Genomic DNA, 102,950 nt, shown 5'->3' on the forward strand with positions numbered 1-102,950 from the left:
AAGAAGCAAATTCTCCTCAGTGCTTCCTCTTACTGTCAGAATCACCTCAGTCTCACCTGGGTTCTACATTAGCCAGCTGCTCCTCATCCAGGCGTTAATTTTGGTTTGACATGGAGAGAACTAGGGGTGGGTGGTCTTTACAGTTGACACAAAGGAGATATAGAGCTTCTGGCTCTTTAGCCCACATTGTTTCGCCAGCCCTCCCAATGCCTTTACAAAGTTGTCTCATAATATGAGGGGAAAGGATTGAGCCTTGGTGGGGGATGATGGCTTTGAAGTATAGGAAGGATTGAGTCATTTAAGTTTTTCTCTTCATATCATGGTTCCTTGGAGGCAGGACAGGAGTAATTGATGATCAAATGCACCAAATACAGAAGAGACATCCAAAAAAGATAAGTACAGATGAATGTGAGGTGTCATCCATAATATTACTTTACAGTGAGTGCTACAAGAAAATAACTGCATTTGGTGTACTGCCATAGACACACAGAGCTGTGCAAATAACCAATTTTTCGGTTCAGTGGACACTTTACAAGCAGAGAACAGTGGTTTTCTCTTTTTGTGAGTGAATAAAGGTTGCTTTTTACTGTCTTTCCAGGGCAATCCTCCCTTTCATATGCTTGTTCTTTATTATATGAAATGCCACTTCTGAGGGATAAAATATTCTATAGTTTTTGCCATTTGAAGACATTGTGTGGCTCCTTGTCACCATTTCTCCTAGCCTCAGAACTCTGCATTGTGAGTCAGCCTGTGAAAATCTGTCAGAAATCTGCAAATTGCTGTTTTTGCAACCAGGAGGTTTTATTTTATTTTTTTATCCTAGCTATTTCAACTCTGGTATTAAAAGATCATCTCTGACAAACATAGAGATGCTTTACAAGATAATGTCCATTCCCTGTGTGGAAAGTAGCTCGGTTTCTATATTATTCTCAGCAATAGCTAAGCGCCAGTCTCAATTTTCAGATTTGTAACAGGTAAGGGAATTACCACTGTGCTGTGCCTTGCCAGACTGTAAATCTAGTTGTGAGTGTTCCAATGTCACGCAGCTATCAAATCAGAAATGTGAAAGTAATTGTACAGTTTCTACTTTGGAACACTACTGTGGCTTAGGATGTGTCTTCAAATAAACCTTTCAGTCAGCAGGACTTGATGCTCTATAAATGTACTGAATTTAGAGCTTTGTACTGTATTTCCTAAAGACCGAGAGGGGTCACATACAAGACCTTGCAGTTGTTCTCAAATGCTATTTAAAAAATAAAATAAGGTAAAACTCAGCAGGTACTAGGAATCTTCACCAAAAAAGAAGTGTTCAGAATCACAACCCCCTCATCCTATACGTGAGCTGGGAGAGGTGAGATGGTCAGCGTATTGCTGTCTGCTATCTGCCTGTTTCAGTTCTGCTGCAGTAACTGCTTTGTGTCAACTGCCTGTGTGGAGCCCCCTGTGTTTTGTTGCGTGTTATGCCATAATAGACATATTATGATAGTATTTCAATACAAAACCTGTTAGGGATGTTTTCTCACTGTGCTGATGTCATAATATTAGATAAACAGAAAGGGCCCCAAAGGCTTGTGCCTATCCAGTGGCTCAGTTAGCAGAACATTCCATGTCCTCTTTTTATTGTATATATTTATACTTTATTTTTATATATTTAAATTTAAAACAACCTCTGTGCAAACTGACACATTCCTCTTTGCCATGCTCTGGGTTGGGGTCCCAAAGTGTGGGCTTCTCTTCTGTGCCTGCCTGTTCCTCTTCAGGGTGCTCTGGGTTGGGATCTTGGAGCACAGGCTCCTGCTTTATATCTGTTGGCAAGCCAGCCTGCTCCTCTTCACAGAGCTCTACATTGTGGCCTTAGAGGAGATCTTTTCTCACATGACCACTTAGTAGGCTGCCATCATCTTATTCATCAGAATCCTGGTTAGTGAAACAGAGCCCGGGTTCTTGTTCTGTGCCTATCTACGGGCAGTACACTCCTGGGTGCTGTCTGCTGTGCACATAGATCACTGGCTTCACTTCAATGCAAGCTGGCAAGCATACTCAAAGACCTTTCCACCTTCAAACTCGCCATGACTGAAATATAGACAACTTTTTTGTGTGTGTTGTGCTTTCATTATAAAGGTTTTTTTAATTGTAAAACCTGTTAAGGATATTTTTTTCACTGTGTAAATTAAATAAACTTAAATTTAAAAAAAAAAAAAACTCTGGAAAAACAAATTCCCATATGTGACACTACAAGTGCTCTCCTGGGTCGTCAGCAACATTTGAACTCTAGACCTTCAGGTCCCCAGCCCAGACCTCTTGTACTCAATATAAAGGAATAACTGTTAGACTATATGTGGACCAGGAAAGTGTGAAAAACATTTTGCAAGAGGGTTACACAACTGTTTGCTGGACAGCAGCAGAATTTTGGCGATCTTGTGTCTGTTTCTGGATCTGGGAAGGAAGTATGGTGTAGTAGTTAGATCAGTTGTTATGTACTGGATAGAGAAACCCCTGAATTTAACACTTTCATTCTGAGAGGAAGTATGATTGAGTGGATAAGACATAGGTCTGCAATATTTGAGATATTGGTGGGTTCTATTCACAAGTCTGCCAGAGGAAACTTTATAATAATACCAGAAAGAGACAGGCAGGAGAACCCTTATGCATATGTATAAATTACTGTTATTTAATGATATTCAGATAGCTGTAGAGATTAGAGGATTTTTTTCAATATGAAATGTTAGTTGGAGTCATAACCACCATTCCTTCTATAAAACGTTAAGCTAAGCTGAACATAGGAAATTTAAAATATCTTCAGTGTATAGTGTTTTGCCATATGCCAAAACTGAGTTTGGTATGTTGTTCATAAACACTACTACACTGATTTGTGAGGGGAAAACATATTTGTATTAAAGTTAAAAACTTAAGTACAGTGGGAAGAAAATTCCTAGCTTGCAACTATGCAGACAAAGCTTTCTGAAACCAAATACGATTTAGAGATTTTTCCATTAATAATGATCAAATCTTTCTAACAAGAGTATTTACTGCTTGCTTGCATTTCTGTATTACTTGGGGGGGGGGGAATAATGAGTTTAACAAAGCTGAAAACAGCAGTACCTCATACTGTTTTATCAATTTGTGCTGGTTCTAATTATTTCTTCTAACAACTCACAAGTGTGTTATCCCATCAGCAGACCTGCATTTGTGGTAGCAAGTTTCTATTCAAGTTTTTTCCACCAGTTAGAGGCTGGTGTTGAGAGCTCTTTGGTTCTCGTCCTGACTCCGCTGTTTGGCCCTGGGATGAGGTTAACCTCACATAGTTAATTTGTCCATTTGTAAAATGGGTATAAGAATTATTTACTTTAGAGGCACTATGAAACTTAATTCATATTTGGAAAATACATCCATACAATACATAAAAGTCCCAACAGAAGTATGAAGTATTTTTGTTACTTAGGTTTACATGTAGAAGATACATTTTAAGGGAGATGAAGTACTCATTAAGGCCCTGATCCTGCAAACACTTATGCACATGTTTAGTTTTACTCTCATTCATTGTCCCATTGACTCCATTGGAACAACTTTATGTCCATGCATAAGCTCATGGAAGTCAATGGGACTATTCACGGGTGTAAAGTTAAGCATCTGAATAAGTGTTCACAGGACCAGGGACTAGGTAAATATTCATTTGTATTAAAGAGAGGCTGAACTAACTGCTTGCAATCCAGGTTTGATTAGGATTCATATACTTGCATTCTAATGGGAGGTACAATTTTCTAATTTGCTGCCCGTGATGGCTAGTGCTTTTTTCCAATTATTACATCTCATCTTGAATTTCTGTTTGTTACCATTAGTCTAAAGGTTTGTTTTCATGCAATTGCCTTCAGTAAAAAACTGAAAAAAAATAGGGAAGAGAGGGAAAAGGTGGGAGGGAGAGAGATACAGAACGTATGATACATAATCCTCATTGTTGCTCGTCAAGGTTTCAAAAAAAAAAAAAAAGAATTCCATGAGGGAGCAGTAACTCTGTAAGACATCTGACTGAACTGCAAAATCATTTACCTGTGGAAGAAATCTCTCTGAAAACAAGTTATTTCATTCACCTTGCCGCTCTCATTGGACGGGACAGCCTTTCTTATGGTAGAGCCAAGTAGACCAAGGAGCAGTGTCACATTCTTCGTTCTGCATTAGAAATATTCATCAAAAGTTTAAACAGCTGATGGTTTCATGTGTCATCCCAAAGAAGACTGTAAATTAGTTCAGGGTAATAATCCTACCCAGAGGTAGGTGTGGACTATAAACAGAGCCATTACTCTAGTTTCAGACAAGCATTGCAGTTACAATGTTCTAATGGCAAAAGTAACCATCAAATCTATTTTACAGACCTGTCCACTCAAAAGCTCTCTTTCCTTGCAGGAAGGAGGAGTGTTATTTTTTTACAGGAACTCAGTGTTGTTCAATAGAACACACCCTGCAGGGCAGAAAATCCTATGCAGCAAAGAATGTTAAAACGACAGGATGTGGTTTATTGCTAATGCATTGTACAGTTGTCATCAGGTGCTGTTGAAGATCATAATAAATGTGCTGTGGATAAGAGCCTTGTCCTTAGAGCTAGGTGGATTCCATTGTGGATGCAAACCCAGTTTTATATAGAGATTGTTTATTTTTATTCAGAAACTGCAGTTTGCTTTATATGAATCAAAATAGGAACTAAACCATTCTCCAACCCCCATGTTCATGGTTATACTGTTACTTGGTCATTCTTTAAGGCTTGAGTTTGTTCTAATGTTAGCTAGCCATTCAGAAAGGAGGACCCTTCAGTAGCTTTTATTTAGTATTAATGGAATTTCTGTTTACTTTGCTTTCAAACATTTTTTCTTTTTTCTTTCTATGAGAGTTCAGGATTTGTGAAGTGTGCTAGATTGACAGCCATGGAGACTGCAGGTCTGCAGTCCTGAACCTTTCCACACAACATACTAGGCTACATAGTGGTTCCACCTTTCCTAAACCAAATTTTCCAATATACCTCAGCCCTGCAGTATGAGGAGCTCCTCTGCGGTGAATCCAGCTCCATGGCTAGTCCTTGGCCTTTCTGCTTAGGACCACACAATTAGGGCCACTTTCTATAGTATATTTTTATAAGGTTTACTAAGGGTAAAAGCGTGGCCCCACTGAAGTCAATTGGAGTTTTGCCATTGACTTCAATGGGGCCAAGATGTCACCCTAGGTTCTGAACTACGACTACCAACTCATTGCACATAGATAACTCAGTAGCTCTCAGATAATAACAAGTTACTTGGTACAAGAACAAACCACTGACTCTGTAGAGAAATGGAATTTACCCATCCCCTGAGAGAGTTTGGATTTAAATCACCCATTCACTGGCATTCATACTGGTTAGTAGTTTACAGTTCCAAAGTACTGTGAAATGGATCCTCTCTCAGCTTCTTCCATCCATCGCGATATTTTTAACAATCTTTCCTGTCTTTCTAGCCAGTCCATGTTGTGGATTTCTGGATGATGTCATGGTGATTTCCACGCTACACCTGAATTTGCTGGGATGTGCACATTTTTAGAATTCCATTTTATAAAACTGTAGCCCAGAGCTTAGTTTTATCTTTTCAGATATACTGTTGCTTCCTATGATGGATTCTGTGTGGCCTATCAAAGCATTGCTGTGGGTGTTCAGGAATTCTACTGTTGCAAAATATAACTGATTAATAGGATAGCCTGAATAAATACTCCATTCCTATTTCATGTGAACAAGTCTGCCATAAGCAATTTAGCTTTCATCTCCATCCATATCTGAGCTAGTTTGTTTTCCCTCACAGGCAGATTGCTAACTATCATGTGTCATTTGTCATCTGTTCTGATGTCCCTCTACATGATATCTGCATGAATGCTCATCACAAGTTTCACTACTTTAATATTATTACGTTCTGTGAAATTCTAGTTCTTGGTTCAGAATTTAGTTTGGCTATCAAAAACTACAGAACTCCCTTGGTTTACAGTTTGTCCAAAATAACATGTCCTCACTTTTAACTAATACCTGGTTCCATCCGTACACAAAAGCTCAGGCTCCTGGTTTGTGTGGCTTTTATCTGTACTATTTTAAAATTTTTCTTCTTAATTAACTAGGTCACAATCCCTACAGAGTTCTTAATTTCTGCTCACTGTTTCTTTAATATTAATATCACACTTCTGCAAAGCTCTCTCTTTTTTTTTTTTTTTTTTTTTAAAAGAACAGGTATTTGATCTGCTAATGTATGGTCTCTTTTTAAGAGAGGTTACTGTCTATTCCCTAGCCAGCTTACATTTTTGTCTTGTTCAGTTCCTTCTGCTGTGCAGTTGTACATATGCTTTTTCAGAGTAAATTTGTTCTCACATAATATTAATTGTGGTTCCTTATAATTTTTTCTGTTGTCTAATATCACCTCTTATAATAACTAGTTCTGCTATAAAGTTGCATTCTATAATGTCCATCCCCTCTGCCTCAGTGCAGGAGGCTGGATTAGATGACCTCTTGAGGTCCAGCCCTACATTTCTATGATTCTGTTATTCCATCTTCATTAACATGTGCATACTTGCGTAATTTTTGGTTCTGGGTTCATATTTCAAATGCTGCAAAGTTCTGGGGTTTTCTGTTCAGCCCTTTGAAGACAAGAGAGGCACCAGGGGCTCTGGCATGCTGATGGATACCATATAGAACCTACAGAGAAAAATAGTTGCAAAATTCAGATCCAGATCTAGATCTCAGCCTCCTCTTGCCCCCTAATTTGCATGGGAAGGAGTTCAGATCTATATATAATTGAGAATTTCCCACATTTACTCATGCATTTTATTTTTGAGGTATGTCTAAGCAAGCCACCATTAAGATGTGAAGTAGCCCCATAATGTCTGGGTCCATTATATAATACTGAAAGGATCTGCTGTTCCACTTTCTAGGTCAAGGGAATACCAGAGGAGTAAACAGAGAAAAGTTTGTTCTCTTCATAGATACATCAAACTACTTCTGCTGGGAAAGTATTTCCCTGAGTCTCTGGAAGGAATGTAATTGATTGTGCATAGTCTGCTGAATATTCACATCAGTATATTTCTTTCAATTATATGGGCACATTGGGTGGTGTAACACTATATATGTCAGATCCTTAGAAGTATATAATATATTTTAACCTTAATGGTAACTTCTTAACCAAGCTCTGTGCAGGATTCAGGCCTCCTCAAGCATGCCAGTCAAAAAATGGAAACTATTCTGCCATTGGCCTTAGGTAAAATTGGTTGATTGAATTATTGGGTTTTATATTCACAAAAAGAAAAGGAGTACTTGTGGCACCTTAGAGACTAACCAATTTATTTGAGCATGAGCTTTCGTGAGCTACAGCTCACTTCATCGGATGCATACTGTGGAAAGTGTAGATCTTTTTATACACACAAAGCATGAAAAAATACCTCCCCCCACCCCACTCTCCTGCTGGTAATAGCTTATCACACTTGATCTTCTACACTTTCCACAGTATGCATCTGATGAAGTGAGCTGTAGCTCACGAAAGCTTATGCTCAAATAAATTGGTTAGTCTCTAAGGTGCCACAAGTACTCCTTTTCTTTTTGCGAATACAGACTAACACGGCTGTTACTCTGAAACCTGGGTTTTATATTGTTCTTTTATAAATACACAATGTCCTATTAGTATACATTTGTAAGTCTTTTTTTTAAAGTTTCAGATTCTGTAATTCAAAATTGATATAAAATTTTCACAACCATTTAAACCAGAGCATGGATTAGTTGTAATACAAACAGCAGATCAGGTATGTCCTTATCTTCTAAGATAACAGATTCTAAAGGGAGAGGTTATGTTATCAGTGAAGTCCGGAATAAATAACATGTTGGCAGTGAAGGGTGTTAGTAGTATAACTGTCTTTGGTGAGGGCTGTTGCTTCCCTCTTTGCACGAGAACATTTTGTTTAAATGGGAAAACAAATTAATTGATTTCCACAATCTCTCGTTCCTGTTCCCTACAAGCACCTCCATCCCTGGTACACAAGAAGTATCACAGACTAAGGGAGAGAATTTGGGGAGCCCCTCTGTGATAGTGGAGAGATGCATATCTTTATCCTTTTAGTACACAATGCATTTATAGCAAGCTATTTCACAAAACAAACTCCAAGATCCACAAGTCTTTACATAGTATGAGTGCAGGCATCCATAAACATTGTCTTTTATGACAGGTTTCAGAGTAGCAGCCGTGTTAGTCTGTATTCGCAAAAAGAAAAGGAGTACTAGTGGCACCTTAGAGACTAACCAATTTATTAGCGCATAAGCTTTCGTGGGCTACAGCTCACTTCATATAGCTGCATTTTCTCTGAGAATGACATTTTTTTCATGCATGTGTGTTATCCATTTGACGTCTGAATGTGCACTTTGAATGAAGTTGACAGAATCATACATTAGAAAGTCAACGCCAGTGGCTTCTTCCTGTTTCCATGTAGTACCTTATGGGACAGGTAAATCAAACAATAAGGTGTTTAGGCTTTACTATGGAAGCACATATTTTTTGTCAATTTGTTCTAACTATTATAGTAACATGCATGGTACATTCCATGGTTTATTTTGTTTTTTCATACATACATAATTGTTTCTTCCCTTACCTAAAGTTGCCAAGTTGCTTCAGAGCAGAGGGACCACCATCTTATCCACCAAAATATTCCCAAGGCATCTCCTGTAATTTTACATGGGGAATTGTGAAGTCCCAACATTAGAGGGACCAGGTAGGTGAGGTAATATCTTTTATTGGACCAACTTCTGTGAGAGAAACTTGTTTTTCTAATATTTGGGACTAACATGGCTGCAACAACAATGCATGTGACAACACTGGTGTTTAGAACTACTCATTTATCAACCATCAGGTATCTGCCACTGAGTTACAATACTGTGCATTGCCATTTTATCCACAGACCGTGAGTAATTGGAGATTGGATTTTTTGTTTTGTTTTGTTTTAAATTGAATAGCTAGTCATGTATGACTTAAGATAAATCAATTAACTTTTAACAGTTGTTATGACAAGGATGTAGAAAATGATTTTCCCCCTTTGGTGAAATAGTCTTCATTGATAATTCAGCCTAGACAATTTTATATTTGATTTCTGATGTCACTTATTCCATTCTAATTTGCATAATCTAGACTAATGGGTTTCTGTTATCACCTTAGATTGGGTCAATAGATTAATAGCTAGAGTGACTGTTTCCATCAGGAGGCCCAGTAGATGTTTATTTCTAGTCTCTGTTATGTCTACAGTGATTCTAGATATCTAAATCAAATATGTCTTCCCTTTACTCTGCATGTGTATGTGTACATCTAGTATATCTCATGCTTCAGAGTGTAAACAGATAACATGCAGGGGCCAGGCAGGGTTTTTGCCACCAAATACAATTCTACACTGCACAATTTGTTTAATGCATTATGGGTTTTTTTCATTCCTGTGAAGTATCAAGTACACAAGACTCTAGAGTATATGGACCAGTAGCTTGGTCCAGTATGGCATATCCTATGAATTAACCTCTCCCTCCCCCATTTTAGTAAAATTCTACTTGAGAGATATAATCCGATACTGTATTTTCTGAACCCCCATAGGAAGGTGCTCATGAGAGGGTGGTGGTGTTTATCTGAAACCTTAAAGGCTTTCTCATAATTCATAATACCCAAATTATGATTCTTCTAGATATTGATAACATTTATGTTTCTTTTAAAATCCATGGACATTTTTCATAAGATTAGCTTTTATTCTAGATAATCTGAGGCAGCAAATGGTAGAGACATTCTCATTACTGTGTGCAGAAGCTGTCTGAAATCAGCACTGCATTTAACTAAATATGATTAAACAGGGACAGTTTTCCTTGTGCTTGTCCTTTCATTGAAGATTGAAACTGCTTGTTTGCCTTTCATCAGTCTAGTTACTTAAAATGGAGCGTAAGTGCTCTTATGCTGTCTAGGGCAAGGTCCCCTGGCAGGGCTGTCAATTCTGTCGATTAAAAAAGTCACTGTAAAATTCACATTAAAAAAAGTATCAGTAAAAATCACAACTTAATTTAGGAAAATATTTTCTTTCCTCTGAGCCTGGTTTTGCTTCTACTCTGTGCACAGAACTTCCAGTGGCTTCACATGGGGCAGCTGTAAATCCAGGTTTCTCTTGTTGTTCGTTGATTTAGGAAATGTGCCATGGGAAGGAGGGATACATGGACATAACTGGTAAAGCCACCAATAAAATAGACAGACAAGTGTCAGCTAAATAGAATTCAACAAACCCCCAGAAAAGGAACATAATCCCACTTACCCTACTCTGTCAGTCAAAAACCTGGCTAAATAACTAGCCAGTTTTGAAAATTTACCCATAGTTGGCCCAAAAGGTCAACTTCTCCGAAACAAAATGAGTTCCAGAGCTAAGCACTCTGCATCAAGGGCACCATGGGTGAAATTGTGTCCTCACTGAAGTCAATGGCAAAACTCCCACTGACTTCAATGGGACCAGGATTTCACCATATAGCTCCAACTTCCAGACGCATACCTTTTAAGTTTCAGAGTAACAGCCGTGTTAGTCTGTATTCGCAAAAAGAAAAGGAGGACTTGTGGCACCTTAGAGACTAACCAATTTATTAGAGCATAAGCTTTCGTGAGCTACAGCTCACTTCTTCAGATGCATATTAAGAGCCATCATCAAGAGCTCTTCAGCAATTTGTCTTTCTTGTTTGGATACAAGGAGCAAGGTGGTTTCTAATACAACCAGGACTTAAACAATATGTGACTTCAAAACTCAGAACCAGTGACTTGAACTGCACCCAGAAACAAAGTAGAAGCTGATACTGCTTTTGAGTACAGTTGCAATATATGCTCTAAGAATCTGATCCAATGTCTACTGAATTTCAATCTATGAAAAGTCTTCCATTAACTTTAATGAACTTGGGATCAGGCCCTTAATGAGAAATGCCCCTGAGTAAGTGGGCAAAGGGAGGGTTCTCTCTGAACCTACATGGGTATTTATAACATGTGCTCTCAGTTTGTAACTGTTTTGAAATGGGGGTAGATTTAGTAGAAAGTGACAGACAAAAATTGAGTCCAAAATTGCTTTGGCATCATCATTTCTCAGATGGTGGTCTAATCCTTCCTTCTCATTCAGCTAAAACTGACATTGAAGTCTATCACTGTGAAATCAGTGGAAGTTTTGCCTGAGTAAGAAGTGCATGGTCTAGCCCTAAGTGGATTTACTGGCCTTCAGGGAAGGGGATGCATTGAAAGTTTGTCTGTGAAAACGTTTCTTTGCCAATCCAAAACTGATGTGGTCTTAGAATGTTGAGGATGGGATTGAGTGCCTGGATAAAGGAACCTTGAAATAAAGCTAGAGTCTAACAGGCTGCCTGTTTTTACGATACAGTGCAAGAAAGGAGGTGAATTAGATCATATTTAAGTGTGTCAGAGATGTGGCCTGTATTTATTGTCATTCACTATGTTGGTAGCTTAAAGAACAAGTAAGATCTATCATTTCACAGGAAGTTAGAGCAGCAAAAAGAAATGCTAACCACAGATTGTGTCATCTGCCATTAATAATGTACAAGTAATGGAAGATACAGAAGAAACTTTCATTGTAAATGAATTAATTCAAGTGGCAGCAGCAACGGGGGATGAAAATGTGTGTGATATGTAAAGTATAAAGTTCCATAATGGATGGCTTATTTACTACTTTGGCTATTTCAATACAGACATCTTGCCTAACTTCAAATTGTTCTAAAAAGGATTAGATATAATTAATGCTGTATGACCTCTTTTTCCCCCCATTTTCAAAGAATGTAGAGCTGTACGTCTAATGAGGACCCCTGAAAGGGCTATTATGTCCAATTGTCTCAATTATGCAAATAAAGTTGAAATTTTAGCAGAAGGGAGGGGACACTTCAAATTAAAAGTTTCAGCTCTGCATTTAGCCTTTCTGCAGTGCCGGCATTCTTATAGTGAGTAAAGCCACTGTTTGAGAGAGAAAAGAAGGTTTAACAAATTGGAGATTTGGGCACTATCAAAGTAGATTTGTTGTGCCTTGTTCCACCAAGAGATGAAAATACCCTGTGGGCAGAGAGATGGGTCATGAGACTTCTAAAGGATTACCTTCAAAGGAGTCATGAGATTGGTTTGAACAAAGAAGTTGCTCACATGGTTATCATATGAGATTCTCTTCTTAAAGTGGTGGAAACCCATCTCATTGGGGATACTAAGGGACTTCAGAGAGGCTGGAAGTCCTAGCAGAAAGATGAGAGAAATCTAACAATAAAAGGAAAGGTGGAACAGAAACTCAGTTAAATTTAACTTATTTCTATTACACGTAAATCATATTTCCAAAATCGGAAACAAAACTTTCCAGCAACAAGCAGGTAGGACGTTTGACTTGTTTTAAAACTACTTTTCTGTGTATTTTTGACCATCTTCTATTTTGCGTTCTTTTTTAATGTGATCAAATATAATTGTGATTAAGGTTAAAAAGATCCATAAATAATTATGCTAAGTTGGATGCTACAATTAAGGTGCAATTACAGTGATACAATTAGGCTACTTCCTAAGCTTTTCATTGTTTATTGTGAAGGAAGTGTAACTTGAAATAGGAATTGCAAGAAGGAAAAGGGAGAACAGGGCAACTTCCAAAATTAATTTTGTAAATAGTTGGAAATCTGTCTTTAAACTATGTTTCAGAATAAGCAAGTAATGTCTGTCGGACAATAATAAGGAGAAATTCTGTAGCTGATAGACAAGTATATAAAACAAATTTTTCCCCACCTAAGTGTGTGAATGCTAAGCTGGCATTATATTTGCGACAAATACAAAAGGAATGCTAGTTTAGCTGGTGGTTTTCTTTTTTTCCCAAACTGAGTGAAAATCAATTAGTAGTCTTTCAGTTTTGGAACTCAGTGTTTGTTTCAATACTCACCCTCTGATAACCAGACTTTCTTCTCTTTAACTGGGATTTATCAGATTCTGATGATACTTGAGTATTATGGAAGTCTGATAAGAGTACAAAACATGATTCTGATTCAGGCCTGCATTGCTATCTGTTCTCCCTGACAAACAGATGAAGAACATTTATGTCACCAGTATCCTTTCTAGTTATGGTGTTTCTGTATCTCATGGAGCAGGTGGTGCCTTCTCATGATAAAATACATAGGAGGAGGCTCTGAGGGTCAGAAGTCTCAATGAGGATCAACTCACTGAGATCCTCCCTCACAACATCCCAGAAATGGCCATGGAGCTCAACCGCAAAACTTGCAAAACTGGTGGATCCATGGTAGGCCAGGTTCAGCTTTTGTTATCTGTCAGCTCTCTGGCAGCATGACTCCAATGCAGCCATGCTACTGAAACCTACCATGGTGGGTCCCAGGTGCCCAAGGAGGAGCTCCACAGAAAAGGTAATATCAACCATCAGTGCAATTATCTTTTTCTTGTATTCTCCCACGGGGCCATAGGCAGAGCCATACGTATCAGCACACCTGACTTTATCAAAGGGGCTTTCCTGAGAGGACAGTGAAGATTAATGTACCCCACTGTGTATCAAGTTTGCCTGGTAATTATTTTAATTTACACGTGTCTTCAATTAATTTTTTAGTGCAGAATATGTTGGTAAGTTGTCATTTTTAGACAGATGCAGTAGTAAATGCTTACAACATGTCAGCATCATTAGTAGTAAAGTATTTCATTTATTTATAACCCGTTTGTATTATCTTTTGTTGAAGTTAAGGGCTATATTTTTTCCTGCCTTCAGAAAATATCCATCTCATTGGACGCTATACAAAAGTGTGCCTTAACATACCAGAACATGCTATATTCTAGTCACAATGGGCCCAGCCTGCTGTGCGTAGTCATTCCTTACTCAAGCAAAACTCCTATTGACATCAACCTCCATTGACTGCTGTGGAATTTTTACTTCTGTAAGGACTGATAGAGGGTCGAGCGCATATGCTGAAAATTGCCTTTATTCAAACATTTTTTAAAAACCAATTTTGAAATTGTCTATTGCTTTCACTTTCTGGGACGATTTCGATCCTGGAATATTCAAATTTTTAGAAAGTTCTCAAATAGTGTTGGTATTTCCAAAAAATTCTTTCTTATATAATAGTGTTTTTATTTTAGTTATTTATTTTTAGTCTCTCCAGAATGGAGTTTTAACCATTGAGTTCCAGTGTTTCCAATATGGCCGCTAAAATAATGCGGGGAGTGTTGCTGTGCTACCACAGCAGCCTAAGGGTTAAACTATTTGGAAATTCTTTGTGTTTTCAAAATAACAGAAGGCAGCAGGGCACAAAGTGCGGCCAACTCTGCCATGACATATTCAATTATAGCTTACGTACCAACCAGTGTGTGTAAAGTAATTGCTTTACTGAGTGTAAAATTAGCCACAGCAAGTAGCAAATTCTTTACTGCCAGAACTATTTAGCAGACTTTTGCCTGCAGATTCTTGCTCCCAGGAAAAAAGTACAGCATGGGCTGCAAATTAAAGTTAATTTCTTAAGGGACCAAATTGGGTAAATAGTATATAGCCTGAATGTAAACATACTAGGGGGTGCGGGTTGAAATGTATGTTTGTGCAACTTGTTTCCAGAAGAAACATCAATTTGTGTGTCATACAGTCACTTGAGATTAAAGGTTATTGTATTTTAAGAGTCCTCCTTCCCAAAAAGTGTTTTTTTTAAACATTTTATACATTTTAATTATAAATAGGAATTTTACTATGCAGTTATTAAATGGGTTCGTATTTTACAGCCTGCCTAGCATTAATTCATATACCAGTATTCCTTCCCCTTCCAGCCCACCCCATTTTAACATGTAATTATAAATCCTTTAAAAGAATGAATAATTCAAATATTGAATTTCGCCACTCGTCATCATCCATGTATTGTTGGTGTTTGTGCATCCTGCGATCATAGCAAAATGAGGATAGCTTAGGAGGAATGCATGTTCAAGGCACTATGCAACTCCCACTAGTACTAATTAGATCTGTGATTTAGGGCCCAGTCTTGCAAACACTTATATGAATAATCCTTACTCTCACAAATAGTCAATTGAAGTTAATGAGGCTACTTCCATGTGCATAAGGGTGTGTAGGATTGGGCCTGTTGTTCCCTGTTGAATAAAGCATCCTATTCTAATCACAGAGGTACAGCAACATGTATCATGAAATCTTGCACCAGTGTTTTAGTGTTAAAGTATGAAAATTAAAAGGTAATTAAAATAGAATGAGTATCTTCTAGTTCTGAAGTACATGCACGAGTATGTCCTGCATTTACCTCTTGCCATTTTTTTTAGTTATTACAAGCTAAGATAATACTTCAGATTTAGGATATAGCAGCACCTTTTCCAATTTATCAAACCCTTGCTGTGGTAGATTTACTTTCTAACACACCGTTGTTCATAGTGTCCTCTTTTAAAATACCTTTTCACATAAATGAAAGAATGTGATTAATTCATTCACTTCAACAAGGCTATCGTAGGAGCATATATTATTCCTATCAGAATAATTTCAGTTTGTTGATACCAGCGGTGTATCTTTTGTATGAATTCTTGACCAACTGTAAAAAAATTATATATATATATAAAAAAAGATATAGGGCCAAATCCTCACTGGTATAAACTGGCGTAACTCCATAAGCGTCAGTGGAAAATTGAGTAGCTTCATTGTTGTCAGTGGAGCTATGCCAGTTTACACAAGCTGAAGACCTGACTTATAAAGTTGCATGTTTAAAGTAATTTATAATGTAGTGGGTCAGCATAAAATAATAAACTGCCAGAAAGGCCATCCTTTCAGGAAATGTAGCCACTTCTTTGTAGCACAGAAAGACAGATTAAAATGCCCTTTAAAAAAGGAAATCTGAAATAATAAAAAGAACAGGAGTACTTGTGGCGCCTTAGAGACTAACAAATTTATTTGAGCATAAGCTTTCGTGGGCTACAGCCCACTTCATTGGATACATAGAATGGAACATATAGTAAGAAGATACATACAGAGAACATGAAAAGGTGGAAGTAGCTATACCAGCTATCTTCTTAATAATTAATAATAATAAGGTCTTAAAGAATATTAACTATCAGATCCCGAATGCAAATCTGTATTTCCTGATTGTCTCATCAGAAGTCAAGTAGCTGTTCTTTCTGGGACCTGTAACTTCATCTCCTTTTTAGAATGTGACTTTTAATGGAGATTATTCCAAATATTTCTGATGTTGATTTTGCAGGGCCCAATTCTGCCTTGATACTGGAGGTAAAACTCCACTGCAAATCAGTTTTGTGTCTGTGTAGTTGAGGTCACTTTGGTTTTTATGACTGTGTGTGTAAATAACTGCCATTGATTTAGTTTTCAGGCCCCAATTCAGCAAGAAATGTAAGCATATGCAAAATGTTAAGTATATGAAATCCTATTAAAGTTACACACATACTTAAATATCTTGCTGAGTTGAGACCTCATACATATCAATAATTTATTATCATTTAAGGCACAATATTTTGGGGAGGGGCATAAGATAGATTTTTCCATTTAATACCTGCTATCCAGCTAATCTAGCCTCTAAATATTCCATTCAATATGAGCCTGTATTAAACACACATTTTTGAAAATAATCATATATACATTTGGGACAGTTTTACCTCCTGTTACAGAATGTGTGTGTAGCAAAGACACTGTATGTTACTAGAGGAAAGGCTGCTAATTAATATGATATAGAACCCTTTGCTAAGCCTCTCCAGCTTCAGCTAATGTGGTCATCTTCTAGTCCCAATTGAGACTTAATGATTTTACAGCAGAATATAAATTACTGCTGTACCCTATGGAGTCGCATCCTGCAAGGGCCACACTCCCTATATTCCCATTGATTCCACCTTGCAGAACTGGACACTTTGTGACAACACTATTATAGGTGGGGCTGGTTGCTCTGCCTGTTATGAAGGTCGCTCAACACTTCCCATTATAAGACTCTGTTTTTAGGTTATTTAATTTTGCCAAACTTGAACCAGTCAGGCTAAATTTTTCCATGCTGTCTGCCTCGGGCTGATATTTTTTATTATTATTTTATTTTTTATTTCAGCCAATCCAGTTCAGTCTTTCTGAGAACAAGGCTAAGGGAAAATATTGTTTACCCCATTTCAAAAAAATTCTGGCAACCTTGTCTTTGAAACACACTAGTGCCCCCATGCTTTGCAATGGGGACTTAAATTTGATAGAGGGTGGTCTGTGTGTCAGGGATGTGCCTTTTGCTGTCCCCATGAAAATCTGCCACACCACAATTTCCACATACTTAGCTGAGACTTAGATTATAGCAGCTAAAATCTCTGAAGATTCCATCCTCACTTGTCATAGCTCCTTTATGGAGCTGTAACAGTTTACATTAGCTGAGGCTCTGCACTGAAACCAAGAGAGGCATGGCCCAAGGAAACTCACACTATCTATAATGACCATTCAACTATGATTAATACAGCTGGTCACTAAATGTCACCATTGCTCAATGCAAATATACAGTAACTGAAAATTCACAGCACCTGACGACGAAATAGAGAGTAGGGGGGAAAAGGTGCAGTATGAAATTTCCAGATGGGTAGCTTGATTCTTACATCTCTTTCTCTGCAGGTTCAGCTAATGCATACACAACTCTGGTACCACAGCTGCTTGCTGTCTTTACACCAAACTTCAGTGAAAGCTTTGCCCAAGTAAGGACTGAGGATCAAGCCCTGTAATTGTTTAATCAGACTTTCCAAAACAGTCCAAATAATTTTTATTTCATTTTACCAGCCAGCTGGAGTGAAATGGGATTTCCCCCTCAGACCACGTATCAAACATGAAAAATACTTGTTTACTCATTCAGTAGTGCTGCACATCTCTGGTCCTGTACATGCCTTTCTCTGAGTATGAGCAACAGGCTGCTTTGTGGGCTCTCAGTGCACAGCAAAAAGGACAGTTGTCTTTTCTAACATTAATTATTGCTCAAATTTTTAACTATGGAGCATATTTTGAAAGCCTAGGTCTTATAACCTGCATGGTCAACATACTAAGCAACAGTGGTCTCCATTCTCACTGCAGGATACAAGCACCTCTCATTGGTGGCAGTGGGAACTACTCAAGACCCTGTGGTAGGAGAGTAAAGCCGAATATTAATTAAAGTTCTTTCCAGACAGAGCAGTAGATTCAAGGCTGGAAGCCAAGAATTAGCAAAGGTTTTGTTTTGTTTTGTTTTGTTTTGTTTTACCTTAATTGAAGAGACCTTTGTCAGTTTTCACAAAGGAGAATAAATATGCCACTAAGCATTTGAAATGCGTCTTTCCAAGATTCGGTTTTGATTAGAGCATTTTGTGTTTGTAATAATAAGCAGTTTTGAACTTCAGTACACTCAATGAGTTTAGGTCTAGCACTTTTGTGTTTCGTACAGATCAATAGAAAACCTGCAGAGAGCTTTAGTGGCATGATCTTGCTGGCAATACCTATTTGTCTCTCAGCATAAATACACCTACTGGCACTTGGCCTGAAAACTGTAGTTAATCTGTCATAATCCTTTCAAAATTCTTCTGTTCAGAGGCTGTTAAAAAGTACTTAGTTTTTCCAAACTCACTAGGGACAGTATGCATGCTTATATTTTTCTCAAGAAACCAAATAAATTCCCATCCAGAGTGATCGTAGCAGCTTTTCAGAATTGTGCAAAATCCATATCAAGTAAGTGGATAAGGTGCCTATTTTCTGACAGTGGATGTGTCTGCTTAAGTATTTGCACTGGATAATCAAGCTCTGAGTAAGAAGATTAAACAGACAAGGGCAGTGAAACTTCAAAGGCTGACTGAACGTGCTTTGTGAGTTTTTATTCCACTGATCTATAATGCCTGCTTTCCCGTTCCTCTCATTAGCACTGAAAAATAAGTGTGTCATGTATTAGTTGTATGTGGTGCATTTGGGGTGTGGGTGTGCAATGCTTTTTTAAGTGCAGTGGCAGATAACAGACTTTATTAAAAATAACGATAATATAATGCATCTGATGAAGTGGGTTTTAGCCCATAAAAGCTTATGCCGAAATAAATTTGTTAGTCTCAAAGGTGTCACAAGGACTCCTCATTGTTTTTGCTGATACAGACTAACACGGCTACCACTCTGAAACCTATAATACAATGAATGCACAGCTGGGAATTCAGATATACTCTAGAGCTCACTTGAGAAACTTAACTGCAAAAGCTTTCCTTCCAAACATAAATGCAGAACAGAGAGCCTTAGACTTCAGGTTGTTGCTCCAAATTGTAACTAACTTTAATATTTCTCCATGAAGAAGATCAAGTAGCAATGAAAAATTGGCTGTCTTTGCAGAGTAAAAAGAATAGGGTGAAATAACAACCTGCATTGGCGGTGTACAATCCAGTTATTTTGATGATTGTCAGGTTGTCTTTTCAGTATTCTGTGTGGAGAAGTCACATGCACAGCATCGCTTATCAACCACATCCTGAACTTATCTCCCCTGAAATGCTTACAGTAGGGTTTCCAAAACTGGGGGTTACAGATCCCTTGAGGGGTTCCTGGAGAGGATGTATCTATCTATCCGGGCACTTACAGGGTCCCCATTTCTATAGTAGCTGAGCACTCGGAGAGGGGAGTTATGAAAGGCCACACACACAAAATTCAGTATATTTAAAATGGCAAAAAAATTGGATAAACACAAGCCTGGAATGCCATACCCCTTTAAAACCACTACATTGATATAAGTACCCCAATTAGGGGTTTGGTGTAGACTAGCACAGCATGCTGCTAGAGACTCGACGAGTGAAACATGATTAATCTCTTATGGGAGGATGGTGTTGTAGGTGTGCCTGGATTTACCTTATGCAAAATGGTACAAGTCCAATTTATTTAATGTGTACCACAAAGCACAACTACCCATGCACATGGACAATGGCAAAATGTGCTCCCGAACTGGAAAACTGGATGACAGCACTGCTGAGCCTTACACAACCACATTGCATCTATCTGTCTGTGGAGCTCACTTCTGGCCAAGGGTTGATTCTGAAAGTTGGACGGTTTCAAAATGAAGGAAGCAGCAACAGGTTTCAGTGATAGCTCAGAAAAGTAAAAGTAAATGCAGCATACAATGACACATGGGTTTTACGTCAGTTGATTCGAAACCACCGGTTATAACGTGCTCTAAAATGCTGGCTGCTGCCAAGAGCACGATGTCTTCAAAGTTACCGCAATATTTAAAAAGGGAACACTGAATTGGATTGTGGATTTGGGGAAAAGAAAGCCTGAAGCCTGGAAAATGTAACAAGACTGGATTACTCAGATTGGCATTGTCAGTAGGTATCATCTTATTTGATATCTGTACGATCATGCAACTGCAAAAGCCATCTAACATTACAGGAAATCTTAGGCTTTCCTTCACGATATACATGGTTTCAAAAGTTACAGAGGCTGAAGCAGCTGTATTTTCTCAGATAGCACTGTTCTATGCCGTATTAGCCATGTGGCTCAAGAAATCAGGGAGTGAACGGATTTCAAAACTCAGGAAAAGTGATTATTCAGCAATTCAGCTTCATGAATATCCAATGTCTTTGATGCTACAAACCTTCCAGCATATTTGAGCTATATTTCTGCTGGTACTACTGCAAAAGACTTGCTATCTTCTAAAGCTGTGTCAAACACATACAAGGAGAATGTTCATTTATAATGTTCCATTTTCAGTGCGAGCAGCGAAAAGCAATTTACACGGATGGTGCCAAAGCAATGTCTGGAAAGAAATAAGTCCAGGCCATACTGATCCACAGCACTGCATCTAATCCCTGAAGGCCGCACTGTTTCAGATGTCATCAAATTCCTGATGCTAAGAAAATGCCTGAAAACCTGTTCTGTGTGGTTCATGAAGCCGTAGTGAATTTCATTAAGTGCTGTCTAATGAATTCTTGACTTTTGCAATGCTCTGTGATGGCATGGGTTCCATTCACCAGCAACTCCTATCAAAATGAAGGGAGGTAACTCTTACCTGGTACACTGATAACCTGACTGTTTGAAATAAGAGCAAGAGTGTAGGCTTTCCTAAATGACCAACTCTCTCTCCTTGCTGGTTATTTAAGTAATTATTCTTTGGTGGCATGCTTTTGCTTCTTTGGGGACTCTAGTGACGTGAACTCTTCTCTCCAGGGACAGAATATGAATTTCATCCAGAAGACAGGCTTATCCATATCCTTGAATTGTGACTGTGGTTAACATTTTGTACCTCTTTAAAATCAAAGTATCCTTTTCAAATCTTCATACTTAGTTGTTCGTTTTGGTGTTACAATGGTGGCAAATTTTTGCCTGCTCAGGGTCAAGATTACAGGTTTTGAGAATGGGGATTGCAAGCCCAGAGTTTGGGAAACCTTGGTTTCTGAGCTGTATTCTCCATTCATTGTTTTCAAATCTAATTGAACTATGTTGTTGCAATGGACTTTCTAATTGTACTGCACAGACCTGTGGCATTGTTTTAGCTCATCTACAATTCCAGTTTCAAAAACATTGTGAGCTTGGTATGATAAATTCTGGTTTGCATTTGCAGGGGAAATGGTCCCACACAATTCCCATTTATCTTCATAATTAGTGTCTTCCTTCCCTGCTCTCACTATGCCTTGGTGGAGGAGTTCATGCTTTCCTCAGTAGATGAGAGTACCATGCTAGAATTTAAGGAGTCTATCCTCCTGAAACGTGCATTGTAAATATCTCATTTGACAATCAAAGTTATATTTCAGGAAGGAAACTAAGAGGTAGACATTTTACTGTATTGGCCACTCAGCAAATATATCAATATTTGATTTCCCTTTTCCTATTTCAGGGTCAAAAGGCTTGGATAGAGAAGACCTTTTCAAAAAGAGAATGCATCTGCATAATTGCCAACAACAAAGATGTTAACAGGTGACCATTTTTAAGCATTTACATTAGTAAATAAAACAATTCTTATCACTGAAGTCAATGGAATTGTTCTGAATTTACATGATGTAGCTGGGAGCTGATTTTTATTCATTGTGCTTGAGGGAAAGAAGCCAAGGGAGCAAAAGTGAAAGTGGGGCAAAGGGCTTCTCTTCACAGAGCAGCAGTGTACGCTGGGCTGGGGGAGGAGGGATTTCTAAAACAAACTAATGCGTTGCTCATTAGTTAGTCCATGTAGAAACTGCTGGAGTGCACTAAAAGTACCATAATGTGCTTTAATATAGTACTGTTTGAGACCAGCAGGGTCTGCACAGTGCAACACATCAATGCGCTTTAGAAATCACACATCCTAAGCATTACTCCACTGTGTTGACAAGCTCATACACTTGCACATTCTGCATAGAACAGAAGAAAAGGAGCAGAGAGGAGACCCAGACTGGAGGAGTGGAATGAGTGTTAGGGGAAGAAGATGGCAATAAGGCCAGAGAAGCAGAATGTAGCAAATCCTTGGAGATTTCATAAAATCAAAACCCAACTTTACATTGGATTCTGAGATAGATGAGAAGCCAAGGGAATGGTATAATCCTGGTTCACGAAGCAAGATAGTAGCATGGCCTCATTGTTCTGGATGTAGTTGTACTGTAATACTTAGTATTACTGCTACTGTATTATCAATTGGCTAAATTGTGCCCTGCTTGAGTGGCCGCCCAGAGGTGGAAGGGGGTTCAAGGTGCCCCCTTCTGCTGTTGCACAGATTACCCACATAGTGGATAGCAGCAGAAAAAGGGAGACAGGCTCCACACAGCTGCTATTTTCCCCTGGCACAGGAACCAGACCCTCAGGGTCCAATCCTCTTACAGAAGTGAACTATTTAGTCCTTAAGCACTAAGCAACACATGTGAGCTGGCACCTCTGAAAAGTGGGTTTGGTATGGCTCATAGGAGGTGTTTCAGTGACTCTCAGAAAGTCCTATATGCCAGGTATAAAATAGGTAGGTCAGCCAGAATCTTTTGTGTCTGAAATCTAATTTTTTGTTTCTGGGGGAGTTTGTTTTATTTTTTAAAGGTGACACTATCAGATATTGGAGACAATATGTTCATCGTTGGTGCAAAATCTGACTTTGGTTTCAGGTGCTGCTGTGGCCAGCTTATTAGTCAACATATTCCAATTCCACCAAGTACAGCAGCTAACAAAAATGGAGAGGAAACAAAGCAATTGGAACCTCAGCCAGAAAAATGGTCCATCAGTAAACACACCCAAACATGTCCAACAGATGCCTATGGAAATCTTGAGTTCCAGGGAGGTGGACATTCAAATAAGGCCATGGTAAGGAACAGAACACATGCTATACAAACATCAGTCATCTAGATCCCCAGCTCACTGAGGGCCTGATCCAAGCTTGACAATGTTGGAAAGTAGAGTCCTGTGTCTTTCAGCAGAGCAGGTATAGTATACATAGCCGCAATCCAAGCTTCTCCACTCAAGCATTCCTCTGTGCCTGATCGCTGTTCTAGAAGGAGCCACTCCTGGAATTTGTCCCCTGGCCTCCCTGTAAGACTCCCAAATGAAATACGCTGGGGTGCAAAAGGGAACAACATACTGCAAAACCAATAAAAGTTACAGAAAACAAACACATATGGTTGTCCCATTCCCATTTAATAGAATGTCAGTAGTTTAAAAAGAAAATTGCCATAAAGTCATGATTTTAGAAGTAAATATAATATAAAAAGCCAATGCTCAAGAGGTAGAAAAACTAACAAAATAATGAAATAGGATAAAATGTTGCATAAGCCAACTTCTGCTATGTAGATAAGGACTCTAATTTGGTAGTCAAAACAGGATTCAATGAACCAAAGAAAACATCTTGATCTTTTTCAAGGAGGTAATTTCCCCTAGTTCAAATTCCTAATGAAAACTTAGTACTTCCCCTTTCCAACCCAAGCTGTTTTTTTTTAAATGGCAACCTCTTTTACTCATAGATTTCATAGAGTCCTAGACTCCAAGGCCAGAAGGGACCACTGTGATCATGTAGTGTGACCTCCCATATAATATTGGCCAAAGAAACCCCCCATCTCCCCCCCCAAAAAAATTCCAAGAGCATATCTTTTAGCAAAGCATCCAATCATGATTTAAAGATTGCCAGTGATGGAGAAACCACCACAATCCTTCGTAAATTGTTCCAGTGGTTAATTACTCTCACTGTTAAAAATGTATGCCTTATTTCCAGTCTGAATTTTTCTAGCTTCAGCTTCCAGCCATTGGATCATGCATTAGATCTTTCTCTGCTAGATTGACTACTATCAAATATTTGTTCCCTGTGTAATGAATAGCACATTCTCCGCTCCTCAACAGTGGAGCAATGCGACTCAGGCTTACCAATTTTTCTCATTACAAGCAATATAGAAACTTTGTGGTACAATATTTAAAAAGCATTAAAATCCTTCCTTGCTCATGTTAGATTTGTTGGTTCCTCAATTCTCAGTCAATGGAAGGTATAACAAAGAAAATAGCACCATAATATTAAGGCACTGTTACAAACTATTTTGCAGTATATACGTGTGTCGTATGACACCAAACCAGATTCTCTGCTTCATCTCATGGTGAAAGACTGGCAACTGGAACTTCCCAAGCTTTTAATCTCTGTCCATGGGGGCCTCCAGAATTTTGAATTGCAACCTAAATTGAAACAAGTATTTGGGAAAGGCCTGATCAAGGCTGCCATGACAACAGGAGCCTGGATTTTCACTGGAGGAGTTAGTACTGGTAAGAAATTACCATCTTCTGAATTTGACTTATGGAGTAAATGTTTCTACATATGGTCTTTCTCAGTGGTAGATGATATGAAAGTGCGTAAGAGATTCATAGGTCATAAGGCCAGAAGGGTTTGCTGCAACCATCTCATCTGACCTCTTGCATAACACAAGCCATAGGTCTTCCCTGAACTAATTTCTGTTTGAACTAGAGCATATCTTTTAGAAAAACATCTAATCTTGATTTACATTTTTCCACTGATGGCGAATCCACAATGTTTAGTAATTTTGTCCTACAGGTTTATTACCCTCCCTGTTAAAAATGTGCACCTTATTTCGAGTCTGAATTTATCTAGCTTCAATTCCTAGCCATTGGATCTAGTTATGTCTTTATCTGCTAGGTTGTAGAGCCCTCTATTATCAACTTTCTGTTCCCCATGTTGGTACTTACAGACTATGATCAAATCACCCTTTAACATTCTCTTTGTCAAAGTAAACAGATTGAGGTTTTTGAGTCTTTCACTATAAGGCATGATTTTCAATTCTTGAATCATTCTCCTGGCTCTTCTCTGAACCCTCTCCAATTTTTCAACATCCTTCTTGAATTGTGAACACTAGAACTAGTAGTAGTCGTGCAAGTGCCAAAACCAGAGATCATCTAACCTGTCCTATTTCTTCTTAAGATTCCCCTATTTATATATCCAAAGATCACATGAACATTTTTTGGCCATAGCGCTGGATTGGGAGCTCATGTTCAGCTGATTATCCACCATGATCCCCAGGTCTTTTTCAAAGTCATTGCTTCCCCATCCTGTAAACATGGCCTGTACTCTTTGTTCCTGGATGTTATGAGCTTATATTTGGCTGTATTGAAACACAAATGACTTGCACTCCGTTTACCAAGTGATCCAGTTTGCTCTGTATCGGTCACCTGTCCTCTTAAGGACATAAGAATGGCCATAGTGGGTCAGGCCCATGGTCCATCTAGCCCAGTATTCTGTCTTCTGACAGGAACTGGTGCCAGATGCTTCAGAGGGAGTGAACAGAACAGGGCAATTTATTGAATGACCGAAAATATCATAATGCCTGCATATAAATTCCTGGTATGCCCGCCCCCCAATTTGAATCTGCGTACATCTGCGTACAGCTCTGGTCGCCCCCTCTCAAAAAAGATATATTGGAGTTGGAAAAGGTACAGAGAAGGGCAACAAAAATGATTAACATTTTTAATTAACAGCTTCTGTATGAGGAGAGATTTAAAAGATTGGGAGTTTCCAGCTTGGAAAAGAGATGACGAAGGAGGATATGATAGAGGTCTATGAAATCTTGACTGGTGTGGAGAAAATGAATAAGGAAATGTTCTTTACTCCTTCAGATAACACACGAAGTAGGGGTCACCCAATGAAATTAATAGGCAACAGGTTTAAAATAAACAAAAGGAAGTACTTCTTCACACAACCTATGGAACTCTTTGCCAGGGGATGTTGTGAAGGCCAAAACTATAACAGGATTCAAAAAAGAACTAGATTAGTTCATTGAGGATAGGTACATCAATGGCTATTAGCCAGGATGAGCAGGGATGCAACACCATGCTCCGAGTGTCCCTCGCCTCTGTTTGCCAGAAACTGGGAGTGGACGATAGGGAATGGATCACTTGATGATTGCCTTGTTCTGTTCATTCCCTCTAAAGCACCTGGCATTGGCCACGGTCGGAAGACAGGATAGTGGGCTAGATGGACCATTGCTCTGACCCAGTATGGTCGTTCTTATGTTCGTCCATTGAACCCACTGATTTTTTGCCCCACTCTTCATTACTTCCCCAATCTGTGTGTCAGCTGCAAGATTTTGGTTTCTTCTGGGTCACTGATAAAAATGTTAGATAGCAGAGGGCCAAGAACCAGTCGCATACACTCAGATAGTAAAATGTAATGGTAAATGGGGAATCATCACTGTCAGTCAGTTTTTAATCTATTTGATGTGTGCTGTGTTGATACTGACTGAGCTTCAACATATTCAGATGTAATTTCTTTTGACCATATTTCTAGTATATGGTGGGGTTTTTTAATTACACTATCTCTTTGTAATTGGTTATTTCATAGAAAATGTATGCAAACAAAGGGCCTGATCCTGCATTATGAAGCATGCAGGCAGATCTCTGTGCCTGCATGGGATCCTCTTTGACAGATGTTTCATAGGTATATATTACATGTCCTCTTAAGACCCTCACAAATATAAGATGGTGATTGCTCTTGATGAGAACCATTTTTAAATAAAGAAATGTTTGATTTATTAGATATCTATCATTTAGCTTGCTGCTGTATCTCACACACAATAAGACCCCAGTCTTGCCAAGACTTATGCATGTGCTTAAGCTGACACACTATGAATAGTCTCACTGAAGCCAATGGTACTAAACACAGTGTGTCAGTTTAAGCTCCAAATGTGAGTCTCTGCAGGACTGGGGTTGAAGTGACTTCAGTGGGGCTTCATGAGGATGCAGGGTTCACCCACACACATTACAATATAAGATCAGTGCCTAAGAAGGCAACTGGAATGAGGATGGTTTCTCTCTTTGGGCTCTACGACTTCAAAGTGTAATCTAAGTGCAGATACTCATAGGAGCAGTTACCTGCCTCAGCTTCAGTTTTGACTGTTTCACTCCATTTCTAGTTTCCTGGACTTCCGAGCAATATCTGAATTATTGCATTTCCTCAAGCTAAAGTAAAGTTGACTGAGTTTTCTTGGTGTATAATAAATCATAGCTATTAGAAATGGTAAAGACTTATTTGGTCATTTAGACGCATCTCCTTTTCAGTGCAGGATTATTTTCCATTGTATATTATTCAGTACTTTGTCCACCTCAGTTATAAATTATTCAATGAATGGTTCTTTCATCAATACCCTTGGAAGGCTATTCTATTGTAAGTGTGGCAAAGAGTCCTCTGGCACCTTATAGACTAACAGACATGTTGGAGCATAAGCTTTCATGGGTGAATACCTACTTCATCGGATGCATGTAGTGGAAATTTCCAGAGGCAGGTATAAATACGCAAGCAAGAATCAGGCTAGGGATAACGAGGTTAGTTCAATCAGGGAGGATGAGGCCCTCTTCTAGTAGTTGAGGTATGAACACCAAGGGAGGAGAAATGTAAGTGTGTCAACAAAATGAAGAGACAATATAGAATGAGGGGCAGTGTTATAACAACGTTTTTCACTCATATCTTATATTTTTTATACTTAAATGGACCCTATCAACTTGAAACTCACATTTCTCTGCAACAAAAATTCTCTCTCTTTTAGTTACAAGTAGCATTTAAGATTGCTAGAACTGCAAAAATTTACCAAAAACTACTTTTTGCTATTTTTGTTTGTTTCCTTTGAGTATTTTATAGTGCTTCCTCCCCATTGATGTGAAGACACTTGTACACAGAGCAAGGGAGCAGAAAACTGTTTAATATAAAAAAATTAAGGATTTTTTTTAAATTCCAAAGCATATTATTTAAAGGATGCTTTATCAGAAACTAGGGTTTTCTGAAAACAGTTTTAAAAAATGTGTGTGCCTTTCAAGTATATTACGCTGTAAAGTTTGAAAATAATAGCTAAGTATGTATCAGCACTTCAGCATAAGCCTCTGAAGCGTCAAGAATAAATTTAAATGAATTGTACCTATAGGAGTAATTCGCCACGTGGGAGATGCCTTGAAAGATCATTCTTCCAAGTCCAGAGGACGAATCTGTGCCATAGGAATTGCACCATGGGGCATTGTGGAAAATAAGGAGGATCTGATTGGGAAAGATGTAAGTCTCTTCTATAAGAAAACTCTCATGTAGTGGGATATCAACTGTGTAACAAAATGCATGTTTCGTCTGTTTGCAGTTCTTGTGTATTTGTGTTTTTCCCTCTTTCCAAAATATTTCTAGAGCTAAAATTAGTGTACATTATTGTAACAAATTCTCCATCTGATTATGCTCAAAATGTTTTGCTGAGGAAAGGAGGAAGAAGGTAACAGTAGCTGGGCAGGTATGTTGCATCTGCTCCATGTACAAAGAGGAAAGGAAGAAGCTGAAGGTGATAACTTTCCTTTAGTCTCTCAATGGAAACATGAGAGAGGGTATATTTGTCATCAGTGTCCTAAGGGTTAATAGATGTTGATTGATTTTAGTCTTGAATTCCAGCATATTGCACGTGGCTCTCTGATCTCCAGCAGCTACTGTTGATGACACAAAGGACAATTCATGCAAGCTATGAAGCGTGTTCTGTTTTCAGCCCAGCTACAGATATAATAGATGTATCATAGATAGACAATGCCTGTGTCCTTCTAGGAAGCTGATTACTCTTGAGAACGCTTTTTCAATAAAGATATACTTACGATGTATACATTTCACTTGCTGCCATATCAATACAAAATAAGTAGAGTGTGTGTTGCTAAAAAAGTACTACTTTAGTGCAAGTAGCAGGGGCCTGTTTTTTGCGTACTGGAAAGTGTTGGGTTCTAACCCAATGCCATATGCTGAGAGTTTTGTAGACAGCCAGGGTGCTCATACAGGTGCAACACATGGGATTCATTATAGATTGGCACTCAGTTGTTGAATATGAATTACTCGGGGCTCCAGGTTATTCAGAAGAAAATGTTGTAAAATTGGGTGAGGGAATTACACAATACAATTGTTATGGAGAAGGTTTTTAGCCTTTGTAAAGAAGCAAGGGAGAGACCCTTTAGTTACTGGCTGGACATCTAAAGACAGGCTCGTCTTTATTTCAGATTATAAAGGCCTCTATTACTAGATTCTCTTCCTGGTGCTGCATGTCGTTATGTTGAAAATTGTGGCTGTGGGTTTGTTACATGTGTATATAGTAGCAAGTAAAGCCTTTTTTTAATCTTTATGCACGTATCCTTTTGACAGGTGTCAAGAGTTTACCAAACAATGTCAAACCCTTTAAGTAAGCTCTGTGTGCTCAACAGTTCTCATACACACTTCATCTTAGCGGACAACGGCACACTTGGTAAATACGGAGCTGAAGTTAAGTTGCGACGTCAACTGGAAAAACACATCTCCCTTCAGAAAATTAACACACGTAAGTGCAGTGGGAGATTTTAGACAAACTGCGAACATTAATATCTTGAATAAGTGGATTTTTAAAAAAAAATATTTTTGTTGGACTGAACTTTAGGTTTTTTTGTGCCAGCTGTTGACCAGAGACTGAAATTTGATCAGATCAGTGTAACTGGGACAAAAACATGTGCTGCCTGATTACTAACACAGAAGGCTTGAATCTAACAGGAGGGAAACATAGAAGAGTAAGGGTCAGAAAAGGAGGAAGGGGAAGGTGAGGAACAGTAGGGAGAAGGGAATTCAATGACACAAGACTTTAAGTGAAAGAGAGTCATGAAGGAAAAGAAAGATAGATATTTGTGTACTTCTAGCCAATGTTCGGAGGCCTCACTGAATACACACCAGAGAATAATGCTTCATCTAATTCCTTTTAATCAGCATTCTGTGAATCTCTGTGGTTCCTGTCTCCAAGAGTGTGTGCTAACATTTTTTATTTCTCTCTATTTGGGTTTGTATCCCTTGAGTTTCGTTTTGAATTTCACAATCAAAATTCTGCAACTCTTCTAATGAATGTAACCAGAGATTTGGATTTTTAATGAATCTCTAACCTAGGCAATCTCACCTAGTTTAAGGGTTTCACATGTAAAGTTTCATACAGATCTGCTGCTTGCTTACTTCCCCATTATCCATTTCTAAATCATTTATCAGATGCATTTTATGTGATTTCTCTCAAGGCTTGATTGGTGATTTCTTTCTCCACTGAACCTTCTGTAACATCCTGATCTCGAAAAAATGTATAAAAAAGTAGATAGGTAAATGAGAGAGATGGCTGGGCTGATTTTCTTGTGGTTGCCCAGCAGTAATTATTTTTATTCTAAATAATGCATAGTTATTGAATAATGTCTCAAAACAGGAGGCCAATTTGGGAATCTGCAACTGAGACAAGGGCAAAACGAAAACTGCATTCATCGACATGTCAGCTTTAAAAATTTTCTGCTGCCTCTTCAGACATATCATTGAAGTTTGAGTCTCTTGAGCTTATTATCAGAGAACTGGAAATGGGCACACTTTTAAAATAACAATTAAAAACGTTAATTAGATCTCCTGAGTTTGAGAATTTGGCATTCACCAGGTATGGATTCCTAAACTCTGGCAGGAATAACGAGACTTGGAAATACTCCATGTTATCTAATAAATATTAATAGTCAATGATTTTTTTTTCCCTCACCCAAAAATCAATGGGAGGAAAAACACTATCATTAATAATTGACTCTACTTTTTAAAGTCTGTGATCTTGCTTGGTGTGTGGGGTGGGGATATGAGGGAGGTGAGAGAAAGAAGTTAATATGAAATAATATTATTTTTTAGAACAATGCACGGATACAAAATTTTTATCTGCATCCAATCCATGGGTATAAAGCGGATATTCACAGATTTGCAGGACTCTAATTATTTTCTCTTTCTGACACCCCCAATTTCATGAAGGTCTTATGAAATATTTAAAATCTTTGTAAAACCAGGGTTTTGTAAAAATAAACTTTGGCTTTGATGTGAATTTCAGAGAACATGGAGATTTGGGGTCAGAAAATCTGGTTTTACATAAGTAATGTGATTTTTATTTTTGAACCTGTTAGGAATCTCAACTTCAGCCAGGTTTCAGAGTAACAGTCATGTTAGTCTGTATTCGCAAAAAGAAAAGGAGTACTTGTGGCACCTTAGAGACTAACCAATTTATTTGAGCATAAGCTTTCGTGAGCTACAGCTCACTTCATCGGATGCGTCAGCCAGTGGGCCAATCTGTTCTCTCAGTTCCAATGCAGTGCTTTTACAGTGGTGTAACTGAGAAGAGAATTTGGCCCATTACTTTTCAAATCAACAATAAGTAGTATATGTAAAGGGGGCTTTTTAATTTCAAGATTGAAAAAAAAGTGATGATTTAAAAAAAAATCATTAAAAATAAAATCTTTCCAATAGTTGAAATAAATCTGAATACTTTAGTGCCTCAGGTAATGCTGATTATCCTAGGGAGCTTTCAGTGGCTGTTATTTATTAAATAAGAGGAAATCAATTCAAAATAGCAGTGGCATAGGGACTGATAGCAGCTACTAATTGGGGTTTTTAAACGGTCTTTAAAAAGCCAAAGAACATAATAGAGTGTCAGGTAAAGGCTAAAGCACATGTGTTGTGTGCACTTCTGGAGTTTGGTTTGCTTCCTTTCTTGTTTAATTGGTGTTTGGTCATTTCACCATCTATAAAACTGAAGTTGGGAATCTGACAAAGTACAGGAGATAAAAACATGCTCTGTGGGAAGCCTCAGTCCAGTTACTAGTGGCCACATAATTTAAAAAATAAGGCACCCCAAGTGGCACTATTTGGCACCCTTGTTGGATGTCTGAGCAGAGATGTGAAAGGATTTAATGGGCATAAAGACTGAACCCAATCTCTGGGATCCCTCCAGATCAGATATAGGACGCATTGGTGGGACAGTGTCCTACCGCTGTCCATGCTGTGCCTGTTCTGCAGAGAGAGGAATTAAATCTACAGGGTTGCTGTTGTGGTACCTTCCACAGTCTCTCAGTTAACTTTTTAAAAAAAACAGACAACCTCTTTATGAAAAGTTGATCATTTTACAGAATTAAGCACTTGATCCAAATGCTCATGGGCAGTGAAATCAGTCAGCTTGCACCTAATGCTTTTTGCCTTGCATTTTCCTGAGGTGTAAGTGACCATGTGACCAAGATTCCAGTGATCATGTGACCTGTGGGCTTCCCTTTGTCATCCTATGCCTGGAGATCATAGTGAGGCAGGGACAGCAAAGGGATGCTCAGCTGTCATCTCTTACATCGGCCAGCCATTTCAACCTAATGATAAAAAGAGCAAATTAATGCTTTTATCTGAAGAGAAAGCATAGGTGGATATCATGTTGAGGATGACCAAACGAGTCAAAAGTAGCAAGGAGACAATAGCCTGGAGCCATCAGAATATTAATTGGGGTAATACGGTATTAGAGTTAGTATAGCTGATCTAGCTGCAGATGGATTCTAACAAGATTCCCACACGACTGAGACTGCAAAACGGATCACCTACTGCATGTGTGAATAAATAGACAGTAAGTAGCAGGACCGAAGAAAGTCAGCTGGGAGACATTTTGCTTGCTTTCTTTTGGGGCTGTGGAGAAATGTAGGCAATATCTTTCACACCATCACCCAATCATGCACACCCTCCATTTCTTTTCCTGACGCTTTCTCGTTGCTCTGGTTCACTGGGAAGCCATAACATAGAATTCATACACATTCACAGCGTTCCACCTCTTTGAAACAAACCCAGCACTGTTACTGGTGTTTAATGACACACCTGTTTCTTTTACAGGACTGGGACAAGGTGTTCCTGTGGTTGGGCTCATAGTTGAAGGGGGTCCCAATGTGATCTCTATAGTCCTAGAATGTCTGCGAGAAGAGCCACCTCTCCCTGTTGTGATCTGTGATGGCAGTGGACGAGCATCTGACATTCTGTCTTTTGCACACAAATATTCTGAAGAAGGGGGGTAAGATTTTTGGGACCATTACAAAGGCTGTGGACAGCGCAGAGCGTTGGTGGGGTGATACTACCCAGTTTGCCTCTATGTTGCCAGTAGAGGTGGTTGAAAATTTTGAAATTTTGACACAAGCTTTCATTCAAGTTAAAAAATTAAATTTTAAAAACAAAAGGATAAAATGCTCACAAAAATGTCCTGTTTTTCAACCAGCTCTCGGTGCCAGTTTGATCCCAGCCCAGGTGGCAATGACTAAAAGTTGTTACCACCTGATGGCTGTTTTGGGACCTACTGACCTAAGTTTGGCTGTCTCATCCCTATCGTAAATGTCACTGTCACACAATCCCTCACCACAAATGACACTATAATTTACAATTTATTGGGTGCCTTGGCAGTGAGGCTATGAACTAAGCATTGGTCTACACGACAGAATTACTTCAGTGTCAATAATCCACATTCCTGAGTGACGGAGTTATACCAACCTAAGTGCCAGTGTAGACAACACTATGTCGGGAGGATAGGTTCTCCTGCTGACATTGCTACTGCCTCTCATGGAGGTGGATTAACTCAGCTGATGGGAGAAGCTCTCTTCCGTCAGCTTAGAGCATCTTCATTAAAACACTACAGTAGCACAGCTGCATCGATGCAGCTGTGCCAATGCAGCATTTAAAGTGTAGACCTGCCGTAAATGGGGCCAAAGAATGACCCTCCATATCAGGACTGAGGTAAATTGGCAGAGGGCCTTTATAAGAAGCTTGTGCTATTGTAGAATGTCACGCCTGTTCGATGGATAAACAGAGAATTTCATTCTCCAGGGGTGTCAAACAACACGAACGCCTTCACTGAAGAAAAATCTGTCTGAGATAGCTATCTTGAAATTAAATCCGGGTGGAGACAAGTCACTGTTATTTTTACCTTGATGCAACTTCTTGAGGTAAAACCTGTACACCCTGCTCAACCTGAGGTTGAGCCTGACTTGTTAAACTGAGATAAAAACTAGCCTCATTTCTTCACTAAGATTTTACATCAAGATAGCGATCTCAATGTAAAAGATGCATTTTTTAAAATTATTTTGCAGTGAAGATTCAACTAGATACTTAATGCTTATGCATGTGCTTAACTTTAAGCACATGAGTAGTCCTGCTGACGTCCCTTAAAGTTAAGGATTTGCATAAATATCTTGCTGGGCACCTAAGTTCACACACTTAAGTTGGGGTGTTTTTTACATGGTTAATAATAATAATAATAATTAATAATATTTTTAATTTACCAACACATTTCTCGGTTTTCCCTCCTTCAGCATCTTTCTAGTCTCCTCGAGTGTATTCAAATTTAATTGAAAGAACTTATCAGAAATCAGTCTGTTTGATCGCTCTCTGCTGCATGGCTGTCTCTTGCAGTATGCATGATGCTATGTCCAATTTTCCTATCAGATGATGATGAGATAACTGCATTCAGGCTATAGAAGTTGCTTGATAAGAAGAATCTTTGGAGTCCCTGCTTTCATATTAGAGAGAATAATTTTCTGATGAGCTCTGAATTTATCTACATTTTGTAGCTTCAGCAGTTTTGCCGCTCTGAATGCCTGCTGGTAATATTTGCCATCTTCTTGAAATAAATGTTTTATGAAGAAACCAGTTAAGATTGGAGGGCTTACATCTCATGTTACTTTCACAGACCAAATCAAATCATTTAAACATTGCTGAAACATTTTCAACTTTTTTATATATATTTTTCTTTAGACTTCATATTTTTAAATAGTCTGTATGAGCTTCCAGGCTCCCCTTGACAAGAACTCACTTACAAATACAGTACCACTCAGTAGCATAACACAATACACCCATCCCACTCTCCCCAAAATCCCATTCCTTCAGCTTTACAGAAAAACATTTGCAGCATTTTAATGTAAAATGTCCTCTGGAGATTTCTGGATACTGAACTCCTTGGCTGATCCCCACATGGAGGTACAGAACATGTAGCATCATTGGCTATCACCTCTGTGGATGAAAAGATGGTTCAGGCTCCTTGCCATTCAGTTTTTGGTTCCTGTGTTAAGATTTTTAGACATACGGGAACCAATTTTGGTATGGATCTCATGAGACTATTGCTAACTCTTTTCATTAGTCCCATAATCTTATATCATAAAATAGGAAGATCCTGGATAAATTATATGTTATCAAAACAAAGAAACTGGACTGATGTAAAAAGTTTTGTTGTTTGTTTTAATGATGGAGTATAATTTATATTATTTTTAGGTATTTTCTTTTATTTTTCTATTAGGATTATAAGTGAATCCCTCAGGGACCAGCTTCTAGTAACCATTCAAAAAACCTTCAACTACAACCGGAACCAAGCCCATCAGCTGTTTGTCATTCTCATGGAGTGTATGAAAAAGAAGGAACTTGTAAGTGCCATAACATTCATTCATGAATGCCTTAACCTCAGTACAACCCTACCCTTCCTTTCAAATGCCATTTACATATTATTACTATTTATCTTTCATTCACAGAGTGCCAGAAATGTATACAGTGATTCACAAATATAAACTAAGGCAAGATCATGCCCAAATTCCCATTTCAAACAAGTTACAGCTTAATGGCAGATTTGGGCCCTAAAATAGACATGATGGGAGGATCAGATGCAGAAGATAGTGAAAAGATAATTGGAGGAAGGATTCCCAGAAGAAGTGATTTTAATCTTTTTGTCTTGCAGTCTTTTACAATAGACTTGTCTTTTTTAAGTCCTGGGGGAAAAAATTGTTTTAAGTGTTCTTAAGCATCAATGTAATTCCTGATCCATGCTTGCCATGACAGTATTATCCACATCATTGAGTCACACTCCTTTAAGTCCCACCAGGGGAGAAACTCACTAGTAAGGAAAAGAAAATTGTCTTGGATTCATTATTGTATTTATCCATCATCCGTCAATAGTGCTTGTACTCATGGGGTTAGAGCCTGTTGTTTTTAGCATGCAAAATGAACCAATGAATGTTTCCACTTGGTTAATTGCAGCTGTGGAATTTTTTTCATATTTTCATCGTATGAATATATCCTCCCTTGTGTCAAGGGGTAGATTTCCAGTTAATTCTTTTTGGTTGCAAAGCTGAAGCAGCAACTTTCAAACAATGACATTTTAACAGCTTTGTTTTTAATAGCAGTTTCAACTGGCTAAGTCTAGCTTTTTCCATTTTCAGTGTTGTTTTTTCTTTTCTAAATGCTGGTTATTTTTAGAGGTGGGAGTGGGGCTGAAATACCAAACCCCTCTCTCCTAACTACCTGCAGTAACCAGGTGTGCCACGCTTTTAGTATGAAATTTAGGACAATTGCCTTATCTCTGCTATACCTGATTTTGTCCCTAGTGAAGCAATGCCACATCTCCATGAAGTAGACTGAGAGGAGGTAACTAGGCAGAGCATTAGTTGGAAAGAGGTGCAGCTCTACTCTTGAGGGAAGAGAACATCTCCTATCCCTTTATGACAGGTTTCAGAGTAGCAGCCGTGTTAGTCTGTATTCGCAAAAAGAAAAGGAGTACTTGTGGCACCTTAGAGACTAACCAATTTATTTGAGCATAAGCTTTCGTGAGCTTCAGCTCACTTCATCGGATGCATCTGATGAAGTGAGCTGTAGCTCACGAAAGCTTATGCTCAAATAAATTGGTTAGTCTCTAAGGTGCCACAAGTACTCCTTATCCCTTTATGATTAGAGTGTCTATATTTCTCTCCTCTATTTCTTCTTCCAAAATGCTTCCTGCTTCTTAGGACTAAGTCTGCCAATCCCTGTCTGCCAAGGGAATGTTGGACCTGATTCCCTATTACAGGATCCTCTGAACCCGGAGTAGGGAATATGGGGGAACAGAGGATGGTCTGAAGAGGCCCCAAAGAGCAGAAGATCCCTTTTTATTTGTTGGGACTTTTTAGTCAGGATTTCTTGGCTGTGATTCAGCCGGAGGGTTAAGAAACACCTCTGCAACTGACTAGAGTGTGAGCTGAGACCCACCTCGGAGAGGGAAAATGGGGCAACGAGCAGCTAGAAGTGGAATACTAGGCCAGCACAAGGCACTATAGGGATGCCACACACCACAACAGTCTGATCTTTGTGAACAAGTTGACCCAGATCCTCCAAGATATTTAGATGCCTAACTCCCATCGAAATAATTTAAATCCATGGGAATTAGGCACTTAAATACCTTTGAGAAGTGGGACCATAGTTCCCCCTCATAACATGGCACTGTCCACTGAGAAGTGTCAGGGGGGGAAAAGGATATTCATGTTTGTTTTTTTTCCCCAGGTAGTTATGTGATATCTGCAGCAGTTTGCATTTCCAGAATGGGATCTGATTCTTGCAGATTAAATGAACAAATGTTTAACCCAAGTCTAAATACTAAAGCTTACGCTTAAGGCTGAGTTCAGCCACATTTACACTGCAATAAAGGGAGTACTCATGGAGCGAGGTGCTACTCCTTGTGTGTAAGAGCAGCAGATTCCAGCTCCTGCTCCTTACTCATGCATACTCCACTGACTCTCAATGACAGTTTTGACTGAATAAGATCTAAGTTAAGGACTTCTGAATTTGGTCCAATGAATGTGTGAAGCCAGTAAAAGATTCCATTGGGTCAGTTCTTCCCTCAATTCTGCTAATGCTGGCCTCATTGTAATCAACAGGAGCCGCACCTGTGTAAATAAGCCATGTATTTCTGTCCATCTCAAACTGAAGTCTGTACTATGTTATATGGTTAGCATGATAAGGCCACAATTTCAGGCCTGATTGCAGGTAAAATGTACGGAACCCCACCCAACACCATTAATATGAACCAGCATCCGAAGACTCCATCAGGAAATGTTCTCAAAATCCTCAAGTCACATATTATGCTAGTCTGGAAGGCATCATCTTTTATTATAAAATCTGACTCCGGCAGTCAAAGCATCAATCAAAGGATGACTTTTCACAGCCTTTTGCTGCCAAAACAAAATTTAGTAAGTAACAGAATAAGTATTCAGCAATTAGGGTAAATAATGGGAGTTATGAGACCAATTTTATCAGCTTAAATATTAATCCTGATGTCCCACTTTGAGGATAAAGAGCAGCAAACAGAACATTCAGAAATCCAGTTAATCAAATTTTCTCCATCAAATCAACTCTGAGTCTCAGCAGCCCCCAACTCTTTCCCCTTCTTCTGTCATAGTCTTCTCTGTAAATGTATAAAAAAGAAGCTGATAAAGAGCTAGGAATCATAAAATAGAGATAGAATGAATTTTAGAGACTTTAGCTATTTTTCTAGTCCTGTGATGAGCTGGGTATTAGTATTTAAATATCTGATATTTTTCTCCAGATCCAAACTTTAGGTAAAAATCTTGGCTAATGTATGATGTTCACAACACCATTGAATATTGTATACACTCAGTAACAGTAGTGTTAATGTGAACCCATCTTCTGGCATCCCAGAGCACAAACAATCTCTTCAATGGGCTGAATTGATGGGGTCCTGGCTGGGTCAAAAAGCCAAGGTGTGCACAAAAAAACAACCAGTCCACACCCCTGATCTCCAAAGCCACTATTAGCTCCAGCTGAGACAGGGCAGGCTGGCTGTGGGTTTGGAGGGGAGACAGTATTAGGATGGACACCTCTGACCCACACTCACCATGTTGTGTGTGGGGGGCGCTTTTGGAGAGGTGCTTATCTGCTGACCTCTTGTGGAATTTGGCCATTTGTTATTAAACATCCATGGTTTTGGCACAAGGTGCAGGCTCTTCATTCTAATAGTTACCTCTGTTGGCCAGGAGGCACTAACATCAATTCCCACAAATTTCAAAATAAGAATTAAGTCCTTCAATGCCAGTCTGTAATTCCCTGCCTGTTTAGTGTCATAGTAGCCTCCTGTTTTTCCTGAATGTTCTTTTCCTTGACTTCCAATAATTTCCTTTTGGAGGTACATCATAAGGTGACATCATTCCTAGTGCTGAACTCCCATTGGTACTCTGGGGAGTTCAGCATTTGCACCAAGGAAAAATTATGCCATTTCAAATTTACCTCCATTCCTTAGATTTTTATGTTTCTTAGTTCTCAGACCGTAGTTTCCTAAATAAAGGCCCAGTCCTGTGATTCTTATGCAATTTTTACTCAATCTTACTCAAAGGACTGAACAGAAACTGAAGTAAGGTTCCAAGGATTGTGACATAATGGCCAATGTTGGTATGGTGGATCCCACACTTTTCTTGGCAGGGAGGCTAGGATGCCACCCCTTACCCCTGCTCTTGGGGCACCAAGGGACCCGCTAGTGGCCCAGGAAGGTGGTAGAGGAGGGACGCAGAGAAGGGGTCGGGGTTTGCTCCTCACTCTGAGCCCCAGCCCCACTCAACCCCTGCAGATTTCTTACCCTCTTCTTCCTTGGGTAGGGTTACCCTCAATCCTTGACACTGGGGGAGGGAGTCTCCCTGCTCTGCTGGGGCAGGATCTCCATTCCTCCGGTTCTCTGGTCTTTCAATTCTCAGCAACACACCTCCAAATTCCAGTCCTCTCTCCTTCCTCACTCCACCTTGTCTGCCTGGAGCAGGGGTTTTTTATTAGGCTCCTGGCAGGGCCTTAATTGGCTACAGGTGCTCCAATTAACCTGTAGTAACCATCCCTAGTCTACAGGACCAGGACCCTATTGTGCTTTGTACATACACATAAGAAGAAAGATGGCCCCTGCCCCAGGGAGCTTACAGTCTAGTAGATGCTCTGTTTGAGTTGGGTGAATTGCTTACTTTCTCTGTGCTTCAATCCCCATCTGTAAAATGGGAACAATAGTATTTCCTTTCCTCCCACCCTGCTGTCTGCCTTGTCTATTTAGATGCAATCTCCTTGGGACAGGGACTTTTTCTTATTACATTTGTGTACAGCACCTAGAACAATGGGACCCCGATCTTGTTTGAGTCCTCTAGGTGCTATTCTAATACTTATTCTAATAATTATTCTAATACTAATTCTAATAATGCATAACAATCACTAATGCCCAAAGTTATTTACCAGATTATTCTTCTAATCTAGTTATTTTTATTGGGCAATCATAAAGAAACATAAATAGCCTATCCTCCTCACAGCATATAGAAGTACTTTTCAGAAGGCCAATATGCATATATTAAAACTCACTCAAGTACTCAAAAGCGAAACATCTTTAGATATTCTGGGTTAACGTAAAAATGATAGAGTAAAGGACATTTACAGGTGTAAGATACTCTAGTCTCAGAATCAGTGACATACTGTAGGATACCTTCATTGAAAGCTAGATATTTAAGTCCATTTTACTCTCCAGTTCTCTGCCACAGAAGTTGTATTTTCTAACTGAGCAGGACATTTATTAATACTTGAAGCACTGACCATACAGGAAGTCAGTGTTCCTATGTTCCTTTGTCACACTTTTTTTTTCAAATCCAGATCAAGTTTGCATAGAATGTAAGTATCCGATCTTTTTTATTTTTTTTTTACTGTAACTGTGTTTAATAAAATATATTGTAAATCCCATTGTGCTTTCTAGGTTCAGCCCTGCAAGATGCTGTGCACTCTGGCCCTGATCCAGCAGAGCACTTAAGCACATGTTTAACTTCAAGCATCTAAATAGTCCCACTGACTTTAGTGGACTGCTCTTGGACTTAAGTGCCTGGCTGGATCAAGGCCAGAATGCTCAGTATCTGGCAGGTTTGAGCCCTCTGTTTCTAATGACACTAAGCTGATGGAGTCAAAAGAAATCTTACCTTTTTTATAGTGCTTTGGCACTTCTTTTCTAATGCCAATCAGAACTCAGAAGGACAGTTGCAAATATGAAAAATAATGCGGCAAAAAATTAAATAGGCTTTTTTCCCCAAACGTTTTCAATGAGGTTCTGGTTTAAGGTTCAGATTGGTTCTTGTTTTAGCCACCTGTCCCTTTGAAAAAGGGCTGTGAACAACTGCCTTGGCAGTGCTTGTGGGAACACGGCACGTGTTCTCTTTGTGAGCGTGCAAGGGCACAGTGCACACCAAAGAAGGTGAGGAGGGCCCGGGGAGCAGAGTGTGCTTGGTGTGTGAAGTGGGGTAGCAAACGGTACCATCCAAAGGGTGTACTCTCCACTCGTACGCTTTGGGCAGGAATTGTGCTGCCAGAGGCAAATGCTTCCTGCAGCTTTCCACCACCGCCAACATAGGTCACTGACTGTATGTGCAAGTCACACCCATACCTACCAGCTTGGTGAAAGAGGGGGGGCGAGGCACAGGAAAAGCAGGTTTGCAGAAAAATGTCTGAAGGAACTTGCTTTGTTAAGGCATTTGTCAAGTTTCCTCCCCCACTCTGAACTCTAGGGTACAGATGTGGGGACCTGCATGAAAAACCTCCTAAGCTTATCTTTACCAGCTTAGGTCAAAACTTCCCCAAGGTACAAAATATTACCCCCGTTATCCTTGGACTGGCCGCTACCACCACCAAACTAATACTGGTTACTGGGGAAGAGCTGTTTGGACGCGTCCTTCCCCCCAAAATACTTCCCAAAACCTTGCACCCCACTTCCTGGACAAGGTTTGGTAAAAAGCCTCACCAGTTTGCCTACGTGACTACAGACCCAGACCCTTGGATCTTAAGAACAATGAACAATCCTCCCAACACTTGCACTCCCCCTTTCCTGGGAAATGTTGGATAAAAAGCCTCACCAATTTGCATAGGTGACCACAGACCCAAACCCTTGGATCTGAAAACAATGAAAAAGCATTCAGTGTTTTACAAGAAGACTTTTAATAAAAAATAGAAGTAAATAGAAATAAAGAAATCCCCCCTGTAAAATCAGGATGGTAGATATCTTACAGGGTAATTAGATTCAAAAACATAGAGAACCCCTCTAGGCAAAACCTTAAGTTACAAAAAAGATACACAGACAGAAATAGTTATTCTATTCAGCACAATTCTTTTCTCAGCCATTTAAAGAAATCATAATCTAACACATACCTAGCTAGATTACTTACTAAAAGTTCTAAGACTCCATTCCTGTTCTGTCCCTGGCCAAGACGACTACAGACAGACACAGACCCTTTGTTTCTCTCCCTCCTCCCAGCTTTTGAAAGTATCTTGTCTCCTCATTGGTCATTTTGGTCAGGTGCCAGCGAGGTTACCTTTAGCTTCTTAACCCTTTACAGGTGAGAGGAGCTTTCCCCTGGCCAGGAGGAATTTCAAAGGGGTTTACCCTTCCCTTTATATTTATGACAGCATTATTTTTCACTTTCAACTCAGTAGATTTGATTCAGTAGAGAGAGTTTAACAGGGCCTTGCCTTAATCAAGTTTTTGGAATTAAAAAATGCCAAATCACAGGAGGCTTTACCTGCTGAGTAAAAACTCAGACAGTAAACTCATTAAGCAGAGTGTGTCTCAAGGCTTCAGATAAGACTGTCCAGAGCAGCGTGGTGATTTGCTTGACTGAGCAAGGCTTCTACCTCGAATGATTCTTTGGTGACTTTGCTTATTTTCCTGTAATGGATGTAACTTTTCCTATGCCTCTTCCCCCTGCTAAATCAATGTCACTGTACCAAACACATTTTTTCATAGGTACAAAATTGATACAAGTTATTGAAAGTTGAAAAAAATTGCCATGCCAAAAGGTAGACACAAGTTTATACAGTAAAAGGATGCTTTTGGGTGGAGATGTGCTTGGCAACTCTTGGTCTGTTATATTTGGAATTACCATAATTTAAACATGTCGGATGCCGTTAGATTATCAGATTATCCTGTGTTTGAATCCCATATTACATTATTTTTCTTCCTGCCTTTTTTTTTAATGAAGAACTTTATTTCAATTATCGTTTATTAAAAGCAGACTATTTTTGTAGTTTTCTAGGCACTAATAAGCAACTGAACCAAATATCAATATAAATATTCAGTTTTGTGCACAAGAGAGTTGCCTCCAAGGTTTATCTAGGATTGTACTTTTTGCCAATGCATTACTTAACTTTCATCTCAAACTGCGTGAATGTTAAATTCAGTCAAAGAAATTCCATAATGGTTATTTCAGGTATTAGTGAGCAATTCATAATACTGTAAAATACTAGAGATGGTTGGAAAACTATATAAAATTGGCACAGCAATTTTGTCCCGTGTTTTATGTCAAAATCTGTTAGCGAAAAAATTTCATCAACATTTAAAATTTTGATTTTTGTTTTTACTAGTTGTATAGTCAGTCAAAGAACAGGACAAAGATATGAAAGTTTTCACCCCTTTTTATTTGTCAAAATTAGAAATTTCAATGAAGAATGTAATTGAAATAGCAAATTTTGAAAAAATTCAAACAATATAGAAACATATGCAATTTATCTCTCTTCTTTTCTCTCTCTCTTTCACTTAAGCTATGTCTACACTGGCAATTGAACGACAAAACTTTTGTCTTTCAGAGGTGTTAAACAACCCTTCCACCCCTGAAAGACAAAAGTTTTGCCGCGACAAGTGCCAGTGTGAACAGTGCATTGTCAGCAGGAGTGCTGTCCTGCCAACAATGCAAACACTGCTCCTTGGGGGTGGAAGCTTTTTCTCTGCAGGAGAGCTGACAAACAGTGGCTATACTGCCCGACATTGAGCAGCACTGCTGTACCGACACAGCCTTGTCACTAAAAGCTGTGTAGTGCAGACATAGCCTTATTCTCTCTTTCTTTTGTTCTAAGTAACGTTCCTGAGTTAATTGTGTGTTTGGTTTTACTCTCTCCTATAGATAACTGTGTTCCGTATGGGTTCTGAGGGGCAACAGGACATTGAGATGTCCATTTTAACTGCTCTACTTAAAGGTGAGTTTTTACACAGGCAACAAATAAGGATGAACAAACCCACTTGAAGAAAAAAAACCCCAAAATAAACAATTGCTCTGTGTGGGTCATTCTAAATACCAAAACTTTTGACTGTTCTGTTCCTATCAGTTCAGATCAGTAACCTCAAAGCGTTTGGTGTTTTGGGTTCAGGTCTGATAAGATATGAGCCCAATATATAAGGTCTAGGTCTGAACTTTTCCATAGCATTACCCTGAAGTTTCCACAGTTTCCTTCTTCCACTTGGGCAGGAAATACCAGAAGAACAACCTTTCTCGTTTTTGTTTGCAGTGTTGTTGTAGCCGTGATGGTCCCAGTATATTAGAAAGACAAGGTGGGTGAGGTAATATCTTTTATTGAACCAACTTTTGCTGGTGAAAAAGACAAGCTTTCAAGCTACACAGAGCTCTTCTTCAAGTCTTGCAAAGGTACTCTGAGCGTCACAGCTAAATAAAAGGTGGAACAGATTGTTAAGTAGTTAACACATATTCTAAGGGACCATTCAAGGTGAAGTGGCCCATTAACACCACTGCAATCAGAGGACAAAAAAGGGGGTTAGTGGGTTACAGATTGTTGTAATAAACCATAAATCTGGTGTCTTTATTAAGACCACGATGTTTAGTGTCTAGCAAAGTTATGAATTTAAGCTCCCAGGCGCGTCTTTTGAAAGTGTTGTGCAGGTTTCCTTTGCGGATGAGGACTGAGAGGCCAGATACAGTGATCACTTTGTGAAAAGTGTTCATCCAAGCCTGCAGGTGGTATGGTGTTATCATTTCTTTGTGTGAGTTCATTCAAGAGCATAGCGATTGTCCTGTTTAATCCACACAGTTGTTATTGGGGGCATTTAGTGCACTGAATAAGGTACATCACCTGTTGCGACAGACATGTGTAGGACTTATGGATCTCGAAAGGTGTGTTGTGGGGTATGTTGATCATTGTAGCTGTGGAGATATGTCTGCAGGTTTTGCATCTGTTGTTGGGTATGTCTTCACTACCAAGGTTAAAGCGCTGCCGTGGCACCAGCACTGGGAAAGAGCTCCCCAGCGCTGTAAAAAAACCCCACCCCCATGAGGGGAGTAGCTACCAGTGCTGGGGGTGTGAAAAAACACCCCCCTGAGTAATGCAAGTTTCAAAAGCGCTGTAAAGTGGCAGTGTACACAGTGCACCAGCACTGGTAGCTACCCTTCTCATGGGGGTGAGTTTTTTACAGCGCTGGGAGAGCTTTAGGGGAGCCAGGGCAGCGCTTTAACGTTGGTAGTGAAGACGCACCCTCAGGCAGGGCCGGCTCCAGGCCCCAGCGTTCCAAGCAGGTGCTTGGGGCAGCAGTTAGAAAGGGGCGGCAGTTCCTCCGCCCGCGGCGGCAAATCGGCGGCAGCGTCTCCCTTTTGCCATCCAGGGCGGCAGTTTTTTGTCACTGCTTGGGGCGGCAGAACCTGTAGAGCCAGCCCTGCCCGTAGGCTATATCTACACTATGCGGCTTTTAGCGACACGGCCGTGCCGCTTGAAGGCACACAGTGTAGCTGCTGTTTGCTGGCAGGAGAGAGCTCTCCTGCTGACAGAAAACTTCCACCCCCAACGAGCTGGTGCTGCTCACACCAGCGCTTGTCGCTGACAAAACTTTTGTCTCTTGGGGGTGTGTGTGTGTGTGTGTGTGTGTGTTTAACACTTCTGAATGACAAAAGCTTTGTCTTTCACTTGTCTTTTTTGTCTTTCACCTGACCCGGCGGGGCCCGCTGGCAGCCTTAGTCTTTGTCTACACTGGCATTTTCATCATTAAAACTTTTGTCGCTCACGGGTGTGAAAAAACACACCCGTCCCCCAAACGACAAAAGTTTTAATGACGAAAAGCGCCAGTGTGCAGAGTGATTGGTTGGCGGGAGCTGCCCTCCCATTGACGAAGTTACCACTCCTCTTGGAGGCAGTTTTATTTTGTTGCTGGGAGAGAGCTGGGCGACAAAGAGCGGCTACACTGCTGACCTTACAACGGCACAGCCGCAGCGGCGCAGTGCAGACCTAGCCTCAAAAGCTTGTCTCTTTCACCAACAGACGTTGATCCAATAAAAGATATTACCTCTCCAACCTGTATCTCTGAGCTGTCTCACGGTGTTTCAATACATCCGGTTCCAGTCCTGGCCAGTGTATGCAAAATGATAAATACCATGGGGAGAGGGAAGAAGTTAACCAGATTTTTTAAACCTCAAAAAAAAATTTAGTTCAAGGATTGGGGTAAGGCTTTGTAGTCACTTCTAAATGCAATTGGTTTGTCTGTCCAATAAGCTCTCTACCCCCCACCCCCCAATCTAAACCCCCTTACCTTTGTGGCTGAGTCTGTCTTTGTTGGAACAACTGTTATTATCAAATTTTATGCACTTTGGAAGTTGATACCAGTTGATTACAAAAGAGACTTTAGGTGAAAGATATAGGGAAAAGAGAAGCATGGGGTTAAGGAATCACCAGACCTGTGTTTAGAGGATCTGCCAAACTGCTGATTATACTCTATGGAAGGGAGGGGAGCAGTATTAGGGATAAAGTCAGCAGGGTTTAGAGAAGGAAGAAGCCTTTCAGAGGAGCTGCTTAAGCTCTGATAAACGTCTAAACTGTTAACAAGGAGTGGGGATTTGTTATGGAGTGGCAGTAGCCCCTGAAACTTAGCTTAGCCACCCACACTTAGTTTAGCCCCCGAAACTTAGCTTAGCCACCCACACTTAGTTTAGCCCCACAAAACTTGTAAAAATATACCCAAAGTTCAACATAGCAAATGAATAAAATCCCATTTCCTATTCAAGCGATCCATTTCCCATCATCTCCCAGTAAATTATCTGTACCTTTACATAAATCCTAACAAAAGTGTTTGGTTTAGGGTGTGGGGTGTAAATCAGATGGGTGATAATGAGGACGGAGGATGATATGGCAATGCGGAATGAGCTGGATCACTCAACTGGCTGGATTAAGGGATCCAGCCAATTCCCCTCTGCTGAGTCATTTCCAGACATTCTAACACTTGAGTTTGGTTTTGTTTGTGGTTTTTAAAATAAATCTTTGTAAAGAAAGTAATGTTGGTTTGGACTGTTAGCTGGATTCCAAAGCACACTCTCAGCCATAATGCTCTTATCATGAAGATTTTTGTTTGTGAGCTAATCTGAAACTTTTGAGATTATTCTATCATTCTGACAATTATTCTTTAACATTCAAATTACATAAGGTTGTTTAAACAACATTTACAGAGAATGATATTGTGTCACTAATGTGGATAAATGAGACAAGACCAATACCCTTGCTAAAATAATTAAGGGACTAAAGTCCATTTCTGTGAACTGCAAGGAACAAGAGAGAACGTTACTACTCCCAATTTTGAAAAGATTATTGGGCTGAATCCTCAACTGGTGTAAAAAAATCATAGCGCCATTCATTTCAACATAACTGCTCACCTTTACACCAGCTGAAGATCTGATCTAATCCCCAGAGAATTAAATTACAGGGGTGTCCACTCATTTACATGAAGTGTGAAATGCCAAATACTTTTGTTTGCTTAGGAACCAACGCATCTGCACCAGATCAGCTGAGTTTGGCATTGGCCTGGAACCGTGTGGACATTGCACGCAGCCAAATCTTTGTCTTTGGACATCACTGGCCGGTAAAGCTGCTTTTCCTAGACCGATTATTTGGCAAATAATTTTAAATTAAGTGGCAAATATCCCTTCCCTGCCTTTGATTTTCTTGGCAATGACAAGTAATGTTGAATTCTTTTGGTATGCATGATGGCCTGATCTGGGATATTCCATATGGACAATTAATTATAAAATATCACTAGTCTACCTTTTCCAAAAAGCTAATAACGACAAAACTCGTGTGCTTTGGAAATGAAAAGTGGCAGCATAAAATTAGCAAATGAATGTATTCATGTTTCCTCTTGAGGCAAGAAATTCAAATAATGGGGCCTGATTTATGCTGAGTGCATATCTACACTAGAAATTTAAATCGACCTATGTTAGGGCATCACTCTAACTACACTGATATAAGTCCTAAACCTCTCGTGGTTCATGTACACACTGCCATCCTTCTGTTGGTGCTGTGTGTCCACACTAGGAGTGCTTCCATCGACTTAAGAGGGGCACTGTGGGGGTCTGAGAACGTGGGCACTCAGCTCCATGTGCAGCTCCCTGCAGGGGAGCCCGGCTGCCCCTCCCCCACTGCCCCCCCCGCCCCAGCTCTTGGCTCCCTGCTCCCCACCACCAGGAGCCCAGTGCCCCAGCTCCCAGCAGGGAGCTCTGCATCTGAGGCCGGGTGGCTCCTGGCCTCTCAGCAGGAGCCAGGAACCTTAGTGCAACTGGGCTCCGCACAGGCAGCCAGGAGCCTCCAGATGGCAACTGGGCTCCCCATTGGGAGCTGGGAGCCTCCAGGCAGCAGCCAGGCTCCAAGCGGGGTGAGCGCAGCCTAGCTCGGAGCAAAGAGCCCAGAGGGGAAGCCAGAGACTCTAGCTGGAGCCCTCACCCACCCAGCGGTGACAGCTCAGCTTTCGGCATGGAGTTGTGAAATTGACAAGATGACAGCCAGCAGCCAATGGAAGTAACTCAGGGTCTACACAGATACTACATCATTACACCAGTGTAAGCCCTATGCCTCTCATGGAGGTGGAGTTATTACATCAGGGCTTGTCTACATTACCCGCTGGATCGACGGGCAGCGATCGATCCAGTGGGGGTCGATTTATCGCGTCTAGTCTAGATAAATCGACCACCGAGCACTCTCCCATCGACTCCGGTACTCCACCCGAGCGAGAAGTGGAAGCGGAGTCGATGGGGGAGCGTCAGCCATCGACTCACTACAGTGAAGACACCGCGTTAAGTAGATCTAAGTACGTCGACTTCAGGTACGTTATTCACGTAGCTGAAGTTGTGTAACTTAGAGCGTTTTCCTTCCCCCTTCCCCCTCCCCCATCAGCGGGAGCAAGGCTGTATTGTGTACACTGACATAATTAGATCGACGTAAGCTGCCTTCGATCAACCTAATGCTGTAGTGTACACCAAGCACCAGGCCTCGGCAGAATCAGTCATCACACCCATAGTGAATGTTCTAGTTATACTACTTAGACCTCAGGCTGCCTAATTGGTGAGTGTAAGCAGGTGGTTAGATGTCTAGCTCTAATAAATTACACAGTAGGGCTGGAAATTACAAAGGCACCCAGGAGACTCCTTTGAAAATCCCAGTTTGAATTAATGGGACAAAATCATTACCACAAAGAGACCAATGCCGAATATCAGGACCTTAGTGTGTGAGATGATGCCAAATGAATCTAGGGGTGAGATTTTCAGAAGTGCCTAAGGCATTGGAATGAGTCTTGTGCTCCTAAATCATTTTTAAAGTGTGATACTGGGCCCACTGAAGTTAATGGTAAAGCTCCCATTGATTTCAATGGGGAAGATCAGACACTTCAGTGCTTTTGAAAATTTCACCCTTAGAGTCATTCATATAACTAAATAAACCTTGTTTTAAGCCAGTTTGGTGACTCAGTATGCTGGTGCATTTTGCTTTACTACATGAACCATCTGGTATCAAATTATTACAAAGTGTTCTGAGGAACCAGAATAAAATAGGCCATAAGAATTAAGTAAGGTTCTTTTTTTTTTTTAATTAGATGTCATCCTTGAAATGGCGTACAATAAAATGGTCAGTAAAATACTTTACATCCACACTATGTATTTCATTGAGGTTTATTTAATTTAGAAACCTCAGTCATTAAAAATTTAACCAACAATCCTCCCTGTACACGGTATTTTATTCCTTCCCTGAGAGCAATGTGATGTTTCCAATATTCACGGTCCATTAAAAACATTTTTATAAAGAGGATGTAGGGATCCTAAACAATATAAGTATTACTAGAAATCAGTTTATTTGGAGGAAATGTTCCAATCTCCACATTATTGTGTTTAGATTAAAAAATACCAACTGGCAAACAAAACCTACCTCTGTTTTGTTCAGTTTCATCTTTGTACTCTTCAACTCTTTATGGAAATTACATGAGCCAATTACAATTCATTGTCATTTCAAATTCATGAAGATTGCCCTTGATGTAGTGTTTGCTGTGAGTTTACAGATCCATTTCTGTCCTGACTTGTAAATGCTTTCATAGCAGGATAGTGTGAGAGGACTTTGTGCAAAAAAGAAAGCTTTGTTAAGCAAACGTTTATGGCCTTGATCCTGCAGTTCTCTGCACAATGAACCAATTTGTTGTGGTCTAGCATAAATGTTGTGTAACTTATGTATGAGGACAAGTTAAGTGCTAGGTGCAGCAGTCCAAACTGAGGGGAGGTAGTCTCAAAAACTGTCAGCCAAAACTTTTTTTTAATTGAAAAATGCACATTTGGTGACATTGAAGCATTTTGTGATTTCAAGTTGGTTTCACCAAATTGTTGGTTTAAGAAAAAAAAACGAACAATTTGAAAAAATGTATTTTTTGAGTTTGAAATTATCTTTGTTTCAAAATTTTCTTTAATATTTTTAAAAATTTAAAAACGTTAATTGGTCGAAGCCTAAATGACATGTTTTGCTCCATCTGGTATGAATTTTTTTCAATGTTTTGAAATTGCTGATTCACTGAAAATTCGCTATTTGCCCAATTCTAGCCTCAAGCGTGCCTTCCTCCCTTCTCCCAAGAGCACAGGTTAAGATGGAGAAGGGTGTAGTGGAGAATAGGTACATTTGAGGAGACATGAACATAAGCACGATCTTAGCATGTGAATGCACCACTTAGGTGCAATCTTCCCTCTCTGGCCTTAGTCCATACGACTATATAGAGGTCAGCTGATAGCCATGTGGCATTCTTATTAACACTGGTTCCTTCTGTACCTTATCTGCTTGTTGCTTTTCCTTTGACATTCCACTATTTCCCTACATATGTTTAAAAGGTGAAAAGAAGGTAAAGTGCAAGGCGCATACTCAGCATCTTACCATACCTCTCAGTCTTACCTTACTTTGAGACATCCACTTGAGTCCCAGACTTAACTACTTACTACAAATATATGGTGTTGTCCCACTTTGAAATGTTGTTGCTCATATCAGGAATAAAGAATCATTCAAATGCTTATGGAATAGGTTATTTGCACTCAGGGAATGAATCCCTGCATGAATTTGTTGAGTGTGGTGTCCTTCATTTTGGATCTTTCTCACACATTATGTACCAATTTGGGCCTTGGTGTTTTGAGAGATTTGCCACTACAGATAAAGATTGTGTAATAGGTGTTGCCTTTTCAACTGGGAATTCTCTGCCTATTCTGTTTTCTTCTTTATATGTTACTTTCTGCTCCTGAGTAAGTCATAATCAGCTGGGATCAAATCTGGGATGTTTAGATCTTAAAGCATGAGCCTTTACGCTGCCTAAGGTGAAAGACCCAGCTCTGTTAGCTAAGGCTGTATGAGGCTTATCAATCTCTATATGTGGCCCAGCCACTGCTAGAGGGGGACAGCATGCCACACTGAGTGAGGGTAGGTTACACACAGCACCACTGTAAAAGAGAGTGGTAATATTAAGAAAAGGAGTACTTATGGCACCTTAGAGACTAACAAATTCTTTGAGCATAAATTTTCGTGAGCTTGCATCCGATGAAGTGAGCTGTAGCTCACAAAAGTTTATGCTCAAATAAATTGGTTAGTCTCTAAGGTGACACAAGTCCTCCTTTCCTTTTTGCAGATACAGACTAACACGGCTGCTACTCTGAAACCTGGTAGTATTAAGATTCAATAGAACATTCTATTGATGTACAATCCTCCAATTGCCAAAACAATTGACTGTATTATCTTAATATTTGTGCATTATTAAATGTAGCCTTTAGGAAGCCTTACAGTGACTGATGGCACAGCACCTGAGAAGGAAAAGAAATCCCCAGCAGCTCAAACTAAAGCAGCCAGAGGGAAAGGAAAAGGGAAAAAAAAGGGAGGGAAAATGAAAGAAGAGCCAGAAGAAGAAACAGATCCACGGAAGCTTGAACTACTAAACTGGGTAAGATGAAAGTGGCATCTTTCTTCCAGTTGCTGCTATGTTCTTTATCTCATTTGACTCCTCCCTCTAATCTGTTCTTCTCAGTTTACATGTGCACACACCCAGCCTACCCCAAAGATAAATCAAAGAATGAGTTACCTTCTACAAGGCCCTAGAAGTGATGCAAATAGACACATTAACCCAACATGAAATGAAAGGAATACACTTCTTGTGAGGGACATATTGATGCCTGGAATATTTTGAGGCATGGGAGACCTTTTATATAGGGCTGTCAAGCGATTAAAAAAATTAATCGTGATTAATCGCACGATTAAAGAAATTTACTGTGATTAATTGTGCAATTAATCGCGCTGTTAAACAAGAATAGAATACCATTTATTTAAATATTTTTGGATGTTTTCCACATTTTCAAATATATTGATTTAAATTACGACACAGAATACAAAGTGTTCAGTGCTCACTTTATATTTATTTTTTATTACAAATATTTGCACTATAAAAAAAAAAGGAAAAAGTATTTTTCAATTCACCTAATACAAGTACTGTAGTGCAATCTCTTTATCATGAAAGATGAACTTACAAATGTAAAATTATGTACAAAAAAACCCCTGCATTCAAAAATAAAACAATGTAAAACTTTAGAGCCTACAAGTCCACTTGGTCCTACTTCAGCCAGTTGCTCAGACAAACAAGTTTGTTTACAATTTGCAGGAGATAATGCTGCTCGCTTCTTGTTTACAATGTCATCTGAAATGAGAACAGGCATTTGCATGGCGCTGTTGTAGCCGGCATCACAAGACATTTACATGCCAGATGCGCTAAAGCTTCATATGTCCCTTTATGCTTCAATCACCATTCCAGAGGACATGCTTCCATGCTGATGACCGGTTCTGCTCAATAACGATCCAAAGCAAAGCGGACTGACTCATGTTAATTTTCATCATCTGAATCAGATGCCACCAGCAGAAGGTTGATTTTCTTTTTTGGTGGTTCGGGTTCTGTTGTTTCCGCATCTGAGTGGTGCTTTATTAAGACTTCTGAAAGCATGGTCCACACTTCGTCTCTCTCAGATTTTGAATGGCACTTCAGATTCTTAAACCTTGGATCGAGTGCTGTAGCTATCTTTAAAAAAGAAAAGGAGTACTTGTGGCACCTTAGAGACTAACCAATTTATTTGAGCATAAGCTTTCGTGAGCTACAGCTCACTTCATCGGATGCATACTGTGGAAAGTGTAGAAGATCAAGTGTGATAAGCTATTACCAGCAGGAGAGTGGGGTGGGGGCAGGTATTTTTTCATGCTTTGTGTGTATAAAAAGATCTTCTACACTTTCCACAGTATGCATCCAATGAAATGAGCTGTAGCTCACGAAAGCTTATGCTCAAATAAATTGGTTAGTCTCTAAGGTGCCACAAGTACTCCTTTTCTTTTTGCGAATACAGACTAACATGGCTGTTACTCTGAAACCTGTAGCTATCTTTAGAAATCTCACAGTGGTACCTTCTTTGTATTTTGTCAAATCTGCCGTGAAAGTGTTCTTAAATTGAACATGAGCTTGGGTCATCATCTGAGACTGCTAGAACATGAACTATATGGCTGAATGCGGGTAAAACAAAGCCGGAGGATGTTAGGAAAAAAAATGGAGCAGTTGACTCAGAGGCAGATACGAGTATAGGCTTCTTTTTTGCGATACTTGTTCCCCTTGACCCAATTGTCAAGTAAGCACTGTTTTAATTACATCACACTCTTTTTATTTAAGTTAATATGTCAACGCCTGCATCCATTACAACACCCCAAGAACCCTTATTAGGTAAAGGAAACACCCATTCTGTTAGTATGCCCACCCCTCTCCATTGTGTGCAGCATTACATATGTCATACAAGCATTTTTACCTTGAAAATACATTTCTTTGCAACAATCTGTTGCCATAAATCTCCCTCAATTTGCAGTTTTCAGGGGAAGGAGGAAGGGGCCATGACCCAGGGCTCGCTTATGGAGCTGGGAAAGGAGGGGAGGAGGAGATAACACTTCTTTACCCAAAAGGTATCCTTTAGATCCCCACATTTTTTATGCAGCTGCAATACTTATCAATTCTTAACAAGGAGAATGGAGGGGAAAGGGCAGGACTTTATTTATTAAGGAAAGGAATAGTGCATGCCTGTGCCTACTGCCTGATACCATGCCAGCACACCAGCGGTTTTCAATGTCTTTATTTAACCCTTACATATCCCAACAGAGACATACAATTCTCCCCCAAGGAGTTCAGTCACAAATTGAATTAACACATTATTTTTTAGCAAGCATCATCAGCATGGAAGCATGTCCTCTGGAATGGTGGCCGAAGCATGAAGGGGCATACGAATGTTTAGCATATCTGGCACATAAATACCTTTCAATGCTGGCTATAAAAGTACCATGCAAACATCTGTTCTCACTTTCAGTTGACATTGTAAATAAGAATCAGGCAGCAGTATTTCCCGTAAATGTAAACAAACTTTTGTGTCTTAGCAATTGGCTGATCAAGAAGTAGGACTGAGTGGACTTGTAGGCTCTAAAGTTTTACATTGTTTTGTTTTTGAGCGCAGTTATGTAACAAAAAATTTACATTTGTAAGTTATGCTTTCACAATAAAGAGAGTGCACTACAATACTTGTATGAGGTGAATTGAAAAATACTATTTATTTTGTTTATCATTTTTATAGTGCAAATGTTTGTAATCAAAAATAATATAAAGTGAGCACTGTACACTTTGTATTCTGTGTTGTAATTGAAATAAAAATATTTGAAAAACATAGAAAAAATCCAAAAATATTTAATAAATTTCAATTGGTATTCTATTGTTTAACAGTGCAATTAATCATGATTAATTTTTTAAATCATGATTAACTCAAAAAAATTAATCACGTGAGTTAACTTTGATTAATCGACAGCCCTACTTTTATGTATTTTATAAGTGTCTTCATAATTATAGGTAGATTGCATAGAAATATGTATAATTAAGGTCACACAAGCATTTCCATTTTAAGTGGTAATTTTCTGTTGCTATTAATACTTCCACGTTTTCCAATCTTTTTCCTTCCTGACTGAAATTTGGCTGGCTTGTTTTCAGTTCAGGAGTGAATTGTTTTGGAAGGTTTCAACCAAAGTGAATAAACCATATTTGGGAACAGAAAGAGTGCAAAAATATATACTTTTTCCATTACAAAAAAGTATTCCTCTGAATGTTTCTAGCTCATCAGTGATTGGTGGGGGAGACTTTACATTTTATAGGAAGACAGTTCTTGTGTTTTGAATTTCCTATCAGTTTATTTTAATTTTTTTTAAGTTGAATAGTCTGTTGGGTTGTTCCCATGTTTGGCCATATTAAGAGAAGCTGACCAATATTTCCAGCAACAACTTGGGGATTTCTTTTCAGAAGATCGGAGAGAGTGCATATTGCCACTTCACTCTATTTGAGGCAACAGCTTGTCAATTGAATGGAAGCAGCCTATGTGGGTTGTTATGGTACAAAACACTCTTTATGTTTGTGCAGTTCATTCTTTTTAAATTTAACCTGCTCCCATCACACATAGCAAGCAAGCCCACCTCTTCGTATAATGTGTCATTTCACTTGGTTTAGCTGTAAGATACCAAACAAAAAGTACTGAAAGTTACAATCATTCTCCTAAAGGTTTCATTTACTGCTCTCATTACTTCAACATTAAGGACACATCCAAAAAACCCCCCAAAAAACAAAACCACAACATCTAAACTATACATGGAACACCTATCAGGGACATTTTCATTTTTCAAAATTACGTTTGATGTGTAGATGACTGAACATGGCTTGAAATTCACATGTGAATTCTTTTATTAAACAACCAAAAAACTTCAGTTTGCAGTTGCTAGCACAACATCTCTGACTTACTTGCCCAGGGTTTGCATTGTGTTCTCTCTCCTCAACTCTCAGGTGAATTCCCTGGAGCAGGCTATGCTGGACGCCCTGGTACTGGATCGAGTTGATTTTGTGAAACTCTTGATTGAAAATGGAGTGAACATGCAACGCTTCCTCACTATTCCTCGACTAGAAGAGCTTTATAATACTGTGAGTGAGCTGTGATGCTGATATAAACTGCAGTATCTCTCATGGTTGACACCTTTTCCTTTCTCTCTTTTCCCCCCCAATAACTGGCACAGAAACTGTCCAACTGGTGGTTTCATTTTATACTTCAACAATTGCAGGGGGAAAAAACTCGGTGCACTGACAGTCTACGAAAGGTGCATATCACTAGAGGGAGTCACTGTAATAACTCCTGGCTTCATAATACTTTTAAGATACACAGAGTATCTTGACTAAGCCTAGAGCAGCTTTTAGATGGTCTTATGGTTTATCATGTAAATATAGTGAAGTATTTTTAAAATGCATATTAAGAAATTTTCAATAACTAGTATTGCCATTAAAACAATAATATCAGCCAATAACTGTGGCTTTTTACTGGCATATTCTTAACTTCCTCACTGATGTGTGACACAATCTTGTTGACCCTCAGTTAGTTGTCATTTCTTTATTCTTTATTGTTGTAATAATAAAATGTTATATAGAAACTCTCATCCATAAATCCCAAAGCACTTTACACCTGGCACTGAGTATCATTATTCCCATTTACAGATGGGGAAACCAAGGCACAGGGGCAAAGTGACTTGCCCAAGGTCACCCAGCAGGGCAGTGGCAGAACCAGGAATAAAACCCAGTTCTCCTGAATCCCAGTCCAGTGCATTATCCACTAGGTCATGCTGCCTCTTTTATAACACATAGGCTGCTTGGGACTAGAGTCTCCTTTGCACAAACCCAGACAGAACACCCTAGTAGGTCCTTACTCCTGGGGGAATTCTGCACCGCTGTGCATGTGCAGAATTCATGTGCTGCACAGAATTTTCTTCCACAAAAAATACATTCTGCTGGAAAGGTGCTGCAGTTTCTCCTTTCACCCACGAGGAGCCACTGTGGCACCAGAACTCAGAGGAGGGGCTCCTGGGCAGGACCAGCCCCAGCTCCAGTTAGGAAAGAGAAAGAAGTTGCCTTCCTCATAGCACCCTGCTCATGGGGGCAGATCAGAAGGCACGGAATATGGGGACACAGACAGCATGGGGCACCTGGGGGGTCAGAGTGGGGTTCAGAAGGGCTAGTGGGGGTGACAGACTGGGGCAGGGGCTGAATGGGAGTGGGGGTGCAGAGACACATGGGGATAGGAGGTAGCTAAGTGGGGGTGCAGGGACACATGGCGATGGGGAAGGGGCTGAGGTGGGGTTCAGGGACACATGGGGACAGGGCAGATGTGCCTGACTAAATGAGAGAGACTATGGGTCAGCCAGGGTCTGCATGGTGGTGGCTCCCTAACAAACCCTTCCCCCTCCCAAAAACCTGTTACATTGTTCTCCCACCCACACCCAACAACCCTCCGAGTTCACACCCAGGCTCCTTCTCAGCAGTTATTTCCCTCTCCCTCAGCTCCTCCACTATCCCTGTCTTCCCCAAGCCATTGCACTGCTTCTGAGGGGTGCAGGAAATACGTTTCCATATTGTAGTTTAAATGAATTATTACTCAGAGTTCTGTATTAAGGAATCTACTTGTCAAAAAACATTTCTTGACTCTTTTTTGTTGTCTGTATTATTGTAGACATAGTTGCTGATAGGTATTTGAAATAAATTACAAAATAATTGAAACTAGCATGATTATATTGTGTTATTTTTACAAATAAAATGTGCAGAATTTTGCGGAATCGTAAAATATTGGGTACAGAATATGTCATTTTTGATGCGGCATTCCCCCGGAGTAGATCCTGCAGAGGCACAGAGCTGCCATCAACTACTCCTACATCAACTCTCCCTGATGTTAGTGTGGGAGGTGTGGCCAAAGGTAAAGGGTCAGTGCCAAGGCATCCTGGCACATTGCGATTCCCAGGTGGGGATTACAGCCCCTTGTAGCTGTTGGCAGCCTGTGCAAGTTAAGGCAACCCGAAGGCTCCTATGATCTATATCTGAGGACTGGACCATTGCACAGGGTTCCTAGCAGCACAAAGTGGCTGTAAACTCTGTTAGTGACTTGTTACTTTTGGCCAGTTATGCCGCCAATCTTTTTATCCATGAAGAAAACAGTACATACTGATGTTCTGTTCTAATAATGAACAAATAATAGTGCAGGGAATTCACATCCAAATTTCTAATGCTTTGCAGAAACTATGCTTTTTTTTTTAATTAAAGGGAAGAATTAAAGACCTAACAAAATATGAATGGTCTCTCTTTCAGAGATTGGGTCCACCAAATACACTGCATTTGCTAGTCAGGGATGTGAAAAAGGTAAGTTTTTATATTATTTCCAGATATTGGGATTTATTTTCATGATTATTTTAATTGTACAAATCAATGGGGGAAGTGAACATAATGTAGATGGAAAATAAAACTTTGAAATGAAATTATAGTTTTTAAGGAGAGGGAAGTTAAATCACTAGTAGTGTAAGATATTCAGACCAGATTTAAATATACTTAATTTCTTTTTATATCCAAAGAAGCTTACATACAACATTACAGTGGAAAAATATTTCCCTGCAAAATTACAGAATCAGAAGTTAGAGAGAGAAAATATCTACTCCATTATCCAGTCCATCCACCTGCCAATGCAGGATTGTTCCTTTTTGTGTATTTACTAGTGTGTTTTTCAGACTCCCAAGCAATGTTACTTCCATCACTTCCATTGGGAGAAAGTCACTTCCACTCTTCAGAGTTAGAAGTCATAAATCTGTTATTCATTACCATCCACTGCATATAAATGTACTGTAAGGCTTAGTCTTAAATTCACTATATTTGATGGGTTTTGCTTCTGTTTTGCTACACAGGGTATATCCTGCATTTCTGTTGCAGGGAACACCTCAACTGATTTCAGTGAGAGTTCCTCATGAAAGTTTTGCAGGATTGGGTCAATGTATAATCCATAATGATCCACCTCAGGGTTTAATTCTCATCTAATTTTTCATTATTCACATTTTCCAATGGTACTAATTCTCTTCTGTGTATTTTTTTTCTATCTGTCCATCTTTCTCCTTCTGGTCATCACATTTCCATGGCTCACTCTCATTCAGCGACAAGCTCGGGGATTTGGTTGGGTTAACCTTGAGGTGATTTGTTTCCCTAGAATGTAGCGCTTTCATCGTAGTTTATTGCTAAGTGGTGTTCTAGACTAAACCTTGCTGTGGTGTGCAAAAAAGGATACAGTTAGAACAGTGAAAGATAGTGTTCTGTCACAGTTCTGGGAGATTTAATGTAACTGTCCAATCTTTAACAATATGACAATACAGGTTATACAACCTGCTTGTTTACCTAGTTTAGACGGCAGATTAACCCAAATTTCCCTGTACATGATGGGCTGGGAATTGTAGATAATAATGAAGTGGGGAAAAATGTTATTCATACAGTAAAAGCTACAGTGTATACTGACACATTTCAGAAGCAGGAGGAAACTCTTGTATCAGCATACTACAGGTAATTGCTATCTTTTTTAAAAGCAAGGTATATAAACAAATCTGACTTATCCTGAAATAAATAGAATAATTAAAACAAATAATAATCCAAAAGTCTTGATCCAAAGACTTGATCCAAAGTCTACTGAAGTCAATAGGAGTCTTTCCATTGACTTCGTTTGGGGACTTATCTAAAGTCCATTGAACTATTATATTTATCTTAAGGACACATTATACTGTCCAATATGGATAATTTTCTCTTTGATTTCCGTGACGAATCTCACAATTTGCAATCCCCTTTTAATTTATAATTGTCACTTTTTATTTTAAAACACAAGAGACTCACATTTTGAGGATGAGTAAATTAAATATAGACGTTTTCTGTTTATATTCAGGTTTTTATACCATGCTCATCACTATGGTATCTGAGCATCTAGTATACTGTAGAGTTTGCAAGTACTATAATGTTCTCCATAACTGAATATACTTAGTAGCATAGTATATTTATAGTTTATCAAATGTATTAATATTGTTTATAATCTTGTACTGTATAAAATTATTCGTGATAATATGTATACATTTGGAGTATGAGCACTATAATGATATCTCATTAAATTATTGCACAGATCATAAGTATTCAAGTAGCGTATTAGTAGAAATGTTATAGTAATAAAATGCTTGTTTTGATTTTTATTAAGGGGTACAGGAAAAAAACCCACCCACTCCATTATACAAAAAGCCATCTTTAAACCATCTCAAAAGCAAAATTAATTCTTGCATGAATAAAACCTTAAAATAGACAAAGCTGTTCAGATTAGTTTGCAGAGCGAAATCCCATTCAAATATGGAATGGAATGTTATTAATTCAGTTCAAAGAACTCAAAGCCACTGGGGGCCATCCTGCAAGCCCTGTCTCCCATGAGCAGTCCCATTGACTTCAGAGCAACTACTCGTGCATGTGAAGAGTACTTTCATCAGTCAGGTTCTGCAGAACCAAGCCTCATGGCTATTAAACACTTCATTTTTATTTTTGAATTAAAAATGGTTTCAAATTAAATTCTCAGCACTGTGTACCTCTAGTAAGATTGGTCATCACTTTAATCTTTCAGCCATGAGATAGCCACACTAAAATTAAGCAAGTTATCTATAAAATGAAAACGTATGAAATTACATCAAATGTCCATGGAGCACATAACCAACAGAATGTTTATAAATCTTCAGCTGCATTTATTTATTAAAAATAATGTGATTGTATCCATTTTAACAGAAATATATTAAAAACTATAAAGCTCTTGTCTTCTTCCCTTGCCTCATACATTTATTGTTCCATTACATATTATATTTAACTGCTGCAAATAACTCTGTACTGATATATATGTTACCAACAACCACTGCTGAAATTCTACCCTTAGATAGACAGACATGGGAGAATTTGGCCCCAAGTAAAAAAATTTTCCTGAATGGATATGTTAATAATGAATAAAATATTAAAGTCTACCAAGTATGAACATAAATGTGTCATGTTGTATATAGCCAAGGCAACTCTCTGTATATGCTTTATTGTTGTTTTATATCCTAAAAATACACTTTGTATTTTGTAGGGAAATCTTCCACCTGATTATCATATCAGCCTGATAGATATTGGTCTTGTACTTGAATACCTCATGGGTGGAGCTTATCGCTGCAACTATACTCGAAAAAGTTTTCGGACCCTTTACAATAATTTATTTGGACCAAAGAGGGTAAGAATGTGTTAATGTTATATTTCCCCATAGTGCTGATAATCAAAATAACTAATTCTCCACTTCTTCAATCTTATGTGAACCACTGTGTGTCCATTTGATCTTCATTTAACAGCCTGTGGAGTTAATATGAGGATAATACAAAATATCTGAGCTGAAGAACAAAGACTCAGGGTCCCAATAGGTGCTAAATATGATGTGCAAGTATGCACTTTCCACGCTTCTTGGTAATTAACAAATATTTCTAACTGTGGTGTTATGCATGTTTAGCCATTCCTAGTTTTAATTTGTGAGCATGACCTTCTAAAGTTATTGTAACTGCATAAAATAGTGATATAAAATAAACACAGGGATAAACTACAACTCAGTGAGCAAGTAATTGTAATAATCCATGGGCCCAATCCAAGTAAGCCAAAGGAACTGCCTCAGAAGAGGAACAATTTTGCAAATATCTTGTAAAAGATTGCTTCCAAGAGTAAGGGCTTATTACCCAAAATAAACTGTTCTCTTGCCAGAATATAGTATTGACCGTGAAGCTAATGGAATATAAAGAGGAGTCATTTTAAGAAAATGTAATAGAACAAAGATTCTAATTTCTAAGGGGAAAAAAATAGGCAAACAGGTTTCACCACGGGCTTGTTTCTCATAGATGCCTCTGATTAAATGGGTTTGTTTTTTTGTTTTTAATTCGGAAGTGGTCTTTTTGTATCAGAGTCAAAGGATGATTTTGGGGGTGGGGGGCAAGATAAGAAGCTTGTGGGGGGGTTTCCCTTCCAAAATAGAGTTACAGCTACTAGCCAGATAATGTTCCTATCTATGCAAATGAAAAAATTACTTTCTTTGGCACTCTTACACCTTTGCATTTTCCCCTCCATCTAACTAGATTTCTTTTCTTTTTCTTTTTTCTTTTAAATATGCAGCCAAAAGCTCTTAAACTTTTAGGAATGGAGGTAAGTTGGATTTTTTTTTTCATATAACTAGGAAAAACACCTTTCTGCATCATTCTGGGCTTTCTCAGTTTTATGCTGATTTAATATAAATTGTTTCTGGCTGGGATCTTCTATTTTACAGATTACTTTTGAAATACCAGCAACCTGCTTTATATTTAAGGTCTTGAGTTCTGCGTAGAGCTTTGCTCACATAATCCTCAAGCAGTTTTTTTAGTAGTATTACGTAATAACAGACTCCCATGTTGGAAAATATTGTAGATAAAACAATTTTAGATGTGAACACAGAGAACATAGTGATGAGAGAGAATACAGCAGCTGAGTAATTTATGGTCAAATCCTCTTTATATTTAAAGTGCAGTTTATGCATGGAAGATTTAGGCTGTCTATAGCAGCACGTAGAGTACAGGCACTACGTTTGTGTTACACACCGCTGTGAAAGGCAGGCTGTGTCCATACTTGTCACTTTGGTGTGTAGCTACGCACGGCAGCGAAAGGCTCTGGCAGTGGGAAGGAAAGGCTCTCACAGGGGAGAGGTAGCGAAACGCTACAGTGTTAAAGATAGCAGCATAGATGTGCGAGGGCATGGTTTGGGCATGTAGAGAGCCATGTAGGGATGTACCCTGGGGGTTAAGGCATGTAGGGCACTCTGCTTGTCTCACCTAAGCTATGTCTCCCATCTACACTACTATTTATAACTGTGCTAGCTGGACTGGCTGCATCTGTACTTACATCCTTACATGTAGATGTAGCGTAGACATAGCCTTCGATAGGTCAGAGAGGGAAATTGCTTTTTCAGTCAAGTTAACTAAGTGTTATGTTCGTTATTTTCTTCCGTTGTAAAACATAGCTAATTATTTCAGAGCATATCAGCACCGCTCTGATGTAAACAGCCCAAAGATGAGGGGGACCCGAACCTGCATCCCAGCCACAGGTCTGAGCCCTGCCCCAACCACCCCAGAACTTCAGGGAAGTTTAGATTTCGATCCAAATGTTGTACCTGGGGCCTGTCTCTCCCATGGGCCCAAACCAGAACCCTGGTTCAGATTCCAACAAACTTTGGGAAAGCTCAGTATCTGATCTGAAGGCAGAGCTAAACATTTCTAATAGATACCTTAGAACATAGCAGTTAGATACTTGGTATCTGAAAAGATTAGGGACTTTTGTATATGAAGCATATAAGTAAGCTTGTATTATCACTGTGTGAATAGTAAGGTTGCCAACCCTCCAGGATTTCCCTGGAGTCTCCAGGATTTAAAGATTAATCTTTTATTAAAGATTATGTCATGTGATGAAATCTCCAGGAATACATCCAACCAAAATTCGTAACCCTAGTGAATAGAGTTTTATGTTGAAGCTAAAGTCAGTTGTAAAATATATATGCACAAAGGCCTATGTTTTCCAAAGCAGATAAGCAGCGTTTCCTTGTATGAAGAAAGTGTAAATAAACTTAATTTTCCTCTCAGATCGACTTCATATTTTCTAACAGCTTTAGGGCAAAGTGCTCAGGTTACAGACAGCAGGAAACAAGACCTGAAGAGATGTGGTCTCATTTATATACCACAGAGTCGAGCTCTGAGATATGTGGCCTTATTCACATGCAGGTTACTCAGTATTTTCCAAGAACATATTTTGATGTTTTTATGCTTTTCTTCAGTGGCAAATGCTTTACACAGAACAAATTGAAGTGTTTTGAAGTTTAATTCTGTTTTCTTCATTGTGCAGTGGGTGCAGTTCTGTCTATCTAAAAGAAAAGAAAGGGTGAAAAATAAAACTTTTTTAACTTTTAAAAAATATTCCAAAGAAATCTTTTGTGATCATGTGGAAAGAAGAGGGAATATTAACTTTCTTCATTTCCAGTTTTTTATTTTCTTTACTATTAACTATAAATTATTTGGTATTTTGCAATCATCGCTTCTTCTTTTATACCAAAAAAATGCAGTTCTCGTCTTCGGATTTGAAATGGCACTTGGCTGTGTGTGCACAGCCTTTTCCTTGAAAGACAGATAACATTTTTTCTAAATGCATGTGAATAATGACCACTGCAATTTCTCTAAGGACCACTTCTCCCTTCCTGAAATTGTTGGAAAGTAGGAAGAAGTGAGATGAATTTAAGGAAAAAGTGAAGACTTCTGCTTGGAATCTCAGGCTCTAAAAGAGTGGTTCTCCAACTTTTGTACTGGTGACCCCTTTCACGTACCAAGCCTCTGAGTACGACCCCCCTTATCAATTAAAAACACTTTTAAATATATTTAATACCATTATAAATGCTGGAGGCAAAGCGGGATTTGGGATGGAGGATGACAGCTCACGACCCCCCATGTAATAACCTCATGACCCCCTGAGGGGTCCCGACCCCCCAGTTTGAGAATCCCTGCTCTAAAATTTAATTCTGAACTTGGATATATAGCTCATGCTGCTGCATACTTCCTTAAAAGAATCTAGTGCACTTTGTATGCACAAGGATTGATGTTATAAAGTGTTTATCACCACTACTTGCACTTCATCTCTGATAGTGGAATCGAGCCCTAAAAATTATCAATAGCTCTATCTATAGTGATATATGTAGTATTCTTCCTACATTGTTTAAACCTTAATTTTCCCAACATGGCTTTTCTCCCTTTAGGATCCTGCTCCATTGTCTGTATCTCCCTTCAGTTACTTCCATGTTGGTTCCTGTAGTAATGGCCTATCCTCCTTATCCTTTTAGGAAATGGGATAGTTATACCTTCAGTTTGTACTGCATACATACGAGGAGATTCCTTATTCAAAGGTGAACATTCCCTTTAGTATCTTAACTCTGTTCCTAAGGATTCTGTCTATCTGCCTTTTCCCTTTGCCTGTTTTCCCTTCTCTTCATCTGCATGTTGGTTTAAAAATTGCTTTGATGCCTGATATGAAGCATTATTCTGCAGGAATAGAGAGAGACCATATCAAATCAGAGACTACAGCGTAATCTACTTATAGTGAAGCTCCATTGACAATTCAATAGAATAAAAGTCCTAAGTTGTTTCAGTTTACCGCAAAGCAACCAGGGCAATTACACATGCAGTACAATTCCACTTATACTCTAGCTGGCTTGTGTAAAGTGATAACTTTAATATAATAGGGTTCTACTATATTCATAGAATGTTAGTGACTCATAATGAAGCATGCAAGTAATGGTTCTGTGGCCAAAATGTTAACCCAGGAGTGCTAGCCCAATTCATGATCTGTTGATAAGGTATTATTTCATTATTTTGTTTTTGGCATTCTTTATAGAAACAAATCAGAAATTAAATTACAGAACATGATGTAATTCAAGGAACATAGGCTTCTTGTTAATGGGAAGTTCACATTTTCTTTTGGAAATGCCAGTAGTCATCTCAACATGTTCTTTATGCATGGAATAGGGGTCAAAATAGCTTTCAGAATTCAGTGGCAAGAATTTTGTTTTGCTTTCCTTTAGGATGATGAGCCTCCAACCAAAGGGAAGAAGAAGAAGAAAAAGAAAAAGGAGGAAGAGATAGATATTGATGTGGATGACCCAGAAGTCAGCCGCTTTCAGTACCCATTTCATGAACTCATGGTATGGGCAGTGCTGATGAAACGGCAGAAGATGGCACTCTTTCTTTGGCAGCGAGGGGAGGAGACCATGGCCAAAGCACTTGTGGCATGTAAACTGTACAAATCCATGGCCCATGAGTCTTCAGAGAGTGAACTGGTGGATGACATCTCTCAGGATTTGGACAACAACTCAAAGTTAGTTAATTGGCACATAGTGCATAATTCATTTGTATATATGGGGCCATATGGACTGCTCAAAGTTATTTTTGAGCAATTGTAATTAATTTTTAAGATGGTGGGTCACGAGGGATGATTGTTTGGCCCATTTTTCTGACCAACCTTTTTCATCTATGAAGTTTGAGGATATAAGTACAAGACTGGGATGCAAGAACTTTTGAGTTATCATATCTTGGAGTCCCTCTGTGGCCTTAGGAAAATTGCTTAACCTCTCTGCCTGTTTCCTCCTTTATAAAATAAAATTAGTTTACCTCACTAGGTCAGGATTAACTGATGTATATGAATTCTCTGAAGCGGTAAATTTCGTCTACTAAGTTTTATCACAAACAGTCTCACAAGAGCTGTGACAGAAGTTGTCATGTTTGAAGGTGATTAAAAATAAAAATAAGTTTAAAGGGAATGAAAATTATGTGTTACTCTATGCACTCTACTTGGTTTTGTTAGTCTCTGTGCCTTATTGCTTTTTTAGTTTTAAACAAATTTCTTCAAAACTTTCAAATGTAATTGGCTTTATTATAATTGTCCTTAGAATGTTAGAAGTTTACAATATGACAATTACAACTTCTATAGTGCCTGTAATCAAAGGATCAAAAATATTTCACAAGCAATAATGACATTTCTAGTCAATAGCTTCTTAAGCACCAAAGTTAATTATCATTTATATTTTTTTGTGTGGAGCTTTTGCATGCTAGCACAAATCATGATTGAGGCCCAGTTGTGCTTGATGCTGTACAAACACATGGGAAAACACTGTACCAGCCCAAAAGAGTTTACAATCAAATTTAAGGGAACACTAAAATTTTTAAGCAAAGTTCATCAGATTCTTTTTGCATGTCTCCTTTTCTTCAGAGATTTTGGCCAGCTGGCTGTTGAGTTGTTAGATCAATCCTATAAACATGATGAACAGGTTGCCATGAAATTGCTGACCTATGAACTGAAAAACTGGAGTAACTCCACCTGCCTAAAACTTGCTGTGGCAGCTAAACACAGGGACTTCATAGCTCACACTTGCAGCCAGATGTTATTAACAGACATGTGGATGGGGCGGCTACGCATGCGGAAAAACCCAGGCCTTAAGGTATTTCTTCTACACAATTGCAGTAATTTCCTTGGCACTGATGTTGAAGATACAGCTATGGCATATAGTATTGTATCATATTTAGTATATTTATTCATATAACCATTCAGCCCCCTAATTATAGGGGTGCTTTAAAAGTATTTCTTTTGTGAAGCTAATTTTTCTGGCTCCTTACCTCAGAATATTTAAGTGACAACATCCCCATGGCAGAGGGGGGTAGTAGGCAATAAAAGGCTTAGTATGCTTTAAATCTGGAAGCAAAGCCAGATATATGACAAAAGCTGTTCATTTAAGTTTATACCCCAGCCATGAAAATTAGTTATATTACATGAGAAGCCAAAAGACATTCATCATGCTCAGCTACTACTGTGGTGAAGGCCACATAATAAAGCATGTGAGACAGAGAACAAACCACATGTGACAAATGCTAGTCACATCTCTTAATGCAATACTGGAAGGAGCTCAGATAGTACAGTGAAAAGGGTGGTATAAGAACCAATGTAGAATAGCAAAGAGTAGAATGATGGGAAAAAAACACATTTTTTAGGAAGAATCTTTTCTTATTTTGTGGGCTTGAACACTTGTTCTGCTGATTTCTCTGTCTTTCCATTGATGAGACTCAGGTGATTGTTCAAGAGTGGGTTCAAAGAATGAATAACTGCTAAACATGAATAATGTTAAGTTTGGCAAAGGGGAGACACATGATACACACAGTGTGAAGAATGTTTTGGTGTTGCTTGTGAGGAGGATAATATATGATTTTCTGGGCTATAATCAGGTGAAATCCTTCTCTTATCCTATATTGTTAAAACTGCCTTCCACATGTAGGCCTGTCACCTTGATGTCATCTCCAACCCATCTCTCATTTTCTCACTTCCAGGTCATCACCAGATCCAGTTGATTTTTCACACCATAACATCTACAATATCCATCTTTATGTTTCTTCTTCTCCTGCCAACATCCTGATCCATTCTCTGCTTTTCTCTCTTCTTGACCTGTCTCATCTTCAAGTCTCTCACTTTCCACTTCTCTCCAACTCTTGCGTCAAATCTCACGATCCTCTCCCTTCTTTCAGATCACATCTCTCCCTTGTTAAATCTATTCACTGACTCCCTTCCTCTTCCATGCAAAATTCAGCCTTCCCTAACCTTCCAGTTCTATCCTCCTCACCTGTATTTCCCCCAAACCTTCTATTCTCATTCCCTCCCCTAACTACTCCTTTTATCTCGTCCTCCAACTCTTTTTAAGTGCCTTCTTGCATGCTATCTCTCATGCTTAGAAAGCTTTCCCAGTTGTTGTTTGCTAAGCTTCCCCCTTTTATTCTTTCAAAACTCTTCTGAGAACCCCCTGTTTCACATCAGACTAATTTATAAGCTTTGGTAAGAACCTGCTCCCTTCACCATCCTGCTGTGTTTTGTTCCTCTGAATTTAGCTGATGAACTCTGTCCTGCAACACTTTTACCTTCTGATGTGTTTCATTGCAATGTATCTACAGATATAAGTCTTCCAGAGCAAGCTCCATGTTCTATCTTAAAACTCATTACAGTGCTATGTGTAATACTTGTGCTTTGTAAATACTAATTATTTCAGTAGCTTCCTGTATGTTGAATGTGATTCAGAGAAATGATGGCGACAAAAGAAATAATGTTGTTTTTTAAAAAATCTAATGATGCATTGAAGTGATACCTCTTTTCTTGCCCAGGTTATAATGGGGATTCTCTTCCCGCCAACCATCCTGTTCCTAGAGTTTCGCACTTCTGATGATTTTTCCTATCAGACATCAAGAGAAAATGAAGATGGCAAAGAAAAAGAGGAGGAAAATGTGGTTGGTACTAAACCTTATCAGAATGTTCTTAACTTAGCCAGCATACTTAATATTCAGAATTGCCTACAGTTATGCCATTGGCCACTTCAGATTGAAATCTGCAAATTTTCCATGTCACCTGTCTGTGTAGAAACAAAAATCCTTGTATATTAGAGTATTGAGACTATATAGGCCACATTATCAGCCAGTGTGAATTTGATGTAGCTGTATTGAGATCAGTGGAGGTATGCCAATTTACAACAGCTAAGAACCTCGCCTTGTATTTTTCAAAGTGCAATGGAAATGGATGATTAGAGAATAGAGTCCTATTGTTCAGAAGGAAGCTTTCTGTAGCTGACAGATGATTGAGCATCATGACTGAAAGAACTTCTCATAGGTGATATTGTATTGGTGACAAGCTGCCAGTTTCTGTCTTCCAGGATGCAAATGCTGATACAGGCTCCCGAAAAGGAGATGAAGAGAATGGAAACAAAAAGCAACGGAGCCTTCCTATTGGAAAAAAAATCTATGAATTCTATAATGCACCTATTGTAAAGTTCTGGTTTTATACGGTGAGTAATTCATCTTGACTTTTGATTATTAACAATTTGTTACTTTATATTAATTTAAAACAAAATAATGGGGAAACATCTTGATATATAGTTTAAAGAACAGGTACAAACAAAATGCACTTTGGCCTTGGCATCTGTTTCTCTTATGAATTTATACCGCTTCTAGCATCATCGTACATGAACACATAACAAAATTCACATCGCACATGGTCTAACTCCCATTAAAACGTAAGAAGACACAGTTAAAATCTTTTAAATTGTTTTTCCATCTTCTGTGTTGCTTTATTGTATCTAATTTTTTTAAATACCAAAAAGTTCAAAAGTCTCCACTCATTCTGGATTTCCAGCTTGTGACAACTGTGGCCATTATTTCCCCATTTGACTTTTATTAAGTTTGTAAGCATTCGGTATAGTTTGAAAATCAGCCCCTAGCATCAAGAAAAAGCCAAGGGATGATTTGATTGCAGTCTATAAGTACCTACATGGGGAACAAATATTTAATAATGGTCTCTTCAGTCTAGCAGACAAAGGTATAACATGATCCAATGACTGGAAGTTGAAGCTAGACAAATTTGGACTGGAAATAAGGTAATTTTTTAACAGTGAGTAATTAACCATTGGAACAATTTACCAAGGATTGTGGTGGACTCTCCATTACTGGCCGTTTTTAAATCAAGATTGGATGCTTTTCTAAAAGATCTGTTCTAGGAATTATTTTGGGAAGTTCTATGGCCCGTGTTATACAGGAGGTCAGTCTAGATGTTCCCAATGGTTCCTTCTGGCCTTGGTATCTATGAAACTTGAACATCCAAAATTAGTGGACAATTATGAATATGTTCCTGAATATTAGGTATGTTTCTGCTGATTTACACTTATGTTCTGTACTTTATACACTTAAACTTGCTGCAAATGACTCTGTGTACAAATTTTAGAAGGATCTCAAGTAACTAAATGCTGTCTATGCAGCCATGGACAAAGCAGTTACTGTGTAACAGCCCTGCACACTAATGCCTAGAGTCCATGGACATAAAGGATTCTTTTTTCCAGATATCATACCTGGGTTACTTAATGCTGTTCAATTATATAATCTTGGTGCGGATGGACCGCTGGCCCTCACTCCAGGAATGGATTGTCATATCCTATATTGTGACTCTGGCTTTAGAGAAAGTAAGAGAGGTAATGTGAATCACACCAATAACTGCTATTTTACATAATAATGGGGAAGAACTTGCCATTTATAAATAAATGGTGAATGGTGGCTGGAGGAGTAGTGTAGACAGGCAAGCCTTGCATGAGGCAGGAGATTCCCTTCCCTGCACCTCCTCCAAATCTATACCAGTGGCAGGGGACTTCAACTACTACCCACTCCAGGGCTCTCAGAACTGTCCTGCCTGAGCAAAAGATCAGTCAAAAATTCCATTAGGTAATTTTTGCAGTTTCCTGAATTCACTGCCCCTTTCTTACGTATATTTCCCTGGGGGGGGCCTGAGGATATAATCTCTAAATAGCCTCCTGTTATGCACAATTAATGTATGTTGCATTGATCAGTTATGGTGTATGATGAAGAGGTTGGGAGGGAGGAAAGTGTTTTGTATGTAAATTCGTAGTAGTATTTAATTCATTATAATCTCGGATCTTACAGATTGGTAGCACAGCACAAAAACCCACTGCCAAATCAATTCACCCCACTGTAGTTCCCTCCCAGTCTGTATCCCCTTTGACCCACCGTGTTCCTAAAATAAACATCTCATATAATTTTGATTTGGATATAAATATGGACAAAAAGTTAATGGACCACAGCCTGTGAATTAAGCGACTGTGATGAAATCCTACGGTTAAATGAAAGTTGGGTCAAAATAGAAAAATTAAATGGAGTCTGTAAGCAGTGATGTGCTCTGCTGCAGAGACAAATCCTGCTCACCATGTAAGTAGTCCTGATGAAACCCATTACACCCAGTCAGACTGCCCTCTGTCTCACCACCATTATTTTAAAAATGCACTCCACAGATTTTCTTCAGGATTTTTTCCCTTTGCTTTTAGATTCTGATGTCGGAGCCAGGCAAGCTGAGCCAGAAAGTAAAAGTCTGGCTGCAGGAATACTGGAATATCACTGATATGGTGGCTATTTCAGTATTTATAATTGGAGCAATTCTTCGCCTACAGAACCAGCCTTACATGGGTTATGGAAGAGTAATCTACTGTGTGGATATCATTTTCTGGTACATTCGAGTACTGGATATCTTTGGTGTGAACAAGTATTTGGGACCCTATGTCATGATGATTGGAAAAATGGTTAGTACCTCTGTAGCTAGAGGCTTGCTTTTAAGGATGCATCTTAAACTATGTAAGAAAGCAGATTTGGGAAAGTAAGATAATTTCCTCTTCTAGATACCAATCCTGCAACTGTTGCTCACCTATTTGATCTGTGAATAAGGGCTGCAGAATAGGGCTCTTAATCTTGACTCATGAATTGCATACTCCCACAGAGATTTTGGGTACACCAATAATAACCTTAATTCAAGAGATAATTTTTCTCAAATTGTTTCAATACCTTTTATCCTTAACACCCTGCTTTTCTGTCCTATTGCAGTCTCTTCAGAATAGTCTAGTTAATCTCAGTATAAGTCTCAGTGAACCATTTTAGGGTATTTCCCTTCATAAAAGTAGGATTTAAAATGTATAAGTTTAGAGTCGGATTCTCAGAGGCCCTTTTAGGATCTTCGACTCCCATTGACTTCAGTTAGAGTTGTGGTTGCCCAGAGCTTGTGGTTCTTAATATCTAAGCCAAACTGGCTTTCCTCCAACAAAGCATAGTATTAAACCGCTTCCAGTTAATGGAACTAATATATTTGGAGCTTTGTGCTGCCAATATTGTAAAAATAGGCTCCCATAAAATTATCCTCCTTAGCGTATAATAAACCCAGTATACCAAGGATACACATACTCATAAGGAGGAGGGGAGCAGCTCTAGGGAGTCCGCTTGATTTTCCATTTAATTGAATATAACTGTAACTAAGAAAGGAGGTGAAACAACACAGACTTCTGTTAAGATGAACTTTTCTGGAACATATGTATTTGGGGTTTCAGGCTCCTAGATCACTTTGGTGACTTTGAAAATTTTGCCCTCTGTTCCTAAAATATATATTGAGTATATATTTATGATACGAGGGAGTATTCAACTTGAGAGAGATGAAGAGATGAAGTTCTTTTAGCACTTAGAGATGAAAATACCTTTCACTTGGTGCATTCCAAAGTCAAAACGTTGCACAACAGCAGTGTTCGTATGTAAGCCTCTCGCGCAGGGGTAACTTAGCAGCAAACAGAGAGGGAAAGCACCACCAGCAGCAGAGAAGTCATTGTATACTTCCCTTCAAGTCAGTGGCAGAATTTTAACAAGAGCCACTGTCCAACATGTTGCTGCCTCTGTGTGTTCAGGGAAAGTATGGCTAGAAAGAGTTCAAATATATACTCTTGTCACTGGCCCAAGCACTTATATGAAGATGCTCACTCTGCTTTCTCTTTCCGAAAATAAGTACGTTATTTATTTGTTGCTATTGTCATTGCTGCTGTTATACAGTTTCATGGCACCATAAATGTACACCATACCATGCCAGGCATAGGAAAGTTCATAGGCCCAGAACCTCCACTGCAACTGAGGAGCACACGATCTTACTCAGGAGAGGTGCTGCAAAGGTGGCTTTAAGCCACCTTTGTGCAACCCAGATCCTGGGACCCTGAAGGCTGCTCTGATTTGAACTGACTGACTTCAGCCCAAGGGCCATTACAGCAGCAAGAGATTGCCAGGACACAAGTATGCCTTCTAATCTAGCAGTTAACACTGTGGCAAATTATGCTGATTTGAGAGGTCTCTTGGCTTGGTAGGACAGGGTAAAGTGTCCCTAATGCAGGGGGAATCTGGTCTGTAAAGCCATATAGTCTGATAGTCCTTTTAGTTGAAAAGCATATTACCTGTTTAAATGGATCTTGGCAATTTTTTTACACTTTATATGTTTTCGGCTCATGAGCAGTATTTGTAAAAGCATAATAATATCTGGGAAACAACTAGTTTGGGGAAATTTTTTTTATTCTCGTGAATCTTTCTTGGTGGTTTTCCTGCACACACTCTCCTACACACGTTCTTTCGTGTACGTAACTTCTGATTATGACAAAAATATTTGTGTGGTCCCTCTGTCCAGATGATTGACATGCTGTACTTTGTGGTCATCATGCTTGTGGTTCTGATGAGTTTCGGAGTAGCCCGCCAAGCTATCCTGCACCCAGATGAGGAGCCCTCTTGGAGACTAGCCCGCAACATCTTCTATATGCCCTACTGGATGATCTATGGAGAGGTGTTTGCAGACCAGATAGACCGTAAGAGTAGAATTCATAGTAAGATTCTGTTTCCTGTTTCTGAGGCAGATGATCAGATCCAAATTAATGAAAATGACTGTTTTTAATTTGGAATTGGTGTTTGTCTTTGTTTGCTTTCGTGGCAGATTCCAGACTTCCAAACACCACTTTCTCCTCCCCACCACAGTACCATTGGGAATCCTCTGCCTTTCAGCATATGTTCTAATTCAATTACTTTTGACAGTGGTGCAGTCTGAAACACTTGCCAATCTTGGATGTTAAGAATATTACCTCTGAGGTGCTCCACTTCCTCAAGAAGTGGGTCAAGAGGGTCAAGAAGAGAGAATCCTTGAGTTACTGTTGAACCTGGACTCTGATTCATCACCGGACTCTGATTCAGGAAAGCACTTAAGTACAAGCTTAACTTCTAAATTCATGCTTAAACCCTATTGACTTCAGTGGGACTTAAACATGTGCTTTCCTGAAATGAGGCCTATAAGAATTAATTGTGGAGCCATAGGTCTCCACACATGCTTTAGAGCAAGGGTTCTCAGCCTTTTCAGTACAGAGCCCCCTCCCTTAGCAATATGTGAAGGTCAGGGTGGTCACAACCCCCTGACTTCTGGTTTAGAACATATGTTCCTAGGGTATTTTAGGTGATCAGTAACTTTTGATATGATCCTTTTGCCAGACAGTCTGGATATATATCACAAAGGTCCTGGCTCCCTTCATTTCTGGGGGGAAGGCCAGTATCTATCAAAACATGAGCCTTGCCAGCTGGAGGACAAGCTGTGATATCCTCAGCTGGGAATGTAGATGCTTGTTGTTAACAAAGAAATGAAATGGAGGGGCAAGAAACAGGGCTAACAATAAAAATTGGTAATGCTTTAAAATCCTATTTGGACTGTTTACAAAATGTAATATTACCAAAGTGGCCCTTTGCTCTGATTTTGTGACTCAGCAACACACTGAAGTTAAGAATGGTGCAATCTAGAGCAGTAATTCCAGTTAGTTTTGATCATGATGAAGAGTGTTAAGTAGGAGTGGGGAATAAAATCAAGGAGAAAAGAGAAAATTATTCCCAAATATATCATAGCTCCATCCTCAACCTTTATAGAACCATAGCCTTGCTTTGGCCACCTTGAACTCACTGGGAGCCCCTAGCACCTCTATCTGAGGACAAAACATGGCCTTTAGTAACATCAGCCACTCTTTGGAGGTATTAGCTAACCCTCAACATAACAACAGAGTTAACTTAATTTGCAATAGAGTTTCTGCCTTAACTCCAGATTCCTTTGATTATGTGTTTTAATCAGATCCTTACATTTTACAGTATTTTGTAATTGTTTAACTTCCATTTTCCCCCCTTATACTAAGGGTTATATGGTCTAATCATTAGTGGTCAGAACTCCCTTCCGCATAGGAGGGAGGAAATGGCTATATGGGCTGTGCCATTAATCTGGTCCTGCAGTTACACTGTTGTAGTGATGTTTTGTTTAGATAGGACACCGAAACACTCTTTTCTTCTTCCTTTCTCTCATAAATATTACTGTAACTTACAATATATAAAATTATTCTTGGAAATAATTGGATCAACCCAGTTACGTAATACATGCTGCCCCAGCTTCTAAGTGGTCTGGATAAGTCTCTGATGGGTTGATTCCATGTTGGGAGAAATGACTAAGGCAGAGATTGAGGCTATTGCTGCAGTCCACGTGGTTCACAGTATGTACACAAATTCCTGTTCACCTTGAACACAGATGGTAAAAGCAACAGCAAAGTCTCATGTAGACAGGTCTGTTTTTCTCATAAGTCAGCTAAAACATACACTGTTCTCAGCACCTATAGCTCTCCCTGTCTCTGTATCTTGCTTTACATGCACTGTCCCAGCTCTGATCTTTGTTTCAATCGTACCCCGACTATACACCATAAAGTCCGATTGTGGGAAAATGTGATTAGCCAAGGACTCAGAAAATCCTACCTCAGCAAGGTGAAAGACCACTTGGGGTCTAACAAAAGGTAGATTACACAGGGCTTATCTACACAAGAGATTTTTCCAGTTATACTAATATAGTTATATTGGTATAGTTAAACCAATGTAGTTATTCTTATATAACTCTCTATGTGAACACTCTTATTTCAGAATAAGAGTGGTTTTATTCAGCTTAGCTTAAACTGCTTCCAGAGTGACACAATCAAAACTGGAAAAAGGTACTCTTACACTGAAATAAGAATGTCCACATGGGAAGTTATATCTGTTAAATTATATTGGTTTAAAGTTCACAGTTACCTTAAACAGTTATAACTTTCCCGTGTAGACAGGCCCATAAGCACCTACTTTCTAAAGACCATTCTGCTTTCAAAGACAATAGGTTTCAATCTAATCTTTCTATGAGTGTAAGTTAGCTCCCCTTAACAATTTACCTGGATGTGACTACAGTAGGCAATCCAACCAATATGTCAGATATGGTGAGGTCTTTTTGCCACACATAAATGATTTATGGGAAAGTACCATATCATGTTCTCCTCTCAGTAGTTCAGTAAAATGCATTGCTTTGTTACTTTCCTTTGTCACAACTGTACATCAAAGATAAAACCCTGGCACCATTGCAGTCAAAGGGAGTTTTGCCATTGACTTCAGTGAAGCCAGGATTTTGCCCTAAGGATGAAATTTACTCCAGTGCGACAATGTAAAAGAGCCGCATGAGCATGAAATCCGAAGCATTTAGTACTTAGCAGGATCAAATTCATAAGCAGAAGTGGTGCTCCTGCTTAAGACTTTCTAAGGACGGGCACACCAGTACCCATAATGATAATCAAATTAGATTTTAATGATATTAGACACTATAACAATATATTTGTATCATAGCTATTGATCATTTTAATATAGAATGATAATAGGAAAGGAAGCAGCCAGCAAAGTCAATGCCAGGACTCTGCTTCCTGGAAACAGGAGGAAGTTTGTTTCTGTAATAGCTGAAAGATTAAGTTTGTGTGGTAACTTTGTGTTGTTTTATGTTTGTGGTGACTGTCAATTGTGTTTTACTGATAATATCTTTTATATTTAAATGATCATCTGCCAGCACCATTTGTGATTTATTTTTACAGTTATGAATTTGCTGCCATATGTAGCATTTGGGGAAGACAAAGTGAAAAGGAAATTGCAGAATTTACAGTAACTCTAACAAAGCCTTTGTTTCTAAGCATATGTCTCTACTGTACTAATATTAAGTTGCTTATCTTTTCTTGGCAGCAAAACAACTACTGTATTGTCAGTCATTTGTTTTCTTTTTCCCTCTATTATTCTGTTGTTTTCTTTCCTTTTTTTGCTTTCAAATTGCTGTGTAGTCTATGCCATGGAAATCAATCGTAAGTCTATGTGGGGAGCTGATTATCTCATTTAGTTAAATGCGTTCATTAGTCTTTTTCTTCCCTGGATACTGGTATTTTAATTATAGTGTTCTGACAAAATTCAGATGTCAGATTTTTGTTTTTCTACTGTATTGATTTCAAAGAAGCAGGGAATTTTTTTAATTATAAAAAGAACTGATTGGGTACTACTTTATTGATTTGCAATTAAGTGCCAACATTTTTGTTCATTCTATTGAGTTACCACCACAATTATCCTTTTTTAATTATATTATGTGAGCTGTTGCACACAGAGAATTTAATTTCTTTTGATTATCCAAAGTCTACATTAATATTTTAAAAAGCTAGTTGGGCAATCGTGTTTTTGAGATGTACTTGACTTTCTATGCCCAGTTTCCACATGATAACCAGAACGATAGGATTAGTGTATAACTTGGTGCCATGTTTGGAAACCAACTTTGAACTTTCCTTAAATATAGTTCTGGCTAAACCAGACATAAATATGTGTTTTCAGGCGAGTGTAGACAGGATCAAGCTGATTTCAAATCACTTAAAAAGAGGTTGTGAATGTTAGTTTTTCACCTAATGGTAAGTGTTTGTAGATCCAGCCCCCAGGGTTTGAAACCAAATGAACTGGAACTATATTTAAAGTAAGAACAAACTTAAGGCTTGTCTAAATGGTGGGTGTAATGCACTCTACCGGGGTGTGATTTCGAAAGCACACTAACTTATTGCACTTTGGTGCATGTAGATCCTGCTGGCATACACAAGTGCTCTTTAATCTAGTACTGTTTCAAGCACTTAAAAGTGCACTAGGGGAAATCTTTAATGCACACTAGCTGGGTCTATACAGACCAATTAATGCACAGCATGTTACTGTGCTTTAGAAATCACACCCCTGTGTAGCACTTTCCCTACCATATACACAAGCCCTTACTTTTCAAACATGATTCATAGGCCAATATCTTCAAAAGTATCTAGTGACTTTGGGTGCCTGACCGGAGACATCTTAAACAGCCCTGGTTTTCAGAACTTAGTGCCCATCTACTGGCCCCTTTTAGGTGTCTTACCACTTGTTTGCCTCTCATATTAGGTTTTTTGTCTCTGTCCAGTTTTAAATCTCACTGATGAATGCTTCTGATCCTTACCATTGAACGCAGTAGGAGTTTTGCCATTGACAAAGAACTTACAGTCTCACTGGGAGTTTTGGGAGGGAGGAAGCTCAACAATCTAGGCTGTGGCTACACTACGGAGCTTGCACCAACACAGTTGCACCACGGTAGCGCTGCTAGTGTAGATGCTCTAAGCCGACAGAAGAGAGCTCTCCCCATCGACTTAATTTCTCCAGCCCCTGTGGACGGCAGGTTGGTTGGAGAAGCTCTCCTGCTGACCTAGCACTGTCTGCACCACTGTAACTTACGTCGCTCAGGGGAATGATTTTTTTCACACCCCTGAGTGGCGTAACTTCTACCAACTTAAGTTGTAGTATGTAGATAGCCCTAGTTTCCCTACCTTGCAGCAACTTCAGATTTCCCCAGATGGGCTTCATTCTCCACTTTTAAATGGTTCTTTTTTTATCCTGGTATTAAAAGGTTTACATGTGCTTAGACTGATGAGATCTCTTCCTAGATCCAGTTTTGCTACTGGGGGAAAAAAATCCAAATGTCCTGTGGACTAAATTCTAATCTCGGTTACATCACCACAAATCTGGAATAACTATTCACTATGAGGGGAGGTTATTTTGCATTTACATGGTGTAACTGGCAGCTGAATGTGACCCAAAAACTCCATTTGGTTCTATTGGAAATAAACTCTTAACATGGATATTTGTGCAAGCAAATTTTTTGCAGATCTAATCTTTACATAAATATGACCAGTGTTTTCAATATCAGGCAAGCACTGAAAAGTAAACCTTCAATTGTCTCTTCAGCTCCTTGTGGGGATAATCTTTATGATGAGGATGGTAAACGTCTCCCTCCATGCATACCTGGGGCCTGGCTCACTCCTGCTATCATGGCTTGTTACCTTCTGGTAGCAAACATTCTACTGGTAAATCTGCTGATTGCTGTCTTCAAGTAAGTGCTTAACTGTATGACTGTTAACTTATCTTTCTTATTTTCTTAATACTAAGATGAAATGCCGGTGAGAGTCTATCAGCAGGATCAAATTATACTATGGTTTTTCAAATAGATAGCAGTTTGTGAATTTGCACTACACCTAAAGTCCAATTGTTCTGTTAATGGGATTGACAAATATTTGAATTTTAATTGAAAATCAGTTAACGAGTCAGGGATGTTGTGATAATTGGGCCGACAAATTTACCTAATTGTGAGCTCAAATGTAAAAGGGAGTGAAAGTTCATAAAATGTCACAGTAGCCTACAACAAATGGTAATAGGAAAAGGTATAAAAAAAGAGAGGCAGACTGTTTTTGTTTACCAGGCACAATCTTAACACAGTCCTTAAGTTACAGCAAGATCTTTTTGTTTGGACTAATTCAGTCTGCCTCTCTTTTTTTATACCTTTTCCTATTACCATTTGTTGTAGGCTATTGTGACATTTTATGAACTTTCACTCCCTTTTACCTTTGAGCTCACAATTAGGTAAATTTGTCAGCCCAATTATCACAACATCACAAGGATCAGAAGGTCGGGAGTATGGTGTACATCCACTATTCCCAGATACACGGGCCTGATCCTCTGCACTCGGGCTCTGTAGCTCCATGTTTTGTCTCTGAGTTAAGGAGGAGAGTTCGGGTCAAAACCGTGCATAATGTCCTTGTGCACGACCCATTTAATTGGGCTTGTGTAGGAACCAGACTTTGGCTCTCTGAAGCCGGGGAATACATCATGTCATACAATACAATGAATACAGCTTAATACAAAGCAAGAGGTGGAACTTGTTTCCAAAATGTGGGAAGCTCCAAATATTGGAATACATTTAGCTACCCGCTCCTCTGCCAAATATTGGGATGGCCGAAGCCCCACAAGTTCAGTCTGAGTCTAGCTACTCCTCTATCTACCAGACTAGAATGAAGAACATTAACTGAGCCACAGAGAAAGAAGAAAATATGAAAATAAAATCTTGTCTGGGGATTTGGGGACTTATGGTCTCACCTCCTCTGCCAACTTCTATGTAGACCTAAAGGACCTTCACTCTCTGGTGAGCTAATGGTGTTTTGAAGCAACTGAAGTGACTGCTAGGAATCACGGTGCCATGATGCCTAATACTGAGTGACACTAGTTCCTAGCCGCCACTTCAGCCTCTACCAACTATGTTTCAACAAGTGAATTGCACTGAGGTTGCAGTGGTTATTGTCACTCAGATGTAAAACAGAGGTTATTCAGAAGTAAGACAGCTCTATCCCAGGTATATCAATTGCTCTACTGACTTTGCAAAATATACTAGTAGTCCCCTGGATGGAATTCAGGGATCACTAGAAGAAAAAGGTGAGACCTGGTACAAGCAGAATGTATCCCAGAAAAGGGCTCTTCCCTGTTGAAACCAGATAAAAGATGCTTACAAACTACCTAAGCCTTGTGTAGTTTTACGGCTAGTCTGAGAGGTGTCCGGAGTGCAAAACTGATAATCATAATGATCAAACTGATCATTTATATTCCTGTCATTGATTTGCATTGACAAAGCAAAACCAGGGAATTTTTATCCACTTCTACCACTTTCTCTTTATGTTGGGTACTGTAACAGAGTGGCTCACCCTGGAAGGGTGGGGCTAGACAACCTTGATTACAGAGTGAGCCACACTGGAGAGCTCAGCAGCAAAAATGCTGAAAGGAAGGTGGGGAATGCCTAGGGATTAGAGGCTGCTGGGAGTGAGCAGGCTCTAGTAGTGAGTCCTGGGAGTAAGGACTGAGATTCCAGCCAGGTAGCGTCTGGGAGTGGGCTGCCAAAGCAGGGAGGAGAAAGAGAAGCCTTTGTTTTGGGTAGACTTTGGATGGACTTGAAAACTTTTATTTTGAATGTTTGTTAATTTAATAGGACACAACCTAAGAAGGGATGAGAATGGGCAAAAGTGTTTTATTAGTTTCTTGAACAGTCCAAGAAGGGAAACTGAGGCAGGCTGCTTGTAGTGTGACCCTAGGCCATGGGCAGGGGATGCATGGGAGATGGCTGGCCCAGTCACAGGTACCCTGGATGTTTTCCCCATCATGACATATGGGAGGGAACACTAGAAATGACTGTTGCTAATAAGTCACGCTCAAAAGCGCCACCTAAGTGGAGATGCAAATGAAGTAGTGTTCCCCATGTATATACAGCTTTGCAGTGCTTGCAGGCATAGGTTGATAGCATTTTGCTGGCCCTGATACCTAGTTTACATGTCATGCCCAGAAATGTACTTCACAAAGTGTATGTAGTTAGGAGGTTGGGTAGCTTAAAAGGTCATGAAATTTAAAGAACTAAAATGCCAGTCACGTAGCTGGAAAAAACCCCTTACATACAATGGCACTTATTATTGACTGAAAAGACCAAAGAATCAGCAGTTTAGGAAGTAGGTCATGCTGTTAACTCCTGTCAGCAGCATAATGGAAGATGATAATATTCAGCTCGAGAACTCTTGCAATGGAGAAGACAGTAGAATAAAGCCAAATTGGCCAGTATCAATGGTAATATAAATGGACCTATTCCGAGCCATAAGAAACAAAGACATTCATGTTTTATTGCAGTCATGTTTTAATTATTTTCATGAAACAGTATGTAAGAATTTTAAGACACAGCAAGTCAGAAAAGAAATAGAATATTTTTTTTTAAAAGGAGGAGTTTAGATAACCTTTGATGGTTTAGTATTTGGGGACACTAAACTAGCTTGAAAAGTTTCACATCACATTCAGAACTGCATGACTTGCTTTCAGTTGATAAAAGAGAGTCTGTTAGTCTTTGGGTCTAGCACTGTCCCTTTTCTACCCCCTCCAAATCTACTGAACTCCAAAATAAATTCTTTTACCAACACAGCTGGCTTTGATGGCAAAAATGAAAATCTTTGGCTTCTAAGAACAGCTCTTTGCAAGTATCTGTGTTGTGTTCTGAAGTGGAGAAGTTTGTATGAATTGAAGTTTGAACTGAGGACATTTTGTGATTGCTTTAGGAAAAAGTCTGCTATTTAGGTCAAGCTGATCAGGATAGGCCATGTGAAGCTTCTGAGTTTTATTATACAAAATATCTTTCATGTGTTTAATACTCTGTGTAACATCAAACACTGGGATGTGTTATTAACAGCACTTTGTTTATAACTATGCTCCGAAATAGGAGTTCGGTGATGCATATATTTTTTCAGAGCTTATTTTTCTCCATGACTGCTGAGAGGTTTTATATACTGGGGAAAATACTCTAAAATAGCAGTTCTCAAACTATGGGGTGGACTTCCCAATGGAAGTGCAGGAATGTGTCCTGGAAGGTGCGAGCTCTGTGCTTTTTTAAAGAGCTCTGGCTGTCAGTCCCGGGTAGCTGGGTCTTGTGTGGAAGGACAATGCACACGCGGGAGACGGGGATAAAGGGGACAGTTCTTCTCCCCGTCCCTCTTCCCCCTCCCCCAGGCACCCCAGGCTCAGGCTCTCCTTGCCTTCCTCCCCGCCCCAATCCCTCACCAGGAGGTGGGTCTCCAGCCCTCAGCCCCAGGGGCGCAGCAGCAGGACAGAAGTAAGAGTGGCAATGGGGCACTAAGTCTGCTGTAAAAAGTGATATTGACGAATATCAACTTTCATATTGCCATCCTTACTTCTGAGCTGCTGCTGGCATGGCACTGCATTCAGAGCTGAGTGTCCACCCAGCAGCCGCTGCTTTCTGCTCTGCCTTCAGAGCTGGGTGGTGGTATATGTATTTGTGTCGGGACGGGGAGCACATAAACGACTACAGACACAAAGAAGGGGGGCCCAGTCAAATACGTTTTTGAGAATCACTGTTCTAAAAGGATACCCTTCTGGGGAGGAGTGTGCTGCTGTTCTACCACAGTCAAAAGGATAGCTAAATTATCCGTTCAACTTAATCAGCAGTCTTAACAGTCTCTTCCAGCTAGAGTCTCTAGGCTTTATAATAACTGCTGAAATAATTGGCTACACAACTCAGCAATTCATGTCAAATTATTGTATCTGAACTCAGACTGCTATTTAATATCCTTTGTATTTTTAATTTTATGCTTGTTTATGGCAAAGACTCATCAGAACCTAATGGAAAACAATACAATAACCTCTCTTGCAGCAATACCTTCTTTGAAGTGAAGTCCATATCCAACCAAGTTTGGAAATTCCAGCGATATCAGCTGATCATGACATTCCACGACAGACCTGTCCTACCTCCACCTATGATCATCTTCAGCCACCTCTACATAATCATCATCCGCCTCTGCTGTCGCTGTAGGAAGAAACAAGAAGGGGACCAGGATGAGCGTGACCGGGGACTGAGTATGTAAAGGATTCTGTGTTTTAAATAGAGCTCTTTATACCATTTCAAACACAAAGCAGCCATTTATCCAGTGCTAATTGCCATTCGTTTTCTTCACCTTGGCCATTGGCAGTATTAGTAAAAGTCAGTATGTGACAACACTTGCACCAAACTAATAAATTCATAGAGGTCTCCAGGGTCCTGGGCCCACAGAATATGATGCTGCACTGCTGCTGCCGATCTTCCTTAGCATTTTTTTTTAAATTGGCTGACCCTGTAGTCTTGGCATCTGTTTAGTCCAGATTTACCAAATTATAACGAAGGCCACGCAGTGGGAGGGAAAGAATAGGTAATGGAGGTCATTCACAAAGAAATTGAGGGAATACAGCGATTATGGGTTTTAGGCTCATCTGTCACATTGACTTCTCTCTTGCATTTAATAGTTCATGTAGAACAATATTGTGCCTCCGTTTCCCCTCATGTAACAATACCTACCTATCTCACAGGAGCACTGTGAGGATTAATTATTATCTGTATAATGCTTTGAAGATGGAAGTGCCCTGAAATTGTTACTTTTAACATGATGATAATGATGATTAAGAAAAAAAACTGATTTAATCAAATAGATGTTAGCATTCGTGTAGTATTTTTACCTATCCTTGTTTCTGTTTTTCATGAGAAACATATTTTGTAGGTAATTATATTTTCATTACAGATGCCCAGCTACAAAAGAGTTGCATATATGGCACCTCTGAAAATAATATGGAGCATTCCCAAGGGGTTTTTTCCTCTCATTTGTTTTTCCTTTTTTTAAAAAATAGGAATTTTTTGAAAAGTCCTTACCCAAAGTCTGTCAGTGGAACAAACTGACCCATTAGATGTAATCTACTGAATGTGATAACATCCTTTTTAGAGATAGGGTAAAAAAGAAGACTCATCTAAACTAGTTTCAGAGTAACAGCCGTGTTAGTCTGTATTCGCAAAAAGAAAAGGAGTACTTGTGGCACCTTAGAGACTAAGCAATTTATTTGAGCATGAACTTTCGTGAGCTACAGCTCACTTCATCGGATGCATACCGTGGAAACTGCAGCAGACTTTATATACATACAGAGATCATAAAACAATACCTCCTCCCACCCCACTATCCTGCTGGTAATAGCTTATCTAAATGATCTAAAGTGATCATCAAGCTGGGCCATTTCCAGCACAAATCCAGGTTTTCTCACCCTCCACCCCCCCACACACAAACTCACTATCCTGCTGGTAATAGCTCATCCAAAGTGACCACTCTCCAAGTTTAACCAGAACGTCTGGGGGCGGGGGAGGGGGGGTAGGAAAAAACAAGGGGAAATAGGCTACCTTGCATAATGACTTAGCCACTCCCAGTCTCTATTTAAGCCTAAATTAATAGTATCCAATTTGCAAATGAATTCCAATTCAGCAGTTTCTCGCTGGAGTCTGGATTTGAAGTTTTTTTGTTTTAAGATAGCGACCTTCATGTCTGTGATTGCGTGACCAGAGAGATTGAAGTGTTCTCCGACTGGTTTATGAATGTTATAATTCTTGACATCTGATTTGTGTCCATTTATTCTTTTACGTAGAGACTGTCCAGTTTGACCAATGTAAATGGCAGAGGGGCATTGCTGGCACATGATGGCATATATCACATTGGTGGATGTGCAGGTGAACGAGCCTCTGATAGTGTGGCTGATGTTATTAGGCCCTGTGATGGTGTCCCCTGAATAGATATGTGGGCACAGTTGGCAATGGGCTTTGTTGCAAGGATAAGTTCCTGGGTTAGTGGTTCTGTTGTGTGGTATGTGGTTGTTGGTGAGTATTTGCTTCAGGTTGCGGGGCTGTCTGTAGGCAAGGACTGGCCTGTCTCCCAAGATTTGTGAGAGTGTTGGGTCATCCTTCAGGATAGGTTGTAGATCCTTAATAATGCGTTGGAGGGGTTTTAGTTGGGGGCTGAAGGTGACGGCTAGTGGCGTTCTGTTATTTTCTTTGTTAGGCCTGTCCTGTAGTAGGTGACTTCTGGGAACTCTTCTGGCTCTATCAATCTGTTTCTTCACTTCCGCAGGTGGGTATTGTAGTTGTAAGAAAGCTTGACAGAGATCTTGTAGGTGTTTGTCTCTGTCTGAGGGGTTGGAGCAAATGCAGTTGTATCACAAAGCTTGGCTGTAGACGATGGATCGTGTGGTGTGGTCAGGGTGAAAGCTGGAAGCATGTACGTAGGAATAGCGGTCAGTAGGTTTCCGGTATAGGGTGGTGTTTATGTGACCATTGTTTATTAGCACTGTAGTGTCCAGGAAGTGGATCTCTTGTGTGGACTGGACCAGGCTGAGGTTGATGGTGGGATGGAAGTTGTTGAAATCATGGTGGAATTCCTCAAGGGCTTCTTTTCCATGGGTCCAGATGATGAAGATTACTTGCGCTATATTGATGACATCTTCATCATCTGGACCCATGGAAAAGAAGCCCTTGAGGAATTCCACCATGATTTCAACAACTTCCATCCCACCATCAACCTCAGAACCACACAACAGAACCTCAGAACCACACAACAGAACCACTAACCCAGGAACCTATCCTTGCAACAAAGCCCGTTGCCAACTGTGCCCACATATCTATTCAGGGGATACCATCACAGGGCCTAATAACATCAGCCACACTATCAGAGGCTCGTTCACCTGCACATCCACCAATGTGATATATGCCATCATGTACCAGCAATGCCCCTCTGCCATTTACATTGGTCAAACTGGACAGTCTCTACATAAAAGAATAAATGGACACAAATCAGATGTCAAGAATTATAACATTCATAAACCAGTCGGAGAACACTTCAATCTCTCTGGTCACACAATCACAGACATGAAGGTCGCTATCTTAAAACAAAAAAACTTCAAATCCAGACTCCAGCGAGAAACTGCTGAATTGGAATTCATTTGCAAATTGGATACTATTAATTTAGGCTTAAATAGAGACTGGGAGTGGCTAAGTCATTATGGAAGCAAGGTAGCCTATTTCCCCTTGTTTTTTCCTCCCCCCCCCCCCCCCCCAGACGTTCTGGTTAAACTTGGATTTAAACTTGGAGAGTGGTCACTTTGGATGAGCTATTACCAGCAGGATAGTGACTTTGTGTGTGTGTGTTTTTTGGAGGGGGGTGAGGGGGTGAGAGAACCTGGATTTGTGCAGGAAATGGCCCACCTTGATTATCATGCACATTGTGTAGAGAGTTGTCACTTTGGATGGGCTATTACCAGCAGGAGAGTGAGTTTGTGTGTGTGTGGGGGGGGGGGGGGTGGAGGGTGAGAAAACCTGGATTTGTGCTGGAAATGGCCCAACTTGATGATCACTTTAGATAAGCTATTACCAGCAGGACAGTGGGGTGGGAGGAGGTATTGTTTTATGATCTCTGTATGTATATAAAGTCTGCTGCAATTTCCACGGTATGCATCCGATGAAGTGAGCTGTAGCTCACGAAAGCTCATGCTCAAATAAATTGGTTATTCTCTAAGGTGCCACAAGTACTCCTTTTCTTTCATCTAAACTAGCAATCAGATTGACTGACTGAGTAAGAGAACATTGCACTCAGGACTTTGGCTAAGTGGTGGTTGCCTGTTTACAGACTAGCCTGTTTATTAAGTGCCCAAGCAAGGATTGCAGGAACAAAACCTTCAATCCCTTCCCCTGCCTCCTCCACCCCCGCCTCCCCAAAATCCAAAAAGCCCTACAAAAGAAAAACCCACCTGTTATATTGGATTTAAAATTATCTGAATCTTGGGCAATTCAACTAATACATTTTACAATTTTATGCAGAATTGTTTCTGAATGATGAAGAGCTGAAGAAATTGTATGAATTTGAAGAGCAATGTGTTGAGGAATATTTTCAGGAAAAGGAGGATGAACAACAATCATCTAATGATGAACGTATCAGAGTCACATCTGAAAGGTGATTAGTGAAAACAGAAACCACCCTAATTTTACTAGTCATGAGAACTTTTTTTTTCTGTTCATTAACACCTAGTATTGGTCAAGCTACGTGATGTTTGTAGCCTCAAAAACATGCACCAAAAGTTTGTATTCTTATCTTAACCATACCTAACAATCTGTCTCAAACTGAATCTCTCACAAGAGCAGGTTTTCTCATGAGATCTCTAGCACTGTTTGCTTCTGTGTGGTCTGGGTATACTGCAAGAGCCTTGCCCACATTTTACTTCTACACTTCCTCTTTCCCCCCCACTCAGCTGTGTAAAGTTCAGAGACATTTTCTCTACCTAGTTTAACAAATGATGACTTGCTTGATTTCCAACAGATTGTCCTATTGTATTAGAGCGGAATCAAATGACAAGAGCAGTGAGATAGGAAGGGAGAAGTATGTTCTAGAGGTCTGCACGTCGGGTCTGGACACCCAGAACTCTTGAATTCTAATCTCAGGTTTGATGAGGATTCCCTCTGAGGTCTTGGGCAAATCATTTAACCTCTCTATCCCCATTTGTAAATAGCAATCATACCTATGTGTACCTCACTGGGGTGTTGTGAGGCTTAGGTAATATTTGTAAATATGAAGACCTCACCAGTGGTAGTATATGTCCCTATTACTAGGTCGTCTAATCAACAACCCTGCTCTGGCAGGGTTTTTCCCTACAGAATATTTTCACATACTCTACCTATTCCAGTGGCAGTTTTAAAATAACTCAAATGATGGGCCTTCTATCATTCCCTTGGGATGACTATTCCACAAAATAAGAAATCTCGCTATTAAGAAAATGATACCTGATATTCAGTCTATATATTTCCTTACCCTGTTGCATACTCACTAATCCCTAGTTATAGCCCCATGCTAAGGACCATCCTTGGTTTATTCCTGCTGTTTTTTACACCTTTAGAATAATAATAGCCAAATATAATAATCCTCTCAGTCATCATTTAGCCAAGTCATAACATTTACCATGTGCAAATAGTCAGTGTGACTGTGATAGTAAAGGGAATACCTGCTATGTCACAGTAATGCTAATTAACTCAGAACAGTAGATGTCAACACCTTAATGGTGACCACTCTATCCATATGTTTCTTTTAAGAAATCCTCACAAATCAGTGCCCTTGTTACCCAGAGTTTTCAGAACCCAAAACTGTGGTAACTTAACCTGTTTTCTGCAGGCGGTGTCAGGAATAACTCAATGGGGACACAACTCCTCTGTCTGATGAATGATTGGTACAAACAAGATGTTTTCACCCAAAGCTCCTTCTTTATTGAGTCTCAAGCAGATGCGCGCATGCCATGGCAATAGTTTTAGAGCACCCCAAACATAGTTACCCGAAGTCTGAGATGGTTTCAAATGATCAACAGCCAGGCTTCCGGGGGTCCTTCTTCCGTCCAGCTGCAGAGGAAAAGATGTCAGTCTCTGCTCGAAGAAAAGCTCCTTGAACTGCTCCAAAGTGTATTCTTTTACTTAATCTTTTATAGGTAACTTAAATAAAGCACATAACACTTAGTAACTCTTAGTGGGTCACCAATTCTCCTAGCTTCAGCAAATTGCTCATTATCCCTTATCAGCAAAGCATTTCTAGTCATAACAACAATAAAACTTCTATGTCAGGGGCACTCAAAACCAAGGTCAGCCATCCAAACGCTCTCTTCCATTCTTATGGTTCATTAACTCTGTCCCATCCTCTTATTCTGATTAGCAAAACTGCGATCATGCATCTATTTGGCCTTACCTTTCAGGCCTGGTCTACACTGGGGGCGGCGGGATATCAAACTAAGTTACGCAACTTCAGCTACATGAATAACATAGCTGAAGTTGACATACTTAGATTCGTTTACTGCGGTGTCTTCACTGTGGTATGTCGACAGCAGACACTCCTCCGTCGACTCCGCCTGCGCCTCTCGCTCCAGTGGAGTATCGATGTCGACGGGAGAGCGCTTGGCGGTCGATTTATCGCATCTAGACTAGATGCGATAAATTGACCCCCACTGGATCGATCGCTGCCCGTTGATCCAGTGGGTAATGTAGACAAGCCCTCAACTCCAACAATTATTCTTAACTATGTGGTATTTGGTTTTTCAGCTAATAGTGGCTGGACACACATAATGGCTGCAGTTATGTCAAGTTTAATTCTCCCATAACACCACCACCACTTAAACGTCTTTCTCTGACTATTTAACATCTTTCTGATTGGGAGGTGTCTTGAACGTCAAATAGTGTCTATGTGCAGTCTGGGAGTCAGAAAGTAAATGAAATGTGCATGTGTGTGTAATTTCTACGGCATTGTTTATGCCATGGCAATTTGTCAAAATCAGGGCTATTGTGACAGCGAATAGAGTAGAAACAACATGCTTCTCTGATTCATTATGGTACATGGTCACAAAGTAGATCTGCATATTTCTCATGGCTTCTTGCTCCAGATGCTCCATCAGCTTTTGTATGTGGGAGCAAAAGAATGTTAATTTACTTCCACAGTTGATTTTCTAGTATGTGATCTCTAATCACATCCCAGGGTGTAGGTTTTATATCCAGTCTTCCTGCACTGTTACTTCCATTATGATATAAATTATACAAGAAAATGGAAAGAATTTTTAATAGATTTTTTAAATGATTCTATTGTTTGCAAATCTTGTACATAATTGGAAGGTAGAAATAAAAGGCTAAAGTAGTGCACAACTCCATAAACTCCAGAGTACATTCTTTCATGCAGCAACTGAATGTGTTTCTCACCATTATCTTGATCTTATATCAAGTCAACATTTGAATCTGTCATTAGAAAATACTTCCCATATAATTAATGGAGTTCCTTACAGAGAAGAATGACTATTATACGTGAAGAGGTTGGCATGTGTGGAAAGAAATGTAAAAACATGCTTACCTCAAGGCTGACATGACTTGTACTTGCCTGGACACTTAATAACTAAGAGGAGAGAGAGCTTAAATTTCCATTTTATATAATGTAATGAGCATATCTCAATAGAAAGTGCAAAATCTTTCAATAACGTTTACAAGAATCAGATCAATGAACTGTTTTAGTGTACAAATGGAGCTGATAAAATTATTTTGGAAAGTTCTTTGTTCATATTGTTTTGGGAACTAGATCCGATTTCTGCAAATGTATTCATAAGTATTCACTGAATAACATATGCAAATAGACTTCAACCTATGGATAGTTTTGTATACTATTCACTTTCGCTGTTAATTGTGGTGCGTGATTGGTCAACTAGGTCACAGTGGGTACGGTTTCTGCTTCATGACTGGCTGTCTGAGAGTTTTTAAACAGAAGACTAAAGAATGGCAATAGTATATAATATGTTTCCATTATGAATTTTTGGATGAACAACAATTGGTGTTAGAATCTGTGAAACTTCTAGGGTTCTCAGATATTTTCATGAATGTCCCATGGCCATCCAAATACTCATGAACGGTAAATTATTGGAGTGGGATGGATCTGAGGTAAGGCAATAAGAAATGAAACAGGGGTTCACAGCAAAGGAATCTGATGTTAAACTCCTTGCTCAAATTAAGAGACTATCCAAAACTCTCTTCAGGATTTTGGCATTCATTTATGGCAGGATTCTGCATTCTTTGCACCCCAGAAAACCCTACTGACTTTGGTGCTAATAAAGATGCCAAAAAGTAAATGATTATGATTAGATTTATCAAGAGCTTCAGCATCTTGCATCGTTGATTTTTTTTTTTGAAGGTTTGGGGACCAAATAATTTGGTACAATGTAATTTTAGAAGAAAGGTGTTAATGTTCCACACTTGCAATATTAAATGCTGTGTAATTTCATATAATTTCCCTTTTTAAAATAAAAGATATCAACCTCCAGCTGTAAACTGAGAAATTTTCAGCTTTCTTTTCAAGAAGTTCTGAAAGTCTTTCCACAATAATTAAATGGCAGAATAGTTTAACAAGATGATTCATACTAAAAATCAAATATGGCACATCTTTTCTTAAACAAAAAGGGTATGAGGTAGAAAACAGAAGTGACTAGACAGTAAGATACCAAATATTGTGACATTGTAGTGTAGCTATAAGCAAGGTTTTTAACAGTTTACATTTATATTCAATACTTCCACTGTTGGAAAATCACAATATACACACAATATAGTAGTGTATGTTACACAAACTTTTGTACAAAATGGGGAGCAGTTTGTGCATTAGAAGAGTGAACTGTTCCTTAAAATAAATGGATAGTGTATATATTGTAAAATTCTCCATTATTCAGAGGGCCAACACAAGACTTATGCACGATTAAGTTCTGTTTTGAAAGGTTAAGTAGGACTTAGGGGCTGCAGAAATCTTGTTTCGGATCTCTGCTTAGGAGCAAGTTTCACCCCGTATGTGAAAACTGCACATTCAGCACTTATGACCTTTGACATAGTTATTAGTAAGGAACATGTATGGTGCAAAATTCAACTCTAACAACTCAGCAGAAATTAGTGGCATATTGTGTGTTACTTGAAAACATTCTATGGTATATTTAATGAATCTTATTTTTATACTCCACAGAGTAGAAAACATGTCTATGAGGTTAGAAGAAGTGAATGAAAGAGAACATTTTATGAAAGCTTCTCTTCAGACAGTTGACCTTCGACTTTCTCAACTGGAAGAGCTATCTGGTCGGATGGTGAATGCGCTCGAAAAGCTGGTGGGTATTGACAAATCTGAGTTGACGCATACACGCTCACGAGCTTCTTCTGAATGTGATGCCGCTTACCTCCTGAGGCAAAGCAGTGTCAACAGCTCTGATGGCTACAGCATGTACAGATATCACGTCAGTGGCGATGAGTTAACATTTGATGATAGCATCACCCCGACGTCACCAGCCATGGGATTGCGCAAAAAAGCCTATTATTTTGGAATGAAAGAAGAGAAAGATTGTGCAGACTCAAAGATGCAGCTGGTTCCAGAACGTCAGGGTAGTCTCCGCTATATCTCCAGTGCGGATACAGTTGCCACTACAGATTACAAGAAATCTACATTAGAAATTGCACAGAATGTCACTAGACCCCGATCTGATTCAGATATTTGTGTTTCATCTGATGACAAGCAAGGGATTTCCAAGAGTGATGAAACAATTCCCCAAAGCATAAACCAAACAGATATTGTTATGAATGGACAGTCAGTCACAAGACCAGATTTTCAGAACACTCATTTAACAGTAGAAAGGACCAAGTTAGAAGCTACCATCTCTTATCCCTTGGACAAGTCTAAGGCAATGCGCTATTACCCTGCTGAAGCGTTCAATGCTTGTCAAACAACCATGCTAAAGTCAAGGAGCTTTATATTTGCACATGGAGGGAAGCTGGTTGGAGGGGTCAACAACTGGACCACAGACTATAACACCATAATGGATCAAGTGTGCCCTTCCACAGTTAAACAGTGGACTAGTGAGTGGAAATACCAGGTTGAACAGAAACTTTCTAATGAACCTAGTCCAGAATATCCTGGTGGGTCTGAAGCAGAAAGGCAAGCAGAGCAGAAACAGTTACTGACAGATACAGAAGATGACGGCGATGTTGGCGAAGCAGGTGTCAGTGCCTCTCATATTTCTACACCTGTCACTGACAGGACTGAGATAGAAAACTTACTGTCAGTGAAGCCAGACAGGACTGGTAGATTCCCATCTGTACGATCAAAGAGTTTACACAGCCATTCTCGGAAAGCCAAGTCTATTAAGGACAAATTAAATAGACCAGGACACGCCAGCAGTGTAACTAATCTAGTGGTGGCCTGTGGCAGTGCAACAGAAGAGAAAAAAGCTAAGCAAGAAATCACTTCCACGGAAACTGAGTGCTAAAATGGCTCACACTCCATGTGGCAGTGATGGTCAAAAATTTGTTTGGATTAGTTTAACAAATATACCACACTGAACAGAAATGTTTGAAAATTTAATTCCTAAAAAATCTTGCATTTACTGATTTTCTGTATTTTTTATTCTGTAGAAATGTTAGTCCCCTGTTCTCAAACAAACACTTTGGGATTTGGGTGAAAGGAAGACATGCGCTTTAGGGGTGGATGTAAGGCTAGGCATGATAAGAAAATGCCAAGTGGGCCAGATCTTTCTGGGGTCCGTTGGTTTCCACATTCATTTATTGACTGAGTCTTTATTAGAGCTGGTTGAAAACTGGAAAATATTTTCATAAAAAATTGAGAAAATTATCTCCCTTTTTCATTGGAAAACTGCTAAATTCAAACTTTTTGGACTAGCTTTATCTTCAGATGTGCACCTGATTTCCTTATGGATGTAGTCTTTAAAGAAAAAAGTACTGAATGCAAAGGAAAGTTTTGCAATCTCCTTGATTTCACGAATAGCTCTTCATTAAATTACCAAGGAATGCACATCAGAAGTGACTTTCAGTTAATAAAATAGACACAAACTGAGTTAAAACACACACAAAATGCAGGTTTCTCCGATAACAGGACTTGGAAGCCATCAGTTTGGTCTGGTACCAAAATATTTCACCTGTCTTTGAACATGGGTGATGGCATCTTGTTTTCTGTTACTCTGAGGAGTATCCTCCTTAGCATGCCAACTCTCTGCATGCACTCATGCAAACACCCCCCTCCCCTCCATTAGTCTGTCAAAACTAATTGCCTTAAGCTGAGCATCATACTGGAAATACTGCTTTCTGGAGGCTCGGTTTTGGGAACTACATATATTTTTAACTGGCAGTGATCATTGTTTCAAAACACTTAGTGGGGATTGAAGTGGGAAAATAAGAGTCCAAGACCTGCATCAGTGGCTTGCATCACCAGAGGTTACAGTGGAGCCTCATAGTAATTGGAATTTGTTTTATTTAAATAAATAAGTACAACTGTAAAATGAGTGACAGGTACTGATAAAGTACATACACACCTTTATTCCAGACAAATCGAACGCAACAAACCTTTCTTCCTTCAGGAATTTCATTTTGATGGACAATAGGGGCACAAGTGGCAGGCAATAAAACACTTGAAGCTTGTTTTTAGGTGCTTCAAAACCATGATCAATTTTTTGTTGGTCATATTTTCTATGTTTTCCTTCTCTTGTGAAAATACAGCCTGAACAGCCACTTCGGTTTTATTACTGTGAATCCCACCCGTGTCTTTATGTGAAGATTTATTGTATAGGAAGATCAGGTTGTTTTCCCTCAAAATCTATATAAATTTCTCTCTCCCCAAATGAGAGTAGAAATTGAATAGTTTTCTTTGAATTTACAAAACAATGTACATAGGGAAAACAAAATAAACTCCATAAAATAAGCTCTGCTCCTCCCTTTCATCTTCCATGAAGGGGGCCTAAATTTCACAATTTCTAGTCACTATTTTCCCAACTCACATCTTTCAAATGTGAGTCATCATTCAAAGGTTTTGTGAAGTGCAGTACTAAAATGTACTTGTTTCTGGCAATTTTGTTGATGTTATATTTTAATTACATAGTTCTTATTTGTTACTTTCCAGAACTACTCTTCTAAAATATTCACGGCAGCCCCCATATTGTAGGGTAAATGCACCATTTAACAAGATAAGAAAGAAAACAAGCTAACTGACTTTCAAAGTTATTTTCCTTACAGACTGCTGTTCAAAGGTTTACATTCAAGTCCTGCTGTTAGTAATCAGGATTTTTGCATGCACTATTTTGAAATGGTAGAATTTAATATGTATTTTCTTCTATCATCAGATCCACTGTAGCATGGGGCCTGGTGTTTACAATTAAACTTCTACTACAATATTGGCAAAAGAAAGGAAGGTGGGGTGTGTGTGTCAAGATTCTAGTAAGATGTCAGCTGACTCATGTTTTTGTCATTAGGCTCAAATATCTCCATATAAAATGTGTTCCTATACTATACAGTGCCGCCAAACTTAAACGAAACGGACAGTTATAGAAGTTCATTCTTCACTAGGTACGGCCCTTCTCCCTGCTGTTGTTCTGCAAATGCTTGTCACGGTTATGGGTACCTGAACACAGGATTTTTTTTTCATAAGGGCTTTTTTATTCAGTTTCTCAGAATTTGAGATTTGCTGTTGTAAAATGGAATGGCATTTGATATCGTTGCACCTCTACACTGCTGTATGACAGTTTGATGCAATTTCATGGTCATTTTATATATTAGATAAAATATTTGTTCTGATTTGCAGATGCCTTTTATTGTTTGCCTGTAAACTCTTGCCAGAAACTGATTCATCAGCAAACTCAAGTGACACAAAGGTTTTCAGCATTTTTGCTAAATGAGCAGTATCCATTTCAGTGTGTTGCATGCATCTTGTTGGAACATCTTTATAAATTGTGTTAAGCCATGCTTTATTTGCCCAGAGTCACTTTCTAATGTTAAATCATTAATTTATCTCAAATTAACCATTAAATTAGACTAACATGGAACTCTTAAATGACTTTTTAAACTTTGTACTTATTGATTTTCTTTGTGTACAAATAACCAGTTATATTAGCTTCTCTAGGAACAATCCAAAAAGATATGAAATAATAAATACAATGTAACAAATTTGTCACTGTAAGGATACTGAAAACACTGCAGCCTGTCTGTTCTTTTTTACAGAATACATGAAGTAAATCTTTTCTAAAGCAAAAATTCAGTTAGTGGTTGCCAGTAATTTTGATTTAGATGGGATTCTGTGGAGTGATACCTTTATAAGGCCTTGATCCTGCAATTCTAGTGAATATATAAATAAATGTTGGCTTCTTTTTATTTGCCTTCTGGTTCATGTTTTCGAGCTTTTTTCCTCCACAACCATGAGGGCTAGAAACTTTTTAAAAAATGTGACTGAAAATTTCAGGTTTTGTGACTCCAGGAGCTTTAAGAGAAACACCAAATATCATGAGATTCATAATTAAATCAAGATAGTTGGCAATGCTGGTTCAGTCAGGCTGTATCTTGAGATGGTGAACAGGCACTAAGGAATCTAGCTTGACTGGCACTTAAGATCTAAATAGATCAAATCTGATCATGAATCAGTGAAACTCAAGAGCTACAGCTGGTTGGAAAATGGGAATTCCTTTTCACTAAATGTGGAAATTTTGGTTTTCATTTGAATCCAAAACAATGTTTCCACCAAAAGGAAATCTAAAAAAACCCTCCTGTTTCAGAACAATTAAAATGGATTATTTTTGAAAAATGCAGGGGGGCTGGCAAGGCCAGCAGGCAGCTTGAAAGTTGGGGAGCTTGCCAGCCAACCTGCTGTGGAGCAGAGGATCCAGAAGCAAATGGAGAGATAGGCGGGCTGTCTGGAAACTGGCCTGGTTTTGTCAAAAATATTGATGGAATTGACACAGTGAACATGTTGATTCCATCAAATCAGCATTTTCCAGTGGAGAACTTCTCCAGTGCAAACATTTTCCATTGCCTTTAAACCTCATGATCCTCAGCTGAACAGGTCATTTTTTAAAGAGTAGAACTGCACTATAAAATTGGTTTCAATCTATTCCTTAATGGATGTTTGTTCACATCATAGAACCATTATACATAAGAAATGAGATTGCACATTTGTAATTTTGTCTGTAGAGGGCTAATGCTGAAACAAAATGCTGTTGCAGATCTGGTGTGCTATAAATCAGGTTTAATTTTTAAAGATATGGAGGTACTGGTAAAGTTGATAAATGCAATTTCAGGCTTGGTTTCTGAGTGTGTGTTCTTTTGTTGTTTTGTTTTTTTGGCAAAGTCTGCAATGCTGTTGGAAGAAGGGGCTTTATGCTAAAGTTTTGTATTTTTCCCCTCGTTTTATACTTTTAAAAGATGCTAGTAGCCTAGCTCACCTAATGGACTCATGCAGTAACACATTATGTACAGTTTACATGCAATGGAGAAAAAAAAATCTTTATAAAGAAACCAAATTCAAGTGCAAGCTTCCAAGGGCTAGAACATGATACATTTACTTAGGCAGAGTTATACCTTAACTTCTCAAATAATCCAATTGATTTCAATGAGTCTGCTCAGTGTAGATAATCAAAGAAATATTCTCCCTGTACTCTTAAGGAAAAATACTTTAATGGTGTCTGTTAGAAAGAGAAGGCTATGACAATGTATCTTTCCTTAAGAGACAGCTTCAAATTAAACAAGACAAACAATAGTCATTGCAGACACACCATGATATAGATACACAGTGACAGGACACAAACAGGACTCGCATATATAAGGGCAAAACTGTCATGTTAGATTACAAAAGCATATTTTATCACCTGTAGAAGACAAACATTTGTAATTATGTACTCTGTCAAGTTCTGTTCATGTTATGTGACTTCATCATAACCAGTACCCTAATCGAACTGGGAATCAAGCCAAGAGTTTGTGTTGGGGATCTCTTGCTTTAAATAAATAAAAAATGAAAACAAATTGTGAACATCTTGAAGGATGAAGAAAAGATGGTAGCAACAAATTGTTGAAGTATTTTGTCCTTTTGGGTCAACTCATTCATGAGAGCAACTCTCAAAAATCTGTCTCGTCTTTGACTTTACCTTCAGTGACCTTTTTGAATGTTAAGAGGGTGCTTTCAGCGCAGAATACAGAAGATGAGACAAGCTGCACCATTTCTCACGTAACAAACCCACAAGGGATTTTAGCTTATAAAACAGGACCTGTCTCCAGTAGAAAAGCAGAAGAAGATTTGTAGAGGTGTTATCTGGAACTGCCATGAAAAGAGTATCACAACAGCAAGAGTTTTTGCAGAGAACTGTACTCTTAGAATAGAAAGTGGTTGATTCCAGAAAAGATGCAGGGTAGAAATACTGCAAGAGATGACTTAGCATTGTCTTTAAAATGTCAAATAAAAAAAAAAACTTAAATGAGCAAGTACAGAATGAAATGTGGGGAATTGCATGCCAAGATTTAATCTGCAGTGCCCTTTACAAGCCGCACCATATGATTTTAAAAATACAGGATTTTTTCTTTTTCCAACTCCACCACCAGAACATGATGATCAAGTAAAGTTCTCCATTGATGTCAGTTGGGTGTTTTGTCTGGATCAGGCAAGCCCTGAAATCTCAACCCTTTATTTAATACTCACAAAAACTTCTAGGACCATATTTTACACCCAGATATTCCCATGCAGCCCTATTAAGTTTAACAAGAACATAATTTGCTCATGGTACTAATGCTGGATGCTATGTGCATCATGTGTCTTAATCTGGGCTTTTCCCAACAAGTCAACAAAATACTTATGTAATTGTGATGACACAAGACTACCATGATTTTTTAAGAGCTTTTCCTGTTACTGATTCAAACGTGAGCTCTGACACAGAACAATGGCAGTATACAGGCCAAAATTGTTAACCTACTTTACATAAAGTAAGTAAACAGTTGCCAAATATTAGTGATTAGCTTGGCAGCTAATTACCTGTGGATCTGAATACTTTTAGGCACCCAATTTAGGTTTTCTTAGAAGTAAAACTAAAATTAGAACTATGATAATAAATTAAATGAATTTTTGTAATTGAATGTGTAGTTTGCAACCCAAACATTACACTATAATGCATAAGAATGAAAACATGAAAGCGACTGGTATGTTATCTCTGTTCCAGCTTGATTGGGGCGGGGGTGGGGGGGAAGGGTGAGTAAACAAACAGCACAAACAATTAAAAATAAATGTAATAGTGTGATGAAATTAGTTTTATTTTAAATAGTTAATAATGACCCTTTACTAATACATCCAAATCCATAAAAACCAGTCAATCAGAATGACTGAATACACACCATTTATCATTGGCTGAGTTATGCAGATAAGTCATAGGTCTGCATCCTGAATACCTGGAAGTTTCATCTCTATCTGCTGTGTCTTTTCTGATGGTTGACTGGCTCTTACTATCATCAGAAACCCCAAACTGAGACACAGCCTTTCCAGTTTTTAAAGGATGACTTTCCACTGCAGATGCCAAGTTCATATCCTGGATGATCACATGATTATTTCCAAAACATCCACATGTTTGCCAGCTAAACAATCTGAATATTCAGCTTCTGGCTTTCCTGATAACCACCACAGGCACTATCAGAAGTGGGTTTTTTGTTTGTGTAAAAAACAAAAACAAAAAAACCACACTTCCAAAATCGAGTGTGACAAACCGTGAAACCTTTAAATACTTTGCATTTTCACTTAAAGGATGAAAGACAAAACATGAGTAGAAACTGTTTCTCATTTTTTCCCATTGCTCCTTATTTGTCCATTTGGCTAAGTCTGCTCTAACATCTGGCTGACAACTTATCAGTAGAGTTCTTCATCTGGTGGTTAGACTCAAGCTATTTGCATTATGTAGGTTACTGCAGCCTAACCTAGAACAAGGATCTTCATGACAGCTTGTACTGGGTGAGACAAAATGTAGTCCTCATGGCCAAACTCACTGAAGTTGTGCTGCCTTGGAAGTTATTCTTTGCATATCTTACAATTTGCACCATCCCCAGATATGAATCTCAGCAAAAGGTTCAAAGCAAAAAAGGAGGAGACAGACTTCACCAAAAGGGGAGTCTGCCAGTGCTTGCTAAAAAGCAGGAAAAGATGCATTTTCCCAAAAGACTCATGCATAAGAGGAGCTGTATGAGAACAAATTAAATCAAACTCCAAACCAGAAACAGACACAAAACCATGATCTGCAGTTTGTAGCTTTTTACAATGTACAGAAATATACAATTGTCCATTAAATAGAAATATTTTCCAGAGCTGTAATTTTAGGTTTCTTCTTCGTAAGATTTTATTACTACATTCAGCACCCAAGTTCTGAAGGCACATATATTTTTATGCTGAGAGGTAGTGGTGAGTGCATGGATCATTAAGCCTCTTTAGCATCATTTAACATGACTATCAGGACAAGTTAATCAAAAACCCACCACCTAAGACAAAAGGGGTTGTGAACCTACCCAGGAGTTTTGCATTGAGAGGGCAGCAGGGTTTTGCTGAGTATTGTACTGTCTGGGTTGGGGGTCTTTGGGGGAAAAGGGGAAGGCAGAGCAGACAAAAATGAGACTCAGAGGAAGGAAGAGAGCCAAGCACAGTGTGACCGTGGCAAAGCCTTGAGGAAGGTTCTGGGTCTGGTGCTACCCAAGAGTCTTGAGACTGTAAGCAAATAAGCTAGCCCTCTGTTCGTTTTTCTTTGTCCTGTATTTCTTGTAAATAAACAAGACTGCATCAAAGAAAATAACAGACGCTGTCATCAATTTCTGCTTCCAACTGAAACATTTTCAGGGCCCAAAACTTTGACTAGGCAGTTGGGTCAAAAAAAAGGCAATACTATATTCTTATTGTATAGGTATACAGAGATTACGAGACAATTTAAAAATAAAAAGTTAACCTCGCTTTTCCACGTCACTTGACCTTTTGGATTTGTGGGTACACAAAGTACAAAGACGGCTCAGTAACGTAAATTGTTCCCACAGATAACTGCAAGCACAAAAAGTAAAGCCAGGTTGAGGCTGGGGTCAAAGATCCTGATTCTAACCCCATTAAGATCAATTCAGTTGACTTCAATGGACTTCGGATAAGGGCCAAGTCCAGTCAGGAGCAGGAACTCCTAGTCCTTAGCTTTAAGCACTAAGGAAGGTAAATTCCTCCATGAAAACAAAGAGCAACGGGTTAACTGTACAGTAAAGAAGGCAGGATCTCACTCCCCTCCTCCCCCCACAATGTGGGCTTTGTGTTTCCCCTTTGTGACTGTGGGGACTACAGCCAAATGACAACCAGTTACATTTTACTGCGTAACACCCAATTGCCATTCCAACCCAGTCCACAATCATTTTTACGGTTTGTCTACATGGAAAGTTACTGGCATAATTATACAAGTGTATTTATACTATACCAGTATAAATCCCCATGTAGACACACTGACTCTGGAATAAGAATGTCTTTCTGCTTTAGTGTGTTGCTTTGGCAGTAGCATAAGCTAAACTGGAAAAAGCGTGTCCATATGGGAAGTTATACCAATAGAATTATATCAGTAAATTTCCCTGTATAGACAAGTCCTTCATGTACTTGAGCCTATAAGTTTCTCAGCACTCTAACCCTGAGCCTACAAAGCACATGCTTAGCTTTAAGCCTGTGAACAGGCCCATAATTTTAATGTTTAAGCACATGCTTGCTGGATCAGGGCCAGCATGTGCAGTACATTGCAGTACAGAGCTGTTTGAGCAAAATATATTTTGTGCTCCCACATGTTAATACATGAGTTCTATATTCATCTCCCTCTGTGCCCAAATTCTATATGTTATACAGTACTACTGCAAAACTATTTAAATACTCCACAGCATTGTGGAGGAAGGTCCTGTATATTAGAAATACAGCTCAACTATTCCATAAAATCTACCTCAGAAAATCACAGGCAGCCCATTTTTTTTCCTTTTGGCCTATGATTTTAGCTAAAGACAGAATGCTGCTTGCGGATTTAGTGATCTCAATCCCCTTTGGATTACAACTAACTAAAAAATTACCCATGACAACTAAATCCTATCACACTTCACAGGCCAATTTCAATGAAATTTCTCACAGGAGTAAAGTGGTGTTTTTTGGTTTTTTTTTAAAATGTGCATAAGTGTTTGCTTAATTTTCCATCATCAAACCTCTTGTGGAAAGTATAAGCTGTCAGGGTTCATTGAGGGATAACACTACCATTCAGTGGTTCACTTAAGTGTATGCATATCTTTTTAAAATTAAGTACATGCCTAAAACCCATGTACTTTGCTTCACTTTTTTAAGCACCCTTCCTGCCTAAGTATATTTCTTGAATCAGGGCTACGGAATCTATGGATTTAATTCAACATGCCTAATGGGAATAGAATTAGAATATGGCCATAGAGTCTGATTCTTCTCCCACTAAGGGATAGACTAGCTAGCTATTACATTCTTGTTTCAGATTTCTCTTTGATCCTGGTAAGTAAGATTGCATGAGAAGGGGATGGGGGAGGGGAGGGGCATTAAAGTTTTTCCAAAAGTGATGTAAGTACACCCATAGCTGCCTATGACAGGGAATGGAAAAGCCTGAGGTTTTCTTCTGGAACGAACGCACGTACCACACACACGTTTTACCCAGTCAAACAAATATTACATATGGTGTTACATATATATTTTATTGTTTGTTTGAAATCTTGAACGTAAGCTATTCCTGACAAAGTAACTTTTGACAACAGTGGGATTCCAGGTGCCAAAAGCTGCCTTTGCTGTAGCCTATTGGATGCCACTATCACAGCTGCGGTGCTGCTGCCATGAGGTCCATAGCCACACCCAATGGCCTGAGATTTTGAAACCAGGCCTGAAACCCTCCAGAAGGCTGTCGTCTCAGGCCAGAAGCCAGCTCTGGGGACTCATGGGCCGGATATCTCAAAAGCAGCTTGTCTAGTTAACCTCAAAACGTGCGTGCATGAACAAAACCCCCACTCTAGGTGGTTGCTGAAGCAGAAAGGACC

At 39.2% G+C, this 102,950-nt stretch overlaps 1 protein-coding gene across 1 annotated transcript; it reads left to right on the forward strand.

Annotated features, from left to right (window-relative positions):
* Positions 1 to 20,354: 20,354 nt before the first annotated feature.
* Positions 20,355 to 95,909, forward strand: TRPM1 (transient receptor potential cation channel subfamily M member 1). The gene is made up of 26 exons (XM_078854481.1): positions 20,355 to 20,477; positions 21,830 to 21,909; positions 23,055 to 23,250; positions 24,474 to 24,687; positions 28,347 to 28,471; positions 29,579 to 29,750; positions 33,098 to 33,272; positions 35,541 to 35,664; positions 43,957 to 44,029; positions 47,581 to 47,681; positions 55,992 to 56,126; positions 58,329 to 58,379; positions 59,159 to 59,194; positions 61,138 to 61,278; positions 62,199 to 62,228; positions 65,674 to 65,966; positions 66,858 to 67,086; positions 68,789 to 68,911; positions 69,331 to 69,462; positions 70,510 to 70,638; positions 71,503 to 71,754; positions 73,659 to 73,833; positions 79,112 to 79,256; positions 83,391 to 83,593; positions 87,396 to 87,528; positions 92,086 to 95,909. Exons 1-26 carry the CDS (start codon positions 20,355 to 20,357, stop codon positions 93,374 to 93,376), a joined length of 4,881 nt encoding a protein of 1,626 aa, XP_078710607.1. The 3' UTR covers positions 93,377 to 95,909.
* Positions 95,910 to 102,950: the final 7,041 nt, after the last annotated feature.

This window comes from Lepidochelys kempii, chromosome 10 (assembly GCF_965140285.1).
Source record: "Lepidochelys kempii isolate rLepKem1 chromosome 10, rLepKem1.hap1, whole genome shotgun sequence".
Lineage (NCBI taxonomy): Eukaryota > Metazoa > Chordata > Testudines > Cheloniidae > Lepidochelys > Lepidochelys kempii.

Bases quoted from the DNA above. Each gene is read 5' to 3' on its own strand.
- TRPM1 (XM_078854481.1), top strand. From the start codon at position 20,355: ATGCAACTGCAAAAGCCATCTAACATTACAGGAAATCTTAGGCTTTCC. The intron at 56,127-58,328 runs GTGAGTGAGCTG...TCTCTCTTTCAG, and splicing joins TAGAAGAGCTTTATAATACT to AGATTGGGTCCACCAAATAC. The intron at 62,229-65,673 runs GTAAGTTGGATT...GCTTTCCTTTAG, and splicing joins TTAAACTTTTAGGAATGGAG to GATGATGAGCCTCCAACCAA.